We start from the raw sequence: 144,179 nt of genomic DNA on the forward strand, positions 1-144,179 counted from the left end.
TATCTGGATAAAGGAAGTTCTGACCCAATTCTGAAGTTTCAATATTCCGTATTTCAGTCTTTTGATAACGTGGCTGCATTTACCACTGTTTGCAGAGTCCCGTGGTCACATGACCGTTTTAAAGGACATTTTTGCCCCCAAGTCTGAAGATACTTCTGATTTTGGGCAGAATTGTGCCTTACAATTGTGGTTCTTTCCTTTTGATGTTCTTTGGCAACTGTTTTTTTGGGGGGGAAAGGACACTACAGTGGTACCTCTACCTAAGAACGCCTCTACTTACGAACTTTTCTAGATAAGAACCAGGTGTTCAAGATTTTTTTGCCTCTTTTCAAGAATCATTTTCCACTTACAAACCCAAGCCTCGGAAAAGGCAGGGAGAAGCCTCCTTGGGGCCTCTCTAGGAATCTCCTGGGAGGAAACAGGGCTGGAAAAGGCAGGGAGAAGCCTCTGTGGGGCCTCTCTAGGAATCTCTGTGGAGGAAACAGAGCCAGAGAAGGCGGGGAGAAGCCTCCATGGGGCCTCTCTAGGAATCTCCTGGGAGGAAACAGGGCCTCCACCCTCCCTGTGCTTTCCCCAACCGCATGCATTATTTGCTTTTACATTGATTCCTATGGGAAAAATTGCTTCTTCTTATAAACGTTTCTACTTAAGAACCTGGTCATGGAACGAAAGTTCATATGTAGAGGTACCACTGTAGCTGTTTTTTGCAGTTCTGCTGATGTTATTTGATTGATTGATTGATTGATTGATTGATTGATTGATTGATTGATTGATTTATAAGCCGCCCTTCTCCGAGGACTTGGGGCGGCTTACAACATATAAAAGGCAACAATAAAATCCAATTAATTAAAACTAGGTAAACTAATCTAATATCCCTAATTATGTTAAAAATCAATCATACCCATTCAGACAACAACCATAGATAACATTCGTGGGCCAGGGAGCTAAGATCTAATTGTCCCAAGCCTGCTGCAGGAAGCTGCAATGTGCTTCGTAAAATTATTGGACATGGTACCAATTGCCACATTGCAGTTACATGAATGATTGCACGGCCAATATTGGCTTTGAATTGGAACTATAACTCAGAATTATTACCAGGAAAAAAACCCCCCGATGGAAATAAAATGTAAACTAGCCCTATTGTGCCATAATGACATTAAAATCCTAAACACTTGCTATTATCTTTATTTCATTTCTTTAAAAAAAAGAATGCCTTCTAAGTGTAGTTTGGAAGTGTTTAATTATGAAAATCACACATGGCTAAAAGAGTGAGGATTGCGATAGAGTTGTCCTTCAAATTAGCTTTATGATTTTGCAACAGTATAACACTCTTTCACTGAAGCATTGTTTTTGCAGATACAGTGGTACCTCTGCTTAAGAACTTAATTCATTCTGTGATCAGGTTCTTAAGTAGAAAAGTTTGTAAGTACAGTACAGTGATACCTTGTCTTACAAACTTAATTGGTTCCGGGATGAGGTTCTTAAGGTGAAAAGTTTGTAAGACAAAACAATGTTTCCCATAGGAATCAATGGAAAAGCAATTAATGCGTGCAAGCCCAAAATTCACCCCTTTTGCCAGCCAAAGCACCTGTTTTTGCACTGCTGGGATTTCTCTGAGGCTCCCCTCCATGGGAAATCCCACCTCCGGACTTCTGTGTTTTTGCGATGCTGCGATTTCACTGAGGCTCCCCTCACTGGGAAACCCCACCTCCGGACTTCCGTTGCCAGTGAAGTGCCCATTTTTGCGCTGCTGGGATTCCCCTGCAGCATCACAAAAAAACGGAAGTCCGGAGGTGGGGTTTCCCATGGAGGGGAGCCTCGGGGGAATCCCAGCAGCGCAAAAACGGGTGCTTTGCTGGCAACAGAAGTCCGGAGACGGGGCATCCCAGCGGTGGCAGGTTTGTAAGGTGAAAATAGTTTGTAAGAAGAGGCAAAAAAATCTTAAACCCCAGGTTTATATCTCAAAAAGTTTGTATGACGAGGCGTTTGTAAGACGAGGTATCACTGTATTAGATTTCTTATATGTTTTGTATTTGTTTACTGTGAGCCGCCCCGAGTCCCAGGAGAAGGGTGGTATAGAAATCTAATAAATAAATAAATAAACATCAAATAGAGATGGAGCCAATCGAGTTGTTGATTTGATTGTATTGTTACTGGAATGGGAGTGGGGATTTTTTTAAAAATGGGTTCATACACGGTAGATTTTTAATTGCTGTAAACAACATATAGTCCACTGTATGTAAGCTGGCTGCCTTTTTAGTTTTTTTGGTTTGCATTCCTTGCTGCTTTTAAATCATTCCTCATTTTTTTCTTGGTTGGGCTTGAATTGGGCTGTCTTTAATTATTGATGTTTGTGGGTTTCCTATTGTGTTTTTCGGGTTTACGCTGCTATTTCTCCATTTTTAATGTACCGTCTGCAATTTTCTCATTCGGTTAAAAACCCCATCCAAGATCAGGCTTAGCAACGCCCACCCCTCTGCCCCAAACCAATTTGTCAGCTAATTTGTCCTTAGTTTTGTTAATCAAATCCTGCCACTCGGCGGCTATTTTTAGACAATGAATTCATCCCAGGATTGCAATATCCTTTTAACATTTTTAAAAAAAATCACATTTAGGTTTCCTTGAGTTAAGTATCCTTTTCGAAAACGACCTGCCAACTTTCCCAACTACCCCTTCAAGGGCAAACAGAGAAAGTCTGAGTCACCTCGTAGACTGGCAGTAATAAATCCAGTGTTGGGGGAATATAGATCCATTGAAGAACTCCTTGTAGAGGGCACCACCATGAAAACACTATAAATCATTCCTCATTGACCTTTATTCTGGGAAAACGCATCAGGCTGAAAAATATGCCCTGTTTGAAGGGGATGCAAATGTATAGGCTCCTCTGTTTAATTGGGGAAGGGGACAGAGCTGGGCTGCTAAGGTGGAACGGTGACGTGTGCTCACCCCCATGGCTCTGAGTGCTAGTGGAGTCCAGTGCAATTGTGCTACTGCACCTGGGCGGGTAGCGAAATCGCACATGAACTGGGGGGATGGTGGAGGCCGATTTTACCCTCCCCTGGCTCCAGGAAAGCATTTGGAGTCTGGGGAGGGCGCCTTGATCAGCCTTGGAAGACAGCGTTTAAGGGGTGACTTGATCAAAGTGTATAAAATCATGCATGGGATAGAAAAGGTGGATCCTTGGTTGATGGAATTCCCTTCCAGAAGAGGTTATGACAGCTGTCTGTCTGGATAGCTTCAAGGCAGGATTAGACAGATTCAAGGATGCCAAGTGTATTGGTGGTTATTGAAACAGATGTCTAGGTTGGTTGAGGCAGGCAGGATTCCCTTGGGTACCATTTGTTGGGGATCAAGGGAAAGGGAGGGTTTTGCCTTCTCTTTCTTCTCAAGATCCCCATGGACAATTGGTGGGCCACTGTGTGACACAGAATGTTGGACTCGATGGGCTTTGGCCTGATTCAGCATGGCTCTTCTTATGTTCTTATGAGACACAGTCCTAAGTGGGAGGAAAAGGATGATAGGATTGATGAGAAAAACTAGAATAGAAGTGCAGATTTAAAAAGACTGACAGTGTTGAGGGAATTATTTGTTTAGTAGAGTGATGGCGTTTGGGAAAAAACTGTTCTTGTGTCTAGTTGTCTTGGTGTGCAGTGCTCTGTAGTGACATTTTGAGGGTAGGAGTTTAAACAGTTTATATCCAATTTATTGGACAATTTATGTCCAATTTATGTTCTAAATGTTGCAGAATAGTTCAGCCATGCTGGCTGCGCACACCTACAGAACTTGTGTGATGTGTTGTGGGGGGCCATGAAAGTTGGCCAAAGCACTGAGTTTTCTTTCAAGGGAGGCAGAATACGAATCTTAACAGCCAGCAAGAACTGGAAACCACAGATCCCAGGGAGGCTGTTAACTATGTTGGTGAATTCTGCGTTGATTAAATTACTAGTTTCCTCTTGGGAAACCGAGATGCTTGCCAATGTTTCTCTAGCTACCAGAGAACAGTACATTTGTGCTGCCTAACCTAGAATTTTAGTAGAGAACAGACACTATTGGAAGCATTTTTGCTATGGTTTTCTGTTCCATGAACATGGTTTTCATCTTTTTTGCATCCTTCAAAGATAATTTATAGATCTTGGGAGCTAGCCTATTTTGAGTTTGGCACATTGGATCATTTGTACTGTGTGAGAATCATTTATTGTTCTGGGCTCTTTTCATTCTTCCTAACCCTTGAAAAGAAATTATCTAGAGAGCCTCAGAATTTATCAATTTCCTGACAGTTGGAACAATTAATCAGTGGAACAGCTTGTCTCCAGAAGTTGTGAATGCTCCAACACTGGAAGTTTTAAAGAAGATGTTAGATAACCGTATGTCTGAAGTGGTGTAGGGTTTTCTGCCTAAGCAGGGGGTTGGACTAGAGGACCTCCAAGGTCCCTTCCAACTCTGTTATTCTAAAATTACGGTGAGTCTCTGAAAAATGAATGAACGGGGCCAAATTTGGTGTGGAGAGAGACGTTGTTAAATAAAGAGTTAAGATTTTAAAAATGAGTCAATTCAACCCAGTCTGCAGGGGAAAAAAAATCTCCTCTTTGGGAAAATAGAGTTGCTCAGAATATTGGTGGTGGTTCCATGTTGAAAGGCCTTCCCCTTGGTCCTAGGACCTACAGAAAGCTGTTGTTAAGAGGTTGGACAGAATCCCAGAGTTTAGAACAAACAAGAACACCAGCATTTCAAACAGTGCCATACTCACATCCCTGGCTGTTGTGTGTGATATTGAAAGCATTTAAATGTTGAAAACTATATACACTCTCAGACATTATAGCCGTTAGGTCCTTGGTTAGGATCAGAACTATGAAGTTTTACACACACACACACACACACACAGCGAAAGAGAGAGAGAGATTATCTTAACAACTCTTTGGTCCTTGGTTAGGACCTTAACTGTGAAATTTTACACAGAGAGCGAGACAGACAGACGGAAAGACAGACATTACCTTAACAAGTCTCTGGTGCTTAGTTAGGACCTTAACTGTGAAGTTTTACACACACACACACACACACAGAGAGAGAGAGAGAGAGAGAGACAGACAGACACATAGACACACAGACAGACTGACTGACTTTACCTTAACAGCTCTTAGGTTATGATGTGTAATGTTAAAGGTTTTACTACTCTTAAATTGTGAGTCAAATTGAAGATTAAATAACAATAACACCACTCTAGACTTAGCAACTGTGAACAAGACAAAAAAAGTATGGAGAGTGGATGTGGCAGTAGTTAAAGAGAGCAGAAGGGAAATAGAATGACTGTGGCAAAGACTGGCAAGGGTAGTACCAATAGTCATAAACACCTTGGGTGCCTTCCCAAAACAAGCACCTCACATCCTGGACATAAATTGTTTCAACTCAAAACGTTGCTACAGAGCACTGCACACCAAGACAACTAGACACAAGAACAGTTTTTTCCTGAACGCCATCACTCTACTAAACAAATAATTCCCTCAACACTGTCAAGCTATTTCCTAAATCTGCACTTCTATTTCTACTAGTTTTTTCTCATCATTCCTATTACCCATTTCCTTCCACTTAGGACTGTATGACTATAACTTGTTACTTGCATCCTTAAGATTTTTATTAATATTGATTGTTTCTTCATTGCTTATTGGACCCCTATAACAATCGTTAAGTGTTGTACCACATGATTCTTGACAAATGTCTCTTTTCCTTTTATGTGCACTGAGAGCATTTGCACTAAAGACAAGTTCCTTGTGTGTCCAATCACACTTGGCCAATAAAGAATTCTATTCTATTCTATAATACTATGAAGGTTTAACATAGGTGTGTGTGTTTCATGTGTGTGTGTGTTTTGTGCACAGAGAGGCAGAATAAGCAGCCAGGCAGAAAGATAAAGCAACATTTCTAACCGAGGCAAATGGTTTGTTATCTAAGCTCCGCACAGCTCCAGCCCCTCTGTTGGAAGTTGGATTCAGAATTTTGCGTTGAACTGCCGCAGAGCAGAAATACCGACAGATTCCGCTGCTGAGCACTGATGATCTGACTGGCCTGGAGACAATTCAGAAGTGGTGCAATTACCCTTGTGTGTGAAAGCGATATAAAAGCGCAGGTCCTGCATCTTGGAAACCCTCTTCCCAAATCCCCAAGAACGTGCAAATGCCAAAAAGAATAATAACGCTGTGATATCTCAAAATCATCTTTATTCCAGGCTCTTCTGTACTGGATACATAGAGTTTTTTCACCTCTATTCCAGAAAAAATATTTTCCCATGGAAAGGCTATGCTGGAGTCAGCTGCTTGGTATGTGAATACTTTACACCAGGAGTCTTCAACCTTGGTAACTTTAAGACTGGTGGACTTCAATGCCCAGAATTCCTCAGCTAGCAAAGCGGAGAGGAATTCTGTCAAGAATGTCAATTTCTACCAGAGAGAAGAAGAGTAAATAAGTATGTATTTGTATACCCAAGAGTATTAGATAAAAATTATGCACCTGAATTATGTTCTAACCAGGAAATGAGCTACCTCTTCATTAGTTCTTTAAATTAAAGGTGGAACTTCTGGATTATCTTCAAAGCTCAAATTCTCGGAGTCCACAACTTTGGGCTGCTGAAGCCTTAAAGGTCCTTGCCCCATTTGATCCTTTTTAGGGACAATATTTGTCACATCAGAAAATGAATATTTGGTAGGATCCACTTCCAACTTCTCCAGACCCTCGTGTCTGCAATAGGAAGCAAATAAACAAAAGGGAAAAAGGAAGGAAGGAAAAAAGGAAGGAAAGAAAGAAAGAAAGAAAGAAAGAAAGAAAGAAAGAAAGAAAGAAAAGGGAAAATTAATCTACCTTCATATCAAATGGAGCAGATTCAGTTTTTTAAAAAAGGCCTTCTAAATACATATTGTTATCCAGCAGGACATGAGAGAATTCAGCTCTTGAGCTCCTTGAGAAATCCCAGCACCATTTGAGATGTTCTCCAGTCCAGGGATCTCCAACCTTGGCAAGATTAAAACTTCTGGACTGCAACTCCCAGAGTTCCTCAGTTCAGTGATGTCACCAGCAGGTTGCTACCGGTTCGGGAGATTTGGTCCGAAGCCGGAGGAACCCACCGGGGCAGATTCCTGATTCTGCCATTATAGGTGCGCTGCACACACAGATTTGCTTCTGCTGTGGGTGCAGGCATCCCTGAGAGATTTTGCTTCTGGGCATGCACAAAATATCATGAGGAGATGTGCACGTGTGTGAGATTTTGGTGATTTTTTTTTTGGGTGCGCAGAAACAAAAAACCACCAAAATCTCACACATACGTGCATCCCCTTGCAAGGTCTTCCTTCCTGCGCATGCGCAGAAGCAAAATCTCGCTGGGACCATGTGTGCACCTGCAGCAGAAGCGAAACTACACTGCAGCTCAATATTAGCTACCAGTACACCACCTTTATCCGTACCAGTAGCAACCCTGTCCTGGTACAAGATCAACTTTTCCCATTCAGATAACTGAGCACAACAAGGTATCACAGATTATTTTATTACAGGCATTCTCACAATAACTCACAGTTATGATGCGATTCTTCTGCAGTATAATCTTTCCCATTGTGCAGGTAAAAAGAGGTTGAATTGACCCCACCTCTACGTGTAGCATCTACATGCTGGCTGGCTTAGTAAGTGAAGACAAAACACCCACTGGAATGCTCTCTCCAATTACCCCTCCTCCCGAGTCAGAGCCAATAGAAATACACAGATGTGGTCACATGTAAAACTACATTACCCAGAATGCAACTTCATTACATATTCACTACATTTCCCCTAATGCAATATCTTAAAGAAACATGTCTAAATACAGTCCAACTATCTCTGTCTCTGGGGACAGCACAAACCCGATACTGGAAACCACCCCTGTTCTTGTCCAAATAGAAGAAAGAGGTATCTAATTGTGTCAATATCAGCGTTCCAAATAGCACCTGAGAAATAAATCAAGTCTCAGTCCAATTGTCTCAATCAGAGCTCGATTTATTAACAGACCCATGTTGGTTACGCCATAGCCATTCCAATTCTGAATACTTCCCAGAATCCCACCTAGGTTAAGGTTCATCTTACATCCCCCACACCCACAAGTTCATCACGAGAGCCAGGTCGTGTGCAGGGGCTTATCAACTTCTCCTTCTCTTTAGTTGAGGTGGAACAAATGGTGACCTTGCTTCGGAGAATCTTTGGTTGTGTCGAGTAATTTCCTTCCCCCGACTACTCACTACCCCTCCCAACCCCCCGTGTGTATCTTTTTCTTTTATGAACTGCCAATGCAATACTCAGATTGAGGATTCCTTTTCCCCAAGTGCATTATTTTAATGTTTCCAAATGTAAAATAATGCACTTGGGGAAAAGGAATCCTCAATCTGAGTATTGCATTGGCAGGTCTGTGTTAGCAAAAACTTCAGAAGAGAAGGATTTAGGGGTAGTGATTTCTGACAGTCTCAAAATGGGTGAGCAGTGTGGTCAGGCGGTAGGAAAAGCAAGTAGGATGCTTGGCTGCATAGCTAGAGGTATAACAAGCAGGAAGAGGGAGATTGTGATCCCCTTATATTTGGAATACTGTGTTCAGTTCTGGAGACCTCACCTACAAAAAGATATTGACAAAATTGAAGGGGTCCAAAGATGGGCTACAAGAATGATGGAAGGTCTTAAGCATAAAATGTATCAGGAAAGACTTAATGAACTCAATCTGTATAGTCTGGAGGACAGAAGGAAAAGGGGGGACATGATCGAAACATTTAAATATGTTAAAGGGTTAAATAAGGTTCAGGAGGGAAGTGTCTTTAATAGGAAAGTGAACACAAGAACAAGGGGACACAATCTGAAGTTAGTTGGGGGAAAGATCAAAAGCAACATGAGAAAATATTATTTTACTGAAAGAGTAGTAGATCCTTGGAACAAACTTCCAGCAGACGTGGTTGGTAAATCCACAGTAACTGAATTTAAACATGCCTGGGATAAACATATATCCATTGTAAGATAAAACACAGGAAATAGTATAAGGGCAGACTAGATGGACCATGAGGTCTTTTTCTGCCGTCAGTCTTCTATGTTTCTATGTATTCTGAGAGCATATGCACCAAGACAAATTCCTTGTGTGTCCAATCACACTTGGCCAATAAAGAATTCTATTCTGTTATATTCTATTATGCAGTGGCAGGCCAAAACCTCTAACTCCACATGGTGGTTTCGTCCTGACAGTGAAATAATGATGCTTAAAATGAGTTCTCAACAAACAGTGTGTAAGCAATGCTTGATGAAACTGGGGAGATGAGTAAGCATAGACTAGAAGCTGGAGAGTTAGAACTTTACAGTACAACGCAGGTACCCACCCATTGCCTTGCTTAAAACGTTACCATGGCAGATTATGTTCTGTAAAATTACATTATGCTTGTCAAACCTCCTATACTCCTATCTTGCCATCATGAAATCATACCTTGGTCCAAGATTTTTTTATCTCTTTTGGCCTTGATAGTATGAGAGTTTCCTGCCAAACAAACAAAAGACCAACACGTCCTACTGAAATCACATTACCATGTACAGTACTGCATTTATTTCTGAAACTGTCTTCATAGGCATCTGGTAGAGCGTGGAGTTACACAACGTTGCCTAGTGATTAAAAACTCAGCAACTTATATAGTTCGATAGCGTATCAGAAGTTGGGATGCCGAGAACAGGAGGACCGAATTTGTGCCACAATGGCGTGCGTTTGTGTGTGTGCATTTTTCATGATCGGTGGTTATTGAAACAGATGTCCATGTGCCCGCCTCTATGTTGGTTGAGGCAGGCAGGATTCCCTTGAGTACCATTTGTTAGGGATCGAGGGAAAGGGAGGGGTTTGCCTTCTCTTTCTACTCAAGATCACCATGTGCAATCGGTGGGCCACTGTGTGACACAGAATGATGGACTTGATGACCACATTTGGAATACTGTGTTCAGTTCGGTAGACCTCACCTACAAAAAGATATTGACAAAATTGAACGGGTCCAAAGATGGGCTACAAAAATGGTGGAAGGTCTTAAGCATAAAACCTATCAGGAAAGACTTAATGAACTCAATCTGTACAGTCTGGAGGACAGAAGGAAAAGGGGGGACATGATCGAAACATTTAAATATGTTAAATTAAATAAGGTTCAGGAGGGAAGTGTTTTTAATAGGAAAGTGAACACAAGAACAAGGGGGCACAATCTGAAGTTAGTTGGGGGAAAGATCAGAAGCAACATGAGAAAATATTATTTACTGAAAGTGTAGTAGATCCTTGGAACAAACTTCCAGCAGACGTGGTTGGTAAATCCACAGTAACTGAATTTAAACATGCCTGGGATAAATATATATCCATTGTAAGATAAAATACAGGAAATAGTATAAGGGCAGACTAGATGGACCATGTGGTCTTTTTCTGCCGTCAGTCTTCTATGTTTCTATGATGGGCTTTGGCCTGATTCAGCATGGCTGTTCTTATGTTCTTATGATCCAGGTTAGCTGTGGGTGCCTGACTTACTGTTGTTCAGTCAGTGCTGCCAAGAGAGACTTGAATACAAGTAGGTAGTCCTTGACTTGTGACCACAATTGAGCCCCAAATTTAAAAAGTTGTTTAAGCAAGACAGGTATAAAGTGATTTTTGCCCATTTTTGCCCCTCATCCCTGTCAAACTATTCACTAAGGCTGCATTACTTTACACTGGACCTCAAGCATCTTGAAGTATGTGCCTCTCCATTCTTCCTCCATACTCTGGTTTACAAATGAGATGAACAAGTTTCCACGGTCTGTGTTGATTTGGGAAGACATGTCATCTGCTGGTGTCGGTCCACTTTGCTTCATTAAGTCCAAGGTCAACACAGCCATCTACTAGGGAGATTTTGGAGCACTCTATGCTTTCATCTGCCTACGAGCTTTATGGGGACAGTGCCTTAAATTTTCAAGCAGAATTTGGCACCTGCCCACACTGCCAAAATCACCAAAACCTGCTTCAATGACCATGGGATTGCTGTGCTTGATTGGCCAACAAACTTGCCTGACCTGAACCCCATAGAGAATCTATGGGGCATTGCCAAGAGTAAGATGAGAGAGATGAGACCGAACGATGCAGAAGAGTTGAAGGCCACGATTGAATCATCCTGGTCTTCCACAAATCCCAGCGACCAGTTAGGTCCCACAGAGTGGGCCTTCTCCGGCTCCCGTCGACTAAACAATGTCGTTTGGTGGGACCCAAGGGAAGAGCTTTCTCTGTGGCGGCCCCGGCCCTTTGGAACCAACTCCCTCCAGAGATTAGAATTGCCCCCACCCTCCTCGCCTTTCATAAGCTTCTTAAAACCCACCTCTGCCGTCAGGCATGGGGGAACTGAGATATTCTTTCCCCCTTAGGCCTTTACAATTTATGCATGGTATGTTTGTATGTATGTTTGGTTTTATAATAAGGGTTTTTAATTGTTTTACTATTGGATTGTCACATGTTGTTTTATCACTGTTGTTAGCCGCCCCGAGTCCACGGAGAGGGGCGGCATACAAATCCAATAAATGAATAGATAGATAGATAGATAGATAGATAGATAGATAGATAGATAGATAGATGATAGATTAGATAGACAGACAGACAGACAGACAGACGATGATAGACAGACAGACAGACAGATGATGATAGATAGATAGATAGATAGATAGATAGATAGATAGATAGATAGATAGATAGATAGATAGATGATAGACAGACAGGCAGACAGACAGACAGACAGACAGACAGACAGACAGACAGACAGACAGACAGATGATAGATAGATGATAGATAGATAGATAGATAGATAGATAGATGATAGACAGACAGACAGACAGACAGACAGACAGACAGACAGATAAATAATAAATACACCTAAGCAGTGCAACAGGCTGATAGCTTCTACGCCACGCTGCATTGAGGCAGTAATTGCTGCAAAAGGGCCCCAAACCAAGTACTGAGTACATATGCATGCTAATACCTTTCAGAGGTCTGATATTGTTCTATGTACAATCCTTGTTTTATTGATTTCATGTAATACTCTAAGTTTCTGAGATGGAGGATTTGGGGTTTTCATGGGCTGTATCCCCTAATCATCACAATTATGACAAATCAAGGCTTAAACTATCTTGCCTTGCATTTTATGAGTATAGTTGACTTCCTGGGATGCTTCAACCATCGTAAAAAACATGGCAGTTGCCAACCGCCCAAATGTGGACCACGTGACTTTTGGGGGTGGGGGGCAGTGATTGGCTCCTGCGGGTACAGTAGAAAAGGCACCCTAACCCTCGACGTGAGTGATGTCAAGTTGGCCACCTTTAAGCCAGTCACATGTCCTTTAAGCCATCCCTGGTCACATGACCTTTAAGCCACTCCCACCTGGTCACATGGCCAGCAAGCCACACCCACAAAATGAGCCACATCCACAATGTGGTAGTAATTTTTTTGCAGCTGTTCGGGGGGGAGGGATGCTGCAAACTGTCATAAAGGGTGAGTACTGATCAAATCTAATTAATAATAATAATAATAATAAGAAGAAGAAGAAGAAGTCTCTTTTTTCAGTGCCCTTGTAACATTGAATGGTCATTAAATGAATGTTTGTCAGTTGAGAACTACCTACGCTTACTTTGAAAATGAAATTTAAAAAGTCCAGTGATTATTATTATTATTTATTCGATTTGTATGCCGTCCCTCTCCGAAGACACCAGTGGAAGTGTCTATTGAAGCGCAAGGAGTGTTTTGAAAGATATTTTAATTTGGGAGGTTGAGAGGGGGGAGGAAGGATAGGAATGGCCACAAGAGGAAGAAAAAAGCATCCCTTTTACTTTACTTCATTTTTATCTCCACCCACCTACTCAGGGGGGGGGTTGCTCAGGCTTTCCCAGAGTTGCTCTTCACATAATGTTCCTTGAATTCATGCAATTAGCATAACAAACAGTTTGGCTTTTAGTGAAGAAGTTCCAAGCTGAAAAAGTTTGAGAGGTATTCATTTTTAGAGCTCCCCAGCATGCTATTAAGCTTTTTCACTTCAACACTGAGACAACAGAGCTATAAAATGAACCAAAACTCACTTAGTAAATGTCTCGCTTAACAACATAAATTTGGGGCTCAAAGAGGATGTCAGGCTATTCTCCAAACCACCTGAGAATAGAATAGAATAGAATTTTTTATTGGCCAAGTGTGATTGGACACACAAGGAATTTGTCTTGGTGCATATGCTCTCAGTGTACATAAAATAAAATATACATTTGTCAAGAATCATGTGGTACAACACTTAATGATTGTCACAGGGGTCAAATAAGCAATGAAGAAGCAATGTTAATAAAAATCTTAGGATATAAGTAACAAGTTACAGTCATACAGTCAACATGGGAGGAAGTGGGTAATAGGAATGATGAGAAAAATGATGAGGGTAGAACAAGAAGCAATGGGTGGAAATTAAAAAGGACAGAAGCAACTTAGAACTAAAGAGAAATTTCTGACAGTTAGAACAATTAATCCGTGGAACAGCTTGCACCCAGAAGTTGTGACTGCTCCAGCACTGGAAATTTTTAAGAAGATGTTGAATGACCATTTGTCTACGTAATGTCTCCAATACAAGCAGGGGGTTGGACTAAAAGACCTCCAAGGTCCCTTCCAACTCTGTTGTTATTATTATCGTGGTTGTAAGTCGAGGGCTGTTTGTATAACGTTAGTGTCCGTATGAGTCCCAGCGACTGGTTAGGTCCCACAGAGTTGGCCTTCTCCAGATCCTTTCAACTAGACAATGTCACCTGGTGGGGCCTAGGGGAAGATCCTTCTTTGTGGGGGCCCGGCCCTCTGGAATCAGCTCCCCCTGGAGATTCGCACTGCCCCCACCCTCCTCGCCTTTTGCAAGAGTCTCAAGACTCATTTATACTTCCAGGCTTGGGATGATTAGATCTCAGCCCCCTGGTTGACGAATGTTGATATGGCTGTTGTTTGAATGGGTATGACTGATTTTTAATATAATTGGGGATTTTAGATTAATAATAATAATAATAATAATAATAATAATAATAATAATAATTTATTAGATTTGTATGCCGCCCCTCTCCGAAGACTCTGGGTGGCTCACAACACAACAATAATAAACAGTATACAGTAAACAAATCTAATATTTAAAAAAGAGATATCTAAAAGCCCATTATATAAAACCATACAACAAGCATACCATACATAAAACTATATAAGCCTGGGGGAAATGTTTCAATTGCCCCATGCCTGGCGGTATAGGTGGGTCTTAAGCAATTTACGAAAGACAAGGAGGGTGGGGGCAGTTCTAATCTCTGGGGGGGAGTTGATTCCAGGAATTGTTTGCTTAGTTTTAATTAATTGGATTTAGCTATTATATGCTGTTGTTTTTTATATATCGTAAGCTTCTCCAAGTCTTCAGAGAGGGGTGGCATATAAATCCAATAGATAGATAAATAAATAAACTTCCTGCTCATCTACAAGGTGAAGCTACCTGACTGCTTATATGAGGTGCTGTTATGGTTGATAGTGGTCACAACATGATAATTATCATCATCGGCAGATGATACAAGAGTGCGGGCTAAGATTCCAACCCGGGCAAGTGAAAAATACTGATTTCTAGGGCCTGAGCTGCCTTCCCTCTATAAATACTGGTGGGTGGGTGTGGAGTGCTGCAAGCTATGTTGAAACTTCCTGGTAAGTCAGTGGGGTAACACCTGGGGTCACTGATGTAATGCTGAGCCAGCACTCCACACCCACCCACCAATATTTATAGAGGGAAGGCAGCTCAGGTATCGCTGTGTTTGCCCTAGCACAAGGACAGAAGCACCAGCCTGAAGAGGACGAGTGGGACCTCGTCGAAACATTGCCAGAAATCTCTGAAACTTACATGGGAAGAAACCCGAATATGCCAAGACCGTCATACCTCTATCCGTGAAAATCCACAGCGAATTTCCAAGAACTAACAATTCAACCTTAGAGCCACATACTGTATATTCTTTCTTATTGGACCCAGAATCTCCCATACCATTGTCATGCAGTCTAGCTTACTGCAGTGATCTAGATGCTATGAGATTGCAAAATGCCCACAAGACACAACTCTCTGCTAAGAGAGGATGATCACGAAACCAGGTTAGGGTGCCTGCTGCAAAGCTGCAATCAAACCCGGATCCCTTCTCCACTTCTCATTTGAGCTTGAATTTTGCACCTCATTGGCAGATTTTTAATAATCCACTAGAACTGTCTAGTCCTTTCACATCAGCACTTCTAAAATGTGAGAGATACACATATGCATACGCTTACACACTTCGCAAATGACTTTCCTTTTTCTGCCAAGCATGACGGGGTTTCGAGGGAGGTGAAGGCCGGCAGCATTGAAAGAGACTGGAGAATCAAACATTTGAGACTTCGGGTTTTCAAAGTAAACTTCAAACTTTAGTGCTTCAACGAAACAAAATTAAAACCCCTTAATTCCCCCCCCCCTTGTGCTTATGCAGGCTTAAACTCTTTGGGGGGAAAAAGATTCCTTTGATAATTAATTCTATTTATTTTGCAACATTCCTGCAAATAGCACCTTAGTTTTGGGGAAGGAAAGTAAGGAAAAATGTCTCTGCCTCCCAGCAATTTGCCTCCCAGCAAAGAGCCAACAGTACAGATAATATACGCTGTTTGCTGTATATTTCTGTGCATGTGTGCCTGACCCACTGAAATAGCAAAAAAATTGGAGAAATTTATTTATTTATTTATTTACTCACTCACTCACTCACTCACTCACTCACTCACTCACTCACTCACTTACTTACTTACTTACTTATTAGATTTGTATGTTGTCCTTCTCCAAGGACTCGGGGCGGCTAACAGCATATAACAATACAGTACAACAGCAAATCTAATTAAATTTAACATTACAATCTGAAAATCCAATGTTTAAAAACAATTATACCAGTTCAATCATACAACATATATCTCATTTTGTTGACCAGGGGGCTGAGACTTAATTGTCCCAAGCCTGGCAACATAGGTAAGTCTTAAGACTCTTACGGAAGGCAAGGAGGGTGGGGGCAGTGCGAATCTCCAGGGGGAGCTGATTCCAGAGGGCTGGGCCCCCCACAGAGAAGGCTCTTCCCCTAGGCCCTGCCAAGCAACATTGTCTGGCTGATGGGACCTGGAGAAAGCCAAATCCGTGGGACCTAATTGGTCGCTGGGACTCATACAGCAAAAGGTGGTCCCGCAAGTAATCTGGCCCGATGCCATTTATAGGTCATTACTAACACTTTGAATTGTGTCCGGAAACTAATCGGCAACCAATGCAGTCCGCAGAGTGTTGGAGAAATATGGGCATGCCTAGGGAGGCCCACGACCACACTCGCAGCTGTATTTTGCACGATTTGAAGTTTCCAAACACTCTTCAGAGGTAGCCCTATTATGTACATTATGGCAGTATATTAATGTCAGAAAGCTTTCTTAAATGTAGTCACACTAACTCCTCCCAATTATTTAATAGATCTACTCCAAACATGACTAAGTCAGGGTTTAACTTGGCTGCCTTATTTTAATACTAAAACAGGATACTGTTGCATTTCAGATTATACTTTTGCAGATCTTTATAACTGATGTGTCTTTCTGGAAGTGTGCATTATTCTCTATTATTTAAAAGAAGATAAAATAGCACTGGACTTCTTCAGATCAAGCAATAACTGGGAGGCAGAGGCCAAAGGGTTGGAGTGGCTCAGTGGGGCTACATTCAGTGTATTAAAAAACCCAGGTTTTCACCCTCTTTTGGGGGGTAAATTGGTATGTCTTATACTCTGAAAAATACAGTACTTTTTCCTAGTATGTGGGCCCCTCTCCGAACTGTCACAAATATAACCATCTTTTGATAGATATAGATTTTTATGACTTATTTTGCCAGCATATTTGAGGCTTAAGAGAATTCATTTGTTACCTGCTGTTACCTGCAGGAAATGTAGGTGTTAGCTTCCCTCTTTTTTTCTCCCTTTCCAAAAGTGAGGATTGTTAGAAGTTATGTTCTCCATTTAATGTTGAGACTCAGAAAGAATAGTAATTAGAAAGAAAGTTGAATTATCTTCCCACCATTTTAATTGTTCCTCTCCAGGAGCTCCTCTTAAATTTTTTCCATCTCTCTCTCTCTCTCTCTCTCTCTCTCTCTCTCTCTCTCTCTCTCTCTCTCTCTCTCTCATTCTCATTCTCTCTTTCTCTTTCTCATTCTCTCTCTCACACTCACTCTTTCATTCTCATTCTCTCTCTCTTTCTCTCATTCTCTCTCCAAATCTCCGTTTTGGAGATTGCTCAGTATTCCTGGGGAAGCTGCTCAGGGTTATATAATAAATAAAAATTGCCAAATGCACGCAATTAAAGTGGGTATCTCGCTTGGCTTTTAGTGAGTCAGGGAGAAGATGATTCTTTTTTAATCTCTGTAGCTAGATCTTGGTCTGCTATTAAGTTGTTTGATAAAGTGAATTTAATATTACAGAAACCGCTGTACAAATTATCATCCCTGTAAAGTAATTAAATGCTCCCTCCCTGACACATTTGCAAAAACTGTATTATGATTCTGAATTAGCTTATTAATCACTCTTCCCTTTGGTGATTCCCAGCTCTTCCTTTGTTTATTTGTTACTCTGGAGCCCAGCAGATAATAAAGCTATGCTGTAATATGGGGAGGAGAGCAGTTTATTGCATATGTAACCAAAAACACTCCCACAGTTAGGGACCAATATTCAAAGTTAGCAATATCCAGAAAGTTGCTACCTTGCAAATGAGGCTTTTGCTGCAGTATAGTCAATATATTGCATGGCATTTCCAACAGTTGAAGATGCAAACAATTAAACCCAGAAGCAACCTATGCGAAATAGGGACCCTGAATATCATCTCTAATGTTAGAGGAGAACAATATCACACCTAGAATATTTATTTAATAGACCTCCAGGGGGGGGGGGTGGTGTCATCCTTTCCAGATTAGAGAATGCTGTGAAATTCCACCAAAGCCTGGAATGCACTACCTGACTCTGTTGTTCCCAAAAACTTTAATATTAGACTGTCTACAGTCAACCTCACCCCATTCCTAAGAGGTCTGTAAGGGGGGGGCGTGCATAAGCGCACCATTGTGCCTACAGTTTCTATCTTACTGTCCTATTGTCCTAATTTACCTGTACCTACTTTGCTTGTGTTTATATCAATACGTGCTGTCTTGTACATGTTTTGACAAACGAACAATAAAATAAAATAATAAAATAGCATTAGCATTTAGACTTATACAGTATACCGCTTCATAGTGGTTTTACAGCTCTCTCTAAGTGGTTTACAGAATCAGCATATTGATCTGAGTCCTCATTTTACCCACCTTGGAAGGATGGAAGCTTGAGCTGGTGCTGAGATTTGAACTGCTGAACTACAGGTAGCAGTTAGCCAAAGTAGCCTGCAGTGCTTCACTCTAACCACTGGGCCACCCTGGCTCTAATAAATAATAAATTAAAAATTACAGTTGAGTATTTATATTATTTATTTATTTATTAGATTTGTATGTCGCCCCTCTCCATAGACTCGGGGCGGCACACAGAAACAATAAAACAATGTACAACAAATCTAATAATTTAAAAAACACTAAAAACCCCATTATTAAAAGTAAACATACACACAAACATACCATGCATAAACTGTATAGGCCCGGGGAGATGTCTCAATTCCCCCGTGCCTGACGGCAGAGGTAGGTTTCAAGGAGTTTGCGAAAGGCAAGGAGGGTGGGGGCAGTCCTAATCTCCGGGGGAGCTGGTTCCAGAGGGTCAGGGCCGCCACAGAGAAGGCTCTTCCCCTGGGTACCGCCAAACGACATTGCTTAGTCGACGGGACCCGGAGAAGGCCAACTCTGTGGGACCTAACCAGTTGCTGGGATTCGTGCAGCAGAAGGCGGTCCTGGAGATATTCTGGTCCGATGCCATGAAGGGCTTTATAGGTCATAACCAACACTTTGAATTGTGACTGGAAACTGATCGGCAACCAATGCAGACTGCGGAGTGTTGGTGTAACACGGGCATACCTAGGGAAACCCATGATTGCTCTCGCAGCTGCATTCTGCACGATCTGAAGTTTCCGAACACTTTTCAAAGGTAGCCCCATGTAGAGAGTGTTACAGTAGTCGAACCTCGAGGTGATGAGTGCATGAGTGACTGTGAGCAGTGAGTCACGGTCCAGATAGGGTCACAACTGGTGCACCAGGTGAACCTGGGCAAACGACCCCCTAGCCACAGCTGAAAGATGGTTCTCTAATGTGAGCTGTGGATCGAGGAGGACACCCAAGTTGCGGACCCTCTCTGAGAGGGTCAATAATTTCCCCCCCCCCCCCTAGGGTTATGGACGTACAGATGGAATTGTCCCTGGGAGGCAGAACCCACAGCCACTCCATCTTATCTGGGTTGAGTTTGAGTCTGTTGACACCCATCCAGACCCTAACAGCCTCCAGGCAGCGGCACATCACTTCCACTTTTATTATGCTTTTAATTAAGACTGGGCTCTTTGGCACTCACTATTTAACATTCCTAACATCTGCAAGAACATTACAACCACTCCGGTTCATTGTAATTCCAACAAAATTGCTTCCATGAAATTAAGTTCTCCAAAGAGCTTCGAAGAGTTAAACATTAGTGCAAAGAGAAGTCAGCTATGCATGCAAAGACCAGAGCTTATATAGTTTTATAACATAGAGACTATATACAATGATACTTCGTCTTACAAACACCTTGCCATACAAACTTTTCGAGATACAAACCCGGGGTTTAAGATTTTTTTGCCTCTTCTTGCAAACTATTTTCTCCTTACAAACCCACCGGCGCCGCTGTGATGCCCCACCTCCGGACTTCCGTTGCCAGCAAAGCACCGATTTTTGTGCTGCTGGGATTCCCCTGAGGCTCCCCTCCATGGGAAACCCCTCCTCCAGACTTCCGTGTTTTTGTGATGCTGCAGGGGAATCCCAGTAGAGGAATTCCAGCAGCGCAAAAACGGGTGCTTTGCTGGCAACGGAAGTCCGGAGGTGAGGTTTCCCAGCAAGGGGAGCCTCAGTGAAATCGCAGCATTGCAAAAACACAGAGGTCCGGAGGTGGGGTTTTGAGGACTTCGGTGTTTTTGCGATGCTACGATTTCACTGATGCTCCCTTCGCTGGGAAACCCCACCTCCGGACTTCTGTTGCCTGCGAAGCGCTCGTTTTTGTGATGCTGGGATTCCCCTGCTGGGATTCCCCTGCAGCATCGCAAAAACACAGAAATCTGGAGGTGGGGTTTTCCATGGAGGGGAGCCTCAGGGGAATTCCAGCAGTGCAAAAACGGGTGCTTCGGCTGGCAAAAGGGGTGAATTTGGGGCTTGCACGCATTAATCGCTTTTCCATTGATTCCTATGGGAAACCTTTCACCTTAAGAACCTCATCCCGGAACCAATTAAGTTTGTAAGACAGAGTATCACTGTATATTATAAGACATATCGATTCTTTAATATTTTTTTAGACTGCCTTTCCTTTTCACAATTTTGCAAGGAGAGCTGGGGGGAAGGAAAGCACTCAATAGGCTTGAATGCAAGAATATTAAAATGTACCCAAAATAAGAGTGCAACAATTAGTCCACCTTACAGCAAGCACTTAAGATGACAGGGGTCAGTCAAGCACTTCCCACAAGTGGTGTGACATATGTGATGCCCTGGCTATCTCCCACTCATTCCTATAAATAGCGGAGCATTAAAAATGGCCCAAATTATACAAGATAGCTAAAACTTGAAGAGTTATTACTCACATGAGGTTTTGTGAGATTCTACCTACTTTGCATAATTTAAAAAATATATACAGTGTGTTGTCATAGTTTGGCATTCAGGGTCACTGCATGGAATCAATGTGTGTCTCAGTTGGAAAAGAGCCAGCAGTAGACACATAAAAATAAACAACATCTCCAGGCCATTCAAAAGGGACAACCGAAAAGCCAAAAAAGAAACAAAATGGAATATAATTCTTTATTGGCCAAGTGTGATTGAACACCCAAGGTGCATATGTTCTCAGTGTACATAAAAGAAAATATATATTTGTCAAGAATCATGAGCTACAACACTTCATGATTGTGGTGGGGTCAAATAAGCAATGAAGAAACAATCAATATTAATAAAAATCTTAGGATACAAGTTACAGTCATACAGTCCTAAGAGGGAGGAAATGAGTGATAGGAATGATGAGAAAAAACTAGTAGAAATAGAAGTGCAGACTTAGTAAATAGTTTGACAGTGTTGAGGGAATTATTTGTTTAGCAGAGGGATGGCGTTCGGGGAAAAAACTGTTGTTGTGTCCAGTTGTCGTGGTGTGCAGTGCTCTGTTGCGACGTTTTGAGGGTAGGGGTTGAAACAGTTTGTGTCCAGGATATGAGGAATCAGTAAATATTTTCACCGCCCTCTTTTTGACTCAAAGACCCAAACCAGCAATCAACACTTAGACAAGCAGATGAATGCCAAGATTAATTGTTAGTACAAGGTACATGGTTGTTAGGGATTGCCATTGTAAACTGCATATTGTACACTTGTACCAAAATTGTACTTAAAGAGTTAATGTGCACTCAAAGAGTTAACTTGTACTTGAAGAGTTACTTTTACCTGAGAAGGGGGAGTTGTGTTTAAGCTTCGTGCTTGTATAAGCTTTGTGCTTATTATCTACTAATAAGGTAAAGGACAATACACATGTGCGGAAGAGAGATTGCGATGATTTTTTTGCTTCTGCGCATGCGCAAAAGTAAAAAAAATCACCAAAATCTCTCATGTACATCTCCTCATGAGATTTTACTTCCTGCACATGCACCGAAGCAACAACACATTAGGGAGCATGCGTGCGGGCGCATGCGCGCACACGCAAGATAACTGAAGCTGTGAGTGCAGCGCACCAGTAGCAGCAGTAATGTGAATCGGCCCCTGAGGCCGTTCTTTTACTTTTTGCTGACAGAAGGCTAACAAAACAAACGAAAACGGGGGGTGGGGGTGGTGGAGGAGAAATGTTTCCCCTTTTGCATTTGAGCAACCAAGAAGCGACAGGACAGGAGAAAAGGAAAGAGGAAAAACAAAGAAAAAGATGGGAAGAGAACAAGGAGGAAAAAGAAGGGAAGAAGGGAAGAAGAAAGGGAAGAAGGGAAGAAGGGAGGGAAGGAGGGAAGGAGGGAGGGAGGGAGGGAGGGAGGAAGGAAGGAAGGGAAGGAAGACAGACAGACATACAGACACAGACAGACAGACAGAGAAAGAGAGAGAGAGAGAGAGGGAGGGAGGGAGGGAGGGAGGGAGGGAGGATATCAGGGAAGTCCTGCCTTAGGACTTGGCCACTGACACAAGTGATGTCGAGCTGTCCACACCCACCCCTGCCGTGCCCCCACTCCACCAAGGTCAAACACAACTTAGATGTGGCCCTCAATGAAATCGAGTTTGACACTCCTGGTCTAGAAGTAAACAATATCTCCAATCAAGGAATTACCAACTCAGACAAGCAAGCGACAGTAAATCACAGCCTTAGTCAAGAAACAGTGATGAAATGTCTGCAAGAAAACAACTAACCTCAGAGAGCACCAAGGAACCCATACTTGGAAAAACTTGGGAAAAAATGCAAAAGGTGCATTGTGTGATGTTTGCTAACCTACAATGGATTCAAGTGAGATATATATATAGCTTTCTTTCATCAACGGACTATGGTCTTCACAATGATCCAAGTCTTGACCCTCCCTCCCAACCATCATTGTTTCCCACCAGGGATGGGTTCTACTTACCTCCCCCACCAGTTTGCATCATGACAGAAGTGCACATTTTGTGTGTGCAAGATAAGCGAGCGCATCCCACTGCCCAGAAATGACCCTCTGCACATGCACAGTATTATAAAAAATGCTTCTGCGCATGCGCAGAAGTGTAGGCTACTTCGATTATTGCAACGATCAATAAAGCATCTCATTATTCTGTCTTGTTTAAGTCTAAAAGTTATACTTTCGGTGTATCTAGAGAAAAGAGTAAAATGTGATTTAACTATCCATATTTATAAGAATATGGATATGATAGGATTAAACATATATGCCTAGTTAAGGCAATCCACCCCTTTGATTAGCTTAAGGAAATAATTATCCATTTAAGCTTCCATTTACCTAAGGTAATTAAAACCCTTCTGTTTGTCTAAGGCAGGGGTAGGGAAAGTTGGCTCTTCTATTACTTGTGGACTTCAACTCCCAGAGTTCTTGAGCCAATCATGCTAGCTCAGGAATTCTGGGAGTTGATGTCCACATGTCATAGAAGAGCCAACTTTGTCTACCCTTGATAAGGTAAAAACTAATTAGATACTCTTCTGTTTATTTAGCCATCCTGCCTTGACATGATTTTGTCTGTATGTTATGTTTTACATATTGACCATTCACATTATAACTAGGTTAATGAAGAATTAATACTTTATATTTGCATACATAAGAAACTTGTTATAAAAAATAAACTGGCAAGTCCAGAGTAGAGCTTCTGAAATATGAAGCTGCTCACTCGGAGAGCTTCAAGGGCAGCTCTGCTCATCTCAGAGAGATTTCCTGGCCCGGACACGTTTTGTTTAAGAAATCATGTCTTCGTGTCTGTGATTTCTACAAAGAAGTATAAAACAAGATAGCACTATCATTCATTCATTCATTCATTCATTCATTCATTCATTCATTCATTCATTCATTCATTAGATTTGTATGCCACCCCTCTCCGTAGAGTCGGGGCGGCTAACGACAATATAAAAAGGCAATGTAAACAAATCTAATATTAAAAACAATCTAAAAAACCCCAATTTAAAGAACCACTCATACATACAAGCATACCATGTATAAATTCTATAAGCCTAGGGGGAAGGGAAATTTCAATTCCCCCATGCCTGACGACAGAGGTGGGTTTTAAGGAGCTTGCCAAAGGCAAGGAGGGTGGGGGCAACTCTGATATCTGGGGGGAGCTGGTTCCAGAGGGTCGGGGCCGCCACAGAGAAGGCTCTTCTCCTAGGTGCAGCCAAACGACATTGCTTAGTCGACGGGACCCAGAGAAGGCCAACTCTGTGGGACCTAACCGGTCGCTGGGATTCGTGCGGCAGAAGGGGGTCCCGGAGATATCATAGGCTCTCCCCAAAAGAACCAGCTTGGGGGCGTGGCAGGCCTGGGTCATTGCAAATTCCAGCGACACAGGCTGCCAAGTTACTACTGGTTCTACAGAACCAGTCCAAACTGGGAGGAACCAACCTCTGTTGCCCATCTAGCATGCTGCTGAACAGCTATTTCCAGAAAGTTCAACATTGCCTAGAAGAGAGGTGGAAATGGGATTTGTAATCAATAGCAAGATGAACAAACAATAAAAAAAATCATAATCCAGTTTTCCTACAGTTGTAAGAGCTTTCTTAACTGAGCCCCTGAAGCAGAAGACTATACACAAGTTTCCTATGGACAAGCTGTTGGTCAGTCCTCTTCGGGTAAAACTTTGTTTCACAATAACCAATATTACAACTATTGCTCCTGCTCGGGACCGCATTATATTCACCATATTTGTCCAAAAAATCATTATTTTCAACTTTCAGTGTAAAAATTGAGGTGCCAAAGGAGGGAGAAAAAAATCACAATTACCTTCTTGGATTTATCTGTGTTTTCCTGGAATCAAATGTTTTCTCAGAAATGGAGGCTTTGGGGCTAGTTACTAGCACATCTTTAGCCTGGGGGAGAATAACAAATTGGTTTCCTTATTGTCTTGCAGCAAAATGGGGAGAGGGGGGACTGGAAACATAAGTATTTTACGTAATATTACAGTTCGTCTTATTTTAATAAAAGATTGTTAAGACCTGGGAAACAAATATTCAAAAGAACATTTGAATGAACTACTGTTAAGTACAGGAAACAATTCTCCATCTCCACCTACGGGTATATTTGAATTTATTACATGTAACATGTAATAATTCCAAAATAACTTTTTTTCAAATTGTTTCTATATTATATAACATGCTGTCTACCCAGAATTAAACCCATCCGAGAGGCACCTACCGTATTTTTCTGTGTATAAGGCACAACTTTTTCCTTCCTAAAAGAGGCAATTTTCCCCATAAGAATCAATATAAAAGCAGATAATGCATGCAATTGGGGAAACCACAGGGAGGGTGGAGGCTGTTTCCTCCCAGGAGATTCCTAGAGAGGCCCCACGGAGGCTTCTCCCTGCCTTTTCCGGCCCTGTTTCCTCTCAGATTCCTAGAGAGGCCCCACAGAGGCTTCTCCCTGCCTTTTCCAGCCCTGTTTACTCCCAGTGATTCTTAGAGAGGCCCCACAGAGGTGTCTTCCTTTCTTTTCCGGTTATAGTTTCGGAGGCTCGGGTTTGTAAGTGGAAAATGGTTCTTGAGAAGAGGCAAAAAAATCTTGAGCACCTGGTTCTTATCTAGAAAAGTTTGTAAGTAGAGACGTTCTTAGGTAGAGGTACCACTGTATTGTGAACATGTAGGTTCTTCTTAAATGGGAGATTTATGGTGAAGAAAAATAGAATACCTCTCTGAACAGTGTCTGAGAAGTTGTAGTTGTTGAAGCACAAAAAGTTGATCGTCAACAGATCAAGGAACTGATAGACTCCATGAATGGATGGCTAAGGACTGTTATTGAAAAGAAAGGTGGCTATATCGGTCACTTATATGTTCTTTTGAACTGTCAGAAATGTTTGTATGCAAATTTTGAGTTGTTTCTTTATTATTCTCACTTTAGCTGATGAAAATAAATGAGATGAGAAAAATTTCATTTTTCATTGAGTTGCATAATAATTCTGCACACTAATAATTGCCCAATAATTGTGCAGACATAGATATTCTCCTAAGAAAGCCATAACCCCCCTTTTACTTTTTTAAATATTCAGGTTTGAGGTTTATTAACATTTTGGATTGACGAGAGCACTGTAGTTGTTCAATAATAAAAATACAGCTTGCTTAATAATTGCGCACACAGTGTATAAGCATATCTCCCTGCACAAATTTTATAATCTTGGGGTTATTTTGATTTGCTGAATGATGAAAACTGTCTAGTTCTATTCATCTAAAACCCTTTCCTGCCCTTTTCACTTCCTCTTAGACAAGAAAGAATATTAATTTTCAGGCTTAACAGAAGTCTGTCTGGAAACATAAAGAGCTTGATGTATTAATTTATTCTCTCTATAATCTCTGGTACCACAAAGTCACCAGAAAGGCAAAAAATAATGCAATTTTAAACCCAAGGAAATAAGAAATGGAAACTAGAAACTAAAAATAGATAAAAATACAGATTTTGCACAACGAAATATGAGATCTTGTGATGAGAGCAAAGAACTCTGAGAGAGAAGATGCCAAATATCTGTCTGTCTGTCTGTCTGTCTGTCTGTCTGTCTGTCTGTCTGTCTGTCTATCATCTCTGGAAAAAGATTCCAAATATCTATCTATCTATCTATCTATCTATCTATCTATCTATCTATCTATCTATCTATCTTCTATCTATCTATCTATCTATCTATCTATCTATCTATCTATCTATCTATCTATCTATCTATCTATCTATGTCATTTATGAAAAGTATAAAGAGTGTGGGTCCCAAAACACTGCCTTGGGGGACACCACTGTTAACAGGTGCAGGATTAATAGGGTGCTCTCTTTTTGACTCTCTGTTTCACAGGAACACCGCTATCCATTTGTTCTGCCTGACCTCTAGCCACCCAAGAACAAAGTAATAAATCAAACACACAAACTTATAACAATAAAACAAAAAAGTTCCCTTTACAGTGATCCCCCAATCATTGCGAGGGTTCCGTTCCAGGACCCCTCGCAATGATCGGTTTTTTGCGAAGTAGCGCTGCGGAAGTAAAAACACCATCTGCGCATGCGCAGATGGTGTTTTTACTTCCGCCGCAGCAGCGAGGAGCCGAAGATTGGGGTTTCCCCACCGCCCACGCAAACTCCTCGCTGCCGCTCGCCCGCCCTTCGCCCGCCCACGGCGTTCGCTCGCGCCGCTTCCCAGCTGAGTCCTGAAGCGAACTTCCGCGTTTGTCGTCGGGACTCAGTTGGGAAGCCGCGCGGCTGTTTTAAAATGTCGCCGCCGGCATGGGGGGTTTCCTAGCAGCCCCCCAAACCCGGGTTGGGGGTCCGGGGGGTGCTGGCAAGCCCCCCATGCCGGCGGCGACGTTTTAAAACAGCCGCGTGGCTTCCCAACTGAGTCCCGAAGATAAACGCGGAAGTTCGCCTTTGACGTTTGTCTTCGGGACTCAGTTGGGAAGCCGCGCGGCTGTTTTAAAACGTCGCCGCCGGCATGGGGGGCTTGCCAGCACCCCCCGGACCCCCAACCCGGGTTTGGGGGGCTGCTAGGAAGCCCCCCATGCCGGCGGCAACGTTTTAAAACAGCCGCGCGGCTTCCCAACTGAGTCCCGAAGACAAACGTCAAAGGCAAACTTCCGCGTTTGTCTTCGGGACTCATTGGGAAGCCGCGCGGCTGTTTTAAAACGTCGCCGCCGGCATGGGGGGCTTGCCAGCACCCCCCCGAACCCGGATGGTCGGGCGAGCAGCGAGCGAACGGCGGGTGGCCGGGCGAAGGGCGGGCGAGCGGCGAACAGCGGGCGAGCGGGTGCTGGGGGGGGCTTCTCGCCCTCCCGCCAGCAAGAGGGGGAGCGAACAGCGTGGGCGGGCGAAGGGTGGGCGAGCGGCGGGCGCGCAGGCAGGCAGGCGGCGGACAAGCCGTTCGCTCGCGCCGCTCGCTCGCGCCGCTTCCCAGCTGAGTCCTGAAGCCAATTCGCTTCAGGACTCAGCTGGGAAGCGGCGCGAGTGAACGGCATGGGCGGGCGCGTGGCGGGCATGTGGGCAGGCAGGCGGCGGACAAGCCGCTCGCTCGCGGCGCGAGCAAACGGCGTGGGCAGGCGAAGGGCGGGCGAGCGGCAGCGAGGAGTTTGCGTGGGCGGTGGGGAAACTCCTCGCTGATGCCCGCCGCTCGCCCTCCCGCCAGCAAGAGGGGGAAGACCCAGGGAAGCCGCCCAGCAGCTGATCTGCCCGGCGCCATCTACACATGCGTGGCCATAAAAAAAGGGTGCGCATGCACAGATGGTGTTTTGACTTCCGGGTTGAAAAATCGCAATTTAGCCCATTCGCAATGATCGGGATCGCGATACCCGGGGGATCACTGTATATACAGAGGGCTGTATGCTTCCGTGAATGCAAAAGCAATGCTGAGTTATAAGTCCAGAAGGTCAGAGTTACTCACTCAAGTCCACACAGTACGTTCAGGCTTGTGCAAGAGCTATGCTGAGTTATTAGTCCAGAAGGTCAGAGTTACTCACTCAAGTCAGCACATTACTTCCTGCTTCAGTTTCAGAAAGTTCACAGAAATCCAAAAACCCAAACGAAACCACGATGTATCAATGTCTCTCTCCAAAGCTAAATGATAATCTCCCACACAAATCACTCCAACCCTCCCTTTTTGTCAAGGTTGCAGCAGCATCATTAAGTCTTATCAGCTGTGCCCTATAATTTGTTTCTATGCTTGCGCAGCTGCTCTTGCCTTCCCAATATTCTCCGGACCCAAGCATTCAAAATAGGATTACTCATTAATTCTTCCCCTTCTGATTTCAAGGAACCTCTGGCTGGAGAGCTGGCTGAATCCATTCCCCTCTCTATCTCTGCTGTCCCTTCCTGCTCCCTGTCTCTCTCTGTCTCTGCTTTGGGTTCACTGTCTGAATCATCCTGCAGCCAGACTGGTCTTCTGTAAACAGACAGCTCCCACTGGTGGTCTGAAGCTAACCACAGCACCATTTATGCAGGGATCCAGAAATGCCATAAGATTTGGGTTTTAAAAGTAGTTTGCCAGTGAATCAAAAGCTTTGCAGAAGTCAATGTAAATTGTGTCTATTGTTTTACCCTGGTTGAGTTGTGACGTCCAAATGTTTTTGCAGTGTAAGAGCTGCAGATTACAGGACAGATTTTTCCTAAAATCAAACTACTTGTTAGGGAGTAGATTGTTTGTCTCTAAGTGGAGAGTGATGGATTAGTTTATGATTGATTCCATGACTTTGCATGTGAAGAAACACAATGAAATTGGTCTGTAGCTTTCAACTAGGCTAGGGTTACCCCCTTTGAAGATAGGTATGACAGTGGCTAATAACAATAGGTCGGGCAAAGAGCTGGTTCTGAAAGATATTTCATAGATTATGCTTAGAGGTTCTGTTATGGCAGTGGAAAGGTTTTTTTAAGAAGTAGGCACATAATCCATCAGGGTCAACAGATGGTTTTAGGCTGTGTAGTGCTTTTTCAATGTTATCTTCTGTAAAATAGATATGTAGTAAATCATTGCAATTAGTTGAGGTACAAGTAGGAAATGTGGGATATCAGCCATTGTTGTTTATAAAAACTGAACGGAAGAATGTTGGTCTTAATGGTTTCATCATTACAGTCTTTTCTATTAGGTCCTTTTAGGGGTAGGATGGATCTTGAATCTTTACGTTTGTTGTTTACAAAATTATAGAAGATGGGGTGAATTTCATGCATAGGTTTTCCTCTTGTTTGCTGTGGTAATTGGTGCATTCTGCCTTTATCTGACAGCTTTTAAAGGTAGCCTCCTAGCCAGTTTTGTTTTTTTGCCAAAAATATATTTTTTAAATTAAAGCCTCATTATTGTTATGGTAATTTGTTTTTGTTTTGGGTTTTTTGGGGGGGGCTATTAGTGGTACGTATAGTTTAATTATTTTTTTAGACTTCGAGGAAAAAATTGTTATAATGTTCTTTGGCGGAATTACAGTCTGCGAGGAGAATTTGCCAATCATGAGATCGGCACCTATGAGATCATAGTTGGCTATTTTAAAGTTATAATTTGTGATTGCGTTATTATGATTATCTTTGTAAGGATATAAATTAAAACCAAAGTCAAATGTGGTCACTGTTGTAGACCATAAATTGAGTTTAAATTACCATTGCAGAAGATGAGATCAAGACAGTTGTTGAGTCTAATGTTGTTTGTTACTAGTTGATTAGCATGTACGAGGTCATAATCAGGGGCTCTGTAACATAGTAAGAAGCGAAATGTGGCATTTCAGGACAACTCGCAGACAATGATTTCAGGAAGAGAAAGCTCCTGTGCACCTTGAATATTTTTTAGATTTAGGGATTTTTACAGTGTAAGAGCTGTAGATTGGGAAATGCTGTTTTGCTCTCTGGAGGCTTCAGGGGGCCCCAGAGTGGAAAAAAAACCCAACGGGAAAATAGGAAGGGAAAGAGAGGGGAGGGGAGGGGAGGGGAGGGGAGGGGAGGGGAGGGGAGAGGAGAGGAGAGGAGAGGAGAGGAGAGGAGAGAGGAGAGGAGAGGAGAGGAGAGGAGAGGAGAGGAAAAATTCAAAATCTCATCCCTGTTAAAAACAAAAATCAGCTGATTTTGCAATGTGGCCTATCTGCCTATATTTCTCCATTTTAACATCCTCCTTTTTGAACACAGCCAGTTTAATCTAATGATTAAAATACAGTAGTCCCTCACCTATCGCTGGTGTTACGTTCCAGACCTGGCCGCGATAGGTGAAATCCGCGATGGGGAATTTATCGACTGATAGTACTTATTTAAGTATTTATATTGTAATTGTTTGGTAAGTTTTCATTGTTTTAAGTGTTTATAAACCCTTCCCACACAGTATTTATTTTAGATACAGTATTTAAATACAGTATTTACAATTTTAGATTTTTATTTTTTTTAAAAAAACCTGCCGATCGAGTTCGGCGGGCTGTTTAACTCTGCCGATCGACTTCCTCAGAAACCTGCGATGAAGTGAAGCCGCAGTAGGTGAAGCGCAGTATAGCGAGGGACTACTGTACTGAGCTAGAAACAAGGAGACCATGAGTTCTAGTCCTACCTTCAGCATGAAAGCTGATTGGATGACTATAGGCCAATCACTAGGAGACTGTGAGTTGTAGTCCCACTTTAGGCATGAAATCTGATTGGATGACTTGGGCCAGGAACGGCTTGCCTCCAGAAGTTATGGATGCTCCAATCAGTGTTTTTAAAAAGAGATTGGACAGCCATTTGTCTGAAATGATAGAGGCTTTCCTGCTTGACCAGGAAGTTGGACTAGAAGACCTCCAAGGTTTCTTCCAACTCTGTTATTCTTAGGAATGAAAGCTAGCTGGGTGACTTTGGGCTAGTCATTCTCTCTCACAAGCCAACCCACCTCATGGGCTTGTCGATGTGGGAAAACAGGAGGAGGAAGGAGTATTAAGTATGTTTGCTGCCTTTGGTTACTTGTAATAAACATGGGGCAAAAATCTAATCAATAAATAAATGAACCAGTGATCGGTTCCTATGGATAGGGTCAGGTATGCAGAACTGGTAGGAAAAAAATGATTTTTTTTTTCTTTTTTCCCCTTCTGGGCTCTAGGTATGTTTTTCCTATTGCAGTAAATGAAGTTGAATGTCTGTAATTTTAGAAGAGCTCTCTCTCTCTCTCATTGTGTGTGTGTGTGTGTGTACATACACATACAGTTTATATAGTAGATAATGTATACTTTTGTGTGCCTAGGTGTAATATGTGAGTACACCTATGGCATATATACATAGAATTAAAGAGTATACAGTGGTACCTCATCTTACGAACGCCTCTTCTAACGAACTTTTCAAGATACAAACCCGGTGTTTAAGATATTTTTGCCTCTTCTTCCGAACTATTTTCACTTTACGAACCCAAGCCGCTGCTGCTGGGATGAAGGGGTTTCTTTCCCCCCCCTTTTTTGAAGAAAGAAAAGGGGGGGCAGCTTGGAGGGGGAAAGAGTTTGCATTTTAAAAAATAGGTGAACAGCGTGCTTGCAGAGGCACTGAAAGAGTGTCTTTTGAAGAAAGAAAAGGGAGGGGCAGCTTGGAGGGGGAAAGACTTTGCATTTAAAAAAATAGGTGAACAGCGTGCTTGCAAAGGCACTGAAATGGTGTCTTTTGAAGAAAGAAAAGGGAGGGGCTCCCCCCTTGCCTTTCTTCCTTCCCACTCACCCTTTAGCCTAGCCTTGCTTCTTCCACCCACCCCCTTTAGCTGCTCCTCCCTGCCCTCTGTTCGCCTCCCTTCTAAAGTTTGGGATTTTCCTGAAGGATTTGCACGCATTATTTGCTTTTACATTGATTCCTATGGGAAACATTGTTTCGTCTTACGAACTTTTCACCTTACGAACCTCCTCCTGGAACCAATTAAGTTCGTATCATGAGGTACCACTGTATTTTGGATGTTCAGTAATAGTAAATAGATAGGGAAATTGTATCTCTTTGAGGCGAGGAGAGGCCAGGCACCCCAGCCCTAACTATTGACATGAGTGATGTCAAGTTGGCCAACTTTAAGCCAGTCATATGACCTTTAAGCCCCCCCCCCAGTCAAATGATTGTCAAGTCACTCCCACCTGGTCACATGGCCAGCAAGCCACACCCACAAAATAAGCCACGCCCACAGTGTGGTAGTAAAATATTTTGCACCCTTCACTGGAAATAACACTAAAATCAACTTAACTTCCACAGTTATCTAGTACAAAATAAGAACATAAGAAAGTAGAAGAAAAGCCCAGCATGCTAAAGCAGAATTTCTAGCTGGCCACATAAGGCTTTTAAAATACTCTTTGAAATGAATAAGCAAAACAGAAAAACCCTGACAATTTCTTCACAGTAATTCATCAATGATTTCCCAAAGGTAGAACTTCTGATGGTATAAATGCTAATGAAAAAACCCTCATGAGGCTTGCTTCATCACAACGTGTTCCCTTGAGGTTTTGGGCATATTTTTCTGGGTAGAAAATAATATATGTACCCCATGATAATGCAGAAAAATGGGATAATCCTCCTTCTAAACATGAAAAGCCAGAATATAAATCAACGGGGATTTTAATATTTAATTGTCAGGTGGAAAAAAAAATCTCTGCAAAGGATTCCTGAGAGTTCACACCGATTTATCAAAACGGATCTTCTGAAACTAATAGAGATGGATTCTAAATGAAATTTGTTTGGGAGGAGCGGGATGTTGCTCCAAAAGAATAAAATTCCAGGCAGGATTCCAGCCATTGATGAGGCTGCAAAGCTGTCACTGCAGAGGCATTGCCTGAATTAATGAGGAAGACAAGACAGATGGCAAAAACTTGAAGGAAGTTGGCTATCTGCCTCTTGGATGAGGAATCACATTTCAGAAGAAATTCAGAAAAAAGGGAGGGAGGTTGGAAAGGAAGGAAGGAAGGAAGGAAGGAGGGGGGAGGTAAAGGGGGGGAGGGAGGGAGGGAGGAAGGTGTTGTGGTTCAGCCTGAGGCTGCTCAGGGACCGACTGTGTCTCTGCTGGCTCCATGCTCGGAGGAGGATGACAGCGAAGAGGAGGGGGCTGAACAGTCGGATGGGGGAGAGGAAAATCAGGAATGGGATGAAGGAGAACAGCATGAGAGTCCCGGGGGGGGGGGCTCTCCCCAGCCAGTAGTTTGGAGTCATTAGGTGATGAAGCTCAAGCCGTCATTGACATGCATCAGAGACAGTCAGATCAAAGAAAGGAGCAATTAAAGAAGTATTATCAGCACTGAATTAGGAACAGCTGGGTTTGGGTGTGGTCCTCCTTAGCAGGGTTTAAAAGGCAGGCAAGCCCTTGAAGCCATGTGGAGTGTTATCAATTTGGAGTTGCATTATCCTGTCTTGTTTCTCGGCGTCTCTGTTCCTGGCTTGTGGCCCAGCAGGTTTGGAAGACCCGTGGGAGGTGTAGGTCTGCTATTTACAGCCTCGGCTTGGCAGCAAGAATTCTGTATTGCTGCATGGACTTTTGGCCTTCGTGAATATATCTGAAGATACAGCATTTTCCTGTTTGTAAGGACATTTTCAGTTACCTGTGTTTTTCTTGAATTTTATAAAACTGCCTTTGACTTTTACCAGTGTGTCTGGCTTCTCTTTTTGGGTTGGTATTGGCTTCTGGAGTGACCCAGACAGAACAGAAGGAAGGAAGGAAGGAAGGAAGGAAGGAAGGAAGGAAGGAAGGAAGGAAGGAAGGAAGGAAGGAAGGAAGGAAGGAAGGAAAGAGGGAAGGAAGGAAAGAGGGAAGGAAGGAAAGAGGGAAGGAAGGGAGAGTGAGTGAGTGAGAAGAGTAATGAAGGGGGAGACATCGAGGAAAACAAAATAGAAGGATATTCATGCAAACATGTCAAAGTTGAAACTATACTTTAATCTCTCTGTTATATCTTTGTCCCACCTTTGGCATGTTGATAACCAAATGTCCAGTAGTCTGAGATCTTTTAGCAATGCTACTGTCTGGCTTTACTTCTTCAGGTAGCACAAGTTGAAATGCCTTTAAAAAAATACACACAAACAGGAACAAACATTAGCCTTTGAGGCAGCTCAGACCAGAAGCACAACCACAAGCACTAACTCTATTGCAAGGTTACATTAATAGAACCTTGCAAGTTTGAAAGAACCCCTGCCATTATTATTATTATTATATTTTAGGGTCCTTTCTGACATGCTTTCTCCACTTTCCTTTGGACTCAGATTTCTTTTATCAGACCAGGCTTTCCACTCTTCTTCCTGTCTCCCGAGGTCAGCCCCGCATTCTATTACGACGAACTAGGCGATTTGATGGAGAAATCATTTAAAAACTTCTAGCTTGCTAAGGTTAATTGGGAGGGGTCAGGATAATCGGTTAGCACTTAACATTTATCTATCTATCTATCTATCTATCTATCTATCTATCTATCTATTATAAATCATCTATATCTATCCCTCTTTCCATCCATCTATTGGTCTGTGCATCTGTTCATCTATCCATCAATAATTGCTACCAACCTGCCTTCCATTGAGGATCTATATACTGCATGAATCATAAAGAGGGCTGTGAAAATATTTACAGACCCCTCACATCCTGGACACAAAGCATTCCAATCCCTACCCTCAAAATTATGCTTTAGAGCACTGCACACCAGAACAATTAGACACAATAATAGTTTTTTTCCCAAACACCATCACTCTGCTAAAGAAATAATTCCCTCAACCTTGTCAAACTATTTACTAAATCTGCACTATTATTAATCTTCTCATCGGTCCCATCACCCATCTCCTCCCACAAACGACTGTAACTTTGTTGCTTGTATCTTACAATTTATAATGACTTGTTCCTAATATGATTTGATTGCTTATATGTATCCAGATTATCACTGTATTGTACCTTGATGAACTTATCTTATCTTTTATGTACACTGAATATATAAGCGCCAACACAAATTCCTTGTGTGTCCAATCACACCTGGCCAATTCTAGTCTAGTCTAGTCTAGATCTATCTATCTCTCTATCTCTCTCTATCTCCCTCCCTCCCTCCCTCCCTCCATCCCTCCATCCATCCATCCATCCATCTTTCTAATTTTAAAAGTTGCCCATCTCCAAAGGTACCTGGATGATGCATAATGAGTAAAACCACTTATAAAAACCACATAAAGATATAACTTTATGTCTGCAAATATACAAATCACATTAACAGTAATATTATAAACCAGTGATGCAAGCCTTAGCCAAAGGAGAAAAAATAATAGGCAGCTCAACAATGGAGCAATCTAAGCTTGTTTCCAATTCCCTGAGAGCCTCAGGCCCATTAACCTAATAAGGTCCTGAGGGTCTTCCAGCATATCCGAAGGGATGGAAGTGGACTAATTTTGGAAGGAAGAATATACTCTAGGGTGGGTGCCAGAGCACAAAAGGTGCCTTTCATGGGACCTACTAAATGTAGGTCTCTACCTGATGGTATCTGCAGCATGACTTCTGTGGCAAATATAATGGGGTATGAGGGTGGGAGGGAGACAGGAAAGATGTTGCTTAATGCAGTGTTTCCCAACCTTGACAACTTGAAGATATCTGGACTTCAACTCCCAGAATTCCCCAGCCAGCATTTGCTGGCTGGGGAATTCTGGGAGTTGAAGTCCAGATATCTTCAAGTTGCCAAGGTTGGGAAACACTGGCTTAATGTAGATATTACAAAAGGAGAGGAGGAAGCATTGGACCTTGTCACAACCCACAGTAAGCGCCAAAGATGGGACTTCACCTCCCCAATCATAAATAGATTTGGTTGAAGGAAGGAGCTGAAGCAGCACAACACCATGCTCAGCAGATTCTTTCAGCTGATCCTGAAAGATCCCATGGTTCATGGCACTGAAAGCTGCTGAAGGATCAGTGAAGGCAAGGATGCATCACCCTCATTCCACTTGCACCAGAGAGCATCCAAAATTGGGAACAACGTGGTTTCCATTCTATGCCCGGGTCCAGATTCTGACAGAAAGGGGTTCCAGATAACCTGCTTTCTCCAAGGTCCTCTGGAAATGCTACACAACCACATATCCACCATCTCTTTGAAAAATGAGGTGAGATACCTGAAGAAAACTGTCCAGGATGGTAAGGATCCAGTGATGGCTTTTTGAGAAGGGGGTGAATCAAAGCTTCATTATTATTACTATTATGACTATTATGACTATTATGACTATTATTACCTATTATTATTATTATTATTATTATTATTATTATTATTATTATTATTATGTCAATACAACACAGCAAACGAGATCACTATGCTGGATTTCATATTTCATCACCAGTCGGGTGCTTCCCAAGCACCTAGGACTGCGTGATGTAGCGGCGAATTATGTTTGCCGATCCTAGTAAAGCGGCCTTTTGCAATTGACAGATGGAGATTTTGTCAATTCCGATGGTTTTCAAATGTCCGCTGAGATCCTTTGGCACTGCGCCCAGTGTGCCAAGTACCACTGGTACCACTTTCAATGGCTTATGCCAGAGTTGTTGCAGCTCGATTTTTAGATCTTCGTATTTCACTAATTTCTCTAGCTGCTTCGCCTCAATTCTGCTGTCCCCTGGGATTGCGATGTCGATGATCCATACTTTCTTTTTCTCCACAATCAGGATGTCTGGTGTGTTGTGCTTCAGAATTCGGTCAGTCTGAAGTCGGAAGTCCCACAGTAGTTTTGCTTGCTCATTTTCGACCACTTTTTCAGGCTCATGATCCCACCAGTTCTTTGCCACTGGGAAATGGTAGTTCCGGCACAAGTTCCAGTGGAACTTTATTATTATTATTATTATTATTATTATTATTATTATTATTATTAATTAGATTTGTATGCCGCCCTTCTCCGAAGACTCGGGGCGCTAAGGTAAAAGAGGCAAAGGTAAAAGATCCTCCCTCAAAGAAAAATTATTCATAGCCCGAACCCGCTCACACAACAACCCCAGGCCACTTTGACAAACTAAGCTATTTAATAGTAACATACTACTAGGTTTTTAAAAAATCGAACATCCCCTGATCAAATACCACAAGCAAGTGACCATCCACTCTCGTAAGGGGTGTGCATAAGCGTGCCTCCTGTCCCCTGCCCTATTGTCTCTCCTATATCTCCTATATCATATCTACTATTCTTCTATTCTAATCTTCTTATACTACTCTCATAATATCCTTCTATTCTCTAATTGATATATTCTATTCCTAAATTTTCACTTCTATTCTTTCTCTAATATATTCTACTCGAGTATAACCTCTATAACCTTCATTGTATATTGTGTATTGGACAAAATAAAAAAATAAACAAACTGAATGAGAATGGCAGAGCTGGCTTCCTAAGGGGAAGCCAACCTCACAAAGTGAAAACAAATCCAGATGAAGTAGGGTTTTGGGGGGGAAAAGAAAGAATCAAGTGAATAATGACAATTAATACGAACCTTTCCTTTGACCATTACCCGGACATAAGTGGGCTGCACATCAACATTAAGGAAGGAGGTGTCCAAATGTCTAAAAGAGAAAGGGAGAATATTGTTTAAGCTTAGCAGCTCTCTGTTCCCTATGTCCCAAAAGTGTTTTTTTCAAGAGGCAACTGGATTTTCTCGTTTTTCTTTGAAGATGTTTCGCTTCTCATCCAAGAAGCTTCTTCAGCTTTTCCCCACCATTCAGTTAGAGATGAAGAAGCCTTTGAAAGCAAAATGTCTTCAAATAAAAAATAAACCAGCCAGTCCAGTTGCCTCTTGAAAAAAGCACCTTTGAGACAACCATGACCTGGATGACTCAGAATCTCCATGGATGTCTTTTCCCTGAGATCCCATCAAAAGCAGAGTAACGTACATCTACATATTTCAAAAAATTGCGTGCAACTTGAATCCAATATAACATTTTATTTAACACAAAATTATATATGGTATATATTTTTCTTCTCTCCAGATGTAAACGAAAGGCCAAATCAAACCCCGCAGCCTCCCTAGAGAGTCTCAGAAAAAGAGACAATAAAACAAACCCTTCTGACCTGTAAACACCAAGATCCAAGATGAACCGTTTGTTTTCATCGTCATCTTCCAAGGAGAAAGGAAGCCTAGATATAATAGAAGCAAGATTTGGGCATGACAGACCGACAGACAGGATGAAGGGCAGGGTCAAAACTTCAATTGGTACTGGTTTTGCATTCTAAATGGGATGAGCTAGCAGTAAGCAAGATACACATTCTTCCCCAAAACTGATTTCCAAAATCTAAAAACCTGCTAATGTTATAAAGTCCAGGGCTGTTTTTAAGTTGAAACATGATGTGACATAAGTTCCATATAATTCAAAGCTACACATTTGTGCTGAAAGAGAGACATCTACTGGCAAAATCCCCCACCTTAATTAAGTGAGCTAATCTTTCTATTATTATCCTTGCACATTATAATATTCTCTCTCTCTCTTTATGTATATACACGTAATACATACTTAAAGTTTTTGTAAATTATTTTTTAAATTATCCAACCCTGTACTAAATCTGAGTTGTTCTAGTTTCTTGGCAAGAGTCCTATTGTCCTGTATCACCAATTACCAAGGGATGAAATTTAAAGTTTATAAAACTTGATCCCTTCTGACACCTATTGTTATCCATTTGAATTGTCAGAATGTACTGTATTCATTTAGTTTTTAAAGTGTTTAAACTATGACCATCGTCTGGACAAACAGCAACACGGGGGAAAAATGACAGTAACTGGGTAAATTTCAAAGATATCTGAGACATGTATATAAAATATAAATTGCTGAAAAAAATACTTTGGTGTAACAATGCATTTTTCTCTCACACCAAATTTTCCTTATTTTCCACTTATTCGGTTAGTGGGTTTCCTTTTTGCTACAATTTTTTAAAAATTATTTATTGTACAGTGTTCCCTCGATTTTCGCGGGTTCGAACTTTGCGAAAAGTCTATACCACGGTTTTTCAAAAATATTAATTAAAAAATACTTCGCGGGTTTTTTCCCTATACAGTACTACAGTTTTTCCCACCCGATGATGTCATATTTATTTTATTTATTTATTGATTGGATTTGTATGCCGCCTCTCTCCAGAGACTCGGGGGGGCTAACAGCAACAATAAAACAGTGTACAATAGTAATTTGGTATTAGAAATGATTAAAAATCCATTAATATAAAAACCAAACGTACATACATACATACATACCATGCATAGAATTGTAAAGGTCTAGGGGGAAAGAAGATCTCAATTCCCCCATGCCTGGCGGTAGCGGTGGGTATTAAGTTGTTTACGAAAGGCATCTTTCGTCTGCCTTTAATAAATATATTTTTTTAACAAACTTTAATAAACATGGGGAGTAATAATCTGAATGGTTGCTAAGGGAATGGAAAATTGCAATGTAGGGGCTTAAAGTGTTAAGGGAAGGCTTGTGATATTGTTCATAGCCAAAAATGGTGTATTTACTTCCGCATCTCTACTTCGCGGAAATTCAACTTTCGCGGGCGGTCTTGGAACGCATCCCCGCGAAAATTGAGGGAACACTGTATCTGTGTATTTGTATATTGGGAGAAGCAACTGTTTCAAATCCAGGATAGTCTTTACAGCTCTTGTTTCCCTTCTTAAAGCTTCGGAAACAGGCAAATGAAATCAGGGCTTGGTGCTTCACACCATAATCTGTCCTCGGTACAAAATCCATTCACAGTAAGAGAAGTAACTTAGAACTAAGGAGACATTGCCTGATAGTCAGAACATTTAATCAGAGGAACAGCTTGCCTCCAGAAGTTGTGAATGCTCCAACACTGGAAGTTTTTCAGAAGAGATTGGCTAACCATCTGAAGTAGTGTAGGGTATCATCCTAAGCAGGGGATTGGACTACAGTAGAAGATCTCTAAGGTCCCTTCCAACTCTGTTATTATTATTATTGAAGTTTCTACCATTAAAAATGTCAGTCTCGGGCTGCCAGTGACATTTTCACAAGTACAGTGATACCTTGTCTTACAAACTTAATTGGTTCCAGGACGAGGTTCTTAAGGGGAAAAGTTTGTAAGACGAAACAATGTTTCCCATAGGAATCAATGGAAAAGCAATTAATGCGTGCAAGCCCAAAATTCACCCCTTTTGCCAGCCGAAGCGCCTGTTTTTGCGCTGCTGGGATTCCCCTGAGGCTCCCCTCCATGGGAAACCCCACATCTGGACCTCTGTGTTTTTGTGATGCTGCGATTTCACTGATGCTCCCTTCGCTGGGAAACCCCACCTCCGGACTTTTGTTGCCAGCGAAGCTCCCATTTTTGTGCTGCTGGGATTCCCCTGCTGGGATTCCTCTGCAGCAGCGCAAAAACACGGAAGTCCGGAGATGAGGTTTCCCATAGAGGGGAGCCTCAGGGGAATCCCAGCAGCACAAAAACGGGTGCTTCGCTGGCAACAGAAGTCCAGAGGCAGGGCATCCCAGCGGCGGAGGTGGGTTTGTAAGGTGAAAATAGTTTGTAAGAAGAGGCAAAAAAATCTTAAACCCCGGGTTTGTATCTCGAAAAGTTTGTATGACGAGGCGTTTGTAAGACAAGGTATCACTGTATCTCTTTGAGCCTCTGGAGGTACCGGAGGCTGAATAGAGGGCTCGGACCTCTCATTAAAGGTGCTCATCCCTGTATTAACAAAAAAATTATCCTATTGGCAAGTCAAATTATTGGAGCTATGCAGAGATTCCCTCCGCTGTGTTTTCAGCTTTCACAACGTAATTCTCATCTGTCAACATCAAGTTTTGAGCCATGACACTGAAGCTGTTTTGTGCAACTGTCACTATATTATTATTATTTTCCTCCAGCACAATGAGGAGTGATTGACAAAATGCTCTGTTCCCCAAGATATCCTACAGATAAGACAGCAATGTCTCTTTCCTATCCCTTTTCTTTGTTCCCATGTTGAGAAGTTGTTCATATTTTCCTTGGTGAGACTGAAGTGGCACATAATTACAGGGAAAAGTCCCAAAGGTGCTTTTTTTCAAGAGGCAACTGGACTCCCTTGTTTTTTCTTCGCCTTTCATCCAAGAAAGTGGAGAATGGAAGGATCCATATTCCTTGCAGGCAGCTAGTCATTTGCATCCTCCTAGAGCAGGGGTGTCAAACTCAAGGCACGTGAGCTTGATCCACCCGGCGGGATGCTTAGATCTGGTCCATGGGGCCACCCTGGAAACAGCAAAAGACCAGCCAATGACAGCCTCCTGCAAAATCTCTGCCAGCGAAAACAGAGCTCAGGGGGCTCCTCTCCGAGCTGTTTTCACTGTCAGAGGCTACAAGAGGCTGGCGCGACACAAATTATGTTGAGCTGGCCATGCCCATCCAGCGTGGCCAGTTTATTAAAGCTTGTTGCAAAATCAAACCCAGAAACACACACAGATGATAGATTCGGCTGCCTAATAATATAGTGGTACCTCTACTTAAGTAGAAAAGTTTGTAAGAAGAAACAATTTTTCCCATAGGAATCAATGTAAAAGCAAATAATTTGTGCGATTGGGGAAACCACAAGGAGGGTGGAAGCTCCTAGAGAGGCACCATGGAGGCTTCTCGCCGCCTTTCCCAGCCCTGTTTCCTCCCAGGAGATTAGATTAGATTAGATTTATTGGATTTATATGCTGCCCCTCTCCGCAAACTCGGGGCGGACCCGTTTCCTCCCAGGAGATTCCTAGACCACAGGGAGGGTGGAGGCCCTGTTTCCTCCCAGGAGATTCCTAGAGAGATCCCACAGAGGCTTCTCCCTGCCTTTCCTGGCCCTGTTTCCTCCCAGGAGATTCCTAGAGAGGCCCCATGGAGGTTTCTCCCTGCTTTTTCCGGTTACAGTTTCGGAGGCTTGGGTTTCTAAGTAGAAAATGGTTCTTGAGAAAAGGCAAAAAAATCTTGAACCCCCGGTTCTTATCTAGAAAGGTTTGTAAGTAGAAGCGTTCTTAGGTAGAGGTACCACTGTAAATATATTTACAATGCCACAAGTAGAATTCTTCTTCAGTCAGTTACAAGCAGCAGAGAACAGTTAGTTTCATTTCAGCAGAGTGCAGAGTGGAAGAGTACAGACACTGAAACCAAGGTCCAACTTGGGGAGGAAAATGGAAAAACGTTATATGTCGTTCCTCATTTAGCCTTTATTTATTCATTAACGACAATAATTTAACAATTTATTTATTTAACAATTTGAATGCTCAAAGTGGTTCGTGAATTGTATCTTTTTTTACATACTTGGCTTCATTTACATTCAAAACTCTTCCTTCCGGTGTGATCAAAGTCCGCAGAGGTTTCTCTTTATTTCCTTGGTCTCTGTTTTTTAAAAAAGCAAAAAAAAAAAGTTTTTAGAAAGAATATATTTTGTGTTCTCATCCCTTCTGCAACTTAGTAAAGACAGCAGCACAAAGATGACAGAGCCTTCATTTAACTCTTGATTAAAACGCACAAAAAACATTCCATTTGCTTTAATGCGTTGAGAGAATGCTGCTGCAATGCCTTATTTTAAAGGAAGCAAATCAAGTATAATCAAGACAATGATGATGGCTCCTTCAGCTTGTTTGATCCCTGGGTACCAAATTCCAATCTGAAAAGAGAAGTTTTCTCATCTCTTGCAACACCTCTTTAATCTTTGCTACTTTAAAGATGTAGCTTTAATTCATTTTTAAAATAATCAGCCTCTTTGAGATCTTGTTTTTCCAATATTCAGGTTATTATGATACAGATAATACGATATCAATATCATCAACAAAACTTGTTCTATGGATGCTATTGTTATGAAGGCTTCCTGGTTGATTCTAATGTTACTGGACAATTGAGCCAAAAAAAAAAAGCCCACCCCACTTTCCTCAACTGTTGCGATGTGGGATCTATTTCGACCTTTAACAAAGCAGATGCTGATGTGACTGAAGTCTGGTCCTTAACAGAATTGAAGCTAAAATAAAGCTCAGCAGATAATGTGAATCCAGACAACTGCAGTGTATGCAATAAACCATAATTGAACAACTTAGCACAAGCTGCAGATGCAGTCATTAACATCTTAGGGGGAAATGGGCCATTTCGGAAAAGATTTTAAAGATAAGGCTTCAGATAATGTGATTTTGCAGCAATTCACAATCATCCTGATTCTCATTAAAATAAGAGATTGGATTATATCTATCATCTATCTTTCTGTCTGTCTGTCTATTTATCTATCTGTCTGGATTTGTCTATCCATCTATCTGTCCAACCATCATTCTAGATCTGTCTATCCCTCTATCTACCCACCCACATCCATCCATACATCTATCTCTTGTATAAAAATTGCACATACCTATTTTCTCTCTCCTTCCTTTTCTCCTCAAGATACTGGTGAATCTCTAGCCTAGCCTCTGGAGTATGAGGCACAGGTTCATCCCAAAACTCTCTGTCTTCATCGTCATCCTCAAGTATTAATTTACGAAAGTCTCCATCTCCTTCTTCACAATTTTGGCGGTTCACAGCTCCTTCCACGGAGTAACACCTGGAATGTAATGTTCAAAAGAAAACATTGAGGCATTTGATTTATCTATCCACTTCAAATCCTGCTCTCCAGCCATGTGTCTATTATTTCAGGGTTCAAGGGTCTTATTTTCAGGGAAACACAGTGGTTTTTGGCTGAGTTCATGGGACTTTAGGGAGAATAGAGGGATACGCTAGCATTTATGCATCAATCTCTTTTGATCTGAATTCGTGCCCAATCTGCATAGGCATAAGGGCTACACTTTGGGTCCCATCAACTAGGGCAGTGATGGCAAACCTTTTTTCCCCTTAGGTGCCAATAAAGTATGCGTGCGCGCTATCGCGCATGCATGAGTGCCCACACCCATTATTCAATGCCTAAGGAGGGCAGAAACAGCTTCCCCCACCCCGAGGCCCTCTGGAGGCTGGAAACAGCCTGTTTCCCAACTTATGGTGAGCCCAGTAGACTCATGTTTTGCTCTCCCCTGGCTTCAAAGGCTTCCCTGGAGCCTGGGGAGAGCAAAAATGCCCTCCCCCACCTCCCCAGAGGCTCTCTGGAAGCCAAAAACGCCCTCCCAGAGCCTGTGTCAGCCAAAAATCAGCTGACCGGCACACACACATGCACGTTGGAGCTGAGCTAGGGCAACGGCTCATGTGCTACCAGATATGGCTCTGCGTGCCACCTGTGGCACCCGTGCCATAGGATCCCCATCACTGAACTAGGGAACGTAGGTTGGGAAGTGCCTAGGATAGGATGTCAAACTTGATTTCATGGAGGGCCGCATCAGGGTTGTGTTTGACCTTGGGGGTGGTAGGTGGATGTGGCCAGGCTGGGCGTGGCCACCTCAATGCCACTTGGGTTAGGGGTGCCTGTGGTGGTCTAAGCGCTCTGCCAGCAAAAAACAGCAGCCCTCTCTTTTCACTGGTTGTGGGTTGCAGCAGGCCATCACAGCCAAAAATAGAGCTCACCGACTCACATTTTGGGGGGTGGGGAGTAATTTTTTTTTTCTTCTCCAATCACGTGTACAGAAAAAAAGATACCATTAATTTTAAATTACATTACAATACAATGTACCCTCGATTTTCGCGGGGGATGCGTTCCGAGACCGCCCGTGGAAGTTGAAGTAGAGGTTTCCCAGGCTGAAAAGATGCCTCTAAAATGGAGGTTTCCTAGGCTGAAAAAAGCCTCTGAAATAGAGGCTTCCCAGACTGAAAAAAATGCCTGTGAAATAGAGGTTTCACAGCTGGAAAAATGCCTCTGAAATAGAGGTTTCCCAGGCTGAAAAAATGACTGAAAAAAGCCTCTGAAATGAAGGTTTCCCAAACTGAAAAAAAATGCCTGTGAAATAGAGGTTTCACAGCTGGAAAAATGCCTCTGAAATAGAGGTTTCCCAGGCTGAAAAAATGACTCTGAAATGGAGGTTTCCCAGTCTGGAAAAAATGCCTGTGAAATAGAGGTTTCCCAGGCTGAAAAAATGACTCTGAAAAAATGACTCTGAAATGGAGGTTTCCCAGACTGAAAAAAATGCCTGTGAAATAGAGGTTTCACAGCTGGAAAAATGCCTCTGAAATAGAGGTTTCCCAGGCTGAAAAAATGACTCTGAAATGGAGGTTTCCCAAACTGAAAAAAATGCCTGTGAAATAGAGGTTTCCCGGCTGAAAAAATGACTCTGAAATGAAGATTTCCTAGGCTGAAAAAAGCCTCTGAAATGGAGGTTTCCCAAACTGAAAAAATGCCTGTGAAATAGAGGTTTCCTAGGCTGAAAAAAGCCTCTGAAATGGAGGTTTCCCAAACTGAAAAAATGCCTGTGAAATAGAGGTTTCCCAGGCTGAAAAAATGACTCTGAAATGGAGGTTTCCCAAACTGAAAAAAATGCCTGTGAAATAGAGGTTTCCCGGCTGAAAAAATGACTCTGAAATGAAGATTTCCTAGGCTGAAAAAAGCCTCTGAAATGGAGGTTTCCCAAACTGAAAAAATGCCTGTGAAATAGAGGTTTCCTAGGCTGAAAAAAGCCTCTGAAATGGAGGTTTCCCAAACTGAAAAAATGCCTGTGAAATAGAGGTTTCCCAGGCTGAAAAAATGACTCTGAAATGGAGGTTTTCTAGGCTGAAAAAAGCCTCTGAAATGGAGGTTTCCCATGCTGAAAAAAATGCCTGTGAAATAGAGGTTTCACAGCTGAAAAAAGCCTCTGAAATGGAGGTTTCCCAAACTGAAAAAAATGCCTGTGAAATAGAGGTTTCACAGCTGACAAAAGCCTCTGAAAAAGAGGTTTCCCAAACTGAAAAAAATGCCTGTGGAATTGAGGTTTCACAGCTGGAAAAATGCCTCTGAAATAGGTTTCCCAGGCTGAAAAAATGACTCTGAAATGGAGGTTTCCTAGGCTGAAAAAAGCCTGAAATTGAGGTTTCCCAAACTGAAAAAAATGCCTGTGAAATAGGTTTCCCAGGCTGAAAAAATGACTCTGAAATGAAGGTTTCCTAGGCTGAAAAAAGCCTCTGAAATGGAAGTTTCCCAAACTGAAAAAAATGCCTGTGAAATAGAGGTTTCCCAGGCTGAAAAAATGACTCTGAAAAAATGACTCTGAAATGGAGGTTTCCCAGACTGGAAAAAATGCCTGTGAAATAGAGGTTTCACAGCTGGAAAAATGCCTCTGAAATAGAGGTTTCCCAGGCTGAAAAAATGACTCTGAAATGGAGGTTTCCCAAACTGAAAAAAATGCCTGTGAAATAGAGGTTTCCCGACTGAAAAAATGACTCTTAAATGAAGATTTCCTAGGCTGAAAAAAGCCTCTGAAATGGAGGTTTCCCAAACTGAAAAAATGCCTGTGAAATAGAGGTTTCCTAGGCTGAAAAAAGCCTCTGAAATGGAGGGTTTCCCAAACTGAAAAAATGCCTGTGAAATAGAGGTTTCCCAGGCTGAAAAAATGACTCTGAAATGGAGGTTTTCTAGGCTGAAAAAAGCCTCTGAAATGGAGGTTTCCCAAACTGAAAAAAATGCCTGTGAAATAGAGGTTTCACAGCTGAAAAAAGCCTCTGAAATGGAGGTTTCCCATGCTGAAAAAAATGCCTGTGAAATAGAGGTTTCACAGCTGAAAAAAGCCTCTGAAATGGAAGTTTCCCAAACTGAAAAAAATGCCTGTGAAATAGAGGTTTCACAGCTGACAAAAACCTCTGAAATGGAGGTTTCCCAAACTGAAAAAAATGCCTGTGGAATTGAGGTTTCACAGCTGGAAAAATGCCTCTGAAATAGGTTTCCCAGGCTGAAAAAATGACTCTGAAATGGAGGTTTCCTAGGCTGAAAAAAGCCTGAAATTGAGGTTTCCCAAACTGAAAAAAATGCCTGTAAAATAGAGGTTTCCCAGGCTGAAAAAATGACTCTGAAATGGAGGTTTCCTAGGCTGAAAAAAACCTCTGAAATGGAGGTTTCCCAAACTGAAAAAAATGCCTGTGAAATAGAGGTTTCACAGCTGGAAAAATGCCTCTGAAATAGAGGTTTCCCAGGCTGAAAAAATGACTGAAAAAAGCCTCTGAAATGAAGGTTTCCCAAACTGAAAAAAAATGCCTGTGAAATAGAGGTTTCACAGCTGGAAAAATGCCTCTGAAATAGAGGTTTCCCAGGCTGAAAAAATGACTCTGAAATGTGTTCTGTCTGGGTTTTCCCAGACCTCCACACCCACTGAAAAATAGCCAGACACTCTGGTAAAATCCAAAAGTAATTTATAGCAGGAAAAAATAAGCACAAAGGAAAACCTGTCTTCACAGCAGACAGGTTACAATACTTTACAACAGGGTCCTGATGTCCAGTCAATTCCAAAAGCTTCTTGCTGGCACACCCCCCCAAGGTTTCAAGAGTCCAAGGCACAAACCAGGATTGTAGCCACCAAAGTTCACAAACAGGTCTCACGAATCTCCAAGATAAAACTCCACAAGCCAGGAAGGGTGGGGCCGCCTTTTATCCTTTCCCAAGCACCACACCCAAACCCAGCTGCGACCCCTAATGCTGGAAATATCTGGCCAATTGCGTTCTTCTCTCGTTAGCTCTCCTCTGTCGCATATCTATGAAGTCACTAGCATCTTCCCCCAGGGAATCCAGGCTGCTTGCTGGGGAGAGCTCCCCCTGGTGGAACTCTGGCTGTCCTTCATCTTCAGCCTGGGATTCAGCTTCTTCATCAGTCTGCCCCTCCTAGTCCTCAGCCTCTGAGCCGGACACCGACAGCAAATCAGCCATTCCCGGAGGGGTCCCAGGCTGAACCACAACACCATCCCCCCGCGGAAGGCCCCTCCCCACCTGCCAGCGGAGAGGACGCGGTTTCTGAGGGAACTGGGCGTGAAAAGCCCGAAGAAGATCGGGAGCGTCCAACAACGCCGCTTCCACCCAGGAGCAATCATCCGGATCCCCCTCTACCCATTGCACCTTGTACTGGAAACACCCATCCACCCAACGGGAATCCACAATGTCATGTACCATAGCTTCAGGGAGGTGATCACGAACACACGGGGCAGGAAACACGGGAACATTGGGACGGAGCGGACAATCGGGAGGGACAGGGACTAGCAGCGAACGGTGAAACACAGGGTGAACCCGCAAATTGTCCGGCAGGGTGAGCCGGTAAGCTACCGGATTAATCACCCGCTCAACGGGAAAAGGACCCAGAAACCGGGGATCTAGTTTGTGCCGGGGTAGTTCAGAGGCTACATATTTTGTGGACAACCACACCTGATCCCCCACCACCAAGGGGGGCACATCCCGCCTGGAGCGATCAGCCACCCTCTTGTAGTCCTCCTTGGCTTTATTCAGGTATCTCTTCACCATCTCGTGAACCGCCTGCAGCTCTGAGAGAAAGTCCTCAGCAGCAGGCACCGGGGAATCTAGGAGGGTCAAGGGAAAGAAGCGAGGGTGAAATCCATAGTTTGCGAAAAAGGGCGTGAGCCGGGTCGATGAGTGACGGGAATTGTTGAACGCGAACTCCGCGACAGGGATAAACCGGGACCAATCCGTCTGGCGATCCGCCACGACACACCGCAGGTATTGTTCCAAGATCCCGATCACTTTTTCTGTACCGCCATCGGTCTGGGGGTGCTGCGTCGAGGCGAGGCACACGGACACATTCAGGGCCGACATCAATTCCCGCCAAAACCGGGCTGTGAACTGTGTGCCCCTATCAGAGACCACTCGATCCGGAAGCCCATGTAACCGAAACACGTGACTAATAAACATTTGAGCCGTGAGTTGGGCAGTGGGCACCCTAGTGCAAGGGACAAAATGCACCATCTTGGTGAGCATGTCCATCACCACCATGACTACCGTGAAGCGAGCAGAGGAAGGCAAATGAGTGACAAAGTCAATGGACACGGCACCCCAGGGTCTCTCAGGCGTGGGTAAAGGTCGCAGTAATCCCGGTAGGGCTCCAGTCACCCCCTTGGCCGTACGACACTGGACACAGGTGGCCACATAGGAACGCACATCATCTTGGAGGCGTGGCCACCAGAATGTCCGAGAGACTAGCTCCAATGTTTTAAACAGCCCAAAATGCCCCGCCACTGGACAGTCATGACACTGGGTCATAATCAACCCTCTCACTGGGCCGGCGGGAACATACAGCTGCCCCCCGGTACCGAAGCAGCCCGTCTTGAAACGTCCATGGGGAATTGGGTGTTAACTCCCGCACTCTCTGCGCTACAAACCCATCCCCACGCTGCGCCTCCCGTAAACGGTGACGCAAGTCCACTGGGTCCTGAGTGGCAGCCAACGCTGCAGGGGGTAACACTGTCTGCAGAGGAGCCAGCTCTTTCGGGTGCGTGTATTCTGGCTTGCGCGACAAGGCATCCGCTCGGGGGTTCTGGGCACTGGGAGTGTACCTGATGCGGAAATTGAACCGCGCGAAAAAGAAAGACCAGCGAATCTGTCTCTGGTTTAATTTCCGGGCCGTCTGCAAATACTCAAGGTTCCGGTGATCCGTCCGTACCTCGATTTGATGACGGGCCCCCTCCAGGTAATGCCGCCAATGCTCAAAGGCGGCCTTCACCGCTAAAAGTTCCTTCTCCCAAATAGTATAGTTCCTTTCCGAGGGAGACAGCTTCCGGGAGAAGTAGGCACACGGAAACAACATGTCACCGGGCCGATGGGCTTGGAGAAGCACTGCGCCAACCGCTACATCTGAAGCGTCGGTTTCTAACACAAACGGCTGAGCGGGATCAGGATGGCGCAGAAGCGGTTCCGCCATGAACGCCGCTTTCAGGGCATCAAAAGCCCGCTGTTCCGCCTCCCCCCAACCAAATGGGACTTGTTTCTGTAACAACCGAGTCAAGGGCGTGGTTAACGTGGCATACCCCGGAACAAAAGCCCGATAGTAGTTTGCAAACCCCAAAAGACGTTGTACGTCTTTCACCCGTCGTGGAGGTTGCCAAGACTGAAGTGCGGCCACTTTGTTCGGGTCCATGGAAATGCCACCTGGAGATAAAATGTGCCCCAGGAATTCGACGGTAGTCTGGAAGAATTGGCACTTCTCCAGCTTGGCATACAACTGCTGCTCCCGCAACCGGAGCAGGACCCGGCGCAAATGGGTCAAATGCAAGGCATGGTTCGGGGAATACACTAAAATGTCATCAAGGTAAATCACCACAAAATGGTCCAACATGTCCCGGAACACGTCGTTCATCAGATGTTGAAACACGGCCGGGGCGTTGGTGAGGCCAAATGGCATCACTGTATATTCAAAGTGGCCGTAACGCGTGCCAAACGCTGTCTTCCACTCATCCCCGGCCCGCATCCGGACCAAATTATACGCACTGCGCAAATCGATTTTGGTGAATACCGTTGCCGTCCGCAACCGGTCCATGAGTTCAGGGATCAAGGGCAAGGGGTACCTATTCCGCACTGTGATGGCGTTAAGGCGGCGATAGTCACAGCAGAGGCGAAGATCGCCTGTTTTCTTTTTCACGAACAAAACAGGGGCAGACAAAGGGGACTTGGATGGCCGAATAAATCCCTTGGCCAGATTCTTTTCCACAAACTCCTTGAGCGCCACAAGCTCCGGCTCGGACATGGAATACAAACGACCAGCCGGGAGCTTGGCGTCAGGAAGCAGGTCAATGGCACAGTCATACGTCCGATGTGGTGGTAGCCGATCCGCCTCCTTTTCGTTGAACACATCGGCGAATTCCTCGAGGCAACGGGGTAATTGAATCGCGGGAACTACTGGGCCTTGGGCTGCGCACACATGTCGGTGATGGTCCACGCACTGCAAACTGGAGAAGGTGACCAAGTTCTGAGACCACACCACCTGTGGATCATGTGCACGCAGCCATGACAACCCCAACACGAGGGGAAAATGAAGCCCCTTGGTAACATAAAACTGTAGGGCCTCCTCATGAGTTCCGATGCACATCCGCACCGGCAGGGTCTGGAAACGGATGGGACCAGCCAACAAAACCCGCCCATCGATAGTCTCTACAGTTAATGGCGGGGTAACAGGACAAAGGGGCAAGGAATGACATTGGGCAAAGGCTTCGTCTAAGAAGTTTGTCGTCGCCCCCGAATCCACGAGGGCCAACGCGGGGTAAGTCCGAGTCCGTTGCGCGATATGCAAGGTCACCGCAAGCGTCAAATGTCGAGACGGTCCGAATTCGGGAGTCGTGGAGTCAGACGAAAATGGGATCCCCGCCCGACCTAGTGTTGCCACCAAGCCGGGCCCCCCTCGTTTCCCGATCGTTCCGGCGACGGGGGACATCCAGACGAAGGCCCCGCCATCGGAGAGTTCAGGGCAGGAACGGGGACACCAGGGGTTGTCTCCTGTAACTGCACAGGGGACGCCATGGGAAGCACGGGAGGGCTGTAGGGTACAGGAACGACGGCAGCCACGGTGCTCCGCCTCTTGTGGGGACAAACAACAGCAAAATGTCCCGGGGCCCCACAATAGAAGCACAACCCAGCTGCCCGCCGACGCCCTCGTTCCTCCGGGGTCTGTCGGGGTCGGGCGTAACTTACGTCCATCGGTTCTCCGGCAGCAACACGATCCATCAAGCGTGGAGGCAGCGCTGGTGAAAAACGTCGGGGCGCAGGGACCGGAGCCGGGGTGCTTACGGTTGGCAACCCCCGCCGCGAAACAGGTGTCGGCGGGACGCCTGACGCACGGGGGTTGGACCGTCCCGCTCGACGGACTTCCCTGGCCAACAGCCTGGCCTCTATTGCCAAGCAATGCCGCTCCAAACCGTCCAACGTGCCGGGCATCACCTCATGCACTAAGGCGTCCAACATCGTGTCGGATAGTCCATCTTGAAAGGCCTCGATCAGGGCAGCCTCATTCCACTGAACGTGCCCGGCCAGAGACCTAAAGTCAGCCATATAGTCCACCAGGGGGCGCGAACCCTGGCGTAATTGCTTCAGCGCCCGCGTGGCCGTTTGTTCCTGCACCGGGTCCGCAAATTGGTGACGCAGCAAGTCACAAAAAGCATTGTAGTCCTGGAGTAGCGGATCATCCCGGGTCAGGTACGGTGCCACCCACGACGCTGCAGGGCCAGCCAATAAACTGCACAGAAACGCCACCTTGTGGTCATCCCCTGGGAAGTGCACCATCTGCGCGTTGATAAAAAGCTGCACCTGGCTCTGGAACGCAGAAAACAGCCGCCGGTCCCCCCAGAACTTTTCCGGCATCGCCACAAAACATTTCCTTCTGGGCACAGGTGCTGGAGGTGGTACCACAGGTGCCGCCTGGGGTGGGGCCGCCTGGGACAAAACCTCCACTTGACGTTGTAAGAACAAGACTGTCTGGGTCAAGTGAGCAATGTCCCCTCGCAACTCTGCAAAGACAGCCTGCATGTCAGCTGCAGCAACATCCATGGTGACAGGCAAGAACAGGAAGCCGAAAAACAAAAGATGTCCAACCAGGAACCAGCAGCAAAGAGCAAGGAACAAAACAACCAAACCACCCCTCCAAAATGAGCACCAGGTGTCTGGTGGTTGGTGGAGTTTTATTCTGTTCTGTCTGGGTTTTCCCAGACCTCCACACCCACTGAAAAATAGCCAGACACTCTGGTAAAATCCAAAAGTAATTTATAGCAGGAAAAAATAAGCACAAAGGAAAACCTGTCTTCACAGCAGACAGGTTACAATACTTTACAACAGGGTCCTGATGTCCAGTCAATTCCAAAAGCTTCTTGCTGGCACCCCCCCCCCCAAGGTTTCAAGAGTCCAAGGCACAAACCAGGATTGTAGCCACCAAAGGTCACAAACAGGTCTCACGAATCTCCAAGATAAAACTCCACAAGCCAGGAAGGGTGGGGCCGCCTTTTATCCTTTCCCAAGCACCACACCCAAACCCAGCTGCGACCCCTAATGCTGGAAATATCTGGCCAATTGCGTTCTTCTCTCGTTAGCTCTCCTCTGTCGCATATCTATGAAGTCACTAGCATCTTCCCCCAGGGAATCCAGGCTGCTTGCTGGGGAGAGCTCCCCCTGGTGGAACTCTGGCTGTCCTTCATCTTCAGCCTGGGATTCAGCTTCTTCATCAGTCTGCCCCTCCTAGTCCTCAGCCTCTGAGCCGGACACCGACAGCAAATCAGCCATTCCCGGAGGGGTCCCAGGCTGAACCACAACAAAATGGAGGTTTCCCAGTCTGGAAAAAATGCCTGTGAAATAGAGGTTTCCCAGGCTGAAAAAATGACTCTGAAAAAATGACTCTGAAATGGAGGTTTCCCAGACTGAAAAAAATGCCTGTGAAATAGAGGTTTCACAGCTGGAAAAATGCCTCTGAAATAGAGGTTTCCCAGGCTGAAAAAATGACTCTGAAATGGAGGTTTCCCAAACTGAAAAAAATGCCTGTGAAATAGAGGTTTCCCGGCTGAAAAAATGACTCTGAAATGAAGATTTCCTAGGCTGAAAAAAGCCTCTGAAATGGAGGTTTCCCAAACTGAAAAAATGCCTGTGAAATAGAGGTTTCCTAGGCTGAAAAAAGCCTCTGAAATGGAGGTTTCCCAAACTGAAAAAATGCCTGTGAAATGAAGATTTCCTAGGCTGAAAAAAGCCTCTGAAATGGAGGTTTCCCAAACTGAAAAAATGCCTGTGAAATAGAGGTTTCCTAGGCTGAAAAAAGCCTCTGAAATGGAGGTTTCCCAAACTGAAAAAATGCCTGTGAAATAGAGGTTTCCCAGGCTGAAAAAATGACTCTGAAATGGAGGTTTCCTAGGCTGAAAAAAGCCTGAAATTGAGGTTTCCCAAACTGAAAAAAATGCCTGTGAAATAGGTTTCCCAGGCTGAAAAAATGACTCTGAAATGAAGGTTTCCTAGGCTGAAAAAAGCCTCTGAAATGGAAGTTTCCCAAACTGAAAAAAATGCCTGTAAAATAGAGGTTTTCCAGGCTGAAAAAATGACTCTGAAATGAAAGTTTCCTAGGCTGAAAAAAGCCTGTGAAATGGAGGTTTCCCAAACTAAAAAAAATGCCTGTGAAATAGAGGTTTCACAGCTGAAAAAAGCCTCTGAAATTGAGGTTTCCCAAACTGAAAAAAATGCCTGTGAAATAGAGGTTTCACAGCTGGAAAAATGACTCTGAAATAGAGGTTTCCCAGGCTGAAAAAAGCCTCTGAAATTGAGGTTTCCCAAGCTGAAAAATTGGCTCTGAAACAGAAATTCCAGAGGCTGAAAAAGCAAGGCATGGAGCTCACAACTGATGAATCTGTTGCTAAAGTTCACTTCTGGGAACAGCTGATTGAGGGTATTCAGAGTGGCCATTAAACTTCCCCCAATGTTATTTTCCTTCCCCAAAACTATGGCGTGTCTTATACTCCAGTGCGACTTATAGTCTGAAAAATACGTTATTTAATTTACTCTGCCCCAAATGAACTAAAGAGGCACCTACATGGGTGTCTTAATATCTGCGCGTGGTTGTTGATCACACCCCAGAGCCTGTTCTTTCTTCTTCTCCTTCCTTTCCTTCTGCCTTTCTTGCATCCGTTTTTCTGCCTCTTTTTTTTCTTCTCCTCTTTTCAGAAGATAGGCTTGCTCTTGCTCGTGGATTTTTCTTTCCAGCTCAGGATAGTTCTGTAAAGCCTGAATCCTCTCTGACCGTGTTATCTCTTTGCTATCCAAAAACTTTATAAAAATAAGGGAGGGGAGGAGAAAATGATATTTCAATACACCAAGCAAGAAAATCTATCCCTCTTTATTTTTATTAAATTATTATTTTGATTAGATTTAAATGATTACAAGCCAATCTCCTCTAGCTCCAATTATCATAAAACCACATGTATTGCAACAAAATTAAGAGCCGGGGTGGCGTAGCAAGTAGAGTGCTGTACTGCAGGCCACTGAAGCTGACTGTAGATCTGTAGTTCAGCGGTTCAAATCTCATCACCGGCTCAAGATTGACTCAGCCTTCCATCCTTCCGAGGTGGGTCAAATGAGGAGCCAGATTGTGGGGGCAATATGCTGGCTCTGTAAAAAAGTGCTATTCCTAACATGTTGTAAGCCGCCCTGAGTCTAAGGAGAAGGGCGGCATAAAAATCAAATCAATAAATAAATATATTATGGGGAAAAAGAGCCAAAGATGGGTAGGACAATGTTTTATTAGGAATAAAATAAAGCTGGTAACTGACAAGCAAATCTACCTTCCTTTCCCCCTCTTAGCTACACATTCTAAATTGCAAGTAGGGAAAATAAAACCTGAGACATATTATTCTCAGGGGACGCTGAAACCTTATTTTAGTGAAATTCTTTAGGTAGGGTCCACCAAAAAGTAATAGTGAATCATCAATTATTGAGGCAAATTTTAAGTTCCCATTTCTATAAAAGACAAAATCCCCCTGTGTGAAAATATTGTTCTTACCTATTTGCATGACATAATTGAATACAAGTAGCCCTCGACTTACAACCTTTTGTTTAGTGACCACTAGGAGGTAGAACATTAACGACTGTTGCACAATCATGGTCATACAATCGAAATTTGAATGCTTAGCAACTGGAATGTATTTATTTATGGTGGTTGCATTAAGTAAAATATGATGAATTCCCTAACAAAGGACCATAGCCCTATGACATTTTTCTTAATTAATGTTACCTTCCTGATTTTACTACTTTTTCTAAAGTACTTACTGTATTTTTCGGAGTATGAGATGCACCTTTTTACCCCCAAAAAACTTGGGTGGGTTTTATGCACCAAATTTAGACCCTCCCAGCCACCCCCACCCTTTGGCCTTGCCTCCCAGGAAATTTACCTCCTTGTGGCAAACACCGCAGAACACAATTAGTACAAACCGAAGCAACTGATTATTGGCCTCCCAACCAGCACTGACGGAGGCTGCAGGCAGGCCAACAACATGCTAAAATGATATTGAAACTAAAACTGCAAGGAGGCAAATTGCTGCACGGGGAGGCAGAGGCAGAATTTTATTTTCTTGTGCTAATCAGTTGCTGAAACTGGATGCAAGAAGGTAAGTCAATAACTATAAATGTCCATAGAATGTTCAAATTATTAGACTTATTTTTTAAAGACTGCTTTACTATTGTTCTAGACAATTTAATAAAATGAAGAAGCTTTTTAAAATATATGCTTGATCTGAAGAGGCCCAGTGCTAGCGGAGAACAATACACACTTCAAGAAAGCAACATCAATTTTAACAGCATCTGTAAAAGTATAATCTGAAATGTAACAGTGTCCTATTTAGTATTAAGATAAGGCAGATGACTTGATCATGTTTGGAGTAGGTCTATTTAAATAATTGGGAGGAGTTAGTGTGACTACACTTAAGGAAACTTTCTGGCATTGATATACTGCCATAATATACATTTATCCAATTCTTTGCCATTTCTGTGGGTCAGGTACACATGCACAGAAATACACAGCAAACAGTGTATATCATATGCGCTGTTTGCTGTTTGCTGGGAGGCAGAGGCAGATTTCCCCCTTGTTTCCTCTTCCAAAATTAAGATGCAACTTATACTCCGGTGCATCTTAAACTCCAAAAAAAAAAATAATACAGTTATCTATATTTTTGCATACATGTGTTAACCCAAAGGTGTTTTTTCAAGGGGCAACTGGACTTTTTGGTTTTTCTTTGCAGATATTTCCCTTCTCATCCAAAAAGCTTCTTCAGCTCATGGCACAACACAGGAGAACAAACACGTCAGGACTAGATTCAGCAGTCCATCTGCATTTAAAAGACACAAGCCACTCTTTTGAACACAGTCAAGTCCAGGCAGAGATGACAGCTGGTTTGAAAGACAGGTTGAGAAGCCATGTCTGCTTGACTCGGCCTTCTTCAAGGTTGACTCAGCCTTCCTTCCTTCCAAGGTGGTAAAATGAGGAGCCTGTTTGCTGGGGGCAATATATATCTTCTCTAGAAGCACCGATCTACTAACCAGAGTATACAAAACATTTGTCGGACCAATTCTTGAATACAGTTCACCTGTATGGAATCCACATTGCATAACAGACAGTAACACAAATGAAGGAGTCCAGAAATACTTCACAAGAAGAGTCTTCCACTCCTCCTCACGCAACAAATTACCTTACTCCTCCAGATTTCAATTACTATGTTAAGAAAATTTACAGCTATGCCGCCTCTGAACTGAATTAACTGTTCTTCATAAAATCATACATCACAATGTACTCCGTTAGCGACTACTTCACCTTTAACAACACAAGAGCATGCAATAGATACAAACTAAATGTAAATCGCTCCAAACTACACTGCAGAAAATACGATTTCAGCAATAGAGTGGTCAACGCCTGGAATTCACTACCGGACTCTGTTGTTTCTTCCCCCAATCCCAAAATCTTCAACCTTACATTATCTACAATAGACCTCTCCCCTTTTCTAAGAGGTCTATAAGGGGTGTGCGTAAGTGTACCTTTGTGCCCACCGTTCCTGTCCTAATGTCTTTTTTATCTTTTCTATCCCTACTTTATACTTATATTATGTTAAACATACTACAATACAATACTATATTTATATGACAAAAGAAATAAATAAGTAAAAATAAATAAATATCTGTATCAATTAGCAATTCCTTTGAACCAAAGGGGGCTATTGTTATTTAAATTACACTTTGTTTTAATCTAAAAGACATACTCTGAGTTGTTGTAAGGTAGCAACCACGAACTGCCTATAGCCTTCAAAATCAGTGCATGGATTCCCTATGAGGAAGAGCTCTTTAAGATTCACATTATCCTTCAGTATTTTGACACTAGATAATTTTCCAATGAAATTTGCTGTCAGGTCCAGCTTTTGCAGATCTTCACAACCTGTTTGGAAATGAAAAAGGACTTTTAAAATAGAATAATCAACTCTACACTGAATTAATAAGCACTCCTACCTCAAAGTCATCGTACTGACCCCTTTCCTCATTCATGCTTCTTATGAAAAGTACAGTAAGTATTAGATACTAAAAAGATAAGCAACGCTATTTTTAAAATGATTAAAATTTGTTTCTCAAGTCATAAAACATTTTCTCATAAAGCAAGAGATGTAAATGTTTAAACATTTATAAGTGCAAAATCAGGAAAGCGATTTATAACTTTCAGATTTCAAGACAATACCCATCATTCATATTTGTATTATTATTGCACTGCAGTGTATTATTATATTTTATTATGCAATTTTACATATCGCTTTATCATCTTACTTTATACTTCGGGACCTGCCTAAAATTCCTTGGGATTTGAGTAGTCCAGCGTTTCCCAACCGGTGTGCTGCGGCACACTAGTGTGCCGCGAGACATCGTCAGGTGTGCCGCGGCGAGAGGCGGCGGAGGAGAGTGGGCGGATCGGGCGGGCAATGGGGCAGAGGGGAGAAGCCAGGGGCGCGTTTGGCCGGAGGCACCTACTGCTGCACCTCCCTGCCCCTGCCTCCCCACGGTGCCTCCGGCCAAACGCGCCCCTGGCTTCTCCGCCCTGCCCCATTGCCCGCCCAATCCGCCCACTCTCCTCCGCCGCCGCCTCCTGCCTTTGGGCAAGCAATCCGGAAGTCCGGGACTGTGTGGCTTTGCGCCATGAAGAGAAAACGGCCGACTTTTCCCTGCTGCCGTTTTCTCTTCATGGCGCAAAGCCACACAGTCCCAGACTCCCGGATCGCTCGCTTCTCCGGTCAGCAAAGCCATCTGCCCAGGAAAGCGCCGCACTGGCCGGAGAAGCGAGCGATCCGGGAGTCCGGGACTGTGTGGCTTTCGGCCGGGCTAACGGGAGGCGGCGTGAGGCCGGGCGCTGGGGACGTCTGGGAGGGCGAGGAGGCTGATGGCTGCTGCGCACTCCACTCTCTCTCCGGCTCTCTCTCGCTCTTTCTTTTTCTCTCTGTTGCTGGCGTGGTGAACAAGAGAGAAAGAGAGAGAGAGAGAAAAAGGAGGGGAGAGAGAATGAGAGAAAGAAAGCAAGAGAAAGAGAGGGAAAGAAAGGGGGGAAGGAGGGAGAGGGAAAGACATAGAGGGAGGGAAGGAGGGAGAGAGAAAGAGAGCAAAAAAGAGAGGAAGAAAGAAAGAAAGAGGGATGGAGAGAAAGAAGGGAAGGAAGGAAGAGAGAGAAAGAGGGAGGGAGAAATAGAGTGAAATGGAGGAAGATATTTTTTTTTGTCCAAACTTTTCTTTAGCCCCCCCGCCCCCCCTTCAGTGTTCCCCAGAATTTTGAAAACATGAATAATGTGCCGCGGCTCAAAAAAGGTTGGGAAACACTGGAGTAGTCAATGCATTTCCAAGAATTAATAATATGCGATCAGAAACAACAGCTTATTCCCATGCTGTTTTTTTATGCCCCAAAATATTTGTTTCTGATGTTAAACTATAATCATCCAGGATGCACACATTCAGAGTACGATGGTTAACTAGAACGGCACAGAATCTCTGGTAGTCAGGCAACATATAAATTAAATATATTACCACTGATTGCACATCAACCAGATATTTAAATTGGATTTGACATTTTTATCTAACTATTGAGTTCTTCCCAAGGATTTGGGGTATTATTATTATTAATGTTCCAGAACTGCAAGTGGCCTCTTAAAACTCTACGTTCACTCTCAAAATCATCTAAAATTATATACAGGGCTAACTCAGTACTCACCATTAATTGGTTCCAGGACACACGATAAGCTCCAAAAAGTATGAGTAGTAAACAAACTTTTCCTATAAGGCAGTGATTTCTTATTTTTAATTTATTAATTTAATTTACATGCCGCCCAACTCCCAAAGACTCTGATGGATGTTATGCCGGTCTTCACGTTACGAGCCCCAATTAAGTCAGAAATGTAAATTCAAACACACATGCTGTTGTAAATGGAAAAGACGTTTATCCAAAATAAAGCTGTGCGCACACTTTAACCTGAGCAAATTACAGATAACAATCCTTGAAAGTTGAGAGAACAAAAACAAACAAAGCAGATAAAAGCAGCTGTGGAAGCGTCACAGCCAGACCTCTTCCAGTCAGTTCACAAGTTTTTACTTAGCTGTGAAATATCCCCAAGAGTCTGTGAAAAACCAGGAACAAAATGCAAACACGGCATCTCCTTCTCCAAACGGATAATCTCCCACATGCACTCTCTGCAACGCTGGCAATTTATCAGCAGCCCCCTTAGCCTAATTGCCCCAGCCACAGGTGTTCTCCCTTATTTCCGACGATACCTACGCAGTTGGTCCCTTCTAGCCATGAGCCTGCGCATTCTGGCATCTATCCACCAATCCTCCTCCTACGAGTCTGATGACCCATTAATGGGGTTATTAACTAATGGGCTGGCTGCATCCATCTCTCTATCTGATGATTCTTCTTCTTCCCCAGTGTCTAACCTTGGCAAGGAATCCTCACTGTCCAAAGCTGATGGCATTGGGCTGTTTTTCACACTCTGGTGGCTTCAGGGAAGCTTCCTGAAGCCTCTGAAGTGCGAAAAAGAGCAAAACGGGCAAAACGGAAGTCTGTTTTTTCCAAACTTCCATTTTGCCCAGTGGGCTGTTTTTTGCACTCTGGTGGCTTCAGGGAAGCTTCCTGAAGCCTCCGGAGGGTGAAATGGCCTTCCCCAAGGCAGAAAATCAGCCGGCTAGCAGACACATGCATGCTGGAGCTGACCTAAGGCAACACATTGTGTGCCCTCTGATATGGCTCCACATACCAAAGGTTCACCATCACTGCCATAAGATATAATGTAGGGCAGGGGTCTCAAATTTGATTTGAGGGCCACATCAGGATTGTATTTGACCTTGGGAGGAACAGGTAGGTGTGTCTGGCATGATGTCACCATGGGTGGGCATAGCTAGCTCGATGTCACTGATGCTGGGGACACCTGTAGTGGCCCAATTAATAATAATAATAATAATAATAATAATAATAATAATAATAATAATAATAATAATAATATGTTGTGGTTCCGTCTGAGGCCCCTCCGGGAACGGCTGATCTTCTGTCGGTTTCCAGCTCAGAGGGAGAGGCTGAGGAACAGGAGGTGCAGACAGACGAGGAGGAGGAATCCCAGGCTGAAGAAGAGGGAGGACAGCCAGAGTCCCACCAGGGGGAGCTCTCCCCAGCAAGCAGCCTGGATTCCTTAGAGGAAAATGCACAAGCCATAATTGATCTGCGACAAAGAGCTACTCAGAGACGGAATCAATTGGCTAAGTACTTTCAGCATTAAAGTGGCAACAGCTGGGTTTGGGTGTGGTGCTCTTGGGAAAGGCTAAAAGGCAGACCCACCCTTCCTGGCTTGTGGAGTTTTATCTTTGAGAGTCGTGGGACCTGGCTGTGAACTTTGGCGTCTTGGAATCCTGGTTTGTGCCTTTGACTATTGAAACCTTGGGGGGGGGGGTGCCAGCAAGAAGCTTGCTGTATTGTCTGGACATCAGGACCCTGCTGTACCGTATTATAGCCTGTCTGTTGGGAAGAACAGGTTTTCCTCTGTGCTTATTTTTTCCAGTTATAAAATACTTTTGGCTTTTACCAGAGTGTCTGGCTGTTTTTTCCAGTTGGTGTTGAGGTCTGGGGGAACCCAGACAGAACAATAATAATAATAATAATAATAATAATAATAATAATAATAATAATAATTTATTAGATTTGTATGCCGCCCCTCTCCAAAGACTCGGGGCTTGGGGGAATCCACTTTCGCTAGTAGTTTGTTTTGCTACCACTCTGCCAGTGAAAATGGAGCTCTCCCACCCTCTCCAGTTCCATTTTTGGCTTGACAGCCTCTTGTAGCTCTCTGCCAGAGAAAAGGCACATTGTCCACCCAAGCTCCATTTTCACTGGAAGAGGCACCACAGACCAGTCTTTCACTGTTTCCAGGGCGGCGCAGATCCAGTGCAGGGCTGCAAAAAACTTTAGTACCACATTGTGGGTGTGGCTTATTTTGTGGGTATGGTTTGCCAGCCATGTGACCAGATGGGAGTGGCTTGATGATCATGTGACTGGGAGTGGTGGCTTAAAGGTCATGTGATTGGCTTAAAGGTGGACAACTTGACGTCACTCACATCAAGGTTTGGGTTAGGGTTAAGGTGCCTGGCCTCTCCTTGCCTCAAAGAGATACAATTTCCCTATCTATCTACTATTACTGAACATACAAGATATACTATTTAATTCTATGCATATATGCCATATATGTACATACATATTACGCACAGGCTCACAAAAATATACATCATCTACTATATAAACTGTATGTGTATGTACACAGACACACACAAAGACAGCTCTTCGAATGTTATACACATTCAACCTTATTTACTGCGATAAGAGAAACATGCCCAAAAGGAGAAAAAAGAAAAAAATTCAAAACATTTTTACCAGTTCTGCATACCTGACCAAAATGTAACTACCAGTTCTGTGTATCTGACTGTACCCATAGCAGCCCATCACTGGCGAGATCTATTCACTCCATGAGACAGATTCAGCCCATAGGCCTTGAGTTTAACATCCCTGATGTAGGGAGTCACAAGGCAGCTGACATTGAGAAGCTCTAGGCTCTAGTGCCGAGTAAGAAATACCAGGTCAATTTTTTTGTGAATTGAGCACCAAATTCAATGAATTTCAAAGCAGTTGAGTATGAAAGTACCGATGTATGAAGATGTAACAGTTTGAAAAAGAAAGACACGACAGTTGAAATGCTCCTACCCTTTTTTTGCAGAAATAGATGGATATGGATTAAGAACCACTCCCCATGGAATCATTCTTTGAAAGACAAATATTTTACCTTCCAAATTTTCAAATGTTTCAATGTTGTTTAAAGCCAGATTTAAATATTCCATTTTCTTCATTCGGCTAACATTTTCTGAAACATAATTATTACATGTGTCAGTTTTGCTAGGATGTACTTAGCATTGCCAATAGTCTACATCAGTTAATCCTTTAAAAGGAGCATCCGAACAGAAATTGAAACGGGGTGGGGGTGGGGGGACGTCCTAAAATATAAAAAAGATTACTTGAGCGAAATGATGAATTAATTGTAAATTAAATACACAGAATGTGTCAGAAAAAGAAAAGCACGGCATGAATTAAGGATCTTCTTATTCAAATGACATCCTTCTCTACTACAAGGATTTGGAGGATTAAGTTAGACAGTTTTTTACTTTTAAAAAAATCCAAAGGATTGTTGACTGCATTAATTTGAATAAAATAGAGATATTATAATCGGCATTGACTCGAAGGTTCCTTCCCGCCCTATGATTCCATGTTGTATGTCTGCATTAAGGAGACATTTGCAGTAAAAGTTAGGTCAACTTTCCCCATTTTAAATGATTTTTCTTCCTTAAGTAATTGTTATATCCTTTTCATTGCCAAAAAAGATCACTATGTACATCAACTCGCTTCATAGACAAATATACCAACCAATTTTGGAGATCAAGTTGTTTTGGAGATAAAGAATTTTTAAATTTCGGCACCATTTGTCCAGATGTTCAATTTTCTCTATGTTCTGTTGATGTAGGGAAACTTCTTCCAAAGAGAACAGTTCACAATTGTTATGCTCTGCCCGTTGTTTAACCAATTCTTCTGTGACTGAAAGACATATCACAAAACAATCAGTTTCTTCCGCACAACAGAAAAGATACAGCCTGTTCCTGGGAAATAAATTCACCCATCCATCCATACAAGACAGCCTTCTGCCGCATGAATCCCAGCGACCGGTTAGGTCCCACAGAGTGGGCCTTCTCCAGGTCCCGTCAACAAAACAATGTCATTTGGCGGGGCCCAGGGGAAAAGCCTTCTCTGTGGTGGCCCCGACCCTAGAACCAACTCCCCCCGGAGATTAGAATTGCCCCCACCCTCCTTGCCTTTCATAAGCTCCTTAAAACCCACCTCTGCCATCAGGCATGGGGGAACTGAGATATTGTTTCCCCCTAGGCCTTTACAATTTATGCATGTTATGTTTGTTTGTAGGGATGTTTGGTTTTACAATAAGGGTTTTTTAGTTGTTTTAGTATTAGATTTGTATGATGGTTTTTATTACTGTTGTTAGCCACCCTGAGTCTACGGAGAGGGGCGGCATACAAATCCAATAAATAAATAAATAAAATAAATTCATAAAAGGAGTTTTGGTTTTTTTTAAACCCACAATGATAAGAATGACAAATGCCTTGTAACATATGGCACAATGTGTTTTGATTGGCATTGTCTATTGTATTCCATCAAATGCATACGGTTGAGAAATGGATCTTATCAGAGCAAAGATTTTCCTTGGCAACTGAAGAATACATGATGCACAGGAATAATCTCACTCACACTTAAAGAGGCACTAATGAACCTTCAATACTTCATTATTTTGCAATTAATGCTTTTTATTCAGTGAAAAGCATATTTATATAAATATACACTGGGAGCATCTGCACCAAAACAAATTCCTTGTGTGTCCAATCACACTTGGCCAATAAAAATTTTATTCTATTCTATTCTAAAATGCTATCATAGAGTGCTGTACTGCCCGCCCCCAATCCACCTCCTCATTTTACCACTGACCTGCATATCTACAGTAAGCTTCATTGACCTGTACTGCAGGTCAATGAAGCTTACTGTAGATATGCAGGTCAGTGGTTCAAATCTCACCACCAGCTCAAGGTTGACTCAGCCTTCCATCCTTCGGAGGTGGGTAAAATGAGGAGGTGGGTAAAATGAGGGGCCCCCAATATTCTGGCTCTGTAAAAAAGTGCTATCGCTATCATGTAAGCCGCCCTGAGTTTAATGAGAAGGGTGGCATAAAAATCAAACAAATAAATAAATAAATAAATATATACTGCACGCACACACATATACACATACATACATACATACATACATACATACATACATAATATATATAATATATATTTATATATTTATGTCTATTTATTTATTTATTTATTTATTTATTCAATTTTTATGCCACCCTTCTCCTTAGACTCAGGGCGGCTTACAACATGTTAGCAATAGCACTTTTTAACAAAGCCAGCCTATTGCCCCCACAATCTGGGTCCTCATTTTACCCACCTCGGAAGGATGGAAGGCTGAATCAACCTTGAGCCGGTGATGGGATTTGAACCGCTGACCTACAGATCTACAGTCAGCCTTCAGTGGCCTGCAGTACAGCACTCTACCTGCTGCGCCACCCCGGCTCTCTCTATATATATGTTTTTGTAGATTTTCATGGGTATATGTATGTAGATTGTTCTGAGTTCGGGTTTTGCCCCGTGTAATATTTTGAATGCCTATGCGACGTTTCGGTGAAATCACATTCACCATCATCAGGCTGAAGTTGTAAGCTTCGTGCTGCTGTAAATATATAAAACATCGCATAGACATTCAAAATATTACACGGGGCAAAACCTGAAATCAGAACTATATATATATATATGATTCGACACAAAAATATGTCACCCTTCCCTGGTGCAAAGCTGAAGGGATTGGATATTGTAGCCTAGAGGATAATTCTCTGCCTTACAAGGCAAAGGTTGCAGGTTCAAGTCCCAGTGGGTATGGCTAGCTGATGAGGCCAAAATAAGGCCGAAATAGATCTATCCTAGTCTCCCTTAATTTTCAAATTCAGCAAAAAAACATGTGACATATATATATATATATATATCTCACGTTTTTTGCATATATATATATATATATATATATGTCACATGTTTAAGCATACATATATTACATATATGTATGCATATTTACATTTCACAAAATTATATATAATAATTATGCATATATGCATATTTATATAAATCATATATGTATATACATTAATATGAGAATTAAAATTATATGCAAATATACATAAACACATTTCTATTTATTTATAATAAATCAGAGAACGGGGCTGAGGGGATTTGTAGTCCAACCCCTCCACCCTGAGGACGCCAGGACTGAGAGAACCTAGTTGTAAGGACAGCCGGGCTTCGAGGGTAGGAAGCTGCTTTGTCTTTACTAACTCGGGGGGGGGGGGGGGGGGGGGCGGGACGACAAAGCCCATTCACGGCGTGGCCGATGGGAGTTGTCGTCCGCCCTTGCTGGGCGAGGCCGGCTTGCAGACGGTCTCCGGGAGCCCCGCGTGGCAAACTCCGAGCTTCCCCGCACGCCGCCGCCACTGAGGAGCGGCTACTCACTTCTCACCATCCCGCTTCTGCAGACCGTTAGCGTGTACGCCGCTTTGTGGTCGCCACGGCAACCAAACCACGCCCAGCGCTAGCCCCGCCTGCCACGGGAGGAGAAAACAACCCAAGAGATAGATGAGGAAAGGGACCCACAGTTCCGGTGCTGCAGCGACCGCCGCGTTCTCCAGAGAGGCTGTCTCAACGCGGTGTCCTCTGGCCGCGAAAGACTTCACATTTAGATTAATCAAAATCAGATTAGTCAGATTAACAGAGTTGGGAGGGACCTTGTAGTAGCCATCTAGTCCAATATTTCCCAACGTTGGCAACTTGAAGATATCTGGACTTCAACTCCCAGAATTCCCCAGCAGCATTCGCTGGCTGGGGAATTCTGGGAGTTGAAGTCCAAATATCTTCAAGTTGCCAACGTTGGGAAACTCTGATCTAGTCCAATCCTTCTATTATTACCTAGTCTAACACTTTCATTATCCCCCTTCCTCCCCTCCAAGCGCCAGTAGAATGGGTAATACAGGCAATAAATTTGATAAATGGGCCACAGCCGCTACTTAGATCAACAATTAGATATTAAAGATTTATACAACTCTCACCAACACGTGGAAGAATTTGTACTCTGTTCTTTTTGATATTCTAGGCAGACTAGAATTGAGTAGGATTTGATGGGCTATCAAAAAAGATTTCCGAGGTCCACCAAGAACAAAGCGAGGCACTCTTTGTACTTAAATAGGACCTTTTGATACTTCAAAGCAGCTGAAACAGCACTGACCATGTCCAACCTGATTCAGGAAGGTTGCTTGCTGTTGATTTGAAGTAATTTTCTCTCCTGGAAGTCAAGCCAAGCATAAACAAGGATCCTGCTTTCATTTCACCTGTCTGGGTTGATTTCTTTAGGTCTGTCTGGGTTATCAGGAAAGTTCAGGGGAGAAAGCTGAGGTACAAAAATTGTGACACAACAATAGGCCCAACCCTGTTTAGCCTTTACAAAGGGTTGGGTTGTGTAGTTTCAGATGTAGAGGAGAGGCTGTGGGACCCGACTGTCCTGTAAAGGATACAGTTGCTTCTCCAATGCAGAAAAACAAGCTAAGCCCATGACTACAAAGATCTACCAGGTGAGCATGGAAGAACTTCTGCACCAAAACTGTACACACCTGCAACAATGAACCGAGATCCTCCAATATTTAACACATGGATGCCAGTGCCCTCTTCGTTTGCCATCTGTCCTCCTGGCCTGGAGTATTTAAACCAACTCGATTGGTTATTAATCCACCAGAAATACGAAATTCTGGAGATTATCACATCTTTTGAAACAGCCAACAAGTACGAAGTGCGAAACCGGCTCGGGGAAATGGTGTATTTCGCCAACGAAAAGAACAATTTCTGTGTTAGGAATTGCCTTGGGACGTTGCGGCCTTTTAACATGGTGATCGTGAACCACCTGGGACAGCCGATCATGCATCTTGTGCGACCTTTCCGTTGCGACAGATGCTGTTGCCCGTGCTGTTTGCAAGAAATGGAAGTCCAGGCCCCGCCAGGCTTCCCCATTGGCTACATCCAGCAGCTGTGGCACCCCTTCCTGCCCAAATTTGTACTCCAAGACGAATTTCACCAGGATATCTTGAAAATCATTGGACCCTGCATAACGTCCGCCTGCTTCGGCGAGGTGGTGTTTGAGGTGATGGCGCTGGATGAAAAGACCGGCGTTGGAAAGATTTCTAAGCAATGGGGAGGTGTCCTTCAGGAAATGTTCACGGATGTGGATTTCCTCGGAGTTTCCTTCCCTCTCGATCTCGATGTTAAAATGAAAGCAGTGATGCTCGGGGCCGGTTTCCTCCTGGATTTCATTTTCTTTGAAGAAGGTGGAAGATGTTGTGCTTGGTGTTAAAAGCTGACCATCTCTGCATTATAAAACCTTTAGAGAAAGTCCTTGTGTTGATCCATTCTTCCTTGGCTAAAACAGACTCACGTGGGCTTACTAAAGATTGTTTTGGGATAACAAATATTAAAGCTTGTTTTGGATAATACAGTAGTCCCTCACCTATCACTGGTGTTACGTTCCAGACCTGGCCGCGATAGGTGAAATCCGCGATGGGGAATTTATCGACTGATAGTACTTATTTAAGTATTTATATTGCAATTGTTTGGTAAGTTTTCATTGTTTTAAGTGTTTATAAACCCTTCCCACACAGTATTTATTTTAGATACAGTATTTAAATACAGTATTTACAATTTTAGATATTTTTTTTTTTTTTGAAAAACCTGCCGATCGAGTTCGGCGGGCTGTTTAAATCTGCCGATCGGCTTCCTCAGAAACCCGCGATGAAGTGAAGCCGCAGTAGGTGAAGCGCGATATAGCGAGGGACTACTGTATTTGGTCCGTAAACCTTTCCTGCACCTGTAGGGGAAGAAGTAGAAGATGGAGTGGATAGGTACAAAATACAGAAGGGTCTTGACAAACTTGAACAATGGGCTCTATTTAACAAAATGAAACTCAATGGTGAAAAAAGTAAGGTTCTGCATTTAGGCAAGAAAAACAAAACACACAGCAGGTACAGTATGTGTGGTACATTGCTCAACAGTAGTAACTGTGAGAGTCATCCATATACAGCAGGTGTGAAATTTTGGTTGAATTCCTAACAGTTGGGTAGCCTAGGTTTGTTTTCTGTAGGATGAGTGACAGCGGGATTATAGCGATGATGAATAGCAATGGGGACAAAGAGTCCCCCTGGAAGATGCCCCTTCTGATGTTGATCAGTCCATAGCTTTCATTCCCAACAAAAAGCTCAAAAATCTTCCAATATTCCATCGCCTTTTCTATGAATTCCCTGATGTTTTAATTAACTCCAATGACTTCCAGGCATTTTATGATCCAGCTGTGTGGCAGTGAGTCAAAGGCTTTCTTGTAGTCAATCCAGGTCATGTATAGGTTTGTTTTCCTGTTTTTACAGTTCTCCAAAATCATTTTATCAATTAGGAGTTGGTCTTTCGTACCTCTGCTTCATCTTTTATTGCCCTTTTGCTCCACTGGCATGATGTCATTTTCTTCTAGGTAGTCCTAAATTCTGTCAGCTATGATACCTGTCAGCAGTTTGAGCATGGTCGGCAGACTTGTTATTGGCCTGTAGTTTCCTGGTATGGCTCCTTTCGCTACATCTTTCAATATTATATATGTTCTGCCAGTTGTAAGCCACTGATATTTCCTGTCTGCAGCATTTTGTTGAACAATTCAGCCATTTTTGCATGCAGGCTGGTCAGGTATTTTAGCCAGAAGCCATGCACCTGATCAGTGCCAGGGGATGTCCAGTTCTTTACTTTCTTCACTCTTTTTGCAATCATTTCAGGTGTTATTTCCAGCTGCTGCATATTGCTGTTTGAGAATTTTTTTCTCAAACTCCTTTATCCATCCGGCAGTTTTGTTACAGTCTTTTTCAACCTTTAAGGGACCTTTCCAGAATTTTGTTGTTATTTTCGCCTCTGGCTTTTCAATTTTCTTATCTGTTTGCTGATGCAGGTTCTGGTAGGACTACCTCTGGTTGGATTGAAATGTTTGATTCTGCCTGTACTGGGTGATCCTAGCTTCATATCGCTCAATTTTCCTGGCTGTCGCTGTTATCTGCTGCTTTACAATTTCCAAAGCTTTCTCGATTTTTCTTATATGAAGCTAGTACTTTTTTTGTCAAATAATCTTTGATCTTCTGATTGTTCAGTTTCTGCTCCTTAATGTATTGTTGTTGTTGTTATTATTATTATTTATTAGTTTAGTTTATTAGTTTATTAATTAATTATTAAATACATTTATGCCAGTGCATAACTGGCCAATTCACAAAGTGCTTCTGGTTCCTGGTGTCTCACCATCTACCTACCTATGTTGTATCTCCGTGATGTAACCTATGAAAGAAGGTTTGGGCTCAACACCCACAAAGATTATTTAGATCATCTATTACGTACAATTATGTATTATGTGCATGTAATGCAACACCCAAAAAATCCACCATACTTCACTTAATCCTCCAGGGAAAGATTCAGGGCAAATGAGGTCCAGGCAGAAGAGGAACATCATGGCTCCAAAATCTAACGGACTGGTTTGGACAAAACTGAGCAGCATTTTTACATGCGACTGTTGGTAAAAATAGGATCGCCAACATCCGATGATGGATATGGCACAACAAGAAGAAATTATGTACAAGGGAAGCTTTCTACAACTCTTAAAAAGAATCTCACCGAGGAGTTATTTTTGCTGCGTACTTTTTCGATATTCCAGACCAGTGATGGCAAACCTATGGCACGGGTGCCACAGGTGGCACACTGAGCCACATCTGCCGGCACACAAGCTATTGATCTAGCTCAGCTCCAGCATGCATGTGTGTGCTGCACAGCTGATTTTCGGCTCGCATAGGAGGGCATTTTCGGCTTCCGAAGGGCATTTTTGCCCTTCCCAGGCTCCAGGGAAGCTTCTGGTGCCTGAGGAGGGTGAAAAACGGGCCTACTGGGCACACCAGAAGCTGGGAAATGGGCTGTTTCTGGCCTCCAGAGTGCCTCCGGGGGAGCAGGAGAGGCAATTTTCGCCTTCCCCAGGAAGTGGGCACTCACGCAGGCGCGATAGTGTGTGCGCACATGCTTTTGGCACCCAAAGGGAAAAAGGTTCGCCATCACTGTTCTAGACAATCTATTAAGTGGATTTTGGTGGTCTACCAAAAAAGGGTTTCTGAAGTCCACCAATAGACCATCACCACAAATCGAGGCGCTTGGTACATAAATAGGACCCTTTGAGACTTCAAAGCAGCTGAAACTGCTCTCACAATGTCTTACTTGATCCAGGAGGGGTGCCCGTTGTTGCTCACCATCTTATTGGTTCAACTGGAAATTTTCTTTACTGGAAGTCAAGAGAGCCATACAGGAGGATCCTATTTTCCTTTTACCTGTCTGGGTTGGGTTTTTTTAGGTCTGTCTGGGTTTTCAGGAAAGTTCAGGGAAGAAAGTTGAGGTACAAAAATTGTGACACAATAATAGGCCCCAAAGCAGCCTGTTTAACACTTGCAAAGCGTTGGGTTGTATATTTTCTGATATAGACAGAGGCTGATGGGGCCCAATTGTCGTTTACAGGATGCAGAGTCTTCTCCGATGCAGAACAAGAAACTAGGCCAGTGACTACAAAGATCTACCAGGTGAGCATGGAAGGATTTCTGGACCAAACTGTACAGATCTGCAAAAATGAACCAACCTCCTACAGCTTTAACTGCGTATGGCTACAACCGCAATGACATGTGGATGCCATTACCCCCTTCGTTTGCCATCTGTCCCCCTGGGCTGGAATATTTAGCCCAACTTGATTGGTTATTAATCCACCAGAAATACGAAATTCTGGAGATTATCACATCTTTGGAAACAGCCAACAAGTACGAAGTGCGAAACCGGCTCGGGGAAATGATGTATTTCGCCACAGAAGAGAACAATTTCTGTGCGAGGAATTGCCTTGGGTCCTTGCGGCCTTTTACCTTGGTGATCTCTAACCGCATGGGACGGCAGGTCATCCACCTTGTGCGACCTTTCCGTTGCGACGGCTGCTGTTGCCCATGCTGCTTGCAAGAAATGGAAGTCCAGGCCCCGCCAGGCTTCCCCATTGGCTACATCCAGCAGCTGTGGCACCCCTGCCTGCCCAAATATGTAATCCAAAACGAAGCCCACAGAGATGTCCTGAAAATCGTTGGACCCTGCATAACAACCGCCTGCTTCGGCGATGTGGTATTTGAGGTGACGACGTTAGATGAACAGCTCAGGGTTGGAAAGATTGCTAAGAAATGGGGAGGTATTCTCCAGGAAATGTTCACGGAGGTGGATTTCCTTGGAATTTCTTTCCCGCTAGACCTTGATGTTAAAATGAAAGCGGTGATGCTCGGGGCTGGTTTTCTCCTTGATTTCATTTTCTTTGAATAGGAGGAGGAGCAAGAGCAGGTAGAGAACGAATTACTGCCTGGTCTTAAAAGCTGCCTGTGCCTGCATTATAAAACCTTTAGAAAAAGTCCTTGTTTTGATCTATTCTTCCTTGGCTAAATTGGGGAGCCAGGATTACTGACTCAAGATTATTTTGGGATAACAGATATTAATGAGACAGAGCTGAGCCAAGTTTATTTATTTATTTACTTACTTACTGTTCTGTCTGGGTCCCCCCAGACGCCAACACCAACCAAAAAGAGAATCCAGACACACTGGTAACAAGCAAAGGCAGTTTATATAATTCAAAGCAAACACAGGTAACAAAAACTGTTCTTACAGACAGGAACACTATGAAGCTTCACAGAGGTTTCACGAAGGCCAGGCAATAAAACAGGATTCTTGCTGGCAAAAACAACGCTGGAGATAATAAAGCCCACGCCTCCCCCAAGTCTTCCAGACTTCTAGGCCACAAGCCAAGATCAGAGACACCAAGAATTGAAGCAAGGTCACAGGACTCCCAGTTGATAACTCTCCACAAGACTGTAAGGGCAGGCCTGCCTTTTCAACCCTGCTGAGGAGAACCACACCCAAACCCAGCTGTTGCCAATTCAGGGATGGAAATACCTTTCTAATTGGCCCCGTCTTTGAGCTGCTCGTCGCTGCCTCATGTCTATTCTAGCCTGTGCGTCTTCATCCAATGAATCCAGGCTACTAGCTGGGGAGAGCCCCCCCGGGGGTCTCAGGCTGCTCTCCCTCCTCCTCTTCCTGACGTTCCTCTCCCCCGTCTGCCTGGTCCTCCCCCTCCTGTTCACTGTCCTCCTCCTCTGGGCATGGATCCGGCAGAGATCCAGCCGGTCCCTGAGGAGCCTCAGACTGAATCACAACACTTACTTACTTGCTTGCTTGCTTGCTTGCTTGCTTGCTTGCTTGCTTGCTTGCTTGCTTGCTTGCTTGCTTGCTTGCTTGCTTGCTTGCCTGCTTGCCTGCTTGCCTGCCTGCCTGCCTGCCTGCCTGCCTACCTACTTACTTACTTATTTATTGGATTTGTATGCCGTCCCTCTCCGTAGACTCGTGGCGGCTAACAACAATGATAAAAACAGCATGTAACAAATCCAATACTAAAATAACTAAAAAAAACCTTATTATAAAAACCAAACATACATACAGACATACCATGAGTAAATTGTAAAGGCCTAGGCGGAAAGAATATCTCAGTTCCCCCATGCCTGACAGCAGAGGTGGGTTATAAGAAGTTTACGAAAGGTGAGGAGGGTGGGGAAAATTCTAATCTCTGGGGGGAGTTGGTTCCAATGGGCCGGGGCCGCCACGGAGAAGGCTCTTCCCCTGGGTCCCGCCAAACGACATTAAAAAGAGAGAGTGCAACACAGCAGGATATTCATTTTTGTTTGCAAATCAACTCCTCAGTTAATTTGGATTTTGAATGGTTGGGATCACACAATTGCTGCTGATGAGTAGGGGGTTGGGCTAGAAAGTCCTGGAAGATCTCTCCCAAGTCCCAACCCTGTTATTCGATCGACTATTAAAAACCATACCTTTCAAACCAGAATGACTGCGCTGACATAAAGCAGAATGCCAAAAACAAGTGAATAAGTTGACTACAAGTTTAATAACTACTGGTAGTGCTCAATTTACAATTGTTAGTTCAAAGTTACGACACTTGGAATTATGATGTATGACCAATTTTTTTCACATTTATGACCTTCGTAGCATCCTCATGGTCATGTGATCAAAATTCAGAAGCTTGACAACTTGAAAGCTTTGCAAGTTGACATGAGTCTTATTTTTGACGGTTGCAGTGTCCCTGGGATTTGAAGTCCACACAATCTGAAGTTGAAAAACATCTATCTATCTGTATCTGGTTGAAGAAGTTACATTCTCAGGCTGAAGCACCTATGCTTCTGTTCTATCCCAGCCTATGCAGCTTGAAAACAAAGGAGGAACCCACACATTCAATCATTCATTCATTCATTCATTTATTAGATTTGTATGCCGCCCCTTTCCGTAAACTCGGGGCGGCTCACAGCATACAATAAAACAATTCATGACAAATCTAATACAGTGTTCCCTCGATTTTCGTGAGGGATGCGTTCCGAGACCGCCCGCGAAAGTCGAATTTCCGCGAAGTAGAGATGCGGAAGTAAATACACTATTTTTGGCTATGAACAGTATCACAAGCCTTCCCTTAACACTTTAAACCCCTAAATTGCAATTTCACGTTCCTTTAGCAACCATTTAGATTATTACTCACCATGTTTATTTATTAAAGTTTATTTAAAAAAATATTTATTAAAGGCAGACAAAAGTTTGGCGATGACATATGATGTCATCAGGTGGGAAAAACCATGGTATAGGAAAAAAACCTGCGAAGTATTTTTTAATTAATATTTTTGAAAAACCATGGTATAGACTTTTTGCAAAGTTCGAACCCGTGAAAATTGAGGGAACACTGTAGATTTAAAAAACATTTAAAAACCCCATTATTAAACCAGACATACACACAGACATACCATACCTAAATTGTATAGGCCAGGGGGAGAGGGGGGGGGAATCCCTCAATTCTACCATGCCTGATGGCAGAGGTGAGTTTTAAGGAGTTTACGGAAGGCAAGGAGGGTGGGGGCAGTTCTAATCTCCGGGGGGAGCTGGTTCCAGAGAGTCAGGGCCACCACAGAGAAGGCTCTTCCCCTGGGACCCGCCAGACGACATTGTTTAGTCGACGGGACCCGGAGAAGGCCAACTCTGTGGGACCTAATCGGTCGCTGGGATTCGTGTGGCAGAATTTAATTATTTCAAATCCGTCTTTTTATACTTGTCCTTTTTACAAGCTAAAGTCATGCAGGTGAGATAAGATATAGGTTCCAAGGCAAGGCTGCTGCCAAAGATCAAAGCTGCTCACATTCCTTCATGAGATAAGGATTCTCCAGTTTCACAGACTTACTAATTACAGCTTCCTAGCAGCCAAGGCACTTTTTCTCCAAGGATTTTTATCAGGGAAATAACAGTTTTCTAGCATAACTTGGCCGAGACCCCAAACATCATCCAATTCCATTGCAAAACATTGTAACTCCACCCCAAATTACCCATACGCCACCCTTAAATACCATAGGAAGTGGTCAACAATTCCCTAGAATTAACAATCTACAGATGACTTCTTTTTTCCAAACAAGTATTCTTGTCTCTTTCTTAATCTTCTAAAGCGGGCATTTAGCAAAGGTTCCAGATCTTCCTCCTCCTTCTCTAAGTCAGACTCTACTGTCATTGGCACATCTGCCACCTCTGGTGGTCCTTCAGGTTCATCCAAGTCTATTTCTCCCTTACTCTCACTCCCTGCATCAGCTGGTAACCCCACTGGCCCAGGGTACCAAGATGGGCCTGGCTCATTCTCCTCAGAATCTATCATTACCACAGTTGGATGAAGAACACTCACAATAGCTTCAGTCAGGTCCTCCATTTTGGAGGGAAAATACCGACTGCTGATTGGTTAGACTGTCTGACAGCAAGGAGCTGGGTTGTAAATAGTTGAGCTGTTGTTCTGAAGCCACTTCTGTCTACCTCTTCTATTCATCCTATCTAAAAGAAGAATGTGGTGAAAGTGTGGCAATGACTTTTGAGTAGCATATCCATTGTCCACAGAAATGTGTAGCCAAAGATAGGGATGAAGTAGAAAATGAAATACAGGCAACAAAATTGTAGTATCTACAGGATTATTCCAGGGGAAGAGCCTTCTCTATGGTGGCCCCGTCCCTCTGGAACCAGCTCCCCCCGGAGATTAGGATTGCCCCAACCATCCTTGCCTTTCGTAAACTCCTTAAAACCCACCTCTGCCGTCAGGCATGGGGGAATTGAGACATCTCCCCTGGCCTATATAGTTTATGCATGGTATGTTTGTGTGTATGTCTTGCTTTTAAATAAGGGTTTTTTAGATATTTTAATTATTAGATTTGTTATTGTATATTGTTTTTACTATTGCTGTGAGCCGCCCCGAGTCTACGGAGAGGGGCGGCATACAAATCTAATAAATAATAATTATTATTATTATTAAATACCCAGAGCCCAGAAGGGAAAAAAAGAAAAAAATTCAAAATTTTTCTATCGGTTCTGTGTACCAGACCAAAACTTTTCTACCGGTTCTGCATATCTGACCATACTCGTAGTACCCCATCATTGCCACTACTGCTGGGAATGTATCTGGTTTTAGGGTTTCTATCATGCTGGTAAAAAACTGGATGTTTCTGTTCTGAATAAGGATTGAATGAAAAGTAATAATTCCTCCTCCCTTCCTTTCCATTCTAGTTTAAATTCAGATGTTTTGGCCGTTGAAAAGAAAAATAATAATAATTATTATTATTATTATTTTTCTTTTCAATGGCCAAAACAAAATGAATTATCTTCGTTGAAAAGAATAATAATAATAATAATAATAATAATAATAATAATAATAACAATTATTATTATTATTATTATTATTATTATTATTATTATTATTATTATTATTATTATTCTTTTCAACGGCCAAAACATCTGAACATGTTGTATAGTTTCAGATATAGACAGAGACTGATGGGACTTATCATTTAAAAGATACGGTTGCAGAACAAGCAGCTAAACCAGTGATTACAAAGAGCTACCTGGTAAGCATGGAAGAATTTCTGGACCAAAACTATACGGACTGGCAAAAATGAACCAAGCTCCTACAGTATATGGCAATTTTCATCCTTTGTTTAATGATCATTATGCAAATGATGTAAATCACCATAGATGTCATAACATTAACAAAACCTTTACTGCTTTATTCAGACGATTTTGGATGCACTCGATTTATCCACTGTTTCCTAAGGATGTTCAGATGCGAATTTCCATCAAATGTCCATTACGTTAAGCCTATTAAATCAAGGCTCTGCAGTACTTTCATCTTCAGATTTTGAGTTTAGTTTAATTTAGTTTTATTAGATTTGTATGCCGCCCCTCTCCGCAGACTCGGGGCGGCTCACAACAATAATAATAACAGTATACAATGTAACAAATCTAATATTAAAAATTATCTAAAAACCCCATCATTTAAAAGTCATACAACACAAGCATACTATACATAATCTATATAACCCTGGGGGAGATGTCTCAATTCCCCCATGCCTGGCGATATAGGTGGGTCTTGAGCAATTTACGAAAGGGAAGGAGGGTGGGGGCAGTTCTGATCTCGGGGGGGAGGGCCGGGGTCACCACAGAGAAGGCTCTTCCCCTGGGGCCCGCCAGATGACATTGTTTAGTCGACGGGACCCGGAGAAGACCAACTCTGTGGGACCTTATCGGTCGCTGGGATTCATGCGGCAGAAGACTCCGTCCTAAGTGGACTTAAGAAATGAATATCTAGCATAAGTTCACTAGCGTTGATGCTAAGCTTTAATGTGGCTTATGTGGTTTTTACAAGGGAGATGGTGGCTCAGCAGCTAAAACGCTGAGATTGTCGATCAGAACGGTTCAAATCCCTAGCGCCAGGTAACGGAGTGAGCTCCCATTACTTGCCCCAGCTTCTCCCAATCTAGCAGTTCGAAAGCACGTAAAAATTTAAGAAGAAAAATAGGAGCCACTTTGATGGGAAGATCATCCCAGCCATATTACCACGGAGACATCTTTGGACATCGCTGGCGCTTCATCTTAATAATGGAGATTATAATAATTATTATTATAATGATTTGTTAGATTTGTATGCCGTCTTTCTCCAAGGATTCGGAGTGGCTCACAACAAGCAAAAGAAAGTATAAATCCAATATTAAAAAAAACAATTTAAAAACCCTTATTAAAAACAATCATACAGCCGAAACAAATCATACATAAAACAGAACAGCCGAGATTAGCACCATCCCTAGAGTCTGAAACGACTAGCACACCTATGCGGAGCAACCCTTACCTTTTATGTGGTTTTTGCTTATGATTTGTGAATCTAAAACGGTTCCACAATCCGGAAGTCCTGTTAGAAATACTTTGAAACCTGATCTCAAAGGGAAGCCACAGAAAGAAACATGTGAGCAAACTTCGGATGCTTAGCAAGTGGTTTGTACCAGTAATGGGTTCTAAAAACCTTTACTAATGGTTTGCATGCATGCTGACATGTTTACTAATTTATTTTATTTTATTTTATTAATTTCTTTTGTCAAGTATGTATTGGTGGTATACAAAGATATAACTGTTTATATTGATACTAGTTAAAATATATAATACTAGTAAGAGAGAAACATTAGGACATGAGATGTAAGGCAAGCTGGTGAACATGCACACCCCTTAATGATCTCTTAGGAGAGGTCAATAGTGGATAGTGTAAGGGTAAAGTTTTTGGGGTTAGGTGATGATACTAGTCTGGTAGTGAGTTCTATGCATCAACTACTCGGTTACTAAAGTCTTATTTCTTGCAGTCGAGTTTGGAGCGGTTTCCTTAAATTTGTATCTGTTGTGTGCTCGACTGTTGTTGTGGTTAAAGCTGAAGTAGTTGTTGAGAGGAAAGATGTTGTAACAGATGTGTGTGGGGGAGTCTGTGATGCAGGCGGGTGGACGGAGCTTCCTGCCACTGTTGGGCCTGGTTTTTAGAACCGGGCCAAACCAGGAGCCACCCATGGCTCACAATCAGGAGATTGTGAGTTTGATCCTAGGTAGAGGCAGATGTAGGCTATGAGGTTGGGGCAGGGGTTGGACTAGATCAGTGTTTCCCACACACTAGTGTGCCGCGAGACATGGTCAGGTGTGCCGCGAAGAAGGAAGCTCAGCTTCTGGTCTCGCAACTTTTTGCTGAGAGTGCGAAGAGCAAAAAGTTGTGAGACCGGAAGCTGAGCTTCCGTCTTTGCGCCTTCCAGGTTTTCCGGCAGCTGCAGCGTCCCGCCCGGCTGGAGCTTCCCTGGCAGCAGCAGCAGGTGAGCTTTGGGGCCTGGCGGGAGGGCAGAGGCAGTGAGAGGGCGGCGGCAGCAACGGCACCAGGTAGTAGCCGCTGGGTGGCAGCAAGGTGGTCGGCTGTGAGCCAGAACTCCAGAACAGAGGCACCGACAGCAGTGGCTGGACATGTTGCTGTACGCCGTACATGCTGGCATTGCGTGGCTGGCACTTGCCTGCTGGCTGGGCCGGCACGGAGGCTCCAGCCCCACGCCCAGCGCAACGCCAGCATGTACGGTGTCTAGCAACACGTCCAGCCGCTGCCGTCGGTGCCTCAGTTCTGGAGCTCCGCCTCACAGCTGACCACCCTGCTGCCGCCACACGGCTACTGCCCAATGCCGCTGCTGCGACATGGTGTACGAGAAAGAGAGAAAGAGAGAGATAGCAAGAGAGAGAAAGAGATAGCAAGAGAGGGAGAGAAAGAGAGAGGGGAGAGAGAGAAAGATAGAAAAAGCAAAAAAAAGAGAGAGATAGCAAGAAAGAAAGACAGCAAGAGAGAGAGAAAGCAAGAGAGAGAGAAAGAGGGGGAAGGAGGGTGAGGGAAAGACATAGAGGGAGAGAAGGAGGGAGAAAGAGAGCAAAAAAGAGAGGAAGGGAGAGAAAGAGGGAGAAAGAGAAATAGAGCGAAAGGGAGGAAGAGGGAGATTTTTTTGTCAAAACTTTTTTTAGCCCCCCCCCCTCATTGTTCCCCAGGATTTTGTAAATGTGAATAATGTGCCTTGCACCTCAACTTTTGCGCCCTTTTGACCAGCAAAGTTAATAGGGAAGCCAGATTCGTTTAACAACGGGATTACTACTAACTTATCAACCTCAATGTTTTTCACTTTAACAGCCGAGGCAAAAAAAGATGGCAAAATGAGGCACAGATCACAAATGTCTCACTTAACAGCAGGAATTGGGGGGAGGGCCGTTTGCAGTCGTAAATCGAGGACGTCCTGTCTCCTGTATCAACAGGTGCATCCCAGTTCTGCCCTTAATGGATTCGCTCCATTGTCTCCCTCCCTCCCTGCCCCCGCCCTTGAAAAAACGCATGCGCCCATGTTTGCCCGCCGGCTTTTCTCCCTTGCAAGCAAGCCGGCTTCCCCCTCCCATCCCTCTTTCCCCGTCACGTGATGACATGGCGGCGCCAAGCTCGGCTTCGCTCGCGCGTCGCAGGCCTATGACGTCAGGTCCGCGCGCTGGGGGCGAGAGGCGGGGCCGTGGGGGTCGACGGCGATGGGGCTCGCTGAGGAGGAAGAAGCGGGCGGACGGCGGCGGCGGCAGCAGCTTCGCGGCTGCTGACCCTCCGCGGGGAGCGAGCGCGCGGGGGGCGGGGAGGCCTGCGTTCCCGACGGGGGCTGGGAGCAGCGGCGGGTAAGGGCGGGCCGTGGCGGTGAAAGGCCTCTTTCCCGAGTGGGTCCCAGGCAAGGCCTGGATGAGGTGGGGGGGGGGGGGAGAAAAACGACCCTCAGCGGCCTCCTCCGCCACCGTCTGCCTAGGCGGGCCTGCCCGGCTTGTGGAAGAAGCCCGAGACGGGGAGGCCTTCTTGCCCTGTCTCGAAAATCCCCTCAGGCGGGCCTTGGAAGGCTTCGAGGTCGGAAGTAGGCCCAGAAGGGCTGGGGGCGCCCTGTGGTGGGGTTGGGGGGACAGAACGGCATCCCTCCCTTTAAGAAAAACAACCCCGAATGATTATTTCTTCTAGGGGGGACTGAAGTGTGAGGGACCTCGATGTCTGTTGGGGTGGCTGAGTCCCTGTTGAAGGGTCTAAAAAAAAACGGACGTCGAGGCCTGAATGGGGACTAGCTGCGTAAGGTGGACTTTGGGATGGGAGACCACAGAGAGATCCTTTGGAGATAGTTCAGAAAGACTATTTCCACTGTCAAGCTGCTTGAAGGGCTCTTTGTATCCCCCCCTCAAAAAAAAGAGTTCTAAGGATTTTTTTTGGGGGGGGGGGATACCGGTGTCCCTTAGATCAATGTTTCCCAAACTTTGGCAACTTGAAGATATTTGGACTTCAACTCCCAGAATTCCCCAGCCAGCATTTGCTGGCTGGGGGATTCTGTGAGTTGAAGTCCAAATATCTCCCAAGTTGCCAAGGTTGGGAAACACTGCCTTAGATGGAGGGTGATTTTGTGAAGGGTTTTTGTTCCGAATAAAACCTAGAGGTAAGGCAAAAGTAGGAGGAAAAATATTCCTGGAAGAAATTGCCGCCCTCCTTCACTTTTCATGGTGTATAGGCTGTAATTTCATACTCCCAATTTCAGTCACAGCATCCTAAAATCCTGTCAGATAAGCGAGGTTCCACTTGCTTATTATTAACCCCTCTAGTTATGTTGAATTTTAACAGTGTGGATGGACTAGTGTGCAAGTACTTCTTGACTTAACGACCGCAATTGAGCCCCAAATTTCTGTTGCAAAGCAAGGCAGGTGTTAAATGAATTTTGCCCCATTTTTACAACTTTTCTCACCAGAGTTGTTGGGGGAATCACTGCAGCTGTTAATTTAATGATGTCATTGCAGAAACATAGACTGATGGCAGAAAAAGACCTCATGGTCCATCTAGTCTGCCCTTATACTATTTCCTGTATTTTATCGTAGGATGGATATATGTTTCTCCCAGGCATGTTTAAATTCAGTTACTGTGGATTTACCAACCACGTCTGCTGGAAATTTGTTCCAGCAGACGTGGTCGGTAAATCCACAGTAACTGAATTTAAACGTGTGAAGCAAATGCGGCTTCCCCTTGACTTTGCTTGTCAGAAAGTGGATTGCACGACTTCAGGACACTGCAGCAGTCAAAAACATAAGTCAATTGTCAATCCATCTGCATTATGATCACGCAGGGAAGTTGCAATGATTGTAGGTGTGAAAAAAGGACATAACTCACTTTTTTTTCAGTATAACTTCCAACGGCCACAAGTCCTCAGAGAGGTGTGGCATACAAATCCAATTAATAAATAAATAAATAAGTGAAGGATGACATAAGCTGAGGATGACATGTAGTCAGCCCATAGGGAAATATGTTTGTCCTGGAATATGTTGATGCTCACTTAAATTAGAGCAACATATGTGTTTCAGTTTCATCATTGTCTCAATAAGAAATTTGTATTCAATAGAATAATAGTAGAATATAATTTTTTTGACCATGTGTGATTGGACACACAAGGAATTTGACTTCGTGCATATGATCTCAGTGTACATAAAAGAAAAGATACATTTAGACTAGGGTGTGGAAATTCATAATTAAAACAAACACAACAGAATTAATCCACAGATGAAAATCAACATAGGAAAATGAATCAGTAGCCGAATTTTTAGATTGGCCACAATCTGAGAATTCTCTATACTGTGTGTGTTAATTTGGGATAAATCCTGTTTGAATTCATAAGACTTTCCAGAAATAGGCAGCCCTATATCTAGGCAACAGATAAACATATCAATATGGCATTATGAACAATTATAAAGATAACATGCAGTACTTGTTGAGCCATCATAACTCTTTATAAATTTTGGGTACTTGCATCATAATACAATTTTTGTTTTTATGTTAACGTCGTGAAAATGCGGTTATTGGATTTGTGATATTTTGCGTATGTGTGGACAGATTTGAAAGTTTTCTTTAATTCCAGGATTTTTTTTCTCCTTTGTGCAGTAAACAAGAAGGATAGATTGAAGATTATCAAAATGAGCAGAAAGCCTCCACATCGTCCCGGGATTACATTTGAAATTGGTGCTCGTTTGGAAGCCCTGGATTATCTACAAAAATGGTATGAAACCTGATTACAGTTGATCCACAATTTATGATCACAAATGAGCCCAAAAGTTATGTTGCTAAGAGATATTCCCTAAGTAAGTTCTGCCCCATTTTATGACCTCTCTTGCCATAGTTATTAATCGAATCACAGCAGTTATTAAGTTAGTCACACTATTGTTAAGTGAATCTGGCTTCCCCATTGACTTTTGTTGTCATTGGTTCACAAAAGATGATCACATGATCTCAGGGCACTGTAAGTGACATAAATACATGTCAGTTGCCAAAACTCTGAATTTTGATCATGTTTCAACTGTTGTAAGTATGAAAAACTACCATAAGTTACTTTCTTCAGTACAGTAGTACCTCTGCCTAAGAACGCCTCTACTTACAAACTTTTCTAGATAAAAAACGGGTGTTCAAGATTTTTTTTGCCTCTTCTCAAGAACCATTTTCCACTTATAAATCTGAGCCTCCGAAACTGTAACCGGAAAAGGCAGGGAGAAGCCTCCTTGGGGCGTCTCTAGGAATCTCCTGGGAGGAAACAGGGCCTCCACCCTCCCTATGGTTTCCCCAATCGCACACATTATTTGCTTTTACATTGATTCCTATGGGAAAAATTGCTTTTTCTTACAAACGTTTCTACTTAAGAACCTGGTCACGGAATGAATTAAGTTCATAAGTAGAGGTACCACTGTACTGTTATAACTTCAGATGGTTACTAAATGAACTGTTGTAAATCAAAGACTGCATGTACTGTATATGGCTGGCTTAGTAGAGGACATCTTCATACAATGTACAATAGCTCCAACCAGAACATTAACATAGTTTCTAAAAATACTTAAAATAATTAGGGTTTTAAAAAACTTTTTAAAATTAGGAAAGATTACTTTGATACACAAAAAAGAGAAAATAAAAAGAACAAAAAAAAGAATAGAAAAATACAAGAAACAATAATATATTCCATGTAAAGAATGTGGTGATTGAGGCATGAGGCTAGGAACCAGGCAACAGTGATTTCTAGTCCTGTTTTAAGTCTGAAAGCCATCAAGGTAAATTTGGGCCTCTGACTCTCTCAGCCAAACTTATCTCTGTTTTCATTGTGGGGAAAATAGGAAGAAGTGGATTTTAATTGAATTTATTTGATTTATAAGCCATCTCCATATGGAGTCTGGGTGGCGTACAACAAAAACAAAATATAAAGGAGCAAGGTGTATTAGATATGTTTGCAACCTTGAGTTATTTATAAGAATAATAAATGTGGAACGAAAAAGAAATAAAATTAAAATAAAGAATGTAATTAGATGGAATTTATAAACTTGTTGTGAAAACTTTGTAATAATGCACATAGTCTTTTTACTTCAAGAGATGGGTCAATTCATAAACAGAATATGAACTTACAAGATTATAAATCTATCTTTTTAAAAACCCATTTATTGCTATGCCCCCATGCTTTATATCTATGTCTTTAAATGATGTCAGTGATTGTAATACTATATGAACAAAATTTACAAAATTTAAATCAAAATATGGTAATAGACAGATAAGTAATTTATTCCCGTCCCCATTGTATGCTTCCAAGTGAGCTGACATCCTCACTTTTTAAGCATTCTCCAGGGCATCCAGTTAATATTAAACTGTTTAGCTGAATATGTTATCTTATAATCATAAGAAGCGCACTTAATATTTTATACGATTCTTAACATGGCTGATACCGCTTCTGTCAGTCTTTTTGAAACAACATTTAACCAGGTAACCCCTGAATGGTTTTCATGGTCAGCAAACTCTATATCATTAATACCCTGCTTTTGTGTTCACATTTACTATACACGTGTACTGTTTCAGGTGTAACAAAATGTAGCAAAAAGTGTAGCAAAAAGGAAACAAAATGAATAAAAAACCCCACACTTATAGTAAGAACCCCTCAAATGAGGAAAAGTCAATTAATCACAAGTTTCAAATTTCATTTCGGGTCACATAGACCCCAGCAGAACAGCAGGGTTAAGACTGTCTAAGCCTCACTGAAAGAGGTTTGAAACATTTTATTTAAAGAGGCATTGTTGTAGATCTCCAGCAGTAAAGTAATCCTCAATTTACAATCAGTTGAAGTTAAAAAAGACCACACACACAAAAAAATGATAAGCTGGATTCAGCGGTCCAGTGGCCAAGACCCTTCTGATAGATCACCTGATAGTATTTTGGTGGCTGAGCAGCTGACTTGCATTTATGGCCATTTGCAGGCTCTCGCAATTGTGTCTTGATTTAAACAAATCTGGCATTTGTTTGTTTCTGGCAAAAAACACCCTTTGGACAATGGGTTCCCTTAACGACCACTGTTTGTTTTACAACCACCTTGTTTGCTTAATGACCTCTTTAAAAAGATAGTAAAGAAAAGATCCTTTGAAATGATCTAATTAACAAAAGTTTTCTTATTATGGAGGCTTCTATTTTGAGCAGAGCGATTGCAGCTCCTTTTTTTGTTAGGTGTTTTGTTTTGTATTTCTATGTATGTTTGTCTTGTTTTGTCTTTGAAAATAATAAAATATATATTTTTTAAAAGGTAGTAAAATTGGTCATGGTCATGTAATGATCTGCATAATGAATGGCATGACTTATTCCAATTCCAAGTTCAAATACAGTCGTAAAGTGAGGACTGCCTGTATTGAAGTAAAGAATTCAGCATACATCATAAACTGCTTTCAATATAATCAATTAAGTCTGGAAGCTTTTCCTGTTGATGTAGACATAGACTAACAGGCAAACACACACAATACACACACACACACACAAACATTCTGTAGCTACATTTGATTTTGTATTGCACAGTCAGGAATGAAATTGAAAAACATTGGTAACCTAATGAGTTAGAATCATATACTTTTCTGTGGGTAACCTTAACAGGACACACAATGTTCCCTCAATGGATCTCCTCCCCGATATAGGATAAGCCCCAATGCTTTTTACTTTTCAAAAAATAGTTAAAAACTGACTTTTTCTCTAGACACTTGGGTTGTGTCAGAAATCAGGGAGAGGCCTCTTGTGACTATTTTAATTATTCTGGGTTTTTTTTCTAATTTCAAGGACTGAGTATTATTTTAATGAAGTACGGCATGTCTTCTTAATGTTTATTTGTGTTGTAAACTGTCTAGAGCCACATTCTTTGTGTTGGGCTTATAAATGCTTGAAATAAAATAGTTGCAAGTGTTCCACTTGAAAGACTTGTAATATACCAGGTGTTTTATCTTCCTCCTATTATCTATGTTTTCTATGATTCCGTTCAGATGCACAGTGGGGATAAATTTATTTTTAAAGCTCTTATACCATAATAACTTTATATAATTTTGATGCACAGGATCTTGTGTTTGTGCTTAAAAGTTCTTTAATCCCCCCCCCCGTTTTTCTTCCTTTTAAAAAAAGAATCATGAACTTTGCACACTAAGGCCGTCATCTGTGATTCCTAGACATCCAGTGATTCACATGTATCTGTTCAAAAGGGTGAAAAAGTCATTTGTTTTGTAAAAATGGATCCTTTCATGCTCCATTTAAATACAATTTAGAGGAAAATATGGTGGTACTTGTAATACTTTTATTCAGGCATGATCAGAGAAAGACCAGGCAGCATGCAAATAGCTATCATAAATATATAAATTAACATGAAATGGTACCTATATCACACTAATTGGTTCAATTAAGGATAATATGAGCACATAAATTGGTTGACATCAAATCTGATTTGAGGAAAAATATTCTCCTGTTAAAAGTATAAAAAAGTCACCAATAGACACCCACATTTTTATCCTGTGGAAATACACACATTTCTTGTATTTTTTTAATAAAGGATCAGAATTTAAATTGATTAACCTGATAATAAGTATCTGTTTCCACTTGAAATAATGCTTTTATATTCCCCCAATCAGCACCAGTGCACAATAGACTCCCCCCCCCCCCGTTCACTAATTAATAGAGCAAAAGATAATATTGTCGTTTAGCTTGGGAGTTATCCGAAGTTGTAATTTAGGATATTGCGGTAACAAAATGGAAGTCACTCTCTCTGAATGCCTACCGTATTTTTCGGACTATAAGACACACCGGTGTATAAGATGCACTAAGAGTTCAAAGGGGTAAGTAACAACAACAACAATAAAAGGTTTTTGTCCTCCCCCAACCCCAGGAGCACTCTGCAGACCGCCAAAATACTCTCCGCACCCGTTTTGCGTGAGGTGGAGCTTTGGGAGACCAAAAATGATTGGTGTATAAGATGCATCAACATTTCCACTCTCTTTTAGGTGGGGAAAAAGTTTGTCTTATACTCTGAAAAATATGGTAATCAGCTATAGATGACTGATTACCTTTGAGCCAATCCAGGTTGAAGTGCAGTGTATATACCCACACACCCACCCACCCTTCACGATATTCCATTAATACAGGAAATACCTGTTTTACCCATTGTGGAGAAAATTCTTTTAAAATATGGTATAAGGATGTTTGGTAGGCTTGCTAGCATAGTTTCCTGCTAGGTACTTTAATGGGAAATTGTTGCCCTGCCAAGGAACTTTTGGATTGCAGTATTCCCTGGAATTAAAAAAATAAAAATATTCCCTGCCATTTTTATTTGCATCAAGGATTTTGCAGGTAATGTAGAAACATGAGGGCCACTGTGCTTATTTATGGAGTTGTTGCAATTTGGAAAGAAAGTATATAAAGCTGATGCATCCTTGCAGAGGCTTTTAAATAAAAGATGCCATCTAAACTGTTAGGGATTGTAAAATTTTGTCAGTTCTTATACCAAGCACATTTGAGACATCTGTTAATTGTGCGGAACTGGCGGTCCTTGACTTTTAGAACTATAATTTTTGTTGCTATGCGAGGAATTTGTTAAGTGAGCCAGGTCTGATTTGATGAACTTTTAACCACAATTTTGCCAATTCACTTGTTAAGTGAATCACTGCCATTATTAAGTAAATCTCATGGTCATTAAGTTAATGCCACTCCCCTCCCCAGTACCCCCCAAATTGACTGTGTTTGGCAGTAGCTAGGTGGGAAGGTTGCAAATGGACCTTGGCCTCCTAAACCATTCATTAATATATGCTGGTTGCCAAGCACCTGAATTTTGATTACATGATCCTGGGGGCAGTGTTCCTTCTAATTTTTTTGGGGGGTGGGCGGAAAAGTATAGTGTCTGAGCGGCAGTCCCTTCGGGACTGGGCGGCACAGAAATAATAAATAAGTAAATAAGTAAGTAAGTAAACAAACAAACAAACAAATAAAAAACCCACCCTGTTTTGCCTCAGAGAATTTCAAAATAAAATACTGTACTGTGTGTCTATAACAGTGAGCTCATAATAGGGCAACTCTATCAATATCAAAATGCCACTTAAATAGTTGAGCTAGTTTCAAACTAGATTTTGATTTTCTTTCTCTCTTCCTTACTCCCATTCTTTTTCTTTCTCTTCTGCTTCCTCTCTTTTTTCTATCTGTTTCTCTCTCTTCCTCTCTCTCTCCTTCCCTCTCACTCTTTCCCTCTCGGCTTCTGGGCAGGTTTGGAAAACTCTGAGTTGATGATGATTTTTAAGTGAGCGACTGCTCACTGCTTAGCTTAGAGGGAACTATGCCTGGGAGTGCTGCGATGCTCATAATATCAATATCACTCAGACTTATATACAATAGTGCTTTTACACTGTGTAAAAGGCTGAGTCAGCCTTGAGCCCATGAGAATCGAACTGCTAGCAATCAGCAGAATTAGTTCGCATTCTAAGCACTTGTGCCACCAGGGCTCATCATATGGGAGTTGACATGTTCTCCTGGTTTTGTTTTGGTGACCTGTGGCATAATGTATGCATTTATGTACACTGAGAGCATATACACAAAAGACAAATTACTTGTGTGTCGAATCACACTTGGCCAATAAAGAATTCTTGTTCTATTCTATTCTATTCTACTCTATTCTGCACTTATCATTCTCTTCCTGATTCCGATTCACTTAATTCTAACAATGTAAATGAAGTAGTACAATGAACCCCAAATGTACATACTGATATCAGTCTTGGATTCAGTTTTCCGAAGATGATTAGGTCTTCATGTAGCAATGGCAATAGCACTTAGACCTATATACCGCTTTGTAGTGCTTTATAGCCCTCTTTAAGTGGTTTGCAGAGTCAGCATATTGTATTGCCCTCAACAGTCTGGCTTCTCATTTTACCGACTTTGAAAGAATGGAAGGCTGAGCCAACTTTGAGCCAATCAGGATCGAACTCCTGGCAGTCAGCAGAATTAGCCTGCCATACTTTATTCTAACCCCTCCATCACCATGGGTCTAAGGGCAAGAGCCAGTTTTAAATCACTTTTTCCCCCAGCGCCATTGTAACTGCACAGTTGCTAAATGAATGGTTCTCACTTAAGGAATACCTTTATAATCAATACTACAAAGAGGAGCTGAGAGTAAGGCTCATCAAATTTAAATTTAAGAGTACTGCAATCCTTTTCCCCTCCTTTGGATAAGTACTTCTCTGGAAGGCGTTTAGTACATTTTGAACATGTTTTCTAGGACTGGAGTATTGATAACACCAGGAATGAGGAAGAATTGTTGATCATCTTTACTGTAATATTAAAATATGCAGCTGTGGCAGAGCTGGGGGAAAATGCGTACAAAGGGGTTATTTTTTTAAATAGCTTGGCTATTTCATTTTGCTAAAATTTGCCTTTAATATGTTATTTTAAAATAACTGACCAGTATGTTTTTAAAGATTATCTTTAATAGCCCCAGGTAAAGCATCTTACATAATTAATATCCTTTCTTTATTGCTATATTGATTTCACTGTTCCTCTTTAATGTTTTAACCTTATAATAGGCAACAGTGCTTAGATTTTATTCCGACCTAATACTATCTTTGCCATGTTTGTGGCTCCAAGTAGATGTGGGTTTTATGGTCTTTGCCTTCCACAGCTTGGAAAGTAAAATTTCATTTTGGAAAAATTAAAAGCACTGTAATTATGAAGGAGAAGGAACACCTAGGCAGGAGAGCAGCTGCCATTGGAATTTTTCAGATACTTTTATTATCATCTTCAATTTGTAAGATTAATCATAAATGAGAATAGAGTGATAGTTCATAGCAATGGATTATCTGAAAGGGCAACTTAAAGCTGTCTAATAAGAGACAGATTATAAATTCTCATGCTCTGGTTTTCTTCCAAAATATATCTGGTCCAGTTTATGTCCAAGGCAACTGTCATATTTTTAGCAGAGCTGTGTGATATACAAGTATCCATTCCTTTCATGCCAATATATCTTATTATCTCAAAAGTAATTTGCAGAAACTTGCAGTGATCAAAAAAAGATGGGAAACAAATCATTGCTCTATAGCTAAACTTAATCCTGTTGCATCTACGCAGAGTCCAGGGGTATGTGTGAGAGAGAGGGGGATGGGGGAAGAGAAGGGAAAGAGATGTTTGCCATTTCCTTCTCTTGAGTGCTGAACTAGAGTGATGGGCTCAAGGTCACCTAACTGGATTTATTGCCTAAGGCGGGACTAGAATTTACAGTCTCCTAATTTTTAGCTTGGTGCCTTAATTACTAGAATGAACTAGTTTTCTACAGCATTCTGGCTCTAGATAAAACAAGCAGTATAGTAATGTCCCTGAATGTATAGCTAAAATCTATGTTAATTTGAATATTTCAGATTTAATAAATAGAATCTCTGCATGTATCTTGCTCTTTAAAAACAAAGAAAACGGGAGAACGTTGGATTGGCTCTGCCAACTTACGGAAAAATGTGAATTTGAAAATTTATTTTTTCTGGTTATTTTGGAAAGAAAACAGTAGAGTTCCATTAAATATTGAATCAGCTAACAAATAAAATCAGAATGTATTGAAATCATGTAAAAATCATGGATTGAAATGTACATGACTCAAATCAAGCAAAGTAGATGGCTACATAAGGAGGAGAGAATAAAAGGCAATCCTAAGGTGGTTTAATAGCAGCATCTGATCACAAAGTGGGTCATCCGTGTTTAACATCATATATTAAATATATTAATTATTGAAATGAAAGTACTATACTACACTAAACGTTGCATATCTCAAGACTTGACATTAGGTTGGGCTAAATAGCTGTCCCCCTGACTGTTTATCATTGGTAAGATAAGCAATATAAAATAGTTACATTGGATACTTTCCCCCTTAATTTATTATTTTAAGCATATGGTAGTTTAGGAAATATATACAGTAGTTATATTATGAATTAATACCTTCTGTTGATTAAATCTAGCACAAAAACCATAGCTTTCCTCCCTTGCATTCTTATCAGTGACTTTCTCAGGGGATTCCTGATAACACCTCATGTTACTGCTGTGTCAATAAGATTTAGAGGTTGAGTATTTTTACCTTTGATATTCACATTATTAGCCAAGGAACTGATTAAAAGCTGTTCTGTTTTGAAAACAGTTAATTGTAGGGGTGGCGTAAGAAATACCTGGGCTATTTCTGTGGCTTCAAGAAAATTGTCAATCCATATCTTCTCAGTTGATAAAACTAAGTGGGAGAATCTTAATTTGAAGCAGCAATTAATATCCTATCTTATATAGGGATGCATTTTCCAGCTTTGAGTTTTCTGATTGGATTTGGATATACTTGAATTCCCCAGCTAGCAAAGCTTTTATAGGAGTTTTTAATTCTTAAAGACGAGATATTGGGAATGGCTAATATTCTGTGTTTCATTCGTTATGATCTTGCACAGAACTATTCAAAACTAAACCCCAGTTTGACCTACCCAGATCTCTGCATGTGAGAGATCACCGCGCTTTGTTTGCACTTCCAGTTTATTTAAATTACATACACTTTTAACTGCATGGATTTTGGATCCACAACAGTGTTTTGAAGAAAGTCTTATGGAAAATTTACCCACTGGTAAAGGGTATGAATTATATACAGTGATCTCTCGAGTTTCGCGATCTCGATCTTCGCGAAACGCTATATCGTGATTTTTCCCACCCGATGACGTCACTCCTTTCCTTTCTCATCTTTCTTTCTCTCTCTCTTTCTCTATCTTGCTTCTTCCTCTCTCACACTCTCTTCCTCCCTCTCTCATCTCTTTCCTTCTCTCTCTTTCTCTATCTGTCCCCCTCTTGCTGGCGGGCGGGCGGGCGAGCGGGGGCATCAGCGAGGAGCCGGGGTTTCCCCTTTGCGTGGGCGGCGGGGAAACCCCGATTTTTGTCTGCTTGCTGCTGCTGCAGCAGCAGCGAGGAGTCGAATCGGGGTTTCCCCGCCGCCCACGCAAAGGGGAAAGCCCGATTCGGCTCCTCGCTGCTGCCGCGGCCGCCCAGCATCTGATCTGCTCGGCGGCAGCAGCGAGGAGCCGAATCGGGGTTTCCCCGCCGCCCACGCAAAGGGGAAAGCCCGATTCGGCTCCTTGCTGCTGCCGCGGCCCGCCCAGCATCTGATCTGCTTGGCGGCAGCAGCGAGGAGCCGAATCGGGGTTTCCCCGCCGCCCACGCAAAGGGGAAAGCCCGATTCGGCTCCTTGCTGCTGCCGCGGCCGCCCAGCATCTGATCTGCTCGGCGGCAGCAGCGAGGAGCCGAATCGGGGTTTCCCTGCCGCCCACGCAAAGGGGAAAGCTCGATTCGTCTCCTCGCTGCTGCCGCCGAGCAGATCAGCTGCTGGGCGGCCGCAGCAGCAGCGAGCAGACGAAGATCCAGGTTTCCCCGCCGCCCACGCAAACTCCACCATCTGCGCATGCGCGGCCATGGAAAAAGGGCGCACATGTGCAGATGGTGTTTTTACTTCTGCAACCCTACATCGCGAAAAATCGATTATCGCGAGGGGTCTTGGAACGGAACCCTCGCGATAATCGAGGGATCACTGTATACCAGTAATGAATAATTTAAAACAACAACAACTGTAAGAAGAGACTAGGCCATAGATGGCAAACCTATGGCACGGGTGCCACAGGTAGCTCGCAAAGCCATATCTGCTGGCATGCGAGCTGTTGTCCTAGCTCAGCTCCAACAGGCATGTGTTTTCCAGCCTGCTGATTTTTGGCTCGAACAGAGGCTCTAGAACGGCGTTTTTAGCTTCCAGAAAGCCTCTGAGGGGCATGGGGGAGGGCGTTTTTACCCTCCCTTGGCTTCAAGGAAGCATTTGGAGCCTGGGGAGGGTGAAAACAGGAGCCTACTGGGCCCACTAGAAGTTGGGAAACAGGTGTTTTCGGCCTCCAGAGGGCCTCTGGGAGGTGGGGGAAGCTGTTTTGCCCTCCCCAGGCATTGAATTATGGGTCTGGGCACTCGCACATGCGCAATAGTGCATGCCCACACTCTTTTGGCACCCGAGGAAAAAAAGGTTTGCCATTGCTGGACTAGGCAGTCACTTATTTGAAAGCTTTATTCTAATATGCAGAAATGTAATACAGGTAGTCCTCTATTTACAGTTCACTTAGAAACTATTTGAAGTTTGTACTGAAAAAGAATGACTTCCAACTTGCTCTTTTACATCATTACAGTGTCCCTGCGACCATACGATCAAATTTGAGCACCTGGCAATTGGCGTGTCTTTATAACAGTTGCAGCATCGCAGGGTCATATAATTTGCAACGTCCCGACAACCCAGGTCAACAGGGAAGCTGGATTCACGTAACAATCATATGATCCTTTTAACATCTGCAGTGAGTCACTTAATAACCATGGCCAAAAAAAAAAAAAAAAGTCACAGCAGTGGGCACGACTCACTTCGCATCTGTCTTGCTTAGCGACATAAATTATGGCACCCAATTGTGATCGTGAGTTGAGGACTACCTGTATGATCCCATCATACAGTGCAGGAATTCAGGCTATTTTTGAGCTACTAGAAACCATTCCTTCCTCTTAGCCTTTTAATTCAGAGTACTTCACATAAATGCTCTAGGTGGCTGGATAACCATTCGTCTGAAATGCTGCAGGGTTTCCTGCTTAAGCAGTGGGATTGGACTAGAAGACCTCCAAGGTCCTTCCAACTCTCCCGTCCTACTCTGTTGCGGAGAGGAAGCCGTTGAACTATCGTTTTTCTGTTTGTCTTCCAAAGGTATCCTTCACGCATTGAGAAGATAGACTATGAGGAAGGAAAGATGCTTGTTCATTTTGAACGCTGGAGCCATCGTTACGACGAATGGATTTACTGGGATAGCAATCGATTGCGCCCGCTGGAGCGGCCTTCGCTGAGGAAGGAGGGCCTAAAAGATGACGAATTTATTGTAAGCGCTTCTCCAGTCCTCATGAACAATGGCTTTAAGTGGAAGTCACAGGCCATGATCGCAGGCACAAACTGTAGCTGAGAGCATGGAAAAATGAAACCCTTTAATCCTATATACAAATCAGGATCGGAATTTCTGTCGCTAAGTAAGGAGGTTGTTAAGTCCGGTGCCCCATGACTTGCCGGTCTTTTTTTTACCAAAGTTCTTAAGCAAAATCACTGCAGTTAATCACAGAGTTTGACTTCATGCAGCAGTCTCCAACCTTGGCAATGTTAAGCCTGGTGGACTTCAACTCCCAGAATTCCCCAGCCAGCTTTGCAGAATTCTGAGAGCTGGAAGTCCGCCAGGCTTGAAGTTGCCAAGGTTGGAGAATGAACCCAGCTTCCCTCATTGACTTTGCTTGTCAGGAGGTTAGCTGGGAAAGTCACCAATGGTGATCACATGACCCTGAGGATGCTGCAACCATTGTAAATACATGCCGGTTGCCAAGCAGATGAATTTTGACCACGTGACCATAGAGATGCTATGATGTTTGTAAGTGCAAGGACTGGTTGTAAGTCACTTCCCCTCATACATTGTAATTTCAAACAGTCGCTAAACAAATGGTTGTGAATTCGGGACTACCGGTAGTGTTTGGATATTTGGAATTTTTCCTCCCCTTGAAGTTACTCACATTCCCTCACTGGTTTTTTTTTAAACAGGATTTCAAACCAGGAGAAGAGGTTCTGGCTCGTTGGACAGATTGCCGATACTACCCTGCAAAAATTGAAGCAATTAACAAAGAAGGTTTGTATCAAGTAGCAGCCGCCCCGAGTCTTTGTAGAAGGGCGGCATACAAGTCTAATTATTATTATTAATAATAATAATAATAATAATAATAATAATAATAATAAACAAAGAACAATAATAAAAATAATAATAACAATAATAATAATAATAATAACAGATACAGATTAACCAAGTTGTAAGGGACTTTGTAGGTCATCTAGTCCAACCCCCTCCACCCAAGCAGGAGACCCTATGCCAGTGATGGTGAACCCTTTTTGGCTTGGCTGCCAAAAGGGTGCGCTTGTGCCTACACCTATAATGTAATGCCCTGTGCATGCGCAACCCCCCCCCCCCCACTGGTCCCATGCATACACACGGGCCCCACTGAAGCCTCCTGACTTCCAGTGGGCCCGTTGACTCTGAAGCCAGAAGTCCTCCATTTGAACTTTGTATATACTGTATAAACTCAATTAGTCAAACAGCAGTTACTTAAGTTAACCTTTTTGCAGTATGGAACACAATAAAATGTGTATTAAATAGCTTGGTTTTTTTTAAAAACAAACAACATTGCCATCATTTGATTACTACATTCTGCTTTGCATTACATTATCCTTAAAATGGCTTGCAGTTGCCATTTAAGGCGTTGATATTAATTTTCAAAACCTTAAATGGATCGTGATCTGAGCCTTTCCTAGAACGAGTGATAAAGATTTTTATGAAAAGCCCAATCTGAATAAGAATTTTGGCTCACAGTCTTGAAACCTCTTTAACATGCATTTTTAATGACAGGTTTATCATTGTAGGTTTTAGTATCACCTTCCTTTTATATTTATAGGTTCTCTTTCTACTATATTTTATGTGTTAATTGTCTTGAGTAGTCCCTAAAGCAGAGGATACGAGTGTACATCAAATAAATAACATGTCAAAAGCTTTAATGTAAGTGCCTTGCTTGAGCACTTAGGTAGCTTGTAGCAACCAGTTGTTTTTCAGTACACTGAACTTTTTGATCATTTATTCCCTTAAAAATGAATCCTGCATATGTTACACTGGGTGAAACATTAATTTGAAAAATCACACTGTATTAAAATTGATACTTAAATTTAGATTTTTTTAAAATCCTGCCTTTATTATTTTTATGAATGACTCAAGGTGACAAACATACCAAATACTACTTCTTCCTCCTCCCATTTTCCCTCACAACAACCATCCAGTGAGGTGAGTTGGGCTGAGGGAGAGTAACTGACCCAAAGTCAGTTACAAGGGGCGAGTACAAGTGCACTAGAGTGCCTTCCGTCCCTTGTCCTATTGCTCTCCTATATCTCCTATTCTTTTCTTCTATTCCTATATCTCTTCTTCTATTCTTTCATTGATATATTCTATTCCTATATCTTCTTTTCTATTATTTCTTAGATATATTTTACTATGAGTATCTCCTCTATAACCTTCATCATGTATTTTACTATGTGTATATAGTATATATAGTGTATAAAACCCTCATTGTGTATTGGACTAAATAAATAAACAAACAAACAAACAAACAAATAAATAAATAAAAATAAAGTCATCCAGCTATCTTTCATGCTTCAAGCAGGATTAGAACTCACAAACTCCTGGTGATTGTCCCAAAGTCACCCGGTCAGCTTTTATACATAAGGCAGGACTAGAGCTCACAGTTTCCTGATTTCTATCCTGGTGGCTTAACTACTAGTCCAAAGTAGCTCTTAATATATATTCCCCATTCCTCTCAAAGTGTTGCATGAATTTGGAAGAAACTTGCGGGCCATGGGTGACATGAAATACCTGAGCTGATGTGCGGGTGTGTGTGTGCCATTTGTAGAACTAAAGCATCATTTAAATAAGTAAGTAACTTTCTCTTTCTGGTGGTGGTGTCCTAGGAACCTTCACTGTACAGTTTTATGATGGAGTGATTCGGTGTCTCAAAAGAATACACATCAAATCCATGCCAGAGGATGCCAAAGGGCAGGTAAGCGAAGTTCCACTTAGTTTCCATGTCAAGTTACGTCTCATAATTCCTCATTAATTTAATTCACCTGCATTCCAGTTTGTGTCACATAATCCATATCCACAGACTCCATGAAGGCTGGGGGATAAATCAGAAAGATACACTTTAATAAACATACATGGTAGTCAACACCACTGTTTTCTGCTCTTGTTTGTTTCCCCGAAGAAAAAAAAGAGAAAAAATTCAAAACCAAGGCATTGTGCTAATGGAATAGCAGAAGGAGGAGGAAGGGGGTTCATTATCATTTTGGCCTTTCCTATGCCTTCCACCTTAGATCTAGACCTGTGTGGCAAACCTATGGCACACATGCCCAAAGTGGCGTGCGAAGCCATGTGGCCCCACATGCACGGCTTTGTCTGCTTGTCTTCTGGGTTTCTGGCGTGCGTGTACATGCGGCAATCAGCTGTCTGTGCTCATGGCAGTGCCAAAAACCGGAGTGCACATGTACACCAGCCAACAGATTATTGGGCACACATGCATGCTAGAAGCTGGAAATTTGGCTTTTCCTGAGTGCAGGCCCGATGAGCGTGTGTTCGCCATAATTGATCTAGGCTCTTAAATTTTAATTATTGCTAAAAGGCTCTCTGTATCAGCAACACGTGCCATTATTTAAAGGCAATAACTGTTGGGCAAATCTGGATTATAAATCTGTGGACAGGCCACTCTTTTCATGCAGTTTTAGTCCAGTAGTCAGCTTTTTAATGGCTGGGATGAGCACCGGAGGCCTGCATTTACAGCTTATTTAAGACCGTTGTGGGTGTGGTACTGCTGAGTCATGTTTGTGGGCTTGGCAAAGTATTTGTTGAATGTCTTTGCTTTTTAAAACTACTTAATCATAACTGGATATTAGGCAAAAAATACTGAGTGAGTAGTTTTACAGTGGAAAATATTATTAGTGGAGTTCCTTAGTAATTAATGTTTTCAAGTTTATGTTGGACTTTCTGAGTCGTCGGAAAGGGGCAGCATGCAAATCTAATTATTATAAATTATTATTATCTACCTAGCACAGATGCTTTACTTCAGGTTTCTGCACCTGTAATGACTCCTTCGGGTTCTGTGGTTTTGGAAATTTATTTGAGTCTTTTTTGGCCTTACAGCATACAGTGGTACCTCTACTTACGAACTTAATTTGTTCCATGACCAGGTTCTTAAGTAGAAAAGTTTGTAAGAAGAAGCAATTTTTTCCATAGGAATCAATGTAAAAGCAAATAATGTGTGCGATTGGGGAAACCACAGGGAGGGTGGAGGCCCTGTTTCCTCCCAGGAGATTCCTAGAGAGGCCCCATGGAGGCTTCTCCCCGCCTTTCCCAACCCTGTTAACTCCCAGGAGATTCCTAGAGAGGCCCATGGAGGCTTCTCCCCGCCTTTTCCAGCCCTGTTAACTCCCAGGAGATTCCTAGAGAGGCCCCCACGGAGGCTTCTTCCTGTCTTTTCCCAGCCCTGTTTTCTCCCAGGAGATTCCTAGAGAGGCTCCATAGAGGCTTCTCCCTGCCCTTTCCGGTTACAGTTTTGGAGGCTCAGGTTGTAAGTAAAAAATGGTTCTTGAGAAGAGGCAAAAAAATCTTGAACACCTGGTTCTTATCTAGAAAAGTTCGCAAGTAGAGGCGTTTGCAGGTAGAGGTACCACTGTACTTTGAAATGTTTGATTTCAGATTGACGGGAAAGTATGCAGCTATTTTTCAGCAATTATGGTTGGAGAAGAGGCTCCTGAGGCCACAGAAAAGGGGTTTCAGAATTATGTGTGGCCCTGAAGGAGACAAGTAGGCAGAGCTGGGGGTAGAGTCAAACATGTCATCAGCTTAGAGTCCTTACATTGCCACAAAAGATCCAAGTCCAGCCCTCCCTTGAATTGCTTTGATTCTTATCCAGTACCAAATCTGTGCTGACTGCTTATTTATTATTTAGATCCTGCCTTTATTAATTTTACAAAAAAGGCAGTGATCATACCCAACACGCCTTTTTAAAATTTTCTCCGCAACAACCCTGTCAGCTGACGTGGGCTGAGAGAGAGAGTGACTGGTCTAAGGTCACCCAGCCAGCTTTTATGGCAAAAATGGGACTAGAACTCTCTCCTTAACTTCTAGACCAGGCAAGTTTAAAGTTGCCAAGTTTGAGGATCTCTGTTCTAGACCAAACTGGCTCCCTAGGTGATCAGATTCTTTAGTAAAGCTCTTTTAAGTTGCAATCTAATAGATGGTCCTTATTTTTTGTGCCTAACAGGCCCACATTCTCTGGCTGTCCCCATTGAATGAAAAGACTGTTCAAAGTCAGACTAGGGAAAAGCTGCCCTTAAAAGCTTTGTCTTGTTAGTCCAGTAATCCACATGATAACAATAGCAGACTTATATACTGTTTCTCAGTGCTTTACAACTCTCCCTAAGCAGTTTACAGAGTCAGCATATTGCCAGTAATAATCTGAGTCCTCATTTTATAGACCTCAGAAGGCTGAGTCAGCCTTGAGCTGGTGAGACTCCAATTCCTGGCAGTAAATTTCGATAGCAGTAACAATAGCGCTTAGACTTAAATAGCACTCCACAGTGATTTACAGCACTCTCTAAGTGGTTTACAGTGTCAGCCTCTTGTCCCCAACAATCTGGGTCCTCATTTTACCCACCTTGGAAGGATGGTAGGCTGAGTCAACCTTGAGATGGTCAGCATTAAACTCCAGGCTGTGGGAAGGATGTTGTCTGCAACACTTCCTCTCTAACCACATTGCCACCAAGACACAATAAACTGACTTTGCTACACAACCAGCACTAGACTGCTCCCTGTGGGTCACCTACAGAAGTGGCATCAGTTCAGTCCCTTAATAGTATATAATAGCTGCACAGTGCTTTACAGCCCTCTCTAAGCAGTTTACAGAATCAGCCTATTGCCCCCAACAATCTGGCTCCTCGTTTTACCCACCGTGGAAGGATGGTAGGCTGAGTCAACCTTGAGTCTGGTGAGAATCGAACGGCTGGCAATCAGCAGAGTCAGCCTGCAATACTACACTCTAACCACTGCACCTTATGAATGGTCTGATACTGTAGAAGTCCTCTCTTCAGAAAAGCAGTTGGGGGGCAGGGAGGGAACCTGTTATTCTAAGCTATTGATATTTAAATAATATCCTTATGGCAATTTTCATCCTTTGTTTAATGGTCATTAAAAATTATGTAAATTCCCATAGATGTCATAACATTAACAAAACTTTTACTGCTTCATTCAGACGATTTCGGATGCACTGGATTTATCCATCGTTTCCTAACGATATTCAGATGCGATTTTCCATCAAATGTCCATTACATTAAGCCTATTAAATCAAGGCGTTGCAGTACAGTGTTCCCTCAATTTTCGCGGGGGATGTGTTCCGAGACCGCCCGTGAAAGTTGAATTTCCGCGAAGTAGAGATGTGGAAGTAAAACACCATTTTTGGCTATGAACAGTATCACAAGCCATCCCTTAACACTTTAAACCCCTAAATTACCATTTCCCATTCCCTTAACAACCATTTACTCACCATTATTACTGGTACTCACCATTGAATAAGACACTTAGTGATCCTGATATTTATAAACATAATTATTTATTAACAATAATTATTTTGTTTCCAAAAATTATTAGTTTGGCGAGGACGTATGAGGTCATCGGGTGGGAAAAACTGGTATAGAAATAACACCACAAAGTATTTTTTAATTAATATTTTTTGAAAAACCGTGGCATAGGCCATTCGCAAAGTTCGAACCCGCAAAAATCGAGGGAACACTGTACTTTCATATTCAGATTTCAAGACTCAGTCCTAAGTGGACTTAAGAAACAAATATCTAGCATGAGTTCACTAGCATTGATGCTGAGGTTTAATGTGGCTTATGTGGTTTTTACAAGGGATGCGGTGGCTCGGGCTAAGAAGCTGAGCTTGTTGATCAGAAGGTCAGGAGTTCAGTGGTTCGAATCCCTAGCACCGCATAATGGAGTGAGCTCCTGTTACTTGTCCCAGCTTCTACCAGCCTGGCAGTTTGAAAACACATTAAAAATACAGGTAGAAAAATAGGGACCACGGCACTTCATGCGCCTTTAGCGTTTAGTCATGCCAGCCACATGACCACAGAGATGTATTCGGACACTGCTGATTCTTCAGCTTTGAAACAGAGATGAGCACCGTCCCCTAGTGTCGGGAACGACTAGCACGTATGTGCAAGGGTAACCTTTACCTTTTATGTGTTTTTTGCTTAAAATGATTTGTGAATCTAAGTGACAAATTGGAAAACAAACCAGGGTTTAACACAGTGTTTAATGCAACCATTGTAAAAGCTTGGCTTACAAAGTAGACATTTCATTTGTTAAATTGTGCAAGGTGTAATACAAGGCAGTTCTTAACTTAGGGCCACAATTGAGCCCAACGTTTCAACTGGCTAAAGAAAACATTTGTGAAGTGAATTTGCTCCGTTTTACGACCTTTCTTGTCACAATTGTTAAGCAAATAATTGCAGTTGTTAAATTAGTCAAAATGTCGTTATGTGAATCTGCCTTCCCCCCCATTGACACTGCTTGTGAGAAAGTCACAACGGGAATCATGTGACCTGGGACACGGCAACAGTTATAAATATGAATCAATTGCCAAGGTGTGAATTTCGATCACATGACCATGGGATATGCTGCAACGGTTGTAAGTCTGAAAACTCCTTGTAAGTTATTTTCTTCAGTACCGTTCTAACTTTCAACGGTCATTAAACAAACTATTATAAGTCAAGGACTGCCTGCAGTGTAGCTAATGTTAGCTATAGTAGTTCCTTATTTTCAAGACACTGCTCTCTACGCATAAGGGGATGGGATGGCATAAGAGTTTAATAAGTTCTTGACTTATGACTGGTTGCTTAGCTACCTGTTGAAGTTATGATGGACCTCCCTATGAATGTAAAGCCTTGTTCCAAAATATTGACCCCTCTTGCAGTCACATGACCTCATGACATGCACTTGGTGAATGTCCTGCTGTCACATGGCAGTTTTGTTGAAAAAACTAGTTGGTTTTCAGCAAACTCAATTCATGCATAGCAAACCTTTGATTAACCACTGCAATGTTCAATTTAGAACCACCTTAAAAACGGTCGTAAAATTGGGTTGTCCACCTGGGCGAACCATTTTGCTACCATCACTAACTTCACAACTGTGATGGCCAAGCTCCCATCAAGGTCGTAAGCGGAGGACTGAAGAAAAAAACATTTTTAAAAGGAAAACTTGCTATTGTTAATTTACATGGTGTGTGATAGTAAGTAACTACGAGGTACATTTTCTTAGAAAAGTTTCTGAGAAACCTTTTTGTAGGTTTTGTAGTCTACTTGTGGCTCCTGATTTTGCAAATATACTCATGTCTTCTATTAACAAACAGAGAGATAAATGTCCTCCTGCTATATCGAGCACCAACCTTTTTGGACACCAGGGTCTGGTTACTTGAAGGGAAGTTTTTCTAGGGACCGGTAATAGCGTGGTTTCCCGTGCTGCCTGCATCCCCCGGATGGGGCTTTGCTTGTTTGCAGGGCCTGGTTTCTGACATGCCACGGACCAGTGGTGGTCCACTAACCTGGAGTTGGGAATCCCTGTAGTACTTGATAAGCCTTTGCATGTAGCAGAGAAGAAATCTCGGAGAGTCTTTCAGAGTTGGTAGGTTTTAGCACATGCTTTTTAAAAGGAAACACCTGAAGGCTTAGTACAGAGGCCTTTAAACTTGGCAGCTTTAAGACATTTAGTTAGTTAGTTAGTTAGTTAGTTAGTTAGTTAGTTAGAGTTAGTTAACTAGCTAGCTAGCTAGTCCAATACACAATACATAGAGGAGAATAGACATGAGGTAATATATATAAAGAAAAATAGAGGAGAAGATATATGAAAGGAAGAAAATATATATGATATATGGGATAAAGGAAAGACAATTGGACAGGGGACGAAAGGCACACTAGTGCACTTATGTACGCCCCTTGCTGACCTCTTAGGAACCTGGAGAGGTCAATCGTGGAGAGTCTAAGGGAGAAGTGTTGGGGGTTAGGGGTTGACACTATTGAGTCCGGTCATGAGTTCCACGCTTCAGCAACTCGATTGTTAAAGTCATATTTTCTTCAGCATAGCTGGAGAATTCTGGGAGTTGAAGTCCACAAGTCTTAAAGATGCCAAGTTTGGGGATCCCTGGCTTAGTGCTTCAGCTGTATTTCTTTGCAGAGTTTATTGTGTTCTTAAGATTCATGGCATGGTGTCGCATGAGTGCTGAAATGAACTCTGATTTCCCCAAGATTATTTTAAACTCTGCCAGGAGATACGGTACAGCTATTTACCCTGCAAAATATTCACAGAGCAGAATAGAATAGATGTAGGGATAGGGAAGGGACATGGTGGCTCAGTGGCAGTTTGAATGCCTAGCGCCATTTCTTGACGATCATGCAGTTCTCAATAATACAGTTTTGCAATCTTCAAGCACATCATTGTTTAAAATATGAAATGAGTTGGCTTAGTTGTAAGGCAGTGAAGTCCGTTTTTTGATGATTGAAGATGAATTAGGATGGCATGCTTGCCTGAGTGGTTGGCTGGGTAAGAGAGTGAAAAAAAGGGTTACTTGCACTTGATAAACGAGGTTTTTTTTTTTTTTTTTAAAAGGTTGATACCAGGGGTGAAATTCAGCAGGTTCTGACAGGTTCTGGAGAACCGGTAGCAGAAATTTTGAGTAGTTCGAAGAACCGGCAAATGCCACCTTTGGCTGGCTCCAGAGTGGGGTGGGAATGGAGATTATGCAGTATCCTTCCCCCAGGAATGGGGTGGGAATGGAGATTTTGCAATTCCTTCTGCAAGGAGTGGGGTGGGAATGGTAATTTTGCAATATCCTTCCGCCAGGAATGGGGAGTGAATGGAGATTTTGCAATACGAATAGTTCGACTGCTGCAATGCTCTCTACATGGGTTACCTTTAAAGCAGAGGTCTCCAAACTTGACAACTTTAAGACTTATGGACTTCAACTCCCAAAATTGAAGTCCACAAGTCTTAAAGTTGCCTAGTTTGGGGACCCCTGCCTTTAAAGAGCATTCAGAGAATGCAACTAGTCCAAACTGCAGCCGCACGAACCATCACAGGCCCTCCGAGGTATAGCCATGTATCACCATCATTCCGTGAGCTGAGTGTCGGCATTCTGCTCCGGCTGATTGTATGAGAGTTTGATTGTGATTGGCTAAATCGAGTTGAATGGTTTTAACTGTCAGGGGTTTTAGATTAGATTTTACGTTTGGGTTTCTCACATTTTGTATTTTTATATTTGATTTTATCTTGTAAGCCGCCCTGAGCCCGCTGGAAAAGGGCGGCCTAGAAATCCAAATGAGTAAATATCCTTTCCCCGCAGGAATTGGATGGGATACATATTTTGCAATATCCTTCCCCCAGGAGTGGAGTGAGAATGGTGATTCTCCGTACTGAAGGAGCGGGTCCAGCAGTCACATGGGTTGCTCATGTCCAATCCGGTGGAACTGAGCCTAGTATTAAAAAAGCTTGCCGGATCCGCCCCTTCCCCAGAATTCGCTCAGTTCGCATATCCTGCGGTTGTATTGTGATAGCTCGTTCAACATTCTAACACCTTCCCTTCGATCTTTTTCTTCAAAAGTAGTAAGATTTGTTTTATCATTATTATTTACTTGCACTAATAGCGCCAGCCGTTTGTGGCTCGGCTTTTTTCCTTTGGAGAAGTTGCGGTTTCGTTTTCCCCCGGCGGTTTTGCCGTGTACGATCCCCGCGGCCGCTTGTGGATTCTTTTAATCCTTTGGCCTGGAGGTTCTGGTGCAAGTATTAATCTATTGATTTATTGATTCTTTATTGTATATAAAATATTAAAGGGCTTAAGAATTACCTCCTGCGGAGTGAGACGTCTTTCTAGTCTCCTGGACTTAGTCGATCGCTTCCCCTTTAAGACATATTACGGAGCGATTTTTCGGCGCGAAGGCCTTCGCGCCCTTTTTAAATTTAGGCCTCTCGTGTTGGCCTCCTGCCAGCCGCGTAGGCCTCAGTCCACCGCGTGGATCCCGGAGCGGGCCTTGGGGGTCCCAGGCTAAATTCTCCACCGGCTAAGCCTCCAACCAGAGTGCCTTGGTTTACTTAATTAAAAAGTTTAGGGAGGCTGGCCCCGCTGGATTTGGGGACACGAACTCTGGGTTTGCCCAGATTGTCCTCAAGTCTCAGCAGCTTCGAGGCCTCGAAGCAGGATCCATTCCTCTTGGGAAGTCCTTGAAATTCTTCTCCTTATTTATTCAGTTATTGGCTCAGCCTTGTCTTCTGTTAATTGTCAGACTATGGCTACCTTTCCCAAGAGAGGCACAACTAAAGGTCCCAGAGAGGCCAGGCCTACAGGTGATGAGATTACTAGTATCCCCCAGGCCTCTTCCTCCTCTTCTCCAGGGGCCCGCCCCTCGACCAAGGTCACCAGGGCCGAGAAGAGAAGGGACCTAGCCCTACAAAGAATCCATGACAAATCAGCAAAACGTTTGAAAGTGCAGGCCCAAGTAATCAGTAGTCAAGACCCCCCAGAGGCTTCTAGTCTACCTCCTTCTGGGGTCCCTGTGTTATCTCTGGATGAGCCTAACCTAGACAGACCCCAACCTAACCTATGGGGCATAGGTCCAGAGGAACCAGATATTATTGAAGATTCTCCCCAGCCAGGATCCTCCCAGGCTTTTAGGGATTCTTCTGCCATCCCTGCTGATATTTCCAGTTTACCTCCTGAGTTCCAATCTATTTTTGCTGTGTTGTCCAAGGCCATTGATGCCAAACTCTCCACCATCAATGAGCTTCCCTTACCTCCTCCTCCTTCTCGTCCCTCCCGCCCCTTGGGTTCTTCCCCAGCGGTTAGAGCTCCTATTCAGGATGATTCAGATTCCTCTCAGGACGAATATGAGGATATGGAGGATGATGAGGATCCCTTTCAAGGCCTATCAGATGATGAGGAATCCCAAATAAAGGTTCCTTCTCCAATTACCATTTTTCCTTCTCAATTATTCAAATCTCTCCTCCTCAAAGCTAGAATTTCTACGGGATTAGCGGCCCAGGAGAAACAAGCCTCCACTTCCACTGATCCCCCGGAGGAGAATTTACCTTACTTCACAGAGGAACAGGAGGATAACGAGGTAATTCCTATGCCTAAATTGTTTAAAGATGCTTTACTCAAACAGTGGGATTTCCCAGCCTCTGGCCTTAATCCCTCCACCAAGGACAGAAAGTTGTACAAACTTTCCTCTTCCTATGAAGAGCTTCTATCCTTTCCCAAACCGGATGAACCGGTCAAGATCCTTCACTCGGCAGCGGCTGTGCCAGGCGAGGCGGAGGAAGTCCTCCGCCCAGAGGACAAGCACATTGAACAAATGCTCAAAAGAGGATTCACCGCAGATTCCTGGGCCATTAAAAGTTCTGCAGCGGCTTCCTTTTTCTCCAGAGCCATGCTGCTGTGGCTTCGCCAACTTCAACAGCATATTCCTCCCGATGACTTGAGAGGTCAACAAGACTTCAACAAGGTCTTTGCAGCTGCCCAGTACGTGGCTGATGCCACCTTGCAATCTACTAGATTTTCTGCTAAGTCCATTGCAGCTTCTACAACGGCAAGAAGACTCCTATGGATTCGCCCTTGGCAAGCGGGAGTACGCCAGAAGTGGCAGTTATCCCAGGGTCCCTTAAAGCGCGACCTTCTCTTCGGTGATCTTCTGGATCCACTCCTCACGGAAACCACGGACAAGAAGAAAGTTTTGGGTCCAACCACAAAAAAGGCTACCAAAACGCAGTCCTTTCGTCGCCCAGGGCGCCAGCAAGATCAAGCGGTTTCCTATCAGAGATCTCCAGGTCAGTATTCCCCCCGCTTTCGTTCCCAAGGTAGGAACTCCAGGGGTAGAGGTTTTCGCTTCCAAAGGGGAGCTTCCTCTAACAGGGCTTCAAAAAAACCTAGATGGTAATCTTTCCTCTATTCCCATAGGTGGTCGCCTAGCTCATTTCGCCTCTAATTGGCGTCTCACCTCCAAGGACCCCTGGGTCATTGACACTGTTCAAACAGGCCTTCTTTTAGAATTTATTTCTCCTCCCCCTAAACGTTTTATTTCCTGCCCTTCTCCCAGGTCCTCCTCAGATTGTAACCGTATGGAGGAGGCCATTTCTCATCTATTGTCCATCAGAGCCATTCAACCGGTTCCTTCCGGTCAGAAGGGCCTAGGTTTTTACTCCATCCTATTTATGGTTCCAAAGTCCTCCGGAGGTTGGAGAGCTATTTTGGATTTAAAGAAACTAAACCTATTCATCAAATATAGGAAGTTTAAGATGCACTCCTTATCTTCTATTTTGGCCGCCATTCACACGGGAGATTTCATGGTCTCCTTAGACCTCACTGAGGCCTACCTTCACATTCCTATAGCCAAATGCCACAGAAAATTTTTACGTTTTTCCTTTCAAGGCAGGCATTTCCAGTATAGGGCGATGCCATTTGGCCTTTCCTCGGCCCCTCGGGTCTTTACAAAGCTCTTGGGGTCCCTGGCGGCCTATATCCGGGTGTCTCCCATCCACATTTTATGTTATCTTGATGATATTTTGATTCATGGGAACTCCCTAGAGAAAGTGAAAACAGACCTTTCTGTCACCATGTCAGTCCTTCAGGACCATGGATTTTCCATCAACTTTGATAAAAGTCACCTCCAACCTTCCACTTCCATCTCACACCTGGGATCCATTATTGATTCAGAATCCTCCCAGGTTTTTCTCTCTCCCGAGAGAAAACTCAGTATAGTGGAGTTAATTTCTAACATTTTATCTAATTCTTCAGTATCCATAGTAACTCTGTCTTCCCTTTTGGGGAAAATGGTGTCATGCATAGGCATCATTCCCTGGGCTCGCCTTCATGCTAGGGAACTCCAGTGGCTCCTATTACCCTTTCAGAGATCGGGGCACAGCAACTCAAATCGGCGCATTGTCATCCCACCAAGTGTTCGCAGATCCTTCAAGTGGTGGAAGTCTCCGGCCATGGACAGAGGATCCCCGTTCAGGTGCCCGGATCAATTTGTCATCACCACAGATGCCAGTCTATCGGGATGGGGTGCCCACGCCCAGGGGATGATAGCCCAGGGCACGTGGTCCCCGGAGGAAGCTTCCAGGCCAATCAATTGGCTAGAGTTAAGAGCCGTATCCCTGGCTCTGAAGCATTTCTCTCCTCGCATTCCCAACCGGCACGTTCTCATTCTCACCGACAACATTGCCACAAAAAGCCATATCTGCAGACAGGGGGGCACGAGATCCAAGGCTCTCATGAGGGAGGCCCTCAAGTTAGGCCTTTGGGCGGAAAAACATCTCCAGTCGCTCCTAGCCGATCACATCTCGGGGAGCCTCAACGTCCAGGCGGATTGGCTATCCCGAGCAACGATAGACCCAGGAGAGTGGAACCTCCATCAAGACCTGTTCCATCAAATCAGCCTCAGATTCGGCCTACCAATCCTGGATCTCTTCGCGACCAATGCGAACGCCCAACTCCCTCGCTTCTTTTCCAGATTTCCATCCCCGGGAGCGGAAGCAATCAATGCCCTCCGGAGTCCATGGCCTCCAGGCCTACTCTACGCATTTCCTCCAATTCCAATCCTCCCGGACGTGATTCACAAGGTCCTCACCGAGAGGGCCCGAGTAATCTTAATCGCCCCTCATTGGCCCCGCCGGCCCTGGTTCGCGGATCTCCAACAGCTGTCCGTCCAGGACCCTTGGCGACTCCCCGTTTCGGGGGATATGCTGCGGCAGGGGGCCTCCTTCCATCCAGATCCGGAGTGGTTCCACCTCACCGCCTGGCTGTTATCAGGAGAGACTTAGAACTGCGTGGTCATGACCCCGATTCAGTGGAGGTCATTTTAAAGGCCAGAAGGGGTTCGACCAATCGAATCTACGACCACACGTGGTCCAAGTTTCACCAGTGGTGTCTACAGGAAGGTCTCTCCCCTCTGTGCATTCCCATACACAGAATTATTTCCTTCCTTATGCAAGGCTTCCATAAAGGACTTTCCACCAGCACCCTCCGGCGTCATCTGGCTGCCATTTCATCTGTCCTAGGGGGTCCCCGCAGACAGCCTCTCCGATCCTTCCCTGAAGTTCAGGAATTCCTCAAGGGCATAGCCAACCTCAGACCTTCCAAGGTCCACAGGTATCCATCCTGGGATTTGCCACGGGTTCTCCATTCCCTCACGCAGGCACCATACGAACCCCTAAAATCGGCGTCCCTCAGGTACCTATCCTTTAAGGTAGCATTCCTGGTGGCTATTACCTCGGCCCGACGCATTTCGGAGCTGGCTGCCCTCTCAATCAGGCAGGACCTTTGTCAATTCCATCAGGACAAGGTAGTCTTGCGACTGGACCCCACCTTCTTACCCAAGGTCAGTTCCATGTTCCACAGATCTCAGGATATTGTCCTACCTTCCTTCTGCCTCCAACGAGACCATCCCTTGGCAATTAGATGGCACACCCTGGATCTCACCAGAGCGCTGAGAATCTATATCCAACGCACAGGACCCTTTCGGAGGTCAGAAGCACTTTTTATAGCCTATCACCCCAGAGTCATGGGGGCCAAAGTGTCTTCAACAGTAATAGGCCGTTGGATCAGAGGGACTATATCTAAGGCCTATGAGTCGGCCTCCCTCTCAGTTCCAAGGAACATCACAGCGCATTCCACCAGGAGCGCAGCCACCTCGGCCGCTTGGGCGACTCAAGCCCCGTTGGAGGAGGTCTGCAAAGCAGCCACTTGGGCCTCGCCAAATTCCTTCATCAGGCACTACAAGATTGATTCTTACGCTTCAGCGGACGCTGCCTTCGGCAGAAGGGTACTCCAATCCGTTATCTCACATGATAGCAATCTAATCCCACCCTAGGGACCATCTATTGGGTATGTCCCATGTGACTGCTGGACCCGCTCCTTCAGTACGGAGAATAGGCGTTGATTGCTTACCTGAACGCCTCTTCTCGTACGGTGAGCGGGTACAGCAGTCACTTCCCGCCCTTGTATGTGTCTTCTTTACCTTCCTATAACCTTTCTTCCTCTAACAATGAGAGTTGAACACTACAGAGCTTCACAGCTGAGCCTAGTCTATGGATTCGCGAATTCTGGGGAAGGGGCGGATCCGGCAAGCTTTTTTAATACTAGGCTCAGTTCCACCGGATTGGACATGAGCAACCCATGTGACTGCTGTACCCGCTCACCGTACGAGAAGAGGCGTTCAGGTAAGCAATCAACGCCTATTTTGCAGTATCCTTCCCCTGCCACGTCTACCAAGCCATGGCCACAGAACTGATAAGGGCAAAAATTGAATTTCACCCCTGTTTGATAACATGTATAATGTAATCATAATCACTATTTTCAAAGATCTCATAATCTCTTGTGGGGTGAAGTCTGGGCAACTGAATGGAGCTAGAAGAATGTATAATGGCCAGATGCCCTTCCTGTCACCAGTGTGGAGTTTTGTTCAGCAGATATATTCTCATTGTGCCCAGAGATAAATATCTGCCTCTACCTAGGATCAAACTCATACTGTCCTAATTGTGAGATGAGATCTCCACCTCTGGGCCACTGTACCACTCACCATGTATAATGTAATTTAAGGAGGGGAAAAAATGTATAATTTTATTTATTTATTTATTCAATTTTTATGCCGCCCTTCTTCTTAGACTCAGGGCGGCTTATAACATGTTAGCAATAGCACTTTTTAACAGAGCCAGCCTATTGCTCCCACAATCCGGTTCCTCATTTTACCCACCTCGGAAGGATGGAAGTCTGAGTCAACTTTGAGCCGCTGATGAGATTTGAACCGCTGACCTTCAGATCTACAAGTCAGCTTCAGTGGTCTGCAGTACAGCACTCTACCTGCTGCACCACCCCGGCTCAATTATATATAATGTATATAATGTACAGGGGGAAAAATATTGATTCAGGAAACAGTATCTAGAAATGGGCCTCTTAACCTGAAAATATCCCACATAAGATTTTCTATTCTACAATATAATACAGGCAGTCCTTGCATCACAACAGTCCATTAAGTGACCATTCAATATTACAACGGCACTGAAAAAAGTGACTTGCAACCATTTTTTACACCAGTGACCAACAGTTGCAGCATCCTCATAGTCACCTGATCAGAATTCAAATGCTTGGCAACTATTTATGACGGTTGCTATGTCCTGGAATCACGTGATCGCTATTTGCGACTTTCTGGCAAGCAAAGTCAATGGGAAAGCCAGATTCACCCCACAGCCATTTTGCTAACTGAAGAACTGCAGAGATTCACTTAACAACGGTGGCAAGAAAGGTTGTAAAATGGGACAAAATTAACTTAAGTGTCTCATTTAGCCACAGAAATTTTGGGTTCATTTGTGGTAACATGCTGAGGACTATCTATAGAGTAAAATATGAATGTAAAAATGCTTATTCGCATACTTGAAAAGGATATATGGGAAATTTTATAGGCTTTGGGGGCAAATCACAATATCTCTAAAATCGCAATATTTAACATTTGCAAAATTAGAGAAATAAGACTACAAAGTTTGTCATTTAGCAACTTTTATGCTGTAAAGAAAACTGCTTGTTGCTTTTATTAGCCTGAGTTAACAACATAATGTTCAGTGAGATTTTTCAGAAGAAATGTAATTTTTCAAAGAAATCAGATGGAATATGGTAATTTACTGTCCAAATATACTTTTGCCACTACTAGATACATTTGTATATTGCAGAATATGGTGAGTGGTATAGAAATTTATTTACTTAGTGTATAGGTGTGCACTTGCATATGGGATTGTTTAGTCTTTACCATGCATGCTTATTTAATGCAGGTTTTCTTTTTTCTTTTTTTAAATGTAGATATTCTTACTTGAGCTCCAGAGATATTGGGCAGTTTAGTGTTATGTAATGAATGCACATCACACACAAATCAGTTTAAAAAATAAGCTGCTAACACTTACCTCCTTTATCTTAGACCAGAGGTGTCAAACTCGATTTCATTGAGGGCTGCATCAGGGTTGTGTTTGACCTCAGGGCAGTGTATGTGTGTGTGTGTGTGCGTGTGTGTGGCCAGCTCAACGTCACGGGCACCTGTGGTGGCCCAAGCACACAGCCAGCGAAAATGGGCTCCCGAGCTCCATTTTCACCTCTGACGGCCTCCTGCAATCCTCTGTCAGCAAAAATGGAGCTCAAGAAGGCCACCGCGGGCTGGTCTTTCGCTGTTTCCATGGCAGCCCCATGGGCCGGATCCAAGGGTGAATTGCTCCTGGTTCGCTTGGGCCTATCGGTTGTCGGAGAGCGGTCACAAAGGAGCGTGAGGCTCTTCCCACCCACTTGGATGCTGCCATTTGGGTTCTTTTACCTTCTGCGTATGCACAGAATGCTTTGCACATGTGCAGAGGGTAAAAGTATCCAAATGGCAACATCTGGGTGGTGATGGTTTCTCACGCTCCCTTCTCAACCGGCTCTCCGACGACCGATAGGCACAAGCGAATCGGGAGCATTTCACCCCTGGCCACATCTAAGCACCTTTCAGGCCAGATTTGGCCTGCAGGCCTTGAGTTTGACACTTCTGTCTTAGACGTTATAGCATGTTCCATAATTTGTGGCGGCAAGCAGTTGTTTTACATGTGTCTGCTTTCTAGCCTTGAGGTAGTCTTTCTTTATTAAACTTGGCTGACTAAATCTTGACTGTAAGCAGAGACAAGGCAGTAGAGATGGCACCCATGCGATCTCGGCCATGCGATCTTGGCCGCAATAGTTTTAGCAGGTCTCAGGTTGTCGTTCCCTAAAAACGGTTGCGTTTGGGAGGGCAGGAAATGGCGGAAGGCTGGTAAGTGGAGTCGTCCAACTGGGAGGCATGTTGTGATAACTTGTCTTTTTGTTTCCATCTTTGTGTTTTATCTTCGATACGATTAGGCGCGCGAGAGGCAACAGATAGCACCGGAGCTGAGATTAGTGACGGATAACGAGCCACGTGAAGTGAGTTTTGTGGGATTGTGGAAGGAGAGGGAGGGTTCTTGGCACACAGGAAGCGGAAGCTGAGGAGAGAGGAAAAAAAAAATCCCACGAAAAGCTGATGTGGCCAAGACCAGCAGAAGAGGTGTGGCAAATAGGTGGAAGAGCTCTTGAGAGAGAGGGACAGGACTGTGGTAGATCCCTGGAAGGTGAGAGCATCAGTCCATAAGTGTGAATAATGCTTCAGGTGGGCTGTCCTTATACCAGACAAAGGTCCCATCTGAAAATGAGCAGTTTATACAGGTAGTCCTTGACTTATGACCACTATTGAGCCCAAAATTTCTGTTGCCAAGCGAGACAGTTGTTGAGTGAGTTTTGCTACATTTGACAGCATTTCTCACCTCAGTTGTTAAGTGAATCACGGCAGCCGTTAAGTTAGTTAACAGAGTTTGCTAAGTGAATCTGGCTTCCCCACTGATTTTGCTTGTTAGAAGGTCCCAAAAGTTGATCACGTGACCTGGGGACACGGCAAACTGTCATAAAAATGAATCGGTTGCCAAACGTCTGAAGTTTTGATTACGTGACCATGGGAATTCTGCGGTAGTGTAAAAAGAATGGTCATTAGTGCTATTGTAACTTCAAACGGTCACTAAACTTACAGTTGTAAGTCGAGGGGTACCTGTTGTTGCTGCTAAATAAGTCATCGCAGGAGCTAGGAATTTAAGAGGTGGCGGAATGATATTTTAGTTTTGTTTCCTCATTGTTTAATTAAAGCTGTAAAATTATGAGGTATGGCTCTAATAAATTCTATCCCGTGAAAACAAATGTTACAGATCTGTTGAAGGTTTGGGCAATAGTTCATACAGTTCTGAGATAACTCTCTGGATCGCTTGAAGTCTGAGACAGCAGTTCTCTAAAGTGAAAAATAATTTAGAATATTAAGCAGAGTCTTAACATTAACAATAGAGAATAAACCTATAACACAGTGGTTCTCAACCTGGGGGTCGGGAACCCTTTGAGGGGTCGAAAGACCCTTTCAGAGGGGTTGCCTAAGACCATGGGGAAAGACAAATTTCCCATGGTGTTAAGAACTAAAGCTTCTATTCTGGCACCTTGGAACATATTTTTACAATCCGACCATTCAGGCGTTTACAGTGGGGGTGTCCCTCTGACTTTCCTGCCAATCAGCTTAAAGCTCTGTTGGGAGAATTGGGGCTAGACTTATGGTTGGGGTCACCACAACATGAGGAACTGTATTAAGGGATTGCGGCATTAGAAAGGTTGAGAACCACTGCACAACACATGTAGTTTGTTGGATAAAGTTTTATATACACACAGAAGATGCTGTCCTACTGGTATGAATTTTGGAATACTGTGTTCAGTTCTGGAGACCTCATCTACAAAAAGATATTGACAAAATTGAACGGGTCCACAGACGGGCTACAAGAATGGTGGAAGGTCTTAAGCATAAAACGTATCAGGAAAGACTTAATGAACTCAATCTGTATAGTCTGGAGGACAGAAGGAAAAGGGGGGACATGATCGAAATATTTAAATATGTGAAAGGGTTAAATAAGGTCCAGGAGGGAAGTGTTTTTAATAGGAAAGTGAACACAAGAACAAGTGGACACAATCTGAAGTTAGTTGGGGGAAAGATCAAAAGCAACATGAGAAAATATTATTTGACTGAAAGAGTAGTAGATCCTTGGAACAAACTTCCAGCAGACGTGGTAGCTAAATCCACAGTAACTGGATTTAAACATGCCTGGGATAAACATATATCCATCCTAAGATAAAATACATTAAATAGTATAAGGGCAGATTAGATGGACCATGAGGTCTTTTTCTGCCGTCAGTCTTCTATGTTTCTATGTTTCTATTAAAATAAGATAGAATAATGGTAGAAAGTAGAAGGTGAAGTTCAGTAGACCAATCATCCAAGTTTGATGAATATTTCTTCTCGGAAGGCGTAACTTATGCATATTAATTTAGAAGAGATTAAAAGTTTCCTTCTTTCTGAACCTTTGTGCAAGCTTGCTTTCACCACAGAAGATAAAATGCATTTTCTTCATTCATGCATCCAGTTTTATCAAGTCTTTTGAGTGTACATGTAGACCTGCAGTCATATCTTTACACGTGTGTGGGTTTTACTGTACATATGATAGAATCTTGTAGTTGAAAATTTTCAGCTTAACCTGTCAGTCCAATCACTTGCTCGGTATAGGAATTCTGAATAAAGCATCCATGACAGATGTCTCCCCTGCCTGTATTTGAAAACATCCAATAAAAGATCATCATAATCCCTTGCGGAATAGAGTCTGGGCAATTGAATGGAGCTAGAAGAGTGTTTTAAAGGCCAGATGCCCTTCCTGTTGCCAATGCAAAGTTTTGTCCAGCAGGTATATTCCCGTTGTGCCCAGAGAGAGAAATATCTGCCTCTACCTAGGATTGAACTCACACGAACTTCAGATTGTGAAAGCAAGAGCTCCACCTCTAGGCACCACACCCCTCTAATGAGAGAGAAGTTTATAACTGGTTATAACCTCTTTATAACTGATTCCACTATCAAGTTACCTGTTGGTAATTGATTCCACTGTCACATTACAGAAAGTTTTTCTAACATCCAACCAGAACCTAATTTTTGTTTTGTACAATTCTGTAATTCTGTGCCCTGTATTCTGGAACAATAGAGAACATCTTTTGATCTTCTGTTCCCTCTTCTGGTTCTGCTGCCATATTCGCTTCTGTCATCTTTGATCGACTCTGAGATCATTTTCCGAGTCTTTCCTGCTTGGCATCCTGCCCCAGTATCATCATCATCATCATCATCATCATCATTATTATCTATTGGATTTGTATGCCTTCTGTTCGTTCTTCTAGATTCTCTAAAATCTTTTTCTTAAATGTCCAGAATTGGAACAAATGTTTGAATTGTGGTAGTGGATTGTGTTACCTGATTTGGAAACTGTAATATATTACTGCAGCCTAGCTTTGCTTTTGAATTTTTTGCATCCAGATCGTAGGGATTCCTTGTTATTAAGTGTTTAATGACATTCTCCGTACTGAAGGAGCGGGTCCAGCAGTCACATGGGTTGCTCATGTCCAATCCGGTGGAACTGAGCCTAGTATTAAAAAAGCTTGCTGGATCCGCCCCTTCCCCAGAATTCGCTCAGTTCGCAACCAAGGCTGAGAAGAGAAGGGACCAAGCCCTACAAAAAATTCATGATAAATCTGCTAAACGCTTGAAAGTGCAGGCCCAAGTGCTCAGCAGTCTTGACCCCCCAGAGGCTCCTATCTTGCCTCTCTCTGGTGTCTCTGTGTTATCTCTGGATGAGCCAAACCTAGACAGACCCCAACCTAATCTATGGGGCTTAGGTCCAGAGGAACCAGATATCGTTGAAGAATCTTCCCAGCCAGCATCCTCTCAGGCCATCAGAGATTCTTCTGTCACTCCTGCTGATATTTCTAGCCTCCCTCCAGAGTTCCAATCCATTTTCTCTGTGTTGTCCAAGGCCATTGATGCCAAGCTCTCTGCCATCAATGTGCCTTCTGTACCTCTTCCTCCTCCTCGTCCCTTCCGTCCCTTGAATTCTCCTTCAACAGTCAGAGCTCCTATTCAGGAAGAATCAGATTCTTCTCAGGATGATTATGATCAGGATATGGAAGAGGATGAGGATCCATGTCAAGGCCTCTCGGACGATGAGGAATCCCAAATCAAGGTTCCTTCTCCAGTTACTATTTTTCCCTCTCAATTGTTCAAATCTCCTTCTCAAGGCTAGAGTTTCCACAGGGCTAGCGGCACAAGAGAAGCAAGCCACTACTTCCACTGACCCTCCGGAAGAGAACTTACCCTACTTCACAGAGGAACAAGAGGATAACGAGGTAATCCCTATGCCTAAATTGTTTAAAGATGCCTTGCTTAGACAGTGGGAGTTTCCAGCATCAGGGCTTAACCCTACCACCAAAGACAAAAGATTGTATAAATTATCCCCCTCTTATGAGGATCTCTTATCCTGCCCTAAGCCTGATGAACCGGTAAAAACCCTACACTCTGCGGCTGCAGTTCCAGGCGAAGCAGAAGAGGTTCTTCGTCCAGAGGACAAGAGGATTGAACAGATGCTCAAGAGAGGTTTCACCGCAGATTCCTGGGCTATTAAAAGCTCCGCATCTGCTTCCTTTTTTTCTAGAGCCATGCTCCTATGGCTTCGTCAACTTCAACAACATATTCCTCCCGATGACTTAAGAGGTCAACAGGACTTCAACAAGGTATTTGCGGCCGCCCAATACGTGGCTGATGCCACACTGCAATCCACCAGATTCGCAGCCAAGTCCATTGCGGCCTCCACCACGGCCAGAAGACTCCTATGGCTTCGCCCATGGCAGGCAGGAGTACGTCAGAAGTGGCAGTTAGCCTTAGGGCCATTAAAACGCGACCTCCTATTTGGAGATCTTCTAGACCCACTCCTAACTGAAACCACGGACAAGAAAAAAGTATTGGGCCCGACTACCAAAAAGACCACTAAAACGCAGTCCTTTCGTCGTCCAGGGCGCCAACAAGATCAGGCGCCCACTTACCAGAGGAATCCAGGTCAGTACTCCCCTCGTTTTCGTTCCCAAGGTAGGAACCCCAGGGGTAAGGGATACCGCTACCAGAGAGGAGCGTCCTCTAACAGGGCTTCTAAAAAGCCCAGATGGTAATTCCCCTTCAGTCCCCATAGGGGGGCGCCTGGCCTACTTCTCCTCTAGCTGGCGCCAATCTTCCAAGGACCCCTGGGTCATTGATACAGTTCAAAGAGGTCTCCTTTTAGAGTTTATTTCTCCCCCCCCCAAACGTTTTATTACCTGCCCTTCTCCCAGTTCTCCCTCTGCTCATACCCGGATGGAGGAAGCCATCTCCCATTTATTATCCATTAGAGCCATCCAGCCGGTCCCCTCCGGTCAGAGAGGCCGGGGTTTTTACTCCATCCTCTTTATGGTCCCTAAGACCTCCGGAGGTTGGAGAGCTATCTTGGACCTCAAAAGGCTGAATTTATTCATCAAATATAGAAAGTTCAAGATGCATTCCCTCTCATCTATTTTAGCAGCTATCCATCCGGGGGACTTCATGGCTTCCTTAGACCTCACTGAGGCCTATCTCCATATCCCCATTGCCAAATGCCACAGAAAATTCTTACGTTTCTCCTTCCAGGGCAGACATTTCCAGTATAGGGCTATGCCATTTGGTCTCTCCTCGGCCCCTAGAGTCTTCACAAAGCTTTTGGGGTCCTTGGCGGCCTATATCCGGGCCAAGCCCATCCACATTCTATGTTATTTAGATGACATTTTAGTTCATGGAAATTCTCTAGAGGAAGTAAAGGTAAACCTTTCTGTCACCATGTCAGTTTTACAGACCCATGGCTTTTCTATTAACTTTGATAAAAGCCACCTTCAGCCTTCTACTTCCATATTGCATCTGGGATCTATCATTGATTCAGAATCATCCCAAGTTTTCCTCTCTCCTGAGAGGAAACATAATATAGGGGAGTTGATTTCTCACATTTTACCACTGCAATCAGTCTCCATAGTCACCTTGTCCTCCCTTCTGGGTAAAATGGTGTCGTGCATAGGCATCATTCCCTGGGCTCGTCTCCATGCCAGGGAACTACAGTGGCTTCTATTACCCTTTCAGAGATCAGGGCTCAGCAACTCAAGTCGTCGCATTGCCATTCCATCGATGGTTCGCAGATCTCTCAGGTGGTGGATGTCTTCGGCCATGGACAAAGGATCCCCTTTCAGGTCCCCGGACCAATTCCTCATCACCACAGATGCCAGCCTATCAGGATGGGGCGCCCATGCCCAGGGGATGATAGCCCAGGGCACGTGGTCACCGGAGGAAGTTTCCAGGCCAATCAATTGGCTAGAGTTAAGAGCCGTCTCCCGGGCTCTAAAACAGTTCAAGCCTCACATCCCCAACCGGCACGTTCTCATACTCACCGACAACATAGCCACAAAAAGCCACATCTGCAGACAGGGGGGCACGAGATCCAAGGCTCTCATGAGGGAGGCCCTCAAGTTAGGCCTTTGGGCAGAAAAGCACCTTCAGTCGCTCCTAGCCGATCACATCTCGGGGAGCCTCAATGTCCAGGCGGATTGGCTCTCTCGAGCAACGATAGATCCAGGAGAGTGGAATCTACATCAAGACCTGTTCCATCAAATCAGCCTCAGATTCGGCCTACCAGTGCTGGATCTCTTTGCCACCGAAACGAATGCCCAACTCCCTCGATTCTTCTCCAGGTTCCCATCCCCGGGAGCAGAAGCAACCAATGCCCTCAGGAGCCCCTGGCCCCCAGGACTCCTGTATGCATTCCCTCCAATTCCAATTCTTCCGGACGTGATTCACAAGGTCCTCATCGAGAGGGCCCGAGTAATTCTAATCGCCCCTCATTGGCCCCGCCGGCCCTGGTTCGCGGACCTCCAACAGCTGTCCGTCCAGGACCCCTGGCGACTCCCCGTTTCGGGGGATATGCTACGGCAGGGGGCCTCATTCCATCCAGACCCGGAGTGGTTCCACCTCACTGCCTGGCTGTTATCAGGAGAGACTTAGATCTGCGTGGACACGACCCCGACACAGTGGAGGTCATCTTAAAGGCCAGAAGAGGTTCGACCAATCGAATCTACGACCATACATGGTCCAAGTTTCACCAGTGGTGCCTACAGGAGGGTCTCTCTCCCCTGTGCATTCCCATACACAGGATCATTTCCTTCCTTATGCAAGGTTTCCATCAAGGCCTTTCCACCAGCACTCTCCGTCGTCATCTGGCGGCCATCTCCTCTGTTCTAGCAGGGCCCCGCAGACAGCCTCTCCGTTCCTTTCCAGAAGTTCAGGAATTCCTCAAGGGTATAGCCAACCTCAGACCTTCTAAGGTCCACAGATATCCATCCTGGGATTTGCCACGGGTTCTCCATTCCCTCACGCAGGCACCCTACGAACCCCTAAAATCTGCGTCCCTCAGGTACCTATCCTTTAAGGTAGCATTCCTGGTGGCAATTACCTCTGCCCGACGCATTTCGGAGTTGGCTGCCCTTTCAATCAGGCAGGATCTCTGCCAATTCCATCAGGACAAGGTAGTCTTACGACTGGACCCCACCTTCTTACCCAAGGTCAGTTCCATGTTCCACAGAACCCAGGATATTGTCTTACCTTCTTTCTGTCTCCAACGGGACCATCCCTTGGCAATTAGATGGCACACCCTGGATCTCATTAGAGCGCTGAGGATCTACATCCAACACACAGGACCCTTTCGGAGGTCGGAAGCACTTTTTATAGCCTATCACCCCAGAGTCATGGGTGCCAAAGTGTCTTCAACAGTGATAGGCTGTTGGATCAGAGGGACTATCTCTAAGGCCTACGAGTCGGCCTCCCTCTCAGTTCCAAAGAACATCACAGCGCATTCCACCAGGAGCGCAGCCACTTCGGCCGCTTGGGCGACTCAAGCCCCGTTGGAGGAGGTCTGCAAAGCAGCCACTTGGGCCTCGCCAAATTCCTTCATCAGGCACTACAAGATTGACTCTTACGCCTCAGCGGACGCTGCCTTCGGCAGAAGGGTACTCCAATCCGTTATCTCTCACGATAGCAATTAATCCCACCCTAGGGACCATCTATTGGGTATGTCCCATGTGACTGCTGGACCCGCTCCTTCAGTACGGAGAATAGGCGTTGATTGCTTACCTGAACGCCTCTTCTCGTACGGTGAGCGGGTACAGCAGTCACTTCCCGCCCTTGTATGTGTCTTCTATACCTTTCTATAACCTTCTTTCCTCTAACAATGAGAGTTGAACACTAAAGAGCTTCACATCTGAGCCTAGTCTACGGATTCGCGAATTCTGGGGAAGGGGCGGATCCAGCAAGCTTTTTTAATACTAGGCTCAGTTCCACCGGATTGGACATGAGCAACCCATGTGACTGCTGTACCCGCTCACCGTACGAGAAGAGGCGTTCAGGTAAGCAATCAACGCCTATTTCCAAAATATTTTCCACAAAAAGTTATCCTCAGCCTGGCGTCCTCCACCATCTAATTGTGCATTTGATTCATATTCCCCCTCTGTGGAGAGTTCTTCATTTGTCCTTGATTATATTTCCTTACATTCTGTTCTGTCTGGGTCACTCCGGAGGCTATGACCAACCCAAAAAGATAAGCCAGACACACCGGTTGAATCCAAACACAGTTTTATAATGATAAAGAGAAAAGAAGCCAACAGAAAATGTCCTTACAGATCAGGAAAACACTGGAACTCCAAATAAGTACACGAAGGCAGTTGTTCATACAGGAACACAGGATTCTTAATGCCAGATGAGGCTGTTGAGCTAACAAACACACACACCTCCCACCAGTCTTCAAGGCTGCTGGGCCACGAGCCAGGAACAAAAATGCTGAGAGAAAAGGCAGATAACTCCAACTTCCCTTTGATAACACTCCACGCTGCCGAAAGGGTTTGCATGCCTTATAAACCCTTCCCTGCTAATGAGGACCACACCTCATTCAGCGCTGATAATATCTGCGCAGTTGATTTCTCCTTTGATCTCTGCGTCTCTGTCGCATACTGATGATAGCTTGTGCTTCGTCATCCAGAGACTCCAAGGAATCCAGAGAATCCAAGCTACTTGAGAGAGACCTTCCCCAGGGCTCTCAGGCCTTGCATCGCCTTCACTTTCGTGACTGCTGTCTGACTGCCAAGAACTCTCCTCTCCGCTCTCCGCCTCCCCCGGGCATGGAGCCAGCAGAGACGCAGCTGGTCTTTGCTCTGGCTCAGGCTGAACCACAACACATTCCAACCCCTTTTTCTAGCCCATCAAGATCATCATAAACTTTGTTTTTTGCCTTCTTAGTGGTCTCCTCAATTTCATGTCATCTGCAAATGTGACGTTTCTCTTCATTTGCCATTTCATCCCATTCTAATGAATTGTTTGGAGAGCCCTGCTTTGGAGAAATCAGGAAAAATACTTCAGAAAGCACACTCAGAGAAAAATCTCCTACTAGGCTGACTTGAAGAGTAATTGTTGATCAGAGTTAATAGAATATATATATATTTAAAATGCTTTGTAAAATTTGCATTCTTAAGAAAATCAGGCCAAACGTTCATCTGAGAAATCCACAATATTGATCTCTGTCAATTCCCATGGTCCGTAATTATTATTGTTCACTTTGTGACTTGTTCTAGAATGTACCAATATATGTCAGAGTGACAGCTGTGTGTTGTATTTATTTATTTATTTATTTATTAATCAGATTTGTATGCCGCCCCTCTCCGCAGACTCGGGGCGGCTCACAGCAATCGCCATACAGTGTAAACAAATCCAATATTTAAATTAATTTTAAAACATCACAAGTTAAAACCAATCATACACACTAGCATACCATACATAAATTTTATAAGCCTAGGGGGAAGGAACATGTCAATTCCCCCATGCCTGACGACAGAGGTGGGTTTTAAGGAGCTTACGAAAGGCTAGGAGGGTGGGGGCAACTCTGATATCTGGGGGGAGTTGATTCCAAAGGGTCGGGGCCGCCACAGAGAAGGCTCTTCCCCTGGGTCCATACAGGTGTTATCTGTGTAGCATTTCAGAATCAACTTACTAAAAGATACATTAGAATTCACAGGTAAAAAACATAACTTGACTCCATCACATGAAAGTATATATTTTGTCAGCATGGTACCCCAATTCAATTTATTGCAGTTATAGATCAGAGACCAGAACAAATGCAAACCCTCAGTAAATATAAAATTAAAAATTCTAATATAAAATAATAAATAACATCTAAATCCTATGATAAAATCTGCTCTGTCAATTATACATAGTCTAACTCTACTAAAATGTTCTGTCAGGCTCTCTGGCAGACTCCTCCCAAAAATTCACAGGTACAAATTTCAGACACACACACGTTTGAAAATTCAAAACAATGTTCTTTATAATGAAAATTCACTTAAACCAAGCCCTCGTTTGGTATAGCAAAGAGCACTGGTCTCCAACCAAACTGGTAATTTGTACAAGTCCCTTATCAGTTCTGTGATACTTAGCTTGCAGCTGTGAGGCAATTCACAGTCCTTCTTCTTTCACAAAGTGAAACACACTTTGCTCTGGTTTAGTTTCAAACCAGGGAAAAATCAGCACACAAAAAGTCAAAGTCAGTAAAGCAGTCACGAAACACAACAATCAGATAATCCTCCACAATGGCCAAACCCATAGGCTGCTCTTTATAGCAGCCTCACTAATTACCACAGCCCCACTCAACCACAGGTGGCCTCATTTGCTTTGATAATAATCTCTCAGTTGTTGCCTATGCATCGCTCTCCGCATGCGTGGCTGTATCATTAACTCTTGTTCTGAATCCAAGGAGGAGCTAGATAATTGATCTCCTTCTGAGATGTCTGCCACACTCTCCTCCTCCCTGTCACTCATGTCTTCTTGGTCAAAGGAGCTTTCATCATCAGATTCCACCGGGGAGGCAAAACAGGCCTGCAGCATGTGGATGTCTCCCCCACATCCACAGTCCTTGGGGCAGGAGCTGGGCCAGAGCTAACCACAACACTAAAATATACATAAACTCAGTGGCCCATAGTTTAATACTAAAAGGAATAAGCAGTGCAAAGGGTTTCCTACATTCGTTGTGTAAAATAACTATGGGGGATTAAACACGTGTTTCCGATGAATCCCCAGTACTGCGGCACAATCTAGCCACCTGCGCTGTAGTCCTTAAGCAGCCATTGGTGTAGAAACAGCAGAATCTGAGACACAGCCTCGCCCAGTGTGGGCTAAGCTTTTTGTCATCATATGCTGAAAGCATGTGCAATACCAAGCATCAGCGCACCTGTGCATCCACACCTATAATACAATCTGTGCATGAGTCCCCCACATGCCCAAACCCTGTGCATGAGCACACGACACCCTGCGTGCGCGCCGCTGTCCATGCATGCGTGTACAAACCCCCCCATGCTCCTCCCACATTGTGCACGCATGTACAACTCCTGTGCATGCTCCCCCTCCCCATTTTTGGCTTCTAAGTTTGGTGCAGGAGGCCTTCCAGGCCTAAAATGGCGGGGAGGGGGGCATTTTGGGTCTGGGAAGCCGCCTGCACCAACCTGGAAGCCAAAATAGGGCACAGGGGTACCACGCGATGTCCCAAAATGCAATGCAAGTGACCCCCCCCACATGCATGTGTTCCTCGCATATGCCCCATCCCATGCCTGCGTGGCAGAGCACCAAAGACTAGCTGGCCAGTCGGAGGCACAAGCGCATGCGAGGTAGAGCTGGGCAGGGACGACAGCTGACATGTCCACAGAGAGAACTCGTGTGGGCCAACTGTGGCACACGTGCCCCAAGTTCGTCATCACAGGCCTAGCCTGATGCATATTAGAGTAGCTCGGACTAGATTTTTAATTGCAATAGATATTCTCAGATTTCTATAGCTCTTGTAAAACGCTTAAGACAATTTAAAGTCTTCTTCTTCAGGTATAAAGGTTTGCAGAATAATGAAAAACAGTTAACTGCTTGTTTTGGACATTTTCCTTTTAAAGACATCCAAAGAATCTGGACTAAATTCGTAATGAATATACTGGTGCTGTATGGATGATACAGTTGCCTTAATAGGATTTTTTCCTGGCTTGAAGGTTAACCTTGGCAAGCAAAATATTTGTTAATATTTGGAATCAAAGAATTGACACAATTTCCATTTCAAAGAAAATGAAAACATTTCTACCCACAACAATAAAAAGTTGGTTAAATGGGTAATTTTATTTATTTATTCAACCTAGATGCTGCCTGATTCAAAACAGGGCCATTGAAATTGATACACAGATAGTCAAATCTGACGGACCTTTCCTGGACAGTTTTATACAATACCTTCTAGGCACTGGATGCTATTGCTAACATTTTCACTGCCAAATCTTAAACTGTTAAGACAAATAAACGGGAGTATGGAAAGCTTTCATACAGAAATGGAAAATTCCAAAAAAACCTGCAGTGTTCTGTTTTCTCTCAGTGGTTTCCTAGAAGTCAGTTTGCCAAATCTAAAGAGGCCAGCAAGCTGTTTAATCTAGAACATAACAATTTAGCATAGCCCAAATGAGATATATTCTAGACTTTTTTTAACACATTTAATTCCTAGAATGGAAGCTTGGGCACCCAGGACTAACTAACTAACCTGTCATCAATATCCTTGTTTCTTTCTTTTTTTGTGCCATATATATTTAAGTATCAATTTACAAGAAACAGTAGAAATTCAAAATAGATATTCTTCAGCACGAACAGTTTCCCTTTTCTTTCTAACAGTTTTCTTCATACTTGGATTTTAATTTGAGGTGGTGGTTCTCTTCTGTTTTCTCCCCTTTTCAAAGGATTGGATAGCTTTGGTCAAAGCCGCCGCAGTGGCAGCCGCGAAAAACAAAGCAGGAGTTAAGCCACGGACGAGCGCCAACAGTAATAAAGACAAAGAGGAAAGAAAGTGGTTTAAAGTACCTTCAAAGAAGGAAGAGACCTCAACCTCAGCAATTGTCCAGAAAGTGCAGAAGAAAGAAGAACAGCCCACATCCAGCGAGGCATTTGGTATATATAAACTACATTTTACTGTATACATGGTTTTCCCTTTAAATTTTTTATTGATTTGTTTGTTGATTAAATTTAAATGCTGCATTGCTGCCCTGCCCCATTCTCTCTCTCTCTCTCTCTCTCTCTCTCTCTCTCTCTCTCTCACACACACACACACACACACACACACACACACACACACACATAGAAACATATAAGTCTGACGGCAGAAAAAGGCCTCATGGCCCATCTAGTCTGCCCTTATACTATTTTCTGTATTTTATCTTACAATGGATATATGTTTATCCCAGGCATGTTTAAATTCAGTTACTGTGGATTTATCTACCATGTCTGCTGGAAGTTTGTTCCAAGGATCTACTACTCTTTCAGTAAAATAATATTTTCTCATGTTGCTTTTGATCTTTCCCCCAACTAACTTCAGATTGTGTCCACTTGTTCTTGTGTTCACTTTCCTATTAAAAACACTTCCCTCCTGGACCTTATTTAACCCTTTAATATATTTAAATGTTTCGATCATGTCCCCCCTTTTCCTTCTGTCCTCCAGACTATACAGATTGAGTTCATGAAGTCTTTCCTGATACGTTTTATGCTTAAGACCTTCCACCATTCTTGTAGCCGTCTTTGGACCCGTTCAATTTTGTCAATATCTTTTTGTAGGTGAGGTCTCCAGAACTGAACACAGTATTCCAAATGTGGTCTCACCAGCATTCTCTACAGCGGGATCATAATCTCCCTCTTCCTGCTTGTTATACCTCTAGCTATGCAGCCAAGCATCCTACTTGCTTTCCCTACTGCCTGACTGCACTGTTCACCCATTTTGAGACATCAGTGTAGTTTAGAGCCATGGTCACTAACTGGTGGTCCACAAGAAAATTTTGGTGGTCCGCAGAAAAAAATATATTTTGCACTAAAATAGAGGTCCTTATTTACTACAGCTCCTGGGCCGGATACGTACAATGAACGCTTGTCTTGCTGCAGAGAGTTTTCCCCTTTGAGGTCTTTTTGTGTGGGTCAGAGGGGGACAGAAATTCCGACTTGGGGTCTGCTTCCTGCACCCTGCCAGTAGAAATTCCTTAGCTCAGTGGTTCTCAACCTGGGAGTTGGGATCCCTTTGGGGTTGAATGACTGTTTCACAGGGATCACCTAAGACCAAGGGAAAAGACAAATTTCCCATGGTGTTAGGAACTAAAGCTTCTATTCTGGTGTCTTGGAATATATTTTTACAATCCGACCAATCAGGTGTTTATAGTGGTGGTGTTTCTCTGACTTTCCTACCAATCAGCTTAAAGCTCTGTTGGGAAAATTGGCACTAGGCTTATGGTTGGGGGTCATCACAACATGAGGAACTGTATTAAGGGGTTGCAGCATTCGAAAGATTGAGAACCACTTTAGCTAATAATGTCATGAATTTCCAATGTAAATTTCCGAGAAACCTTATCTTTGCTTGTTATTTCATCCAGAATAAAGCAATGTGTAAAATCTAACCAAAATTGTTACTGGTACAATTTAAAAAGTGATTGCATTAATGTTTAAAAAACAGCCAAATAGGGAAAAATAAATCACGTCTCTTACTCATCCAGCTTTTCCTAATCCAGGGTCTTGAAGCTAATTGTGATGATACCAGGACAGCTACTGTGTTTCCTTGAAAATAAGATCCTGTCTTATATTTTTTTGGACTCTGAAATAAGTGCTTGGCCTTATTGCCATGCACTCAAAAGCCCGATTGGGCTTATTATCAGGGTATGTCTTATTTTGGGGGGGAAACAGGGTAGTGAGTGCTCGGAGCTGTGGGTGTTTCTATATGCAAGTTCTCCAGGCCTTTCTTCCAATTTGCAACAGTCTGACAATAATGGCCTTCAGTTCTTAAAACCATTGGTAATTCATATGAAGAAAGGTCTACATTTTCCTCCCCTAAACTTCTGCTTTTCTTAACTGGCTGCCCATTTGCCAATTTTTGGTCCCATGTGACATTGTTTGTTTGTTTGTTTATTTATTTTGTTAGGCATATACAGTGATCCCCTGAGTTTCGCGATCTCGATCTTTGCGAAACGCTATATCGCGATTTTTCCACCCGATGGCGTCACTCCCTTCCTTTCTCATCTTTCTTTCTCTCTCTCTTTCTCTATCTTGCTTCTTCCTCTCTCACACTCTCTTCCTCCCTCTCTCATCTCTTTCTTTCCTTCTCTCTCTTTCTCTATCTCTCCCCCTCTTGCTCTCGAGCGGCAAGCGAGCAGCCGGGCGGGCGGGCGAACGGGCAAGCGGAGCGGCCGGGAGGGCGGGTGAACGGGCAAGCGAGCAGCCGGGCGGGCGGGTGAACGGGCAAGCGGAGCGGCCGGGCGGGCTGGCGAACGGGCAAGCGAGCAGCCGGGCGGGCAGGTGAACGGGCAAGCGGCAAGCGATCTTGGGGTTTCCCCTTTGCCTGGGCGGCGGGAAGACCCAGGGAAGGTTCCTTCGGCCGCCCAACAGCTGATCTGCTCTGCAGCGCGGCAGCAGCGAGGAGCCGAAGATGGGGTTTCCCCATTGCCTGGGCAACAGGGAAACCCCATCTTCGGCTCCTCGCTGCTGCCGCGCTGCGGAGCAGATCAGCTGTTGGGCGGCCGAAGGAACCTTCCCTGGGTCTTCCCCGCCGCCCACACGCAAACTCCACCATCTGCGCATGTGCGGCCATGGAAAAAGGGGCGCGCATGCGCAGATGGTGTTTTTACTTCCGCACCACTACATCCCGAAAAATCGATTATCGCGAGGGGTCTTGGAACGGAACCCTCGCGATAATCGGGGGATCACTGTATAAGATAACAGATAAAATTTTGAATACATGTGCAAATAAAAGGGAATATTTGGACAGGGACGGTAGGCATGCTGGGGGGCTTATGCATGCCCCTTACAGACCTCTTTGGACTGGGGTAAGGTTGACAGTGGACAGTCTAAGCTTAAAGTTTTTGGGGTTTGGGGAAGAGTTAGGTAGTGAATTCCAGGCATTGATTACTCTGTTGCTGAAGTTGTATTTTCTGCAATCAAGTTTAGGGCATTTTACTTGTTGGGTGCTCGTGTATTGTTATGGTTGAAGCTGAAGTAGCCATTGACAGGGAGGACATTGTAGAAGAGAATTCTATGCACTATGCTTAGGTCAGACCAAAGGCTGGGTGGAGATTTTTAGGAATACAGCAGTCTAGATAAAACAGTGCAGATTGTGGGAAAACTCAATAGGGGAAGGGATGTGGGCAAGGATTGTCACCCCTGGGACCCTAATTGATCTGGGTTCTAGTAATAGAATCTTGAAAGCCTGATGGCATTTCCCATTCTCTTATTCTAAATTTCTTTCTTACACTTTCAGGATTAGCTCATATTTTACTAAGCATTCCCACAAGTTTTCTTCAAGGCAAACAAGATAAATATTTCTTCATCCAGAGGGTCATTGGTTTATGGAATTCAATCCCAGAAGAGATGGTGACAGCTGTCAGCCTGGATAGCTTCAAGGCAGGATTAGACAGATTCATGGATGCCAAGTGTATCGGTGGTTACTGAAATGGATGTCCAAGTGCCACTAAGTTGGTTGAGGCAGGCAGGATTCCCTTGAGTACCATTTGTTGAGGGTCAAGGGAAAGGGAGGGTTTTGCCTTCACTTTCTGCTCAAGATCCCTATGTACAATTGGTGGGCCACTGTGTGACACAGAATGCTGGACTCAATGAGCTTTGGCCTAATTCAGCATGGCTCTTCTTATGTTCTTATTAACTCTGTACCCTTTTAAAGGAGATAGACTTATCTACTTAGACTAGATGGTGAACCTATAACACAATGGCACCCGTAGCCAAAACTGCCGGCACGCGAGCAATTGCCCTAACTTAGCTGCAGCACGCATGAACGTGCCAGCCAGCTGTATTTCGGCTGCCGAAGAGGTTTTGGGAGGGCGTTTTTGGTCTCTGGAGGAGGGCATTTTTTACCTCCCCAGGCTCCAAGAAAGTCTCTGTAGTCTGGGGAGGGCAAAAAAGATTTGGCTGTATAACCAGGTGATTTCCTACTTAGAAGTGAGAACCCTGGCTTTGCCATGCCACTGGAAAATTTGGATTATTGTGGCGCACTGTTCATGCCCTTCAGCCTTCATGCACTCATAGACTACCATCCAAAATTGCAGATAATCCTTGGAAAAGATGGATCAGAATGCTCTGGGAAGAACAACAGAACATTCTAGAATTTATTTCCATAGAACAATATCTTTTTCCCAACCCTAATAATTACGATTTCTAATGTTATCTCATAATAGTACAGTTGTACCTCAAGATACGAACCCCTCGTCTTACGAACAACTCGTGATACGAACCCGGGGTTCAGAAAAACTTTGCCTCTTCTTACGAACTTTTTTCGAGTTACGAACCGGCGTTCGGAGACTGCTGGGAAGCCGCGCGGCTGTTTTAAAAGGTGACAGCTGGGCGGCGGGGCTTTCCAGAAGCCTCCCGAACGCCGGTTCGTAACTCGAAAAACGTTCGTAAGAAGAGGCAAAAATTTTCTGAACCCCGGGTTCGGTTCGGGAGGTTGCTGGGAAGCCCCCCAGCGCGGCTGTCACCTTTTAAAACAGCCGCGCGGCTTCCCAGCTGTCTCCCGAAGCCGAACGCCAAAGCCGAACCTCCGCGTTCGGCTTCGCGAGACAGCTGGGAAGCCGCGCGGCTGTTTTAAAAGGTCACAGCCAGCCTGGGGGGCTTCCCAGCACCACCCCGAACCCGGAAGTTCGGCAAATGTTTGGGGTTCGGGGGGGTTCTGGGAAGCCCCCCAGGCCGGCTGTGACCTTTTAAAACAGCCGCGCGGCTTCCCAGCTGTCTCCTGAAGCTGAACGCCAAAGCCGAACTTCTCCGGAGACTCGGGGTGGCTAACAGCAACAATAAAGCAGTGTACAATAGTAGTCTGATGTTAGAAATAATTAAAAGCCCATTAATATAAAAAATATATGGAGGTAAACATATTGTACGTATTTACCCAGAGGAGCTTTTCAAAGAGAGTGCTTATACATATGATTTCTTTTTCTTTTACTTAGGATTTCCTCTGGTGGATGTCCCAAAGATTGCCTTTGTACAGGCAGAGAATGCATTAGCACACAAGAGGAAAAACAATCTAGGCAACTCATTTCAAGCCAAGAGGGCTCGTCTTAACAAGATCACTGGTAAGTTGTCATTTCAGATCAGCTATGATGGTCGTTTAATCTAGCTCTCATCTGAACAGTTGCAAGAACTAAAGAACTGCCTAGTTTAGTCTTCTCCCAAGCACCTGAGGGCAGGGCAAGAAGCAGTGGGTGGAAACTAACCAAGGAGAGAAGCAACCTAGAAATAAAGAGAAATTTCCTGACAGTTAGAACAATTAATCCATGGAACAACGTTGTGGATGCCCAGCATTTTAAAAAAGAGATTGGACAACCATTTGTCTGAAATGGTATAGGATCTCCTGCCTGAGCAGGGGGTTGGACTAGAACAGGGGTGTCAAACTCAATTTAATTGAGGGTCACATCAGAGTTATGAGAAGGGGTGTGGCCAGATTGGGCAGGTTGATGTCTCTCTTATCTATCAGATGTATATGCCACCCCTCTCCGAGGACTTGGATCTAAAAACCAGAAAACCAATGAAAATGCACACATATCCATTCAATCAACAAACCCACCATACATTCATCATCCAGGGGGCAGAGTGTAATGACCCCAAGCCTGGCGGCATAGATGAGTCTTTAGACTCTTATTTATTTATTTATTGGATTTGTATGCCGCCCCTCTCCGTAGACTCGGGGCGGCTACGAGGGGCGAGGAGGGTGGGTGCAGTACGAATCTTCCAGGGGGAGCTGATTCCAGAGAATCAGAACCAAAAGAGAGTGGAGTGGGGGCGAGAGAAATCAAAATTATTCTAAGTACATACCAAGCATATGAATTTTGATCACATGACTAGGAGGAATGCTACAACGGTCATAAGTGTGAATTGGTACAGTTCATATGTCACTCCCCCCCCCCCGCCCCCAGTGCTGTAGTCTACTTTAAACCATTCACCCAATCAATGGTTGCAAGTGGAGAACGACCTGTACTGAGATGATCTACCTGATGATCAAATGCCACGGGGGTTATTTCAAGTGCCCTATTTTTGTGTCGTTGCTTTTTCTTGTGCAGGATTGTTGGCATCCAAAGCTGTCTGGGCTGACGGTGCTGAAAAGAAAGAAGACTGCAAAGAAGCAGCTCCAGTCTTGGAGCAGGTATGAAATTGTAGAGTTGATTCTTTTCCGAGGGCCATTCTGGAACGTACTATGGGAAATACCAGATCTGTGATGTGAATATTGTCTTGCTAGGCAGAATCCGAGAGGGGCACTAAAGAACGCTGTGTATGTATATAATATACCTCTGCATAAATGAAGGTCATGGAAGTAAATCTGTTGCTCCTAAGGGTGCCTAACCCAGAAGCCGGTTCGAGATTCTGTCTGGACTGGACTTCTGCCGTTTGCCTTTTAGGTCAGAGAGTTGGATGTCTTAATTTATGGTTACCTTTCTTTTTATCGTCTATGGCAGGGGTGTCAAACTCAGGGCGTCAGGGTGGTGTCATGTGACTTATCGGGACATCCCTCCCCTTCGCTAAACTGGGTATAGGCATGGCCACCACGTGACGCAACCAGCCTATTGGCTGGGAGTTTGACAGCCCTGGTCTATGGAGATTCTCAGTCATCCAAATCATGGTTGTCCCAAGGGCACTTCCACCCCACCCCACCCCACCCCCCAAAAAAAGAAAAAAAAAAGGACTGGACTATTTTTGTGGGGGGTTTTCTTCTTGAAGACATTTCTCTTCTCATCCAAGAAGCATCTTCAGTTCATGAAGGCCAGAAGATGCCTCTTGGATGAGAAACGAAACGTTTTCAACAAAAAACAACAAGTCCAGTTGCCTTTTGATAAAAAGCACCACTGGGACTTTATTTTTAATTTTCATTAGCAAAACATTCCGAGAATAGAAACAAACAAACAAACAAACTGGATGCCTCTTCCCAAATACTATTACACTATACAGTAGCTGAAATAGTGCCAACAAGTGACTTAAAAGACCCTTGATGCATATTGAATTTGTGCTTTCACACTGGGGTTTTGACATCTACCAGAATTACTTCTTCATAGAGAAGTTTCCTTTCTGTTGTAAGAATTGGTAGTTGTGAACGTATATGTGTTTATGGAACTGTTCAATGAGCCATATTTACTAACCCTCCTCCTCCACCTTCTCTTCCTTGGGTTAAGCTCTAGATTTTTAAATAAATATTTTAAAAAGGAAACACATTTAAAACCTCTTGGGGATTTGGTTTTAGTTCACATCTAAATCAGAGATGCCTGCATTCTCTTTCATGTTCTGCCCCATTGGATTTTTTCCTGCCTTGCATTGAATGCAGAACTATGACTCCTAAGAACAGGGCTAAATGAGTTGAGTGAGCTACAAGGATAGTTTGCTACTCTTCAGTACATTGGAGTGGTTCCCAAGAAGTCACATCAATGTTAAAATGTGAGTTTTGCAGATCTTGTTCTGTAAACCACTTAATGTAAAATAATCTATATTTTTAAAGTTAAAATTAAACATGGCCGATCTTCTTCGACTCTTAACTTGTAGACTGTTATTAACACTAGAGATTTAACAGCCTATTAAAATTTGAATTTGAAAACCCTTGATAAAAAACATAACCAAAGATAAAGAAAATTGGTACAGAAAAATTTGGAATTTGAAATGGAAAGAAATTTGTTGCCCAAGTGAAAGAAATAATAGTTGATTAATGAGAAGTCAGACAAATATAACATTTTCTTTTAGTTTTAAATCAACCATGGCATGGTTCTACCCAAGTATCTGTTATAGGTCATTTTGTTATACATGTGTAGACTAGTTCTACTTTTAAACCTGAAGTTGTAACCATAATTTAAGTGGGTTTTCAAATGATAGTTATAAAGAAAATACATTTGGTTAATATCAGTGTGCAGAGCCCAAATCATGGTTTATTCTGGGAGGACCCAAAATCTGGGCTAAAAATTTGAAATTTGTTTTTTAAGGCATAAATATTTTGTAGGAATTGGTGGTTTCATAATGCCAGTCTGCCTGCAGCTAAACATTGATGGTTAAAAAGACATATTGAAAAGAAATTCAGATTGTCTCCTCTGGTTGTTAATTTCTCTTCCCGCCTTCTGGTTTACAATATCTTAAACCTAAACCCTCAGGTTACATGTCACAGGTACAGTAGTCACTTAATTGTGTTGTTAGGATCCAGCCTTGTGTTTACTTTTGAAAAATATCTGCTTAGATTAACTAATTTTCATTAAGGTTCTTTCTCATGTTTAATTTTGTCCTTGTTAAAAGAGGTTTAAGCACCTTATTAGAACAAGTTTTCAAAACCTTGTTTTAAATAATTTTGTAACTTTGAAAGTAATGGTTTCTGTAGTGATGTCTTTCACACGTGAAGATGATCAATAAAATCATTTATTTACAAGCTATGGCTCTAATTAATTTCTGGCAATTTTCTTACCAAGCTTTAGCTATGGTTCTAGAGTCTTCCAGTTGTCTCACATGAACAAATGATGCTCAGTGGACATGCATAACCGGTCCAGGGTTAGCATGGGTGACAATTGAATGGAATGTTTGCTCACCAGTCTTTACATCATATTTCCATTACATCGAACGTAGCAAGGACATTGCACCAGAACCACATTCTGTCTTTTATCAAGCACAACACTAATCCTATTGTGATTGGGGCAGTTTCTTTGCATAATCCATGCACATGGCTAGGGCTGCTTTGCCTTGTTTATCTAGTCACCGGTGCCTAACATCCATCTTTTGATGCAAAAAGTTCCATCCTGGAGAACACGATTTTGGTCACAAATTTGATACATATTATGAAAGTTTGCTTATTGTTTTTTTTTTCCTTGGAATTTTCCCCAACACTTTAATGAAATGCTTTACTGGCACCATATTTATCTCTGCTAGATGAAAGTGTTTTGAACTGTCTGGGGGGGTGGGGTGGGGATATATCTCTAGACATGTATGTCAAATGCTGGTATTTGTAAATTGATTCATTATGTGTATTGAAAAAAAACAGATGTGGGGGCTTTACATTTTGAAAAAAATATGCTTTGCTTTTCTGACTTGATAAGATGACACTTATTTTGGTACTGCTTTTAATTGACAAAATTGTGTGATGCTTATGACAGCTCATGTGTAGGTGATACCCAGATAATGCAGAATATAGATGATTTTTTTAAGGGACCGTGCCAGGCTCTTCATGTCTTGTATTCAGACTGACCTACATACGTGGGAATTTGTGGATTTTAATAATCACTCATGTAATGCTAAGATTTTGAATCTGGCAATCAGGAAGTTTTATAACACGCCAGAGATTTATAATCGCAAATGCTTGATTGTGCTTTTTAAAGAAATATTGTGGAAATTCCTGATACGGAAATATGGCAAAATGTTATCAAGTTAAACAGTATGTTTGGAAGAATCATGATTCTCAGTCAGTAAGAATGAAGAGAGGTGCATGGCTTCCCATCCTGATCCAGAGATCAACGTAAAGTATGAATGGCAGATGGAAGGGTTTTCTTCAGACATGGAAGAAATCCCTTTTTCACCTGCTGATGTGCCAGGACATTGATTTTTCTGTGAAATGAAGGTGGAGATGTTGACAGAAGAAGCCTACAACATGTCAAATCTCTCCAACCTCTGAGGAGATCACTGGATTGGGATGATGGTCTTTGGCTGAGTCCCTTTTTAAATGTTAAAAATGCTTAATTTAATTTTTTTCTTTCCTTCTGAAAAAATGTTTAAATGCTAAAGTTGCTTTTTTAAAAACAAAAAAATCAAAAATAGAATGCAAGAGCTGCAATGAAGAAAATGCAATAAAAGTATCAATTTCTTATTATTTATTCAGGAGATATCACCTAAGCCTCAAAGTCAGAAAAAAAATGAAGCTGATATTAGCAGTTCTGCCAACATTCAGAAATCGGCACTGCTGCTCTCCAACTTGTCTTCAGGAAAGTCTCGCAGCAAGAAATGCAAACAAGAATCTGGAGATTCTGCAGGGTGTCTAAAGCCCCTTAAAACACCATTTTCCCCAGAGTTAATACAAGTGGAGGATTTGACCCTGATCTCCCAGCTTTCTTCTTCTGGGATAAATAAAACTAGTGAGCACAGACATTTTAAAACATAATCGTAATTGAGAAGTCATCATTGGTGGGTGGTGGTTGCTTTGTTTGAATATATGGCTTGTTGATCATGAGTAGATTTTTGAAAAAAGAAAGAAACAGGACTTCAAGGAAGGTATGTCATGGCGTCTTAACAGTATTGTAATTCAATTCTCCAGAAAAAAAAAATCCCTGCAACAAATAGAGATTTTTTGTGCCTTTAACATCTGAAGAACAGAAGAAAGTTTAAAGCAATGAACTGGCTTTCCAATTTGAAAGATTTCCTTGTCCTGTTGACTTGAATCCTCCTCTCCCTTTCCTTTCCCCTTCTTTTCTTTCCTCTTCTTCCTTTCCTCTCATTTCCTCTCCTCTCCTTTTTTTGCTACTTCCCTTTCCACTCCTTTCTCCTTCTTTCCTCTTCTTCCTCTCCTCTCCTCCCTTCTCACCTCTCCTCTTTCTCCTCTGCTCCCCCTCAGTTCTTCCCCAATTATACCAGGTAACTGATTCAAGACTGATTTTTTATTTTGTTCCTCTTGAGCACACAGTATGAAATTGCAGGGCAGAATTCTTCTCTACAGTGGCACAGTCCTTCAAACTCCACAGAACAAGCCAAGCCTTCCTGGTCTACCGATTAAAGAAAGAGGAGAATGAGAGCTTTTCCCTACTTTTTTGTAGCCCATCCCATATTCTTCGAGCGTGACGAGCCAACTCTTAATTTTCTCCATTACTGGTTAACAGGCAGCAGTATTTCCACTTTTGAGATAAAGATCCAAAAGTTGCTTTCTGTGGCGAGACCCAGGAACGTATCCGCTGAAATCGCTATCATTTTAGAAGATGTCTAAGCAAAGAGGATTTGGGTTTTGTTTTGTTTTGTTTTTTTGTTCCCTTCCTTGTGTCCAATTTCAGCACACTTTCCCTTGTCCAAAGGTTTGATCCTTTCTCATCTATAGATTATAGCAGAGGTCTCGAACCTTGTGGACTTCAACTCCCAGAATTCTTCAGCCAGCAAAGTCTTAAAGTTGGCAAGGTTGGACACCCCTGGATTATAGGATGTTGGGAGGGGAGGTGTTTTTGTTCGTTGTGAAATAGCATCCTAAGCCTTTCACTTTGTACACCCCCCCCAAAAATGGTAAAATAAAGAATCGGAAGAGCTATTTCCCTGGGCTGCCTTCTAATTGGCACGCACGGAAAGAAAACTCAGGCTGTGATCCAAACAGAAATATGTACAAATCCAATTGATTTGGAGAGAATATTTTCATTTAAGGTTAGGGAATAAGAAGCCACTAACCTAAACAGAAATATGAGAAAACATTCATTCACCATGACACCTCCAGTAGATACAACATCACATAAATCTGTAGGTAACCTTTCCTGAGGATGGTTTGAATCTTATTTTAAATAGGGAAATGGAGCAATTAAAACAACAACCATGACCTCCATTTAATAATTAAAACTTGTTTTGCATTGGATGCGTTCCACTGCATACTCCCTTAGATTTTTTTTTTAAAGTCAAGATCGTTTTTAAATAGTTTCTGATGTGGAATTTTATGTACCGCATTTCATTAAGGGAAAAAAAACTTATTTGGAGCACTTTGCAGGCATGCTTTAAACTTCAAACAATTTGAAATGGGATGCCTTGTATGCCTTTTTAAATAATAAAATATCTTAGCTCCAGTAATTAGGAATTGTAAGGTACACCTCGGAAGTGATTTTCATGACTACACACACAGGAAAATTAACTACTTTGCTTTGAGTCTCCAAAAGCTTGAGGTCCAATTATATTTAGTAGAAGGGGCAAACCCTTTCCCACTAAAATTAATGTGATTTTGTAATGTTTAATTTTGTCCGGATGTAACTTAACTGCAGTCATAATTTCTTTCTCCCCCCTGGCAAATTCTAGAAGTGTGTTGTCTGTCTCTATGGGGAAAGAACTTATGAATAATTGCATAAATAAATAATTACTTATAAATACAGGTGGTCCTTCGACTTGCAAGCACAATTGAGCCCAAAATCTCTGTTGTTCAGTGAGACATCTTTTAAGTGAGTTTTGACCCATTTTATGACCTTTCTTATGACTTTGCTTGTCAAAAGATTTCAGAGGGGGAATCACTTGAGATACAGCAATGGTCATAAGTCTGAACCAGATGCCAAACATCTAAATTTTGATCATGCGACTATTGGGATGCTGAAAAGGTAATTGAAAAAGGCCATAACATCCCTTTTTTCAGTGATGTAACTTTGAACAGTCACTGAACGAACTGTTGTAAGTCGAGGACTACCTGTACAAGATCATATCAAAAAATTTACTATGTATTAAATGTTGCAACAGTTCACAGCTATGCTATGAATGACCCAAATACTAAAAAAACATGGCCAGCAACCCAATAATTGATTTTGCCAATAGTGGTTTAGTCATTGCAAAAGATGCCAGCTGTTTAAAAGCTGAAGGTAATTTTGCATCGGTTACAACTAATAACTTAATTTGTTAAATATAGTTAAATGCTGAAGCAGATTGGAGGCAATTCATCCAAATAAACACTGAAAGCAACAGAGCAGTAATTGAAAAGCAACAATTAAGCCATCTAATATCCATAATACAGATTGAAGTAATATGATAGTAATATCCTTATTGACAGTTAACAATCTAGACTGTCTACAGTCTGTCAGCAAAATGCTTGATACACACACACACACACACAAACAAACAAACAAACAAACAAACACACACACACAGCTTCTAAAAGCCCTGTATTCCGCATTTTTTAAAAATGGGTCTGTATGCATATTATTCTGTCCTTGATTTGGTATGCTGGTAAGAAGGGTGTGCATTGTTTTTACAGCATCCTACAGTTTCAAGAGTTAAAAAAGAGAGACATCATATAAGCCAACTAGATTAGATGTCTTCATACTTCTTGTGGCCTTTTGTGTCAATCCGGCTTCAGATAATCTTATTTTCCTGTGATTATTTTCACAATGTCTTTTTAGTAATTGCTTCTTGGTGCTATCACTCTCAAAAATCTTCCTAGTCAGTTTTATCTTTCCTGCCACTTTTTTTGTTTTTAAAGACGCAAATTATAGATAGCTGTTTCAAACAACAACCTGATGAGACCCTTCCAAAAGATGATAGCATGATACATCTAGTTGTGTCTGCTTCAGCAACAGCATTGCAAAGTCTCTCTAGGTGGATCACCGCCAGTGAAGATCCTTAGATCCTTCAAAAATAGCCACGGGAGACGAAGATTGCAGCGCTTAGAGACAGATTTCATTGCTTCCTGATTCTCTAGAAAAAGGTCCTCTCTCTTTCTCTCTCTCTCTCTCCATCCAGTCATTCATTCATGGTAAAGGGTTCTCCATCCATGCCCAAATGAACGCACGCACATTACTGGAGAGTAATGTATTTCCCTATTAATACAGAACCAGACAGGAATCGAGTATTTAAAATGATGCCTTCACAAGACGTTGCCTGTCTTAACAAGAACTGGCTAGTAAGCCAGGCCTTTGCCACACTAGGAGTATAACTTAACGACACCCAGATCACAATGCTCATCTTTTAATACTGCATTCTTTCTTTTGTGTAGTTCCCAATCTTGCTCATGTATCCCTTGAGAAGCATGGACTAAGTCTTCCTCTTGACTTAAGCAGTAGCTTGGATGTTTCAACCCTGTTCCCGGGGGAGGCTGCTCTCTATAGCAAACAGCCTAGTCAGGAGAAGGAAGAGAACCAAATTATTAGATGCCACCTTTCCAAAACAGGAATGGATGGCAGAATAGTTCCGGTGGTCCCAGGTAAAATGTCTTGTCAACCTTTTTTCAAGCGTATTAAACATGCATGTGCATTTTCAGGGACTCTTTGATATCTATCTATGCTTTGATGCATAGCTAGAAAATGCAATGTGAGCATGTATGTTTGTTTTGCAAATTTCTGTATATGTCCAGTTCATTCCCCAGGAAACAAACAGTTTAAAAGGATATTGATGCTAAAGCCTTGTATTGCTCTGTAAGAAAAAGATAGTTATTTTAAATTTGTAGTTATAATTGAGATTGGATAACTCTTTTGTAGCTAGCCTTCATCCTGCTACTATAGTTGGTTAAAGGTGGCAATAACAAGTCTTTAGTCAGTTTTTAACCTTTTTAGTCCTTGATTTTTATGTAGTTTTTCCTAGAGCTAATAATGCACTTTGATTAATAATGCACCTTTCAGGTCCAAGATGTATAAATGACTTAATCAAAGTATATAGATTAGATTCACACGTAAAGGTTAATTCGGGTTTAACGTGCTATATGATTTCACATAACTTAATTTATACATTATATTTTATGGTTTGGCATGTTTAAACTCAAATCATGAAAGTTATGTCTTTAATATGTCAACTTCTTATGAGATAGCAAGGAATTATTGCCAATCTTTCCAGAAAAAAATAATAATAATTGAGCATAAACTACCTTTTTATTTTTGGAAATAATATGGCTAAAATTTAGATGCATCTGTGCCATCTTTGACTCTGCAGGAACCCTGAAAATTGAGAGGAAATCAAAATTGGAAGAAAAATCCTCATCTTTACTTGGTAGGAACATAAAATTAAGAACTTTCATGGTAATCTTTTTTATCTTTTTTATTTATATGTATCACTTACAAATGACCTGTTTTTAATTATTGGTGGCATGATTTGATAGTTCAAGTTATTTTTGAGGTGTTGAGTCATATTAAAGGGAAAAATATAAGTACTATCTTGTAATTCCAAAATTGGATTAGATACTATGATTACTAGTTAATAGACTTGCATTTTTTGATACCAAAATGCAACCGAAGTTATGTCTTTCGCATTGAACGCATTCGCCCTGACATTCTTAAAAAATGCCAGTTTTGTGCAGACATGTATGATGCTAAGAGAAAAAAATTAACAAACCACATTAGAGCTTAGTGTTATACCTAAATTGGGCTATTTTCATACTTGACTATATTTTACTGCACTATAGAATTTAGTTTCTAATTTAAAATTGGTCCTTTTATATTTCCCTTCTTTTCCCAGTGTCTCCACTGCTTAAATCCACGTTTTGATCCTCTTGACCAGTTAGTTTTGCTGTTTCCCTCAGGGTGGGTTATCTATACTGGATGACAATTGTTTTAAGTGAGCTAAAACCATCCTTCCTTTGCAACTCAGGTAAAAAGAAGGAGAAGGAGAGGAAAGAGAAGAAGGGAAAAGATCTGAAGTCAAAACAGAAGAAGAAGAAAAAGAAGAAGAAGAAATCGAAGCAGCATGGTATACCCAACACATAAACAAACAAGCAAAATGTATCCCTGTGGTTGCTCTCATATGGTGATGCGTTAGATTTTAAAGCAGGTGCTCACAAAATCCCCCAAACGTTGCTTTAAAATGTGCTTGTTGCCTCTCTCCAGGTACAACCCGCTGACTAAGGTTTTTTTACCTGCTTTCCAGTGTACACCTTGTGGTTTTTCTTTGACATTTTTTTCTCTGGACAGCCGTGGGTGCTCCAATTCATTCCTGCTAAGTCCTCCATGTATTTGATGGTTATCGGAAAGGCTTAAGACCTTTTTCTGGGCACTCGCAAAAGAATGTATGATTTGCTTGGTTGGTTATGAAGTAGGTACTGTAAATGGCCTCTTGTGCTTCTCTCCTGCAACTGGATATTTATTATATCCAACATTCTCTTGACATCTACTCTGATTCTAAGAGGCTTATAACATGTAAACCTTGAATAGCAAAGATGGCAGTTAGCATGTCCCAGAGGTCTGTTGTTATTTGAAAAGCATGAACGAGGAAGCAAGAACTGATTCAGACTTCCATCGTTTGTTAGTTTTTGAATATAATCACAAGGCAGACTAAACTATGATGAGATCTAGTTTAAAGGGTGCTTAAAGGGATGTGGTGGCTCAGGGACCAAGACACTCAGCTTGTCAGTCGGAAAGGTCGGCGGTTCAGCAGTTCAAATCCCTAAAGCTGCATAACGGAGTGACCTCCCATTACTTGTCCCAGCTTCTGCCAACCTAGCAATTCAAAAGCACGTTGTGAAGCCAGTTGCAGATAAAAAAATGCAAGTAGAAGAATAGAGACCACCTTTGGTGGGAAGGTAACAGCACTCCATGCGCCTTTGGCATTTAGTCATGCTGGCCACATCACTACAGAGATGTTTTCGGACAGAGCTGGCTCTTCGACTTAGAAACTGAGATGAGCACTGCCTCCTAATGTTAGGAACAACTAAGACATATGTGCAGGGGAGCCTTTATATTTACCTTTAAGCCAGAACTCTTAACTTCCATTATTACGTATGGTTTGTAGAACATTTTCATATTTAACCGAGGGCTTGTGTAGGATGGAGATTGAGATTTGATATGAACTTTCTTTTTATAGTTTCTGGACCCACACCCAGAGACAGGAGATAGACATGTCTGCTAAATGAGGCTTCTGTATCACAAAGCCACCTGTTTATGGAACTTCAAATCATGGTTGTCCCACAGGTGCTTTGTTTTTGCTCGAAGACAATTCACTTCTTACCCAAGAAGCTTCTTACCCAAGAAGCTTCTTCAGAACTGAAAAAGGTTTCTCTTGCATTTGGTACAATCAGGAAATTAAAACACCAAGAGAAGAGGAGAGCCATATTTCTCCCATGAAGGGTGGTCCTGATTGTGGACCACTATTTTTCAATACAAGTGGCAGGGGTGGAAGGAAGGCAAGAAGAAAAAGAGGAAGGAAATTCACCCATTGCCAAGATGGCAGGATTTTGGCCACCAGGAAGGAAAACTGGGAGGCTATGGCTGATAGGATCCACTTGGGTCTGTCGCCGGGTCCAGATGTTTTGTCTTCCGAACTTTCGGACTCGTGCTGGAGCCCATTCTCAGGGAACTCCTCTCTAAAGTAGAGAAGAGGGGCTCCAGCACGAGTCCAAAAGGCCAGAAGACCAAACCTCTGGCCCCAGCAACTGATCCAGATTAGATCCTGCAACATTATACAGCAGCGGTCCCCAAAGTACGGCCCATGGGCCGGATGCGGCCCGCTGAGGTCTTTTAACCGGCCCGCGGCAGCACACGAGATTTTACCGATCGATATAATAAGAGAGAGAAATAGAGAGGGAGAGAGAAATGAAGAGAAGAGATAGAAAGGGAGAAATAGAGAGAGGGGGAGAGAAAGTGTGAGAGATACAAAGAGGGAAAGTTAGAAAGAGAGTGAGTGAGAGAAAGAAAGAGAAAGAGGGAGATATAGAGAGGGAGAGAGAAAGGAAGAGGGAGAGATGGAAAGAGAGAGAGAAAAAGAGAAAAATGAGAAAATGATGGAGGGAAGGAACGAGGGAGAAGAAAATGAAACAAATGAGAGAAAAGGAAGAGGGAAGAGAGAAGTGGAGAGGAAGGAAGGAGGGAGGGAAGGAAGGAAGGAGAAATGGAGTTTGTTGATTTAAGTTCAAGTTTACTTTTTAATAAAGAAGTATAAATTACTTAATTATTAATTAATTAATTAATTACTTAATTATTACTTCTTTATTTTAAATATTGTATTTGTTCCCGTTTTGTTTTTTACTTGAAATAAGGTATGTGTAGTGCGCATAGGGATTTGTTCATAGGTTTTTTTTATAGTCCGGCCCTCCAACAGTCTGAGGGACAGTGAACTGGCCCCCTGTGTAAAAAGTTTGGGGACCCCTGTTATACAGGGACATGTATATTTGCCTTCATTCTATGGCTGATAATTGCATAATTGTGCCAATATAAGGCCAGGATTCGGGCTGAGTTTAGTTAACCTATCATGACCTGGTTTGCCAGTGAGTGGAAAGTTAGTTAACTTCCTGCTCTATATTTTTCTCAATAAATCACTTCAAAGCCAAGAGATGCAATATCTCAGGCGAATGGAATGGAATGGAATAGAATAACAGACTTGGAAGGGACCTTGAAGGTCTTCTAGTCCAACCCCCAGGTTAAGCAGGAAACCCTAAACCACTTAGACAAATGGTTATCCAATATCTTCTTAAAAACTTCCAGTGTTGGAACATTCACAAGTTCTGGAGGCAAGCTGTTCCATGGGTTAATTGTTCTGTCAGGAAATTTCTCCTTAGTTCTAGGTTGCTTCTCTCCTACATTAGTTTCCACCCATTGCTTCTTGTCCTACCCTCAGGTGTTTTGGAGAACAGTTCAGGTTTAAAACGTTTAAAGTTGCATTTTTGTTCCATACACCACCCCTCTGCAACTGCATCTCTCTGATTTCCTTTGCAGAGTACTCCGACTTCGAGGACAGTTCCCTCGACTACTTCGATAGGTGCTCCTCCCCCTTCACGAGGTCTTCTGGCAGCTCGCTGACTCTCCGCAGCACCACGACGGAGAAGAGCACGTCCTATCAGTACCCGAGGGCTATTTTGTCTGTCGACCTCAGCGGGGAAAGTAAGTCTGATTTGCTCTGCGCTAGATACTCTTTAAATTATTACATTAACAGGAGAAAGGGAAGAGTCAATGTAATGATTCCACTTGCAAAGGATTGTTTCCAAGATCCATTGCGTTTCACGCAGACTTGGGTCATCCGAACGAAGGCAGCACATCGTTACTTTCTGAAAAGTTTCCATACCCCTAATTACTGTGAATAGATATTCCCTTCTTTAATATTCG

At 43.0% G+C, this 144,179-nt stretch overlaps 2 protein-coding genes and 2 pseudogenes across 9 annotated transcripts in view; 3 read left to right on the forward strand and 1 right to left on the reverse strand.

Annotated features, from left to right (window-relative positions):
* Positions 1-6,195: 6,195 nt before the first annotated feature.
* Positions 6,196-66,450, reverse strand: DNAAF11 (dynein axonemal assembly factor 11). Its single transcript, XM_070748311.1, has 13 exons — positions 66,275-66,450; positions 63,534-63,701; positions 62,899-62,976; positions 57,814-57,986; positions 54,603-54,835; positions 43,583-43,771; positions 42,508-42,585; positions 38,320-38,385; positions 37,745-37,814; positions 34,229-34,324; positions 24,653-24,738; positions 6,534-6,729; positions 6,196-6,431 (listed from the first exon to the last, which is right to left on the reverse strand). The coding sequence occupies exons 1-12, from the start codon at positions 66,282-66,284 to the stop codon at positions 6,549-6,551; spliced, it is 1,428 nt and encodes a 475-aa protein (XP_070604412.1). The 5' UTR covers positions 66,285-66,450; the 3' UTR covers positions 6,196-6,431; positions 6,534-6,548.
* A 1,010-nt stretch (positions 66,451-67,460) lies between these two features.
* Positions 67,461-68,159, forward strand: LOC139165999 (phospholipid scramblase 1 pseudogene; annotated as a pseudogene).
* A 3,377-nt stretch (positions 68,160-71,536) lies between these two features.
* On the forward strand, positions 71,537-72,208 carry LOC139166000 (phospholipid scramblase 1 pseudogene; annotated as a pseudogene).
* Positions 72,209-80,266: 8,058 nt separating this feature from the next.
* Positions 80,267-144,179, forward strand: part of PHF20L1 (PHD finger protein 20 like 1) — an 82,220-nt gene continuing 18,307 nt past the window's right edge. Inside the window, exons 1-14 of one of the 8 annotated variants that reach the window (XM_070748312.1) lie at positions 80,267-80,316; positions 82,779-82,893; positions 93,925-94,093; positions 94,795-94,879; positions 96,757-96,845; positions 112,794-112,856; positions 125,205-125,412; positions 130,443-130,568; positions 131,553-131,635; positions 135,323-135,575; positions 139,154-139,360; positions 140,083-140,139; positions 140,737-140,835; positions 143,793-143,957. In XM_070748312.1, coding sequence (XP_070604413.1) covers positions 80,307-80,316; positions 82,779-82,893; positions 93,925-94,093; positions 94,795-94,879; positions 96,757-96,845; positions 112,794-112,856; positions 125,205-125,412; positions 130,443-130,568; positions 131,553-131,635; positions 135,323-135,575; positions 139,154-139,360; positions 140,083-140,139; positions 140,737-140,835; positions 143,793-143,957 — 1,729 coding nt within the window. In that variant the 5' untranslated portion in view covers positions 80,267-80,306. The other 7 variants (XM_070748314.1, XM_070748315.1, XM_070748318.1 and 4 more) reach the window with 7 other exon arrangements.

This window comes from Erythrolamprus reginae, chromosome 3 (assembly GCF_031021105.1).
Source record: "Erythrolamprus reginae isolate rEryReg1 chromosome 3, rEryReg1.hap1, whole genome shotgun sequence".
In the NCBI taxonomy this organism is placed as follows: domain Eukaryota; kingdom Metazoa; phylum Chordata; class Lepidosauria; order Squamata; family Dipsadidae; genus Erythrolamprus; species Erythrolamprus reginae.

Excerpts from the sequence above, each read along its gene's own strand:
- DNAAF11 (XM_070748311.1), bottom strand. Across the intron at positions 62,977-63,533 it reads CAACTTGATCTCCAAAATTG|AAAATGTTAGCCGAATGAAG; the intron begins GTTGGTATATTT and ends ATTATGTTTCAG. Across the intron at positions 57,987-62,898 it reads AACATTTGAAAATTTGGAAG|GTTGTGAAGATCTGCAAAAG; the intron begins GTAAAATATTTG and ends ATTTCCAAACAG.